Consider the following 144,179-nt stretch of genomic DNA (forward strand, 5'->3'; position numbering starts at 1 on the left):
GAGAGTAAAAGGTCAAATACTCCAGGTTCTTCAATAGATAAACTGTGAGAAAAGAAAGTGTTGGAGGGAGAGCATTTAGGTCAAAACAAACTTAACAGATATATCAAAAACTTTTAAAGGAAAAGACTAAAGGACAATATCTAGTAGATACACGTGTGAGTGATAAACTATAAAGTAATGCAAAAAAAGGATTACTATACAAGTCAAATTTGTATTTACTTTGTTGTGGGGAGAAGAGAAGAATTTCACATTGGGATACAACCAAGAAAGACTTCTGAAGTGGCTGGTAAAGTTCTACTTCTTGACCTGGATGTTGGAAAATCTTAAGTTACACACAACGAATGTTTGTTGAATGAGTTAATGAATGCATTAACCAAGTATAAAACAGAGATTTTCATCTTCATTATTTTTCCTGACAGCCTATAATGTTGCTCGAACATTTAAACAACACACTGCTCTTCACTGAGATAAGTTATGATTGTGATATTTTATCAGGTGACTCCCAAAGTCACCAGAACCTAGAAGAGAAAGACCACCTACCTATTCCCTTAGGAAGGTCTTTTCAGCCCTATTCCCTACAAAGAAGGTCAGAAGGTATAGTTCTGTTCAAGAAACTCAAGTGTTTACAGGGCTGATGTATGGAACTTAAATGAGTGAAACTGGTATATAAAATGCTATCTGGGAACAGGTGGTAAGACATCAGTTTGGGGAAAAATAGGGAGTATAAGGGATTATGGAAAACTGGGAGTCACTGGGCTGGGCTTTTCTGAAAGAGTGTGAAGACCTTTTTTTTTTTTTTTGCGGTATGCGGGCCTCTCACTGTCGTGGCCTCTCCCGTTGCGTAGCACAGGCTCTGGACACGCAGGCTCAGCGGCCATGGCTCACGGGCCCAGCCGCTCCACGGCATGTGGGATCTTCCCAGATCAGGGCACGAACCTGTGTCTCCTGCATCGGCAGGCGGACTCTCAACCACTGCACCACCAGGGAAGCCCAAGACCACTTTTTTATAGCCTTTTTGCAGATATGGGGGATCGGGGCCAAGTGTTGCCCAAGTGTTTTTCAAGGGAGTTTGGATATTTAGAGATTTATGTGAAATTCCTCCCCCTTTTTTATTAAATAATTCAAATATAAAACACTGTGTGGGCCAATGTTATGAGTGCCAAACTAAACACTCTGAGGCCAGGTCCAGCCAAGAGGCTTCCAGTCGGCTACCTCTGGATAAGGATCCAGGATGGGGACTTGCGTATTTCTGCTATATCATCCCCTTGCTGCCACCTCGGCTGTTTCTAATACGCAGGTGTGTGCCAACAGCTTGTGTGTTGATTCCTAAGCTGCAGACGTTGTCTCAGTAGGGCCATTTTCCTGAAAAGGCCTTGGCAACAACTTATCTGAAAGCCCTTCAACTAGAGCAGCTCTTCTCCTCAAATCAAATCCTTATTATTCTTCTCTGAAGGGGGCAGGAAAGGATCAACTGGGTGAGGATGGATAAGAGTCTCCATGCAGAAACAGTCAGGTCAATCTCTGTCCACAGTAGTGGAAGACTGGGGAGTTCCTCAAACTGCCTGAAACTCCCAGCCTAGATCTTTGAGTCACACAGGAGCGGGACCTTCCCACGTTCTGTCTTGAAATAGAGAGTCTGCATGCAGCTCAGGGCTGCTGCAATATTGTGATGAACAAAAGCACATGCAGGAGCTGAACGTTGCCAAGGCTTCTTGACCACCATTAGCACTGAGGCTTCACATTATTACATTGCCGTCTACTGAGGAACTCGAAAACTACAATTACACAGCTGGTACCGTTCATCACTGTACCCTTGAGTGTGAAAAGAGAATTGGAAATTATAGTCTGAAATGGGCACAAAACTCCTACTGTAAAATAATATTATTTCCAGAAACCCCAAATTGTTATAATTTGGCTTTCACCCCAAAAGAAAAAAATAAGATCCTAGGGGGTCCAAAATTTCCAGCTAGATTCCAGATGTCTCACAAGAAAAAACAAGAAAAGCTTGCTATATTTTGGACAATCTTTCCAAAGATATTGGCTTTCCTGGAGGCCCACTAGAATAAACAAACAAACAAATCCATATTAATATGCTAAATAAAACTTTGTTAGAAAATTCCACAAGCCCTCCTGGTCCCAGAAGTAGAGGTCAGTGTGATTAAATTTCCCCAACACACATTATGGGCTCATTAAAAGAGTACCAGCCAGAGGGGCTGAGCATTTCTGGGCATTTGTAACCCAACTGGAATGCTAGGTTCCTTTTGTAGGATTCCATAGGTGAACAAGACTTGCTAGAGGATTGTAGTTTCTTCCTGTGACTATATTTTGTGTGGGGCTTTTGAGTATATATTCATCTCATCACTTTCCTTAAATAATAGACACGTATCACATGTACGTGTACATGTGGGCAGGTACCTAAGCATATACTTCATGTCAGGCACTATGTACCTATTAGGCCTGTAAAGAAGACTAAAAGCTCACAATCTAGTTATAGCTCCTGTCTAAGTCTCAGTTTCCTCTTCAGTAAATGAGGGGGCTGGTTTAATAATTTCTTAACTTCCTTTTAGTAATTCTATAATGTTGTTTCGAGGATCCGATAGATTCACAACTGCATCTACCTTCTTTTGTTTCGAAATATGGAACATGGAACACATGCAGGACACTCAGAAGAGGATGGTATAATTGTTAGGTCAGGTCTCGTGTTGGTGTATAAGACACTCCATCAAGCAACAAGGATGTTACTTTCATCTTTGAACTCATTACCCAACTTCTGTGCCTAGAATAGCAATTTGCAGATAGAATTGTAGGTTTGTGATTATTTAACAAAGGTTGTAACATATATCCATAGTATTTTGTTTTGTTTTGTTTTGTTTGTTTGTTTGTTTGCAGTAGGCGGGCCTCTCACTGTTGTGGCCTCTCCCGTTGCGGAGCACAGGCTCCGGACGCGCAGGCTCAGCGGCCACGGCTCACGGGCCTAGCCGCTCCACAGCATGTGAGATCTTCCCGGACCGGGGCACGAACCCATGTCCCCTGCATCGGCAGGCGGACTCTCAACCACTGCGCCACCAGGGAAGCCCCCTATCCATAGTATTTTGAAACTGGGGAGTAATGTTGTTTGTTTTAACATCAAGTTTAGTTGGCATTGCATGCTCCATGACACCCATGGCATGATGAAAGAGAGTGTGGAACAAGGAATAGAAAGAATAGAACACTCTGCAGCTAAAGAAACAATCAAAAACTTGAAAGACAACCTATGGATTGGGAAAAATATTTGCAAGCCATATATATGATAAGGAGTTAATACCCAAATATATAAGGAACTCACACAACTAAATAGCAACAAAACAACCCAATTAAAAATAGACAATGGACTTATTCCAAAGAAGACATACAAATGGCTAACAGGTATATGAAAAGGTGCTCAATATCTTTAGTCATCCAGGAAATAGAAAGCAAAACCAGTGAGATGTTGTCTCACAGTTGTTGGATGGCTATTATCAAAAAAATAAAAGATAAGTGTTGATGAGGATATGGAAAAAAGGAAACCTTGTACACTGTTAGTGGGAATATAAATTGGTACAGCTATAACGGAAAACAGTATGGAGGTTCCTAAAAAAACTGAAAATAGAACTACCATATGATCCAGCAATCCCTTTTCTGGGTATACAATCAAAGGAAATTAAATCAATACCTTGAAGAGATGCTCCTATGTTCACTGCAGCATTACTCACAATAGCCAAGATATAAAAACAGCCTAAGTGTCCATCAAAGGATAATTAGATAAAGAAATTGTAGTATGTACCTCAAATATGTTTCAACTATAAACAAATAAATAAATAAGCTGTGAAAAAAGAAACTTTAAGATATATATATGTATATGTATAATACATAATAAGAATATTATTCAGCCTTAAAAAAGGAGATCCTTTCATACACAACAACATGAATGAACTTGAAGGACAGTATGCAATATGAAATAAGCCAGACACAGAAAGAGAAGAAAACACAAAAACTGCCTGATTGCACTTATTTTGGGAATCTAAAAAAGTCAAATACATAGAAGCAGTGAGTAGAACAATGGTTACCAGGAGCAGGAAAGGGAAACAGAGAGATGTTGGTCAAAGGGTACAAAGTTGTAGTTATGTAGAAAGATAAGTCCAGAGATCTAATGTACAGCATGATGACTATAGGTAATGATACCTCACTGAATACTGAAAGTTAGCTAAGAGAGTGGATTTCAGGTGGTCTGATCACACACACACAAAACATGGTAACTATGAAAGGAGAAGGTGTGTTAAATGGCTGTGCTAAATGAAACGGTAGTAATCATTTCACCATGTATATGTATATCAAACCATCATGTTGTACACCATATACATATGCATACCTTGGAGATATTTCCAGTTCAGTTCCAGACCACCATGATAAACCAAATATCACAATAAAGCAAGTGACACAAGTTTTTTGTTTCCCGGTACATATAAAAGTTATGTTTATACTGTACTGTAGTCTATTAAATGTGCAATAGCATTATGTCTAAAAAATGTACATACATTAACTTAAAAATACTTAATTGCTAAAAATGCTACCTATCATCTGAGCCCTCAGTTAGCTATAATCTTTTTGCTGACAGAAGATCTTGCCTTGATGTTGATGGCTGCTGACGAATCAGAGCAGTGGTTGCTGAAAGGTGGGGTGGCAATATCTTAAAGCAAGGCAACAATGAAGTTTGCCACATCAATTGACTCTTCCTTTCACAAATGATTTCTCTGTAGCACGCAATGCTGTTTGATATCATTTTACCCACAGTAGAACTTCTTTCAAAATTGGAGTCCATTCTCTCAAACCCTACCACTGCTTTATCAACTAAGTTTATGTCATGTTCTAAATCCTTTGATGTCATTTCAACAATTGTCACAGCACCTTCACCAGGAGTAGATTCCAACTTAAGAAACCACTTTTCTGCACATCCATAAGAAGCAAATCTCATCTCTTAAAGTTTTATCATAAGATTGCAGCAATGCAGTCACATCTTTAGGCTCCACTTCTAATTATAGTTCTTTTGGCATTTCCACCACAACTGCAGTTATTTCCTCCCCTGAAGTCTTAAACCCCTCAAAGTCATCCATGAGGATTGGAATCAACTTTTTCCAAACTTCTGTTTATCTTGCTATTTTGATCTCTTCCCATAAATCATGGATATTCTTAAGGACATCTAGACTAGTGAATCCTTTCTAGAAGGTTTTCGATTGACTTTGCCCAGATCCATCAGAGGAATCACTCTCTATGGCAGCTATAGTGTTACAAAATGTATTTCTTAAATATTAAGTCTTGAAAGTCAAAATGACTCCTTGATCCATGGGGTGAAGAATGAATGCTGTGTTAGCTTAGCAGGCACGAAAACAACATTAATCTCATTGCACATCTCCATCAGAGCTCTTGGGTTACCAGGTGCATTGTCAATGAGCAGGAATATTTTGAAAGGAACCTTTTGTCCTGAGCAGTACGTCTCAACAGCAGACTTAAAATATTTAGTAAACCATGCTGTAGAGATGTGCTGTCATCCGGGCTTTGTTGTTCCATTTACAGAACACAGGCAGAGTAGATTTAGCATAATTCTTAAAGACCCTAGGATTTTCAGAATGGTAAATGAGCACTGGCTTCAATTCAATGCCACCAGCTGCATGAACCCCTAAGAAGATAGCCTGTCCTTTAAAGCTTTGAAATCAGGCACTGACTTCCCCTCTCAATCTATGAAAGTCTTAGACGGCATCTTTTTCCAATAGAAGGCTGTTTCGTCTACATTGAAAGTCTGTTATTTAGGGTAGCCACCTTCATTAATGATCTCAGCTAGATGTTTTGGATAACTTGCTGCAGCTTCTACATCAGCACTTGCTTCTTTACCTTGCACTTTTATATTATGGAGATGGCTTCTTTCCTTAATCCTCATGAACCAACCTTCTCTAGTTTCAAACTTTTATTCTGCAGCTTCCTCACCTCTCTCAGGCTTCATAGAATTGAAGAGTTAGAGCCTTGCTCTGGATTAGGTTTTGGCTTAAGGGAATGTTTTGATTGGTTTGATCTTCTATCCAGAGCATTAAAATGTTCTCCCTATCAGCAATAAGGCTGTTTCACTTTCTTATCATTTGTGTGTTCACTTTAGTAGCACTTTTAATTTCCTTCAAGAACTTTTCCTTTTCATTCACAACTTGGCTAACTGTTTGGTGCAAGAGGTCTTGACCTATCTGGGCTTTTGACATGTCTTCCACACCAATCTTAGTCATTTCTAGCTTTCGATTTAAAGTGAGAGATGTGTGACTCTTCCTGTCACTTGAACACTTAGAGGCCATTGTAGGGTTATTAACTGCCGTAGTTTCAATATTGTAGTGTCTCAGGAAAGAGGGAGGCCTGAGGACAGGAAGAGAGATGGGAAAACACCCAGTCCCTGAAGCAGTCAGAACACACACAACATTTATTGATTAAGTTCACTGTCTTACATCGGCACAGTTTATGGCACTCCAAAACAATTACAATAGTAACATCAAAGATCACTGATCACAGATCACCATTACAAATATAACAAAAATTTAAAAAAGTTTGAAATGTTGAGAGAATTACCAAAATGTGACACAGAGACACAAGAACAAATGCTACTTAAAAAATGTCATTGATACACTTGCTCAATGCAGGGGTGGTCGCCACAAATCTCCAATTTGTAAAAAATGCAATATCTGTGAAGCACAATAAAGTGAAGCACAATCAAACAAGTTATGCCTGTGGTTTTTATTTAAAAAAGAAAGAACAGAACAAACTTGGGCTTTAGAATCATCTGTAAAATGGGAAGAATACCTCGGAAAATTATTGCAAATGGAATAAAGCATGCAAGTATTCAGCACATGTTATTTATTACTGTGACTACAACTACCATGAAAATGCAATATCTAGATAAATGTTTATCTCCCTTTCTATACTTTCCTAGTAACTAACTACAGCTCCCTCCTCACAGACGGGGATATCTTGATACTTCCTTATCTCCTTTGTATCTTTACTATAAATAGTTCCACCCTCCTACAAACCCTAGAATGTTTCTCAATATGTCCATAGAAAGCACACTAAACCCAAGTAACCACTTAGCAAGTTAATGGAACTGCTTTCCAGCAGAGAAGACCTCCCTACCAGCACTGCCTAGGACCCTAGCCCTTCCTTGCCACCATTTGTTTCAAAGCCTTTAGTTGATTCACAGGGAACATTAATGAATGAAATCGATCCCTTGGGTACAAAGACAGTCATTGTCCCTGGCATGCTTCTCCCTGAATCCAGCTGTTCTTTAGGCTCCACAAGCTACAGAATGCCAAAACACTGCTTCTGATACATCACACCTGCTTCCCAGGGCACATCTCACGCAACACCAGCCAGACTACGACCATGGGCCATGTTTAATGAATCTACAGTGCTCAGATTAATACTTTTGCTTGACTGGCTTTTATGGATGTAGCAAAGTCCATTTGGTCTTGTTTTAATAACATCCCAATAAAAGAGCCGGGAAATTAGATGCTAGGAATGACATTTAAATCCTCCATTTCCCTTTGCTGCAATAACAGCCTTTTTGATAATAAAGTAGATAAATTTTATTAAATTATATGAAGTTTTTCCGTTTGAAAGCAATTAAAAATGCTTTCAGTTCAGAATTACAAAACTATTCACTTCAGATTTGAGGCTGACATTTTTATTGGTAATCTGAGTTATAACATGTTCAGCTCTATGCCCATTCATTGGCCCCTGATACTTCTGCCAACTTTTTATGGTTTTATGTGAAAGTACAGTATTTAAGCCTCCTCTAAATTCATGAGCTTCCCCTGCTTCTGAAAAAGGCTCCTCGGTGTCATAACAATGCACAACCAGGGCTGATGTTTATTTAAAAACATCTGCTCCATCCTTTGTGGTGTAACGTACTGAAGTAGCCTGACATTTTAAATACTTTTTCTTTATACTTTGTGTCAAACAATGAGAGAACGTAACTACCTTCCTGATGAAAAACTGTTCAGGGCAATTACAAGATGATACAGTAAGTGGGCTAAATGGTACCCAAAGTAATCAAAGGCAAACACAGGGATTAGCCTGAATGCTACAAAGGCCCACTTTTATGGAGATTTCTAGTTCCCTAAATAACTCTATGATTATGCCTTACATCTTAGTGCTTCCTACTTGATAATGAAAATAGTCTCTTGTTATTTTATTTTTTAAGATAAGAATGTGAATGATTATTTTTAAAGTTTTGACAAATCAGGACAGGCAAAACGAACACTATCTCTGTATCCCTGATGCTATGTCCACCTGGCAGCCTAGAGTGGCCGGAAATTCTTTTAGTGCTACTGAACACTGATTCACTTGAAACCATTTTTCATAGTCACACTTACTTATGTCCAGTGCAGAAGTGAATTAAGGATGTAAGGAAATGCAGTTTATTTTTTATTTACTTATGTGCATATGAATCACTTAACTACCAGAATATTGCCCAGCAGTGACCCCGTTCAACCTACTTTAATGATAAATGGTTGTTTCCAAATAAACAGGTGCTTCTAATATTTTCAAAGACAATTTTTATCAATCCAAACACAACTTCAACATCTCCCCCAAAATACACACACACACACACACACACACACACACACACACATTAAAAAGCCTGTTTCTTCTATAGACTGGGCAAAAGTAAACTTTGGTTTAGCCTCTATTGAAAACAACAGATTACAAATGCGTTTAATCAGTAGAAAACCATATGACTGAAGGCACTTGAACATTCTCTTGGGCATGATATCTGAAGCAAAGGTGACGTTGAAAGAAGATAAAAGTCAAACGTGGCTAAATCTCCTGAGGAGCAATTTGACAGCCACAACACACCCAAAGTAGAAGAAAGCACAGCTCTGATTATTAGCAGGGGAAAGAGTGATTTCTCACTGCTGTTGAAAATCTATTCTGCAGTCACAGAAACAGAGGTTGCCAGTGCTAGAAGGAAGTCATAGAATATTCCAGCAGAAAGGGGCACTGTCCTGTCCTGACCAGTCTGGCAGGGATTCCTGTTCTGCCTTAACTCAGGAGCGTTCAATGCTAGCTCTCAGTACAAACTTCCAACCGTCCTACTTCATTCCACATACCTGGGAGTCTGCTACCACATGGGTTAGCAATCACGGGTTAACACAACTGTGCCCAAATGAATTCCTGAAAAGAAGCCAGAAATAGAAGGCCACAGGATCTATGAGAGCAGACACAACAGGGAAATGTTATTTGTGACCTTTTAATATCTCACTTTGGTCCATAAATCTCCTCTTCTGATCATACCAACCTACCCTGTGAACACACAGGCCTTTGATTGCCTCTTTATTAGCTTAGCAAATGGAGTGATGGGTGAGCTTCTGTCACGGTGCTGACTCTGTTACAAAGTGTAAAGGGAATTCCCATCCACCCATGGACCAGGAGTTGCCCAAATGTCAAAATGCATCTGTTTTATGGACATTCAACAGGAATGTTTTATCAAAGAGCACAATTATAAATCTCTACCTGCTGCCACTCTCTACTGGACCTTTCCAATCACCATATAACATGTCAAAGCACCTCCCATATTAAAATTAAAAAAAAAGAATCAAAACACCTCCTTTGACCCACATCCACCTCTAGCTACCTACCATCATATTTCTGTCCTTCTCATAGTAAATGACAATTCCATTCTTCAAAATGTGCTGGTTCACTGCATTCCCCCCACTTAAACTTCTCCTTGGCTCCTCCCTTTTTTTAATGCCTCATGTCCAATCTGTCAGCAAATTATTTTATTTCTAGAATCTAACTACTTTGCACCGCCTAGTTCAAGGTACTATAATCATGCACCCAGTTTTTGCCAAAGCCACCCATCAGAACTCCTTGCTTCCACCCTTGAGCCCTAATGTATATTCTACAAAAAGTGGCCAAAGAGATCTTTTAAAATATACATTTAAATACTATCTTTTAAGTTATCATACAATAAAATAGATTATTTGGTGTACAGTACCGTGACCCTGATAATCCTGGGATCAAATCCTCCAATGGCTTCCTGAAGTCATCATTGAGCCCTCAAAACCATATGAAGTCCAGGGGCTTCCCTAGTGGCTCAGTGGTTAAGAGTTCACTTGCGAATGCAGGGGACACGGGTTCGAGCCCTGGTCTGGGAAGATACCACATGCCACGAAGCATCGAAGCCCATGCGCCACAACTACTGAGCCTGTGCTCTAGAGCCCGCGAGCCACAACTACTGAAGCCCACGTGCCTAGAGCCCGTGCTCCACAACAAGAGAAGCCACCACAATGAGAAGCCCGCACACTGCAACAAAGAGTAGCCCCCGATCACCACAACCAGAGAAAGCCTGCGTGCAACAAAGACCCAATGCAGCCAAAAATAGATATATAAAAAAAATTTATAAAATTAAAAAAAAAACCATATGCAGTCTGACCACCAACCACCTCTCTCCACTCCATGCTCCGCTCCAACACACTGCACGCCTTGATGTTTCTTCAACCTCATCTTTGCCTCTCCTCTTCTGTAACGCTTCTCTTTTGAATATATGCATAACTTAATACCTCACGTTCTCCAGACTATCCACTCAAATGTCATCTTATAAGGAAAGGTTTCTGTGACTATCCTATCTAAAAAAGAACCCCCAACTCTCTATGCTTCATACTGTATTTCTTTTTCCTTCACAGTGCTTGTCACACTCTTTCTGGTCTACTATTTCTATTACCTGTTTATTTGTTTGAATGTTTATTATCCATCTCCCGTTACTAGTATGCAAGCTTAATGAGAGAGAACATTTGTTGTTCACTGCTATACCCCACTGTCTAAAACAGTATGATTCATGCAGTGGTACTGACATATATGTGAAATCATTAAATCAACACATCAATGAATATTAGATCTATAAAGGACCAAAGAAAATATGAAATTAAATTGAGTTTATTACACATTCCTCACCCAGTAGGAAAAAACATTCTACCAGTAACTAGAGAAGCAATAACTTACAGATCATTTATACTATTCTTTACTTTGCAAAGTAAAAAATAAGGTTGATTTTTCAACATCTAAACTTTGGAAGACATTTCAGTAGGGATGATAGGAGAGGAGAAAATTCTACAAACTAAGGGAAACCTTAACTAATTACAATTTTCTTTGTTTACACATGCATATACATACACACATGTACGACTGTCTCAGAGAAGAAATAAAAAAGGTAAAGGAAGGAGGGTGAAGGGAATGGTGGTCTGTTGGTATATGCTTAGTTGATTAACCCACTGGATGAGAAAGCAGATTTGTAGTAAAGTAAGTAAGTGTTACCACGTATGTGGACAATCATCTTCCTGTGTAGGGAATCTGTGATAAGAATTTATTTTAGAGAAATCAATTTTCTTTGAGCAAGGTGTGTGGTCAAGATTCTCCTCTTAGTGGCACTAGATACTGCTCCAATCACAAGCCTATGAAAGACTCCATCCATGCCAGAGTAAGCTTTAGAAAAACAGGACCAAATGGGACAATGTGCATTTGGTGACAGCATTAGATCTTATATATACACATGCATGCACATATAAACACAACTAATTTCCAACTCTTCTCTCATTTCCATAAGAATTATCTTCTAGATTAATATTCTACTCCTAGTACTGACGTTGCAAAATGAGACAATACACTTAATACCTTTTAAAGTGGTACTATTGAAACCCCCATATAAAGGGAGGTGAAATGTGACCATGCCAAGAGCAGATTTTAGAAACAAGGGCAGCAGTTTTGAGGCTTCTTAGAAGCACTGAAGTGCTTTTTCAAATATACACCCACTTTTTTAGTACCCCGAGCTCTGGATTCAAACAGTCTTGGATTCAAATCGTGGATCTGAGAAACACCAGCAGTATGACCCTGAACAACGTTCTTAACTGTTAGAACCTCATACCCTTTCTTCACAAAATTGAGCACCCCCTGCTGCCCGCATAAACCGCAAGGCCACTGTGAGGATGGAATAAGATGACATTGGTAAAGTGGCTAGCACAGTGCTTAGTATACAGCATATATGCCCTCCCTTATACGTACTGCAGTTCAGTATCAATCTTGTCAAGTGAATCCCACTAAAACTGGAAAGTGTAATGTGGTACTTGCTCTCCAGTGAAGAAACGAAAAGTTTTATTGTGCATTTGTTAAGTACTCAATTCTTTAAACTTGATTACACTTCTACAGAACCTCCAATGGATTTTAATCTTGTTCTAAAATGTTATGAATTTGTTCCCTCTCACCTGATCTTCTTTCATACTGACTGGTAACTTCAGCTAGTCCCTTGCAAATAGAATAGCTGACCAATTTCACAATCTAAAGAATTTCTATCATGATCTGTGGGAAAGATAGAAAAAAGAATTAACTCTTCAGCCAAGGCCACCTATAAACCTACCAGTATATCTCACCAACCTCATCCCATACCACACACTCCTCCTATAAACCCTCACTCTCAGCAACCAGCTTCAGTCCCATCAGGTATCCCCCGCTTCTCCATCTCTCCCCTCATTATACCAACAGGGATCTCCACCCAACTCACCTCATCTGTCATAGGGAAATAGAGAATGGTCCATGTATTTTTTCCAATTATTCACTTCTCACAATGTCCCACAGAGAAGACTCCAAAAAGGGGAAATTGATTGCTTTGGGATAGAACTTCTAGATCCAAGAACTATACATTTAAATAAATGCACATTTCCATTGCCACCTATCTGTCTCATCAAAGAGTGGTTAAGATATCAGATATCCAATTCTTCTAAGAAAATAAAATAAGCACTTGATAATGTGCTTTGTAACCATAATAGTGTCCTAGTGTTAAGAACTGTATATAATTCAAATTGTTTTCAAGCTAATTTTATATAAAAAGCCAAACTGGAAAGAATGGAAAAGACAAGTCTCTTTTTTACTTGGTTGGGTTTTCATTCCCCTTTATATAGATACTAAATTAGGATAAAAATACGCAGTCTCCAAGACACATTTTGGTTTTTAAATAAATGGCAGTCAAATTAACTGTGCAAATCTTTGCACTCAAGAATAAATCAGAACTTTCCTATAGATACTTTAGCCTTGAGGTTGGAACACAGCTGCAGATTTCAGACAAATCCAGATTCTTTTATCGCATTTCTGTCTAACAGAAAGTAAGAACATCAAATTTTAACTTTTGCACAAACTGGAAGCATTTGTTACAGGGGTTTTGCTGATATGAACAAAACAACAAAGAGTTGTCTGTTAAAAAAAAAAAGAAATACATAAGCACCTACTATGTGCTATGTGCTGTGCTGAACAACATAATGTCAGCCATCCTATTAATTATTTCAGTAATGGGAAAGCACAAAGGAATACTATCATTTGTTATCTATTCACAACCTACTAGTTCATTTATTTTATTTTTTTTCCTACTAGTTCATTTAAAGTCTCTATAGCAAGTGTTATGTAATGATTGATTTGGTGGATCCAAAAGACAAAAAAGATGAAGGATTCTGCTTTGTTCCCAGGCCTACACAGAGCTTTTCCATGATCATTTTAAAGCTCTGAAATGTCAAGCACAGGGAACTCTTCTCAATACTCTTCAGTGAGCTATATGGGAAAAGAATCTTAAAAAGAGTGTATATATGTATATGCATAACTGATTTGCTTTGCTGTACAGCAGAAAACTGTAAATCAACTATACTCCAATAAAAATTTTTTTTAAAAAAGGAAAACAGCATAATGTATGTAAAAATGTGGTCAGAACAAAACAGTCATTCTTTATAAGAGCTGTATCTGAAAATGACAAGAAAGAGTTAAGTAAAAACCAGTAAAACTAAATTACTGATCCAGATAGAAGCACTTGAACCAAACTTTTAAATTATGTTAAAATTTATTTTTTATCCCAAGCTTAAATCAGCAGGTATATAGATAGCACATTTGGTTTCGGGCTTCAAACAGGCATGTGCTGCACTCAATGGGAACTGCGTGGGTGTCAGTGAGGGGGGGAATTGGCCTGGAATAATTAGAGAGACTTTTACGAACTTGAGTAAAATATATCATTAAATGTTTAGTTTCTACCAACAACGACAGCTGCCCAGAAAAATCTTCATTTCATGTTATTTTGATTTTGCTGAATGGATAGGTATCAAATCTTTCATGGTCTACTGAAAGAGTTCTTATTTTTTTCTGGTAGGTTGGTTCAACCAGCAGTAAATATTATAAAAAAGCAATAAGCAGTGAGTAAATAAGATATTGATTATTTACAAGAAAAATTACTTCTTCTATTTTTTTTAATGTTTGCACATAAAGATTTAACTATTAACTAGACACTTAAGTGATTTATTTACTTTGGTAACAGGCCAGGCAAAAATATTTAAATTCTACTCTTGGAAGTAAGAATTATCTAATCATTCACAAGCTCTTATAATAAAACATTTATCATGAGACATTAATCCATTAGGACTTATTTTCCATCCCATCTCTTCACTAGCACCTTGCTTTGAACACAGTCAAGTTTGGCTGCAATTTTTCCTTTTATCATATATCATAGTTACAGAATGGGATGCACCAAAGCTGGATTCCAAAAACTCTGCACTCTGCTTGAACTTGGCATACAGAAACTCAACCACTGACTCTAGGGCTGAGACTCATCCAGCCTCAAGGCCTGAGATCATGCTTGAATCATGGGGTACCAGAAGTTTAGGGTTAGGAGACAGCATGGAAAAAAATGTCTAGGTGCAACATCATCTCACAGAGATTTAATTTTTTTTTAATTCACAGGGTACCATTCTGGTGGTCTTAAGTGTAGGGCTAAGAAAGCTCTCTCTGCACAAGCTCTTCTCACCTACAACCCCATCCTCAATCCTTCCACCTTCTACCTTCTACCTTGCACTGTTCTGGTCTGGTAGCCTTCCCCTAATATACTTAGTCACTACAAAAGAGGCTCCTTGAATGTTTCTTGGGCCTAAATAACACCAACATATACCTTCAACCTCCTGTTTAATAGCAAGCTATGTTTCCTCAGAAATTACTAATAGTGAAAGAATAAAACATAAATAGATATCTGTATTAAGTCTGATTTTTGATGACCCAAAAAGGTAGACGATTTTGCACTAAGAGACACAGAGGAGGATGTAAAAGATGACTGCACTAAAAGTAAAAAGATTTGCTCTAGTCCCTTTTCTCTCTCGTTTCTGAAAGCTGTTACTGCTCTGCCCTCTCATCATACAGTTACAAAACTGAAGCTGGTGTTCAAGAAGATATTTTGTAAACTACAAAGCAGCAAGCATATATGCCATCATTGTAATAATCTATAGTAATAATCTTAAATCGCAATTTATTGGATTTGGATACTTGGATGTAATAGTGGAGCATGTAGGCCTAATATAAACCAAAAAGTGCTTAGTATAGTTATTTTACAGATGAGGAAACTGAGGATCATGGAGATCAAGTGGCTTGCCCAAAGTCACACAGCTTCCAAGTGGCAAGAGCTGAAACATCAGCTGCAATCAGCTTGCACAAGAGTCACTCTGTCTTGACTCTATACCAATGAGATACACGGTTTCTAAAGCTCAAATTCTCAGAGGTTACTGGATCTGTCTCCAGGGCACATAAAGCGTGCTCACAGAGAAGAAACCAAGCAGAGTGAGCCACTGCAGAGACGTGGTGGAAAAAGAAACAACAACGGCGACAACAACAAACAAGAAAAAAATATCCAAGTGCCTTTTTCTTATGGAGATGAGCATTCGAGAAAACATCATACATAATAATTAGAACAAGCTAGGACATGCCATAGATAACCATATTTCCTTGATTCTTTTCAATTTAGAAGATGCACTTTAAATTGTTTGTTTGTTGTTTTCCAAAACTGGGACACAGCTTGTAACAGTTTGTCCAAAGCAACTTCTCAGCAGCCAGGCAGAGAGGTAATAGTGAGGTCCTTGTCATGGATCACTCACCTCTGACCACAGCTCATACACAAGGCACCTGCTCATCAAACATCACTTTGTTTAGTAATTCTCACTGGTAACATCACACCCAGGTAGTTTCAAACTCAGATTTGAAATTATAACACCAATAATTGCTTAAAATGTCTCAAGAAGATTGTACTATGAAGCAATATTGAAAATAAAGGTTTTTCATATAAGCAGATTGCTTGCCACATACCAGGCAATTCAATTAATGTCAATAACAGTTGAGAATTTCTCAAAATTAATGGATTTTTTCAAGCTAGAAAGGCAGCAGTGACATAGCAGCAATTAGGGTCCAAGCCATGATAATGGAGAGATAAACAAACCAAATACCAATATCTTCTCTATCCTCCCAAACACAACATACTATCTTTCAGATATCAAAAATATTGTCAGAAAGATCCTGGCTTCCCTCAAAAGAAGTTACTGAACCTCCAGTGAGAAGTAATTCAATTAAGGGAGCAAAAAAAGGAAACTCTGGTCTTCTCTGACAAAACTCTGACAAACTTCAAATTATACCATCAGTCTTAAAGGTGCTACGTCAAGATAACAAACATGGGGCTTCCCTGGTGGGGCAGTGGTTGAGAGTCTGCCTGCCGATGCAGGGTACACGGGTTCGTGCCCCGGTCCGGGAAGATCCCACGTGCCGCGGAGCGGCTGGGCCCGTGAGCCATGGCCGCTGAGCCTGCGCGTCCAGAGCCTGTGCTCCGCAACGGGAGAGGCCACAACAGTGAGAGGCCCGCGTACCGCAAAAAAAAAAAAAAACAACAAACATGAGCTGAAGAAAGGTAGACTGTCACCATGATGTTCTCTGTAATCCCTAATGCCAAATTGATTCAGAAACAAAACAAAACAAAACAAAAAACACTATTTAGATTCTATATTTTCAGGATTAGTCTCAAATATTGATGTTGAACCTAAGAGAAAAGTAGTATGTACTATACGGATTAATGTATGCTAATGCTGATTAGTTAAAAAATAATTAAAATAGCACACTGAAGCCATTTTCCCCCCTCCAAAATGTCATCCTTAAATCTGGTGATCAATTTATTATTGTTAGTATCATAGATTTGATGATATATGATTAAAACTATAAAAGTGAATAATTATTGGGTACGAACCAGGCATTGTATTGCTTCTTGCTTTTATTATCTCCTTTAAACTTCACAATGACCCTATATGAGGGTATGTTATTTCTATTTTATGGGTAAGAAAAGTGCGATTCAGACAGAGATGAAATCCATTTTCACCACCCACCTGTAAAAGGATTAAGCCAGAATGTTAACCCAGGCATCTCTCCTGACTGGGTCCATCCCTCATGACCGTACTGCATGGATGAATCGGTCACTGGAAGAGTACATTTGTCATCTATCTAAAGTTCCAGAGCTAAGACAACATGGGTCCCCCTAGTGGCTGGGAATGGTCCAAAGGACACTGAAAAGACTGGGCTTTGGTGATCTTCTTCATTTCTAAATATTTCTGTTTGCTATAACACTGACAAAGCTACTCTCTATGGGTCTCGTGTTAAGAGTACAGGGCCTTGCTGCATCTTTTTCCAGACACTCTAGGAGATATTCTTGCCAAATGAAATGTGATATACCCAGAGAAGCATCTCATGCCTTTTGACAGGGGCTTCTTAGGCACATGGGTTATGTCACTTTTGTTATCTATAACCCTTCTCTCCCACAAGCCCTGATAATATAAAGTAGACAATAAAACAATTAAAGTGGAACTATTTTTCAACTACCTCTCATCAGCAGCAGATCATTCACTCCTAACCTGGCTAGACTGTTGCATCTCACACTCCAATCTCAGCTTATCTGTAAAGCAGAGAGAGCCACGCTCTGATCCCTTCCCTTACTTTAATTCATTGGTCATTTAATGATATCAAAACCAGACACATCCAAATGTCTCCACTCCCTGACACACTGCAGATGTCCATGCTTCTGGTTTTTGAGGGAAAGGGGCAATACAAAGAAGTGCTGGATGCTCAAGTCTTTTCTACCCACAGTAAGCTGTCTGCATGTTACACGTGTGTGTGCATTTAATCACCCACATCACACATACACTCAAACATATGAACCACATGCTGTGTGTGTGATCTTATTACACCCTTCCCATGACTGTGGAGTGATTAAGTTGGTTGTAGACACAGGCCTCTACCTTTACAAGGGTAGGCCTGATTCTTCACCAGGGAGCTAAGTTTTTAAATCATGCGTGGTACGAATCAAGCCGACAGTGTCTAATTTCCCCGTAACCTAGCCAAATACCCCACATATCAGCAGACGATGTAGACATTCCATCCATTCAGCAAATATTTTTTGAAGCACTCCAGGCTTCAAGGCCCAGCCTAATTATCACTGCATCCCCAGTGAAAAGGGGATGCACCCCCACAAACAAAACCAACACACTCTTTCCATTCTGCACAATAGGAGTCAGCTTACTACTAGCAGCTTCAGTTTTTCTGACCCAAAGACAGAAGAGAAAGCCTGATGGCTGGGGGCAGTGATTTTATTTTTTTTTAACCCTTATAATTCCCTCTATTTACTTTTACAAACATTATTTTTTTCTATGAACATGAAAATCATAGCTGTTAAGTGGCAGTTCCTCGTCAACACTCTAAATGCCAATGCAAATAACTGACTCTGTGGGCTCCTTATCTTTGTGAAATCATATATTCAGAAGGGTCCAAAACATATCCTATGGATCAAAGTTTTTCAAGCCAAGTATTTGTATTACATGTATCAGGTATGCATGTGCAGGGATACATTCATATGTTTTTCACTAATTTTCTTCATCCTCATTGAAAAAATAACTCAAGTATTTTTTTTAAAATAAATTTACTTATTTATTTATTTATTGGCTGCGTTGGGTCTTCGCTGCTGCGCAAGGGTTTTCTCTAGTTGCAGCGAGCGAGCGGGAGCTACTCTTTGTTGCGGTGCGCGGGATTCTCATTGCGGTGGCCTCTCTTGCTGAGGAGCACGGGCTCTAAGCGCGCGGGCTTCAGTAGTTGCAGCTCGCGGGCTCTAGAACGCAGGCTCAGTAATTGTGGCGCGCGGCCTTAGCCGCTCCGCGGCATGTGGGATCTTCCCGGATCAGGGCTCGAATCCGCGTCCCCTGCACTGGCAGGCGGATTCAAAACCACTGCACCACCGGGAAGTCCCATAACTCAAGTATTGTTATGTGTGCTGACAAAGTCAATTCACTCAATACTTTAAATCCCATGTGGCTTCAGATCATCGGGAGCAACAATTAATGAGGAAATACTTCCTGCAACTTGATTTTAGTAAATTAAATTCTATTCAGAGGAAACAGGGGTTTGGTTTCTTTGTTTCAATGCTGAGGTGAGCCCAGGCTTAATGGAGAGTCCACATCTGCATGTGAATTGGCAGCACATGAGGGGACAACAGTGTGCCATGGGGCCCTGTCTCGTGATCTCCCACAGTGACAGTCTGGGAGCTGGCAGCATGTACTGTTCTCCTCTTCAGGGAGACTTGTAAGGTCGCTGCAGGACCACACCAAGTAGCCTCAGAAATTTCCCTCTAAATCTACAAGTCCAAGTTTCTTAGTGCCTGTGGAGAGAGCCCACCTTCCTCCCACCCTCTCAGAGTCCACAGACAAGAGAATGACATGTTTCAGTCTATGGTCCACGGAGGATAGCGCAGTATTTTCCAAAAAAAAAAAAAGAAAGAAAGAAAAACAGAAAAGAAAAGAAATCTGTGACTCTAAGTCGTAAGTCAAGCAAAACCTGGTGCATTGGAAACAGGTACCCATATGCCTAAGCTCCAAAAGTCACAGGGAAAAAAAGGAGGGGAAAGTGCAAAAAAGAAATTTAAAATACATTCACTTTTCCTTTCTTCCCACTTGTTACACTGTTACACCTGGCTTTTCTGTCTGTCACTCACTCCCACTCCCACTCTCATTCCCCACCCATCAAGAGCCTAAAAGTTCCCTGAAGTGAAAGACTGATTTCCATTCCACTTTGTATCCCTGTGAAATGACTAAGACCGGATGCTCAACACATATGTGTTCAAATAACGTATTCTGCAGAAGCGAAACCTTGTTTAAAGTGCTGGGGGCTGAAGCACCACCAGCACCTTGGGATACATGAAACTTGATTCCTCTGCTCTTGGTCTTGTTTGGGAACAGGTGACCTGGAGTTTAGCCTGTCTTGATCATTGAGTGGCCAGGAGATTTTGGAGAAGTCATTTTACCATGCTGAATTTGTAGACATTAATGATGTTTCTAATCTCTCAGCCCAGAAGTGGCAGACCCATAAAAGGGTCTCAGGTCACAATAATCAGGTGAATTTCAAAATCTTGTGGCCAGAATTCAGATTAAAAGTTAAATCAATGGGATACTGCATATTCGTAACAAGAATATACACACCATGCTGAAGTATATTTGGGGGAATTGTTATAAATAAGAATAATCATTTATTGGCACCTCCTATGTGCCAGATGCTGCTTTAAGCACCTTACATACCACAACCTATTTGTTGCCCATTACACCCATGGAATGAATGCTTTGCTCTGGCAGCTTTGTTCGTATTGCTATACCTGCTTTGCCTACCTGAAGAATATCAACCCAGTTTTCAAGACTTAGCACAGACATTACCTCTAAACTTCCCCTCCCTTCCTCTGTAGCCTCATTCTTTCAAATATGGACTTCTAAGAAAACAATGACAAAAATGGTATTTTACTTATCTGTGTATATATTTGCCTCTCGTGAGACTATGAGCACCTTGAGGGCAAGATATATAACCAGTTTACTTCTATATACTCAGAGCTAAGCATAATAAATTTTGCTTGCTCATAATAAATAAATGCTGCTAGATAAACAAATGATTGACCTAGTGCGTTCTGTTTTTACAGCAGATTTACTGTATCTGTACAGTCAAGCCAAACATAGAAATCTCTTATTGGCTGCAAAAAAAACAAAAAAGTTTAAACAAAATTTCAGCCTGTGGAAACCCAAAGACATCCAGCCAACAGTATTAGATCTCTGCAAGATACCCGGGAAAGCAAATAAAGTGGCAACCTACAAGGAAACTTTAAAAGATTAAGGACAATCTCCTCTGAGTTAGGGAGAAGAGATTATCTAAGCCTATCATCTTCCCTGGGTGACAACAATTTTTCAACTGACAAGTTTAGAAAGCAGAGGAAGAGGGAAAGAGTGACAGATGGCAGTATGGCATCGATAGATGCCTCAGCTGGTGGGCCTGTGCCCAGCTCTCTTAAGATGACACACTCATTGGAAGATTTGGGGTGTTTCATGTGTTGTTTACCATTTCTCTCATTTTCATTTAAGTAGAAGGCTGATGTGGAAATGTTTGTGTCATTCTCATTCTTTTTCTCTCTTCCTAAAAATTAAAAATCTGCATATATTTGAATCTCTAAAAATAGAGAAAATATAAGCTCTTTCTTGGGCTTCGGTTAATCTTGCCTCTGGATAAGATGGTAAAAGAAAGGCAGTAATAGCCTCAGCTGATGACTTTGTTTATAACTCTTCTGTCCCTAGAAAAAGACCACCTGCATTTCTCTTGTATCAACACACAGACTGAGCCTAGTGTGGGGAGGCCCATGACCCAGAGCTGCAAATCTTTATCCTGTTACCAGCATTTTTTTCAGGCTAGGCAGTGTGCTGAGCCTTTATTTGACTTGTTCAAAAATCCCAAAATAAAAGTTATGATGACATCCTTCAAAAAACACATTTTTGAATAGCATATAAAGCCTTTAATAATCCTTTCTTCCCTCTAAAATTAAAAGTATGTAAATCCCTTAGCATGGCGGTGGACCTGTCCAGGAAGTGGAAGGCATCCTCCGCCCAGCTACACAGGTCCTCGGCGGAGAGGCTGGCCACATTGTTTGACACAAGGGTTAGTTTTCAGATAGTGAAATTTCAGTTGCCAGGTGCCAGAGGCAATTTATCAGACGCTCATAAAATAAAGATCAAAAAGCCCATCCGTCTCCCAGTGCATCTGGGATCTAGGAAGGAACACTCACAGCCCTCGATCCTTTAAACAGCTCTCACTTAAAGAGCTTGATGTTTATAATAACAAGAAAAGGAGAAAGGGGTCAGGTCAAATTCTGCTGAATAGCAGGTGTTGTTATAAGTTTTTTGTTCTTTTTCTTTTTTTTCTTAAAAAGTAATCTGAAAGAATATTGAGCTTTTCCAGTGGATGCCCTCCATATGCATTTATTTTTTTTAAATGTTTCAACAGCAAATGTGACCTGAAAACCAGAAAATAAAAGCCTTTGATTATTAAAAAAAAAAAAAAAGTTTTGAAAGTTTTTTGAAAGCCTAAATATACTAAATTAACTCAATAGAGGGAATCACATATTGTAACAATGTTGCATGGACTGCACAATGGTGTTATCTGGGACTTATGATACACTTGTAACACAATAATTGTGAGTGACAATAATTAATAACTAATAACACTTGCATGTATATAAGGACTTTATTCTTCATTATCCTCTTGAGGAGCCAAGAGATGAGACTTGCCTGAAGTCACACAACATGTAAGTGACAGAAACACTTGGACCCTGGTCTTGGGGCTCTGGACCCTCTGCTCTCACATCTGGCCCTCCCTGCTTGGCACTGAGTGGTCAACGCTGGGAGCATACTCTGCCTCAATATTTTCCAATGAATTGAAATTAATACATTTAAATTTTTGGTTAGTTGAAAGCCAATTTAGAGGCAGTTATTTAATTAAGAAATCCTTACTTTACATTAATTCCAAACTTCATTTTATTCCCATTTTGTTAAGCAAATGGTGACTTTATGTCAGGTACGATGTACATTTTGCAAATAGTTATAGTTCCCTTTTAGTGTTCACTGGACCAAAATTCAAAGCTAAATATATCGCCCACTAATCTTAGGGCTTGGATTTCTGGTACTGTACTCTTCCCTGTTTCCTTCTTCCCAGCTTCTCACCTAATGCTCCTTTTTCCTTCCCCTTATGTCTGTTTTTCTCATTCTCTCTATCTCTCCCTCTTCTTCTTCCTCCTCTGCATCTTCCTTTTTCTTCTTCCTTTTCTTTCCTCTTGCTCTTCCTCTTCTCCCTCTCCCTCCACTACCTCCTCTTCTCCACCTCCTTCTTCACTTTTCCTTCTTTTTAATCTTGAGATGCACCTTTTTGTGTGTGCATTTGTGAAAGAGGTGGAAAAGGAAGAAAGGAAGAGAAGTAGGAGGAACAGGAGGGAAGGAGGGAGAAAAGAAAAGAGGGAGGTAAAAAGAGATGGAAACTAAAAAACACCATGATGGAAAAAATAAATTAAAAAATCAAAACTATTAAAATCTAGCAGAGTATACAAGTGCTAATCAAATGCAAAAGTTCAAGAATAATGAGGTCTTAGAGGAAAAAAATGGAGAAATTGAAGCTCTTGAAAAAAAAAACATGGCTTATTATTTCTGGAAAAGAATCTATCATTATTCTTATTTCTAGTCTTTCTAATGTGTTCATTAAATATTTTAGCTCATTAAGATACTTGTATATATTCAAAGAAATAACGTACTATTACAGTTAGATATAAATATAGATTTTAGAGTCTAGAAAGGGCTTTATTATAGTCACAAGATTTCAGAAGTGAATAGAGGAAAACAGCCAAAGTTACATGAATCCTCAACGGTAATAAGGCAGCTTCAGTGTCATACTTTGACCTTGGAAGAGTGGTGACCCTGGAAGTCAGATCCACAGACAACATTTCAGATATGTTTATGAAGGAAGAAAACAGTAGGTATTTGGCAACCTTAGACATACATCAGTAGGGCTGAAATTACAAATTAGCCAACAACAAAATATTATTTTCCAAGAATACTGGACACAAGAGAAAATAAATTGAAGATAGCTTGTCAGACATCATCTTAGACTGGCTCTGAAACTCACACATGGGATCATTAATTCATGTGTTTGTGGAGAGAGAAAACTTAGAGATTCTTAGGAAAGATGTTTTTCTTAGCCCAGAGCCCTTTCTAAATGTCACAGTTCTTTGGCATCCTTGTGGATATTATATATCTTGGGGACTTTGAGAACTACTCCCCCAAAATTCACACTTGCTGAGGAAATGGCAATTTAAGGCTTGATGCTGATGGGTTTTAAATCAAAGGATTTCTGCTCAGTAGTTCAGAAAGAACTGGTGTTGGTGCTGGGATTTGTCATGCAGCCTTAAGACTGCCAGTGGGGCTAGACTACAGGTGAAACAGTTCTGAGCTGTCTGGAGGGCCCACAACAAAGCCAGATCACTAGAATAATAACAAATCACTCTTATCTGATTACCTGCTCCACAACCTGATGCACATATGATTAGCAGCCGTTCAGAAAATGGATCATTTTCAAGTTCCCTGGAATTCTAGGGTAGTTTAATTACCCTTAGCACTCACCATCCCCAAAGACAGACAAAATCAAAATTTCTATGGAAATCAACACTCATTTAGGAACACAGACGATGCTCCCAAATAGGGAAAGTCAGATGACTTTGGTAATCTAGGACTTTGAGAGTATCCTCTCTGACTGTTAATTTCTAGAAGCAACTGACATATATAGAAATCAGGGTGAACCTGATTAAATCACTCATTTATATTCTGACTTTGCATAATCCCTGATCATCACTGTCAGAAATAATAACTTCACTACTTTACATTTATATATGTAGACTAATGTGAGTAGAATTGTGTTTCCAAAAAAAATACACTAAAATCCTAACCCTCAGTACCTCAGAATGTGAATTTATTTGGAAATAGGGTCTCTAAAAAGGTAATCAAGTTAAAATAGGGTCATACTTTATTAGGGTAGCTCCTGAATCTAATGACCACTGTCCTATAAACTCATCTGAAGATACAAGAATTCATCAGAGGGAAGATTCAAAGACAAGCATAATTTGAATGATGCCACTAAAAACCAAGAAATGCCACGGTTTGCCAGCAACTGTCAGAAGCTAGGAGATACCTCAGAATCTTCAAAAGAAACCAGCCCTAGCAACACCTGGATTTAAGGCTTTTAGCATTTAGTACTATGAGAATAAATTTCTGTTGTCGTAAACCATCCAATTTGTGGTACTTTAGTACAGCATCTCTAGGGAACTAACACATAGACAGGAAGCATCCTGACAATGGACATATGACATGACTTATTACGGCAAACGTGTGGGGTAAAGAGAATCACCGATTTCATCATCATTACCATGCCTTCATTTCTGTAGAATGTGTGCTAGGCATTCAGCTCTGCATATTTCCAAACGAATCCTTACCACAACCAAATAAGAAAGGTATTATCAGCTCCATTTTATAGAAATTGAAACTGAGACCTAGAAAAGTTCAGTAATGTGGCCAAGTTCATAACCGTAGTAAATTGTAGAGCCAGAATTTGAACATACTTTTTGTCTAAGTCAGAACCATCAGTTCTTAAACATTATTTTAGAACACTCCGTTACACCAACTCAAAAGTGAAAAGAAAATTTAGCACATTATTTTATCCCAGCCTCCTCATTTTATAGATGAAAAAAACAAAACCTTTGTACAGTAGGTGAATTTTACTTAGGAACGCACAAGCTACTCCATGATGCTAACACAGGTCTTTGGTGCCTCTCTTGTTCCACTGTATCATGCCAAGGACACTCTCTTCCTACACCATTGACACTCTTCAGTGCATCTCTATTCTATTTTATGCATGCTACATTTATTGGAAAACTAGGGCAAATGTAAAGAGACACCAGTATAGAAATCTGGGGCCCATGCTTCTCAGACAGAGCCAGACATAGGGTATTTAATGATCATTTCTGGAAAGTCTCCACTGGTCAACTAGTTTCCCTGGGCCGGTAGTTCTTCCCCTGCTTTCTGTTGCTCTCTGTGCTTCAAAGTTGTATCCATGGCTGGCATGAAACAACAGTCTCCCGTGCTTATCAGAGGAGTCACAAACAAACCAGGGAGAGTCAATGCATGGAGCAAACCTAGCTTTAATGACACAAGAGTGTGGTGTTCTTGGCCCATCAAGTGTTATTAGTGTGACGTACTCAGACTGGCCACATTCTTCTGTGACATACTTCCTATCAAGGAGATGTGTTAAAACAACTTGGAGACCAGGATGATCTACACTGCTGAGCTGCTGTGGTGTTCCTGCTCAGCACATGTCCAGAACTCTCCTTGGGAGAAATAGTAACGCACATATGCCAAGTGCTAAGGAAACTAGTGAGGCAAAACTTTGACAAAATAACTTGTTTTCTTTCCTATAGCACATTCAGTATTTCAAGAATTTTAAAAACGTTGTTAATTCTGACTTATTAATTTATCTTCTAGGAAATAAGTAAAAATAGAGCTGCTAATCTCTCTAAACATGTTTGCTCATTTGTAAAATGGGGATAGTAATCAGTTCAGAGGGTTACTATGAAGATTAATTAAGATAACCCATGTAAAGTGCTTAGCAATATACCCAAAATACAATTATATTTTATGTTTTAATTTATATAAATATAAATATGATGATGATAATAATACTACGAGAATTTGATAAAGCAAATAAAGCTTTATATGAAAAAATATTCATTGCAGTGTTATATATGGCAAAATGGGAGAAACAGGAAGCAATCTAATGGCCCAAAGTAGGGAATTAGTTGATAATATTTTCTACCAGAACCTATGTATTTTCGCTTGAGACATAAAAGATTTTAAAAAGCATTACTCTTGCACTTGAAAATCTCAGAATTTGGTTGAGAGGATGTATATATAAATAAATTCAAAATAGTAGAATCAACCCAGGACTGGAAGTATAAACAGGACGCTATGGGAGCCCATAAGAATGACATCCAAAGACCTTAGCCTGAAGATGGAGGGATGGTTTAAAAAGGGAACAGATTATGCCTTAGTTGAAGGCAGAGTCAGTACCCCAGAGTCCAGTCCATTCCTTGTAAGACTCAATCCATAACTCTTGTTGAATGAAATTTTAAAAGTATATTGGGTAACCCAGAATTACTTTATTATTATTTTTTGTTCTGAATCAGGGTCACACCCAGTTTTAAAATCTGGACAGTAACTTCCTCCATATTTAGGTAATAATTTCAAAACTTCCTGACTAATCTCACAACTAAATATTTAGTATGATGTGTTTCCATATAATCTCCACTAAAAAGAAACACATTTACATCATGCCTAGAGAATATAAAAATTAGAGAAATTTCATTAACTATAATCTCTAGCATAGCTAGGACAAATGAAAACAAAAACAAAAAACAACCAAATACATTCAAATGAATGAATCCCATTTTTCACTGAAGTTTGTGTCACATTCTACATTTGTGGTATCAAACTATAAAAAGGATACTACATTGACAGAAATTTGTAGGAGTAAGAGCATTTACATAATGCAATAATCAAGCAGATGTCTTATAAATTTTACTAAGATTCTGTTTGGGTTTGATGCCAAGAAAGTTCCCTTCATTTTCTCAATATAGATAGTTTAACTTCAGTGAATGTACTAAAACTGATAGCAGCCACTCTTAAGATATAAGCTAGCACTATGTCTGCAGAATTGATAAGGAAATTATTTTTTCTAAAGCAAAGCCAAAGGGAGAAGATAAAAAGGAAATGGCACACTTTATTCTTTATGTTTTTAGATGACAATTAAAGCATTTGGATTAATTGTCTACCATTTGAGCAACCTCATTTTTTACAAAACAAAGTTATCTTAGGAATTCCCCACTCCACTGAGATTATGGTCTCAATTTAAAGTGTAAAAATCTGTGTTTAAACCACAGAATCTTTTTCAAGGCACTACTATAAACCAGCAGCATACTTAAAAGCAGAGACAGAAAACTGATCGCTAAATATTTCATCAGTATCTGTGTCTTTGCTTTGATGTTACAAACCGCTTTCAGGAAGAGGCGAATACAACACCTTTTCCTTAATTCTCTTTCCCTTTGGGTAGTTATGGACTTGGTCAAAGAGGCAAAGACACATGCATAAACACACAAACACACACACACATACACACACAAGAAAATATACTCTGATATATGAAACCGCCCACCACTCCAAAATGCCAAACGTAATAGTTTCTAGGACTCTAAACCATTCTCTCCCTACACTACATCATGCTGTTTGTCCCCAGGATGGATGACCAGGAAGCTAGGATGAAAATGTCAACTTAATAGCAGTTGGTAAAAGGGTAGTAAAAAGTTGTATTTGTGTAGTGGGCCAAATGCCAGCATCTAAAGGTCCCAGGAGACAACGTCATCTGGCACACGGCTCCCCAAAGAACAAACTTTGTGATAATCTGTATTTTATTTCCAAGATCTATTTCTTTGTTCACTGAAATTTAAAAACTGCTATTTCACAAAACTTCACCCCAGTACAAAGACAGGAGCTTACTAATTTGAATGCATTTTAAACAGAATATTATGAAAGCTAACAGAATATCATGAAAGCTAACAAACACTGAAGAATGCTTCATTTCACAAGGCTAAGATTTCCTTTCACTTCATCTTGAACATTTTGGTTTATTCTTCTCACTTATTTATCGCTATCGTTATTTTCTTTTGCTCCAAAGAGGTGTTTTTTTTCTTCTATTCAATCCTATAATTATTAGTGGCCCAATACACCCCATCCCATGCATATATTGGTCACCACAGATGGCAATATATATAAGCCAAAGTCCCCTTCTTCAAGGAACTCAGTTTAGTCAAGAAGACAGACAAGCAGACAGGCATTTATAATTCATGCTTTATGTATTGGTCTCTAATATCACTGCCCAAAGCAAAGGCCTAGAATTAGAATTTCTCCCTTCCTCGCTTCTGCCTTATTGATTCAATTAGCTTAAAATTTTGCTGAAACACTTAGCTCCTTCTCCATATTTTCATAAGCATAATGGCATAATCTAGGCCTCCCTCTATAAAAGACTGTAAAAGATCTGGTTTAGTCCTGAGAAAAGTAAGGCCTAGCCACCCAGCAGGAATGCTTTCAGGATTGGATCATGTTTTTATTCTTGCAATGCACCATTTAAGAGCTACTGTGGTTTCCTGAAGTTCCATTTGTGAGGCATTAAACAGGTGGGCATTCCTTTTTACACTGCATTATGCTATGTTATTCTACTGGATTCCAAAGTTTTTACCTTTTCTTCCCTAAAATAAAAGGCATGTAGGATTTAGGGTAAAATATTCATGGTCCTCTCTGTTTTAATGCTCTAGTCTTTTCAAGATGAAGCAAAATTACCTCACAACTGTATAGAAAACAAACAACATTCCACAGAAAAACTTACTGTAAATATCTGATTTGGGTAAGGAATTCTTAATGTAGCTGTTTGATTTAATAACTATAGGATACTACTTCCTCTACACAGATTTTCAAAACTTAAATAAACCCAGCATTTCTATCAGCTGTTTACTGTCTAAAATATTTGACTTTTTTTTCTCCTTGGAAGGATTGAAGACATACATTAAAATTATACATGCAAGAAAGAAATGGCTTGATATGTCTGCCATTTCATATCAAATTTGAATAAGATTCACATTTTAATCCAAAAATCAAGATGAAATGTGAAACTTCACCCACTCATTCTTCGTGTTTTTAAAAACTACAACTAAAAAGTCTTTGTAGAACAACAATGAGAAAAATTAGAGATAGAAGAAAACTTAGAGATCAAATAGAACTATATCATTTCATAAATGATAAAACTGGAGTTCAAATAGGTTAAGTAACTGTCCCAAGGTCATACGGCTAGCTCTGAGTTGAGCCAGGACAAAAAACCAGGTTAATGACTCTCAGTCCGATTATGTTAATGGGCACCAGAGCACAATGACTTATTTACAATTCTAACACAGTGTCCTTCCAGGGTTCCTCTGCAGCCAGTCAGGAGAACACAGAGTCAGGGTCTCCATCTACAACTTCTTTCCCCAGCACCTCTCAGGACCATGTACAATCTCTAATGTCCATGATTTCACTCTCCTTGGTACAAAGGAGTCGTTTTGTCTAGACATTAAATGAAAAGTCTCCGGAGGATGTAGGTAGGGAGAGGACAAATGTATCCCAAGGATGGCCCTTCTGGAACAGAACTTAAGAAAAGCCAGGCACCCTCTCCAGCCTTGCAGATGGTCTGATTTTTTTTACTGGTAGAGAATCCTTCTTTTTCACTAGTGGTCTTAGTAGTTTCCATAGAATCTAAGTTCATAGCAAAATGGATCATGGAATGGCAGCTTGGAGAGATGGCACAGAATAGGAGGTAGGGACCAAACCAGTGTTTACCCACATCAGCCTTTAGAGTATGGTATGTTCTAAGTTGGCATTAGAGCAAACCTAGCTCTCTGAGAGCAGACATTCTATTAATGATGATCCAGTCTTCCCTTGCCACACTCCACCCAAAGCGGCCTTCATTCCAGCTACTCAGACTGCTCTTCATTCTACAGACAGTCTATATATACTCCCTTCTCCACACCTTTGTTCCTGGCATATTTTGCTAGAATGACTTTTCCCTTTTCCATATCCATTTATCAAAATCCACACTTCCTGTAAAGTCTTCTTCCATGTGGCTTTCCCAGTCTCTAAATCTAATATAATATCTATGTTTTGTTCCTACAGGATTTTTCTTTGTGCTCCTATGACACATTTGATACTGCTTTGTTTCATTTTTGGTAGAAATAATTTCCACAGGAGCATTTCCCAACTAGACCATGCAGGGCTGAATCTCATTCACCTTTCTAACCTTTCAGTGTACAGCACAGTGGTTGGCACATGGTACACTCTCAAAAAGCATTTACTGAGTTCAATCTAGTTAATGTACACACTAGAATTATAGAAGTCTTAGTATTATTAACTGCTGATGCTAATCTTAGCATTTCTGGTACAGTAGCAATTCTACTTCCTCCTCCTCCTCTTCTTCTCCTTCTATCCTTACTGTTATTTTTGTAGTAATAATCATAATAATAACTACAGTTATTATTATTATTATTCGTTATTATTATTATTATCTTGATCAAGAGCTCAGAAATATATTGCCCGTAAAACCTGTCAACACATACGGACAGACTTGGCTGCTGTATAATGTCTATAGGTCTTGGCTCCATTTGGTACAGCATGAGATAGCATCTCCTCTCTTAAATCAACCAAGACTCTCAGCTGCAGAGAAAACCTCTGGCCATGCTTCTTTCTGCCATGGCATATATAAATTATCCCTGACCATTAGGCATAAAATAAAGTAACCTTAAAAAATGCAGGAAGCTGTAAATTACCCTGGAAATGTTTTAATCTCTCACTATCAGTTCTTCCTTGGATCGCAATCAAAGTGTATCCTATTTAAAGAAGCCCTTATGGGTTTCTTCTCCAGCAGAATGCCTTGCTTCAAATGAATGTCTGGGATGAAGCAAAAGCCATTTATGTTTTACCATAACATTTCAAGAGGATATATTTCATTTTCTCAATAAAATTGTGAGCCCCCTTGAATTCATGTTCTGTCTCTGAGTAAAAATAACTTTGAGAAACAATGGTCATTTCACATACCAAGGTTTTATCACAAAATATTATTGTGTAAAACTGTCCAAACAACTCTGCTAATACAGCTGTTCAAACATCTGGGTGACTCCATTACAAAAAACTTCTCTCCCTGTGAGCCTACCCCAAGGGGCACATTCTACACCAAAGTCCTTGTGACAAGTGATGACAGTAGACACCACTTCTCCAAGTCAAAATCACTAGGCTCCCCATCACTACAATAAACCAAGAGTTTCTTGAATAGAAGCCTGTTTGGGAAGTACCATTTATAAGAATAAACAAAATTTATTTATTTATCCACAAAGAAAGCAAAATATTCAGACAAAATTGATTACTAAACCATGTGAGCTTTGAAATATATCTACATATACATGTATATTTATATACATCTATACATATATATGTATTTGGCTATATATTTTGCATATATCCACTTCCCAACATTCAGTCAGCAGTTTCTTAATTCCTCACAACCTACATGTGAACTCTATTGTAAAGTGAATGATCACATTTATGTTTGGTTTCATAAACGGTTCATAAAATATTTTAGTGCCTTATAAAGTACTTGGCTTATGTTATTATAAAAGGAAGAAACATCAGCTACACATCTTGCAAAAATACAGGTTTCAAAGTATTGCAAACACACATATTTCCACAAACTCATCAGAAGTGGGCCTGAAGCATTCTGAGGAAAGCAGAAAGGGAAGGTTCTAGGACTATGTAGGTCTGTATCTCTAATACTTAGTCTAGTACTTGGCACACAGTTGGTGCTCAATAAATATCTGTAAGCTTAATAAAGAAAGCAAAAATAAACTCTATACGAGTCAATGTGGTATGATGGGAAGAGTGAAGTTAGGTGTCCTAGACGTGAGTCCCAACTTCAATACCTCCTGGATACATAAATTGGGCAGGCCACAACCTAGGACTCTCTGAACCTGACCTTCTGTCGTAACACAACAGTGATCCTCAATGTGTGGCTGTGAGAACCAAATGAGGAAACATGTGAAAGTCTTCTGCCATTTACTGAGTGCCAAGTATATGCAGAGCAATCTCTATCATTTAACCTCTAACTCCTCTAGCATTTTTTCCTGCAGGCACTAGCACCTCTGTATTCCAGAAAGAATTATATCCCCAAGTCTTCCAGGTCTGTTGGTTTCAAATTTTTACTTTAATAGGTGGAGGTGGATCTTCCCTTAACCACATTGTAGCCACACAGTCAGAGGCTAGCACCTGGATAGAAAGTGAGTAAACCAGTTTTTAAATTCAAATCAAAGTATGTGTGAAAGTGCTCTGGAAATATATAAAAGCACATCCAGTGGAAGATACTATCATTAACATGATTTCACACCTGGTTCAGAGGAATTAGAATAATCACTGAACACACTTCCCTGATTCTCAAGTCTTGGGTGATGTTCAGGTTTCACTTACAGCATGTTACAAAGCATGGCAGGACAATAAAGCAGCGGTAAGAAGCCCAAATAATTTGAAATCACTCTTTCCTACAGTCCTGGGAATAAAAGAGAAGAGGGAACTCAAGAACTTGAATATCATGCCAGAAATTCCATTTTGGAAGGAGGATACTGTCTTCAAAGGAGCCATGCCTCCCACTCCTCTCTGTTTTGATATACAGCCCATCACCAACTTTGTTTAAACTATTTCTCATCATATACAACAACCTAAGGATCAGATCCCAACTCTTTCTGGGGAAATGCCACATCTCCTAGGGCAAGTGAGAAAAGGACATTTCAAGTTTATGGCAGGCTGAGCAAAACTGTCATCTAAAGGAGGCTGGAGGAAAAAGATAGAGAAGTAAAACATTATAAATGAACATTCCTTCTTCCTCAGTGTCTTACAGGGAGAAGAAAAGAATTTTGGGCCAGATAAGGAACCCAAGCCAGAGATACTGTAGCATTTTACAGCCTGAGGTCACCAGGAGGGGGACAAGGGGAGGCCAGGATGGAGGAGTAGTGCAAGTGATAGGCCAAGAAGTGTAGGGGAAATGTGTGGAGTTAGTCCTCGGAGGCTGTGGAGTGAGAACAGGGAAAGAGAAATGGGGAGGCAGCCAGTGAAGGTGTTTGGGGCTGCTTGAGAATATCACATTTCTTTCTGAGGACAATGGGTCCACATGCACAGTGTCAGACTCTAAATCAAGAAGACACTAGAAATAGTAGGACAGCCCAGAGGGAGATTGCTATCAAGAGTCCTCTCCCCAGGCAAGATAGGTTAGTTATGTCAGATTGTTCCATCGCTGGAATGAAATACATTTGCAAACGTGGGAGATATAAAGCAAATATATATATATATATATATATATATATAAATTCTAAATTTGGGAATTGATTGAAGAGTAGAAAATGCAACTTTCAAGACTTGAGAATGGTTGGGTTAGGGGGGATGACATGAGTGGTTGTGGAATTACAGCTGAAGAGTTGTACCATTTATTCAGGAGTTGGTGAAAATTCCCAGAAGGGAACATATGGCGGAGTTGGCTGTGATGAGCCAGGACTGTATTCACCAGTCTCTGTGAGTACAAGAGGAATTCGGAAAATTCCAGGAGAAAGCATAATGAGGCTACAAACTGGGACCAGGGGACTCCATCAGATTCACATCTTTCACTAAACATTCAAGGCACTGGAAGGTTTTGATTCTGTTTTTCTCATCTAGTTGAAAAAGGTGACTTGTAGCATGACAGTTCTCCTGCTATTATGTTGAGGAGAATAAATATTTCTTTCCTCTCTCCAGCTCCTAGGAATCAGGAAGTCTCTCCAATACTCTCAGCAACAAATTCTAGGATACCTTTGTCGTTTACTTTCTCACTTTTCAGATCCTTAAAATGGATGTTCTCCCAGGCAACCCAAAGAGAGAGGTCCCTATCTCTTTTGCACATCGTGTGCCCTGATCACAAACCTTTAAGCCACAAGCATAGACAGGGAGGAAGAACTGCAGCAGCAAGTTTGAATTCTAGTATCTTCGAAAAGGTCCATCCTCGGGTTATAGAGATAACTGGTTTCCTGAGGACCACAATAATAACTGTAATAAAAATAACTAGCATTTATTGACTGCAAGACATTGTTCTAACACATTGCCACATTTCATCTTCACAAAATCCTATGAGGTAGGTAGGTGCATTTATTACTCACATTTTGCACATGAAAAAATTGAAGCACAGAGAGAGTAAATAATTTGCCCAAGTGCACATACCAAGATTTGTACTCGAGCAGATTGGCGCAAGAACCAACGGTATCAACCGCTATGGAATCACGTGCTGATCTCCAGGTGCAAAAGAATGTCTTCGGTATTACACAGGGAAAAACTTTCCCTGATCCCACAGGTATTTTCCTCTGCACTCCCACAGTACTACACATTGACCCACATTAATCAATAGCATATGACTATAATTATTTGCTTAAATATTGGTTTCTCCGCCTAGTCTATGAGCTACTTAAGAATAATGACAATATTTTATCATATTTTTTATCTTGCCATTCTCAAAGTCTAGCATTGGGCTGGAAACATCATAAGTACCCTACGAATTTTGTTAAAGGAAAGAATAAAGTCAAGTTATTTTTTCATGAGCATTTACTGTATACCTATTATGAGCCAGGTCCTATGCAAAGCACTGAGAACAACAAATTTAATGGTCATAGTTCCTGCCTTCAAGATGCTCTCAATTAAATTGGAAAATCAGATGAATAAACAGAAATTTTCAAAAGAGAATAAAAACTATTCTGACAGAGTAAAGTATGTAATATTACAGGAATGTAAAGAAATCGCACAAGCCTAGCCTTGGGCTGCCAATGAAGGCTTCCCATCAGAGGTCCTATAAGAGGTCCTATAAAGGACCATCTGGGAATTCGCCAGGCAGCAGGGACAGCATGGGTGTAGGCCAGAGGAAGCATGGGGCATCTGGGTACTTTCAAGTGACTGGATGTTGATGTAGCATCAATTATGAGGAGAAGTCCATTGGAAAAGAATACTGAAAATGCAATCCAAGGTCAGATTTAAAGAGCAATTAACGTTAAAAATCGAAATTCATCCCTGAAGATAATGGGGAGTCATTAGTGGTTGGCAAGCAAGCAATAGAGTGGTGCTAAAAGAGATCAGCTCCACTTCAGAGGAATCAGCAACAAGAGAGCTGGCACTTAAATGCTGAGAGAAGACGAAGGCAAAGGGGCTGTCAGGAACAGAGAGCAGGTTACAGAACCAGCAAACAAGCCAAGAGTTCATCTGGAGGACGTGAAGGGGCATAAGAGCAGTATTGGAGTCAGACAAGGCGGCATTCAAACCTCAGCTCTCTCAGGGAGCTCTTGTGTGACCTTGGGCAACTTACTTAAATGCCATGTGACTTAGTTCCTTTTTCTATACCCTGTGACTAAAATCACTAACCATGTAAGATTGATGTGTGTGTTAAATGAGATAACATGTAAAATGCTCAACTAGAAAGGAAGGTAAGGGTTTCCCTGTAGTATGTTGACCAGACTTTGCCGAAGAGCAGATACAAAATAGAGGGAAACTCTATCCTTCCTTCCCAGCTGAACATTTTATATGTTATCGAATCATCACAGAAGTCTTATGTGTTCAGTGATATTTTTGTCAGAGAACTCAGGATACAGTGAAGAGAGGCACTCTCTTTCTCCAGTAGTCCTTCAGAAGGCATCCTTCTCTGTACTTATGCGCAAAACTCTGTGCCTTTACTCATCTCACATTCACCATCTTCACTGCCCACCCCACCATTTCCTAAGTGCTGTGCTACTAGGGTTTCATCCAGGTGTCACCAACACCTGCTGCCCCATTCAAATTACTCTTTTCTTGGTATGGAACCCCTTCCTGGAACCCACCACCCAATATGTTTTAGGGCCTCGGCTGCTTAGGAAACCCAGACCTCATCTGCATGCACTCCAAGATACCCATCATCACCCCACACAAGTCCGCTCACTGCTTGTATCAAACTTGGGATTTTTGCTTCAAGCAGCCTATTGCCAATCATCTGGATGAACTGAAAAGTCATCAATCATACCAGCAAGACATTTTTAGAAGTTTCAGTTCTATTAAACTGCTGTTTTTTAGAAGAAACACTTGCATTCAACCTGCACACTCTTGTTACTTCCCCCCAGCCCATTATCATCTTTCTTTTTTTTAATTTTTCAAGGCTTTTGGTTCAATCTGTCCAAAGGTGACAAGCGAATAAAGTAGCCCTCTTCTCTCCTCATCTTGAGTGACCAGTTAAACTGCCTCATGTCACACAGTCACCTGTATTTACCCCTGGGCACATGGTATCCTGATGGGGAGGGCTGATGCTTGGTGGCTTCCCTGGTTTAGTGATTTGCAAGGAAAGACTAGTATAGGTTGTTGAATCTGTGCAAACCATAGTAGGACCTTGGAAAATATTCAGCAATACCTCACTATACACAATCATCTAAATCTCCAAAAAGGAGCCAGAATATACTTAGCAGATTCAAAGATTAGGTTTTAACTTTTGCTCTTCCATCAGTGGTCCCCAAATGATCTAGACTGACTGTGGTCTGAGAAGTTCCAGACTCCAGGGAGAGCCTTCAGAATGAATTCCTGCTTCCATCTTCTCTCTCTTAGCATCCACTGCCTGAGTCCAGGAACTCATTAGCTTTGGTTCAATCACTGCAACAGCTTCCTCAGAAGCCTGATTGGCTCCATTCAATTGTTCTACATTGTTTTATTGAGATATTATATATATATATATATATATATATATATATACATATATATATAAAGTATAGGAAAACATACAGAAATTAAGTATTCAGTTCAATGAATTTTGATAACTGCTTATATCCCTATTAATACAATCCAAAGCAAGATATAAAATATTTCCATCACCCCAGAAAGCTTCCTTATTCCCTTTCCAATAAACTCCCTCTATTTCCCAAAGGCAACAACTTAAGATTTGTATCACCATAGATTTGTTATGCTAGTTTGAGAGCTTCACATAAATGAATCACACAGTTACGTATCCTTTTGTGTCGAATTTGCTTCACACAACATAACGTTTTTGAGATTCCTATGTGGCTATTGTGTATAACAGCACTGCTCCTTTTTATGGGCTGAGTAGTATTCCAGTGTATGAAGGGACCACATTTGTTTATGTATTTCACCTGTTGATGGGCATTTAGGTTGCTTCCAGTTTGGGGCCCCATGATAGGATTGCTATAAAGATTTCAGTACAGGTCTCGTGTGAAGATATATTTTCAGTTCTTTTGATTAAATGCCAAAAAAATGGAATGTTGATTCATAGGATAAATATGTGTTTAGGTTTACAAGAAATTGTCTGTTTAACTAACTGATAGAGTCAATTTATAATCCCATCAAAAATGTGTGAGAGTTCTGAGTACTCCACATTCATATCAATGCTTGATATTTTAAGGCTTTTGAGTGGATCTTCTTTTTTAAGAATACCTGTTCCTGGGACTTCCCTGGTGGTCCAGTGGCTAAGACTCTGCGATCCCAATGCAGGGGGACCGGGTTCGATCCCTGGTCAGGAAACTAGATCCCATGTGCCACAACTAAGAGGTCACATGCCTCAACTAAAGATCCTACGTGCCACAACTAAAAAGACCCCGCATGCCACAAAGAAGATCCCGCACACAGCAACAATGCTCCCATGTGCCACAACTAAGACCTGGTACAGCCAAATACATACATAAATATTAAAAAAATACCTGTTCCACTTTTTTATTGGGTTGTTTGTCTTAATTATAGATATTTGTAAGAATTCTTTATATATTTTGGATACAAGTTCTGTGTCAAATATATGTAATACAAATATGTTCTTCCAGTTTGTTCTTGCCAGGAAAATTTCATTTTGATGAAATGCAATTTATTATCATTTTCTTTCTTTTATGTTTAAGATTTTTGTGTCCTAAAAATTGTTGGTTACCCTAAGTTTGCATAGATATCCTCTTATGCTTTAATTAGGAAGCTATACATCTTTAAATTTTCCTGTAGAATTATGATTCACCTCAAATTTTTGTTACATTATGGTGTGAGGAAAGGGTTGAGCCTCATTTTTTCCATATGGATATTCAGTTTTTCCAGAACCACTTGTTGAAATACTTTACTCTCTCCCCTTGGATTAACTTGTCAAAATCAATTGATTATATATGTATGTGTGTATTTCTGTTTTGTTTACTCTGTTTCATTGATATATTTATTGTACTTATGCTGATACCACACATTCTCTTGATTACTATAGCTTCATAGTGCAGTCAGTTAAGGTAAGCCCTTCAATTTTCCATTCTCTTTCTTCTTTCTTCCTTCCTTCCCTCTCTTTCTCCCTCCTTTCCCTCCTCCCTCCCTTCTCTTCTCTTTCTCTCTCTTTCCCTTTTGGTTGTTTTGGGGCTTTTCTAGACATCTGATGTTATTGACTTTCATTTATTACTTTTGTTCCTAGAAACATATTCTGTATGATTTCAATTCCTTAAAATTTATTGGAATTTGTTCTGTGACCCTGCAGATGGTGAATGTTCCATGTGAACTTTAGAATAATATGTATTCTTTAGAAGTTGGATGTAGAATTCTATAAATGTCAACTATGGTCAAACTGGTAACTAATATTGCTCAAATCCTCTACATTCTTACTGATTTTTATTTAAATTCGTACTGTCAGTATCTTCAAAATCTCCAACTCTAATAAGTTAGGTCAACTGTGACTAACCAAAGCTCTATTATTAAGTCATACTCATTCAGAACTGTATAACCTTCCTGATGCACTATCTCTTTATCTGTAACACTCCACTCTTGGGACCCATTTTCTTATGATTAGTACAGTTTCAGCAGCTACCTTATGTTTATTGTTTGCATGTTGTTTTTTCTACCCTATTTCTTTCAACCTGTCTGCTCTAGATTTAATATTTGTGTCTCCCCAAAATTCATATGTTAAATTCTAACATCCAATGTGATGATATTTGGAGGTGGGGCCTTGGGAGGTTATTAGGTCATGAGGGTGGAGCCCTCCTGAATAGGATTAGCACCCTTATAAAAGAGGTCCCAGAGCAATCCCTCGATCCTTTTGCTATGTGAGGACGCAGTGAAAAGAAGGTCATCTATGAACAAGAAAGTGGGCTCTCACCAGACAGTGAATCCATCAGTGCCTTGATCTTGTACTTTTCAGACTCCAGAACTGTGAGAAATAAATTTCTGTTGTTAATTAGCCTGGTCTGTGGTATTTTGTTACAGCAGCCCAAACAGACTAAGAAACTGTCTTTATATGTCTTTATATTTAAAGTGAAGACAGTTGGGTGAAAGACGATTTTTAAAAAGTCTTTTTCTATTTACATCTATATTCCCTCCTGTAGACCCAGGTGATCTTCAACTATCATTTTGTTTCAGTCTGAAGAATTTCCTTTAGTATTTTTTACACAGGTCTGCAGGAAAACAGCATTTGCCTACCTGAAAATGTCCTTAAGTTTCTCTGGAGGACACTTTAAGCTTTATAGCTCAGCCTACAGATTTCTAAACCAGGGAGGTCTCTCCCTATTTTATAGCCTAGCCTCCAGCCCTCTAAATCACTGAGGATCTCTATGTGCTGGGCTCCTGCTCTGGGTTTCACTGCCTCAGTATCCCCTTCTCCTCTGATTCCCTTCCCCCAGCCTTCAGTGGGCAGACTTCTGTGGTGCCTTCTATGAAGGCATGATGCACAACAGAAGGAGTTCTCTCAGCTCTCCTTTTCCACCCAGTTTTCAGTGGGTTATAAAAAAATATAACTAAACCTTTGCTTTGTACTCATTTAAAGCTCTGTGTGCTCTGGATGAACCTCACAGTTCATCTACTCTACCTATTATCTTCCATAAACTGGGTCCTAACTATTCCAAATTTCAGGTTGTTTCTCTTACACCTATGTATGATGTCTTCAGAGTTCCTTGTATCATTCCCTCAGGGTTGAAAACATTCATGAATCTCTTCTCTCCTAGGAAAGGCTTACCTCTTTCTGGAATTTAGCTCATTTAAGTTTCTTTGCACACTTAGCTCTTTTTTGGCCTTTAAAATAGCGATTATTTTTGTGGCTTCTTTGGCTTTTTCTTGCTGTTGGGGTAAATGTGGTTGTCTCTTGAAAATTTCTGCATCCTAACCATAATTGAATGTCTCCGCCATTAATATTTGACTCCTAAAACTCAACATCCATACACCCCCAGAAGTGATCTTTTAAAATGCATTTGATCACGTTATGCCCTTATTAAACCTTTCAATAGCTCCTTACTGTTCGCAAGCTCTCTTAGCATGGTCGTCAAGACCTTCCATAAATAAAATTTTGCTCTTCTCTTATATTTACTTACTTACATTTTATATTCTAATAATACTGAACTATTTCTAGAATCCATTTAATCACCATATTCTTTCTATGCTTGGAATATCCTTTCCCATATTCTTCGCTGGGTTAATTATATTTTTTACTGAGGTGTAGTTGATTTATAGTATTATATAAGTTTCAGGTGTGCAACATAGAGATTCACAATTTTAAAGGTTATATTTCATTTATAGTTATTATAAAATATTGGCTACATTCCTTGTGCTGTACAATATATCCCTGTAGCCTATTTTTTTTTTAATACATAGTGGTTTGTACCTCTTAATCCCCTACCCCTACTTGCCCCTCCCCTTTTCCCTCTCCCTACTGGTAACCACTAGTTTGTCCTCTATATCTGTGTTTCTTTTTCTATTAGATTCACTTGTTTGTTTTATTTTTTAGATTCCACATACAAGTGCTATTATACAGTATTTGTCTTTCTCTGTCTGACATTTCACTAAGCATAATCTCTAGGTCCACCCATGTTGCTGTAAATGGCAGAATTTCATTCTTTTTTATCACTGGGTAATATTCCAGTGTGTGTGTGTGTGTATGTGTGTGTGTGTGTGTGTGTGTATACATCTTCTTTATCCACTCATCTGCTGATGGACACAGGTTGCTTCCATATTTTGGCTATCGTAAATAATGCTGCTATGAATATTGGGGTGAATGTATCTTTTTGAATTACTATTTTCATTTTCTTAGGATATATACCCAGGAGTGGAATCGCTGAATCACGTGGTAGTTCTATTTTTAGTTTTTTGAGGAACCTCCATACTGTTTTCTGCAGTGGCTACACCAATTTACATTCCCACCAAGAGTGTTCCCTTTTCTCCGTATCCTCTCCAACATTTGTTACTTGTGATCTTTTTGATGATAGCCATCCTGACAGGTGTGAGGTGGTATCTCATTGTGGTTGTGATTTGCATTTATTTGATGATTAACAATGTTGCACATATTTTCATCTGCCAATTGGCCATCTGTATGTCTTCTTTGGGAAAATGTCTATTCGAGTATTATGGTCATTTTCAGTTTGTTTGTTTTTTTATGTTGAGTTGTATGAGCTTTTTATATATTTTGTCTATTAACCCCTTATTGGTCATATCATTTGCAAATGTTTTCTCCTATTCAGTATTGCCTTTTTATTTTGCCAATGGTGCCCTTTGTTATGCAAAAGCTCTTAAGTTTAATTACGTCCCATTTGTTCATTTTTGCTTTTGTTTCCTTTGTCTTAGGAGACAGATCCAAAAAAACCTTGCTACAGTTTATATCAAAGAGTATTCTGCCTATGTTTTCTTCTACGAGTTTTATGGTTTCTGGTCTTACATTTAGGTCTTTAATCCATTCTGAGTCTATTTCTGCACATAGTGTCAGAAAATGTTCTAATTTCATTCTTTTACATGTAGCTGTCCAGTTTTCCAAGCACCACTTATTGAAGAGACTGTTTTTTCCTTTATTGTATATTCTTGCCTCCTTTGTCATAGATTACTTGACCATTAGTGCATAGGTTTATTTCTGGGCTCTCTATTCTGTTCCACTGATTTGTGTCTGTTTTTGTGCGAGTCTCATACTGTTTTGATGACTGTAGCTTTGTAATCCCTGAAGTCAGAGAGCATGGCACCTCCAGCTCTGTTCTTCTTTCTCAAGATTGTTTTGTCTATTTTGGGCCCTGTGTGTTTCCATACAAATTTTAAAATAATTTGTTCTAGTTCTGTGAAAAATGTCACAGGTATTTTGATACGGATTGCACTGAATCTGTAGATTGTCTTGGATAGTATAGTCATTTCAACAATATTAATTCTTCCAATCTACGAACATGGTATATCTTTCCATTTGTTTGTGTTGTCTTCAATTTCCTTAACTTTTAATCATTGCTTAATACTTGGATCAGGCACAACCTTTACCAGGAAAAATTCCTGACAAACCACCCCCTGTCCCATCCATTGAGGAAGTTTAGGTGCTCCTTTTCTGTGCTTTCACACCCATAGCACTATGTTTATATTTTAGCCATACTAACTACAATGGACTCATCTAATTATGTTCCTCGATTTTATTCAAAGAGACTTCCATCTAGACTAGTGACTGACTCCTATTACATGCAGGTTCATTGTGTATTTATTACTAAAATAATGAATCAAAAGAGGAAAAACATCATATTTTCATCCCCAAAATATTTTAATGCCTGCCAGGAGGCACTGTCCTAGGCACTGGGTATACAAAGGCGAACACAGCAGACAAAATCCCTACTCTCATAGTCTTTTAATGTAACCCCTACTTATAATACAGAATAGAATTAAGAATATTGAACATTAGGTGTTCTAAGTTAGGTCACTGATTTGACAGAATGCATTAAAAATAACTGGACAATTTTAGGGGGTCAAAAATAAACTAATCAGGGCTTCCCTGGTGGCACAGTGGTTGAGAGTCCGCCTGCCAATGCAGGGGACACGGGTTTGTGTCCCAGTCCGGGAAGATCCCACATGCCGCGGAGTGGCTGGGCCCGTGAGCCATGGCTGCTCGGCCTGCACGTCCGGACCCTGTGCTCCGCAACGGGAGAGGCCACAACAGTGAGAGGCCCGCGTACCGCAAAAAACAGAAAAAAAAAAACAACAAAAAAAAACTAATCAATGACATTCTTCCCTACTGGATAAAATCCATGGCTTGGTCTCAGCTTTAACTTTCCTCAGAAACCTATCCTCCCAGAACACCATGGGCCTCATTCATCAGCCATATTAAGTCACAGTCTACTCTTTTCATGTTTGCCTGCATTGACCACACATTATATGCTTTCATTTTTCAGGCCTTTTTTATACCTACTGAACCTACTAACCATGTTTTAAGATAGTCTCCCCTCAAGTATCACTTGCTTTGACTGGCATATTCCAAGTACAGGTAATCCTTTGACCATTCAACATGAATTATGTTATTGTAGAACTGCTAAAATGGAAATTTCATCTCAGATCATAATGCAATAGATATCAGAAATCTGTTAAAAGAGTATAAATATAACTATGAGTAGAGAGAGTGGGCGGGAAAGGCTTTTCTTCTTGAAGGTGAGGAAAGTCTTTCTGTAGGGGTCACATTTAACCTTAAACCAGATGCAAAAATATGGAAGGCATCATTTTAGGCAACACAAAAAGTGAAACAGAAATGAGCTTGGTAAAGGTGAGGAGTAGAAAGAGAAAAATGGTTCAAGATGAGAGCAAAGGAGAGGGAGTTAGATCATAAAGAACCTATCAGAGGTTGATACTGAGCTGTAAGAAAAAGAAAAAAAAAGAGAACCTATCAGACATAGCATGGAAGCAGAATTATATTCAAATGTTCTTGGATGCCATAGAAGCGTTTTAAATAGGACATATAAAATATGCTCAAACTCACTATTAATCAGGTAAATGTGTGTTAAAACAAGATACCATTTTATAACCATCATATTGACACATATTTAAAAGTTGGACAATACCAAGTATGTGTGAGTAGGTAGAAGTGAAAGTGATTACAATCATTTTGGGGAGTAATTTTGCAATAATTAATGAAGTTAAAGACATGTATACCCAGCAACTCTGCTCTTAGTGTATGAAAAAGAGCAATGCTTCTCAGATAGGGGGTGTTGACCCACTAATGGAACATGAAAGCAGTGTTGTAGATCTGGAATAACACTTACTCTGGTTACATTAAAAAATATGTGAAAATCACTGCCCTAGAGAAATTCTTATATATGTGCACAGGGAGATGTCCAAAAAGGTTAATTACATTTTTTTTGTATACAGTAAAAATTTGAAAACCATCTCAATGTCCATCAATGAAAGGAATGAATAAAATTATAATATAACCATATAGTGGCAATGAAACTTAAAAACCACAGCCAAATAGATGAATCTCAAAAACAAGTCTGCAAGATTGCCAAAGCAATTCTGAAGAAAAAGAACAAAGCTGAAGAAAGAACCCTCCCAGACTTCAGATAATACTACAAAGCTACAGTAATCAAAACAGCATGGTATTAGCACAAAAACAGACATATGGATCAATGGAACAGAATAAAGAGCCCAGAAATAAACCCACACACCTATGGTCAATTAATTTTTGACAAAAGAGGCAAGAATATACACTGGAGAAAAGACAGTCTCTTCATCAAGTGGTGCTGGGAAAGCTGGACAGCTGCACATAAATCAATGAAGTTAGAACACTCCCTCACACCACATACAAAAATAAACCCAAAATGGCTTAAAGACTTAAATATAAGACATGACACCGTAAAACTCCTAGAAGAGAACATAAGCAAAACCTTTCCTAACATAAATCACTGCAATGTTTTCTTAGGCCAGTCTTCTAAGGCAAAAGAAATTAAAGCTAAAGTAAACAAACATGACCGAATCAAACTTACAAGCTTTTGAAGCAAAGGAAACAAAATAAAAATACAACCTACAGAATGGGAGAAATTATTTGCAAATGATGCAACTGACAAGGGTTTAATTTCCAAAATATACAAACAGCTCTTACAGCTCAATATCAAAAAAACAAACAACCCAATCAAAAAACAGGCAGAATACCTAAATAGACATTTCTTCCAAAGAAGACATACAGATGGCCAACAGTCACATGAAAAGATGCTTAACATCACTAATTATTAGAGAAATGCAAATCAAAACTGCAATGAGCTATCACCTTTCACTGGTCAGAATGGCCATCATCAAAAAGTCTACAAATAATAAATGCTGGAGAGAGTGTGGAGAAAAGGGAACCCTCCTACACTGTTGGTGGGAATGCAAATTGGTGTAGCCACTATGGAGAACAGTATGGAGGTTCCTTAAAAAACTAAAAATAGTTACCATATGATCCAGCAATCCCACTCTTGGGCACATATCTGGAGAAAACTATAATTTGAAAAGATGCGTGACTCCCAGTGTTCACAGCAGTACTGTTATAATAGCCAAGACATGGAAGCAACTTAAGTGTCCATCAAGAGATGAATGCTTAAAAAAAATTGTGGTATATATATACAATGGAATACTACTCAGCCATAAAAAAGTATGAAATAATACCTTCTGCAGCAACATGGACAGACCTTGAGAAGATCATACTAAGTGAATTAAGTCAGAGAAAGACAAATATCATATAATATCACTTACATGTGGAATCTAAAAAAAATGATACAAATGAACTTATTTACAATACAGAAACAGACTCATGGACAAAGAAAATACACTTCTGGTTACCAAAGGGGAAAGCAGGTGGTGGGAGGACAGGGCAGGGAATAAATTAAAAGTTTGGGATTAGCAGATACACACTACTATATATAAAACAGATAAACAACAAGGTCCTACTGCATAGAACAGGGAGCTATATTCAATATCTTGTAATAAACTATAATGGAAAAGAATCTGAAAAAGAATATATATACGTACAGATAGATAGATAACTGAATCACTTTGTTGTACACCAGAAACTAACACAACATTGTAAATCAACTGTTTTGAAAAAAACAACAAAACCCAAAAACAGGAAATGTCTGTGAGAAAAAAGCTGCTTGATTCAAACAGTGTAATACTTGGTTGGCCAAAAAGTTCATTTGGGTTTTTCCATAACATCTTATGGAAAAACTCAAACAAAGTTTTTGGACAACCCAATACAATTTATATAATTAACAACATGCAAGAAAAATTCTACATCTTGTTTAGCAATACATATATTGCAAAAATATAAACACATTCATGGAAATGACATTCCTTAAATTGAAAATAGTGGTTATCTGTGAGGACAGAGGAGAAAGAAATAATAGCCAAGGGATTCAGAAGATTTCATTGTTCTTCGTTGTTTATTCCTAAAACTGTGTGACAGATACATATATCTTCATTATATTATTCTCCATAACTTTTGTATGTTCAAAGTATTTCCTAATACTCTTCTTGCCATGTGGAGAATATGTGCAGATATAGGTGAGAGCAGGGAGCCCATAAGAGGCCTTAGCAGTGGTTCAGAAGAGATGCAATGGAGGTCCAGGATCCAGGAAGCAGTATGCAAGATGGAGAGAAAAGGAGATACTGGATACAATTCGGAGGTAGAGTGAAAGGACTTGGTCATGAACTATATGGGGAAAGAGAATGGTGAGAAAAAAGATAAAAGTCAAGAATGCCTCCTGGTTTTCACCTTGAGTAGCTGTTGGGATAGTATTATTGACACAGGAAATATGGGGGGAGAAGTATATTTGGAGGGAAAAATCAAAGGCTTCAGTTTTGGATTTATTCAGTTTGAATTGTCTAGTCAGCACCAAGTGGACATATATAAGTTTGGAAGTCAGGACTGAAAAACGTAGATTTGGAAGTTACAGGTGTGTAAACAAGACACTGCTCCTTACCATGCATCAGCACCCTTGATGTACCAGGTTCTTCTAGTCATCACAAAAAGGCATTTCATGTGCTTTGCATATTTGTTTTTGCCTTGAGCCTTAAGATTAAGTATTGCTTTTTATCTTCAGTCTTTGATCTTGAAGCTTCCAAACATATTTTACGAATTCATCTGCTCATAAACTTTCTCCTTCTCAAGGAGTTCAGCAGCCAGCAGCAACACTACACTAACACTACTGGGCCCCTATTGATTGCTGTAAACCCTTGCGGAGCATGAGCTCATTCTAAGTGAAAAGCGCTCTACAAGATGTCTTTGGGAATGGAGCGCTCTCCCATACTATCACCGCCTTCAGGGCGTGACATATAATGGGAAAGAGAAGATACACCTAACAAGAATCCTACAACATTGGACTTTTGTTAAGTATTTTGGAGTGCCTAGTGTATATCAGGTACCCTCTTAGATCGGAGGATACAACAGTGAGCTCAAAGCTTATTCTGGTTAGAGCCAGAAAGCAACTGAAAATAAAGTTACAACTCTGACAGCAAATAGAAAATGACTGAAAATAAGGAGTCTAATAAGTAAAATAGTAGAATATCCTCTAGATCAAGGTTAGCACACGTTTTCTAGAAGTGTTCAGGTAGTAAATATTTCAGGCTTTATAGGCCATAAGATTTCTACTGCAATTACTCAATTATGGCATAGTACCACAAAAGCAGCCACAGACAACACAAAAACAAAAAGCACCGCTCTACAGAAATAAAATATTTTTACAGAGACTGAAATTTGTATTTCATGTAATTTTCATATTATGAAATATTGTTCTTCTTTTGATTTTTTTAACCATTTAAAATGTAAACAATATTCATAGCTCAAAGACCATACAAAAAATAGAATGTCAGCTGGATTGGGTCCATGGGATGTTGTTTGCGTACCCCTGCTCTAGATCAACTTCACAATTCCATCTCACTATAAGGATAAGTTACATAATTTGCAGGACCTATTGCAAAACGAAAATGTGGGATGTTCAAAAATTAAGAATTTCAAGACAGCTACAGCTGGGCATTAAATTAAGTGTAGGGTCCTCCTGGGCACAAGATCCTGTGGGACTGCACAGCTCACATGACCATGAAGCCAGCCAGTTGTGTATTTCTATCTTAATTGCATTTCTAGCTTCCTGGATCTAAATTGACAGACGTGGATAATATTTAATTATGTGCTTCTAACACCAAGGATTTATTTTAATTCTCCTCTACTAGAACCTAACATAGTACCTGGCACATAGCAGGTGTTCAAACCAAAATTAGTAGGATGAACATAAAATGAATAAATGACTGCATCTGAAAGTTTTGTATATTTTGTTTCCTGAATCACACAGAGAAAATGATAGGCTCCTGTCACCTAGTTATAGTTCCCTTGAAAACCCACCCAGAGGTATAGAGATATGTATTTCTGGAATTTTCTTTTTAAAATAAGCTTAACTTTTTTATGCATCATTAAGCGCTCTTTCTCCAGCCTCACCTCTTTCTTCTCCCACCTGGTAGCTCACTCTCCAGGCAAAATAATCTGCTTAAGTTTCAGCTGTGCAAGTGCTCTCAGCTCCTGACCTTTTTGCATCCCGTCTCCCTTTTCCTGGAAAGACTTCCACCACCTCCAACTGGAAAAGCCTTAGTTTTCTTCAAAGCTCTGTTTATGTGCCATCCTGTCTGAGAAGCCTGTTCTCTAAATCTGCTCCCTACATGCTGCATGTTTTGGACGCCCCTACTGCATCTCCACGACCTCTTGTCCCTGTGACAGAGCTCTTACGAGGAAGGACTGTGACCTCTTCTTCCCTTGCCTCCTCCAATACAGCTGGGCCAGCTCCTTGGAAGCAGTGACCCTAGCACATTCATCTCTATCTCTTAAGCACTTGGCATACAATAAGTGCCCAGCGGATAAATCAACAAGTGAATGAGTGGGGACTGCAAAGCAGCGTGGTAAAAATTTTCTGACGAGGTCTTTTAAAGGCTCATTTCCCTTAGGCAATTAGAACCAAGACAAACAGCCTGCAGCCCTCCCCTCGGAAGAAGAACAGCATACAAAGCTCTCTGGCATGGTATGCTCAGCAAGGAGTGTGGCCCATGTGGATGGTGAAGGTAGCTGTGGCCACCCAGTGGTCACTGTTACCATTCTCAGTAAAGCCTCAGCAAGTACAGTGGAAATGTTCTGCGTTTGTGTTCCTCTCCTTTCATCACTTATTCATTCATTCAACAAATATTGATTAAATCCCAGGCACTAGCCTAGCATGGGAATATGTCAGTGAGTCAAAAATGTCCCCTTTTTCATTAAGCCACTCTCTAGTGATGGAAATAGACAATAAGCGAGTAAGCACACAATATATGTCAGATGAAAATAAGGACTATGAAGCACAAAAAAGCACAGTGAGGGTGAGTGGGGACAGTCCAAATGTGGGTGGTCAGAGAAGGCTGCTCTGATTGGTGACAACTGAGCAGAGACCTGAAGTAAGTGTGAGAATGAGTCGGCAGCACTATCCCTGGGCAAAGGGAAAGACACCAGAGCCCCGGGGTATCTGGTAGATACAAGTGATCTGTGTGGCTGGAGAGCTGGAGGAAGGAGACTAGGGAGAGTGACAGAAAAGAGGTCAAAATCTAGTCAAGACAGATCAGACCTAGGTGGTATTACGCTAAATGAAGTAAGTCAGAGAATGACAAAAAACGTGTGATTTTACTTATATGTGAAATCCATAAAACAAAACAAATGAACAGACGTAACAAAACAGAAACAAACTCATTGATACAGAAAAGAATATGGTGGTCGCCAGAAGGGATAAGTGTGGTGAAATGAGTGAAATAGTTGAGGGGAATTAAGAGGCACAAACCTCCAGTTACAAAATAACTGAGTCACAGGGATGAAGTGTACAGCATGGGGAATATAGTCAATAATACCGTAATAACTTTGCATGGTGACAGATGGTAACTAGTCTTACCATGGTAATCACTGTGTAATGTATAGAAATATCCAATCAGTATTTTGTGCGGCAGGAATTAATATAGTGTTGAGGGTCAATTATATTTCAATAAAAACAAATAGGGGGCTTCCCTGGTGGCGCAGTGGTTGAGAGTCCGCCTGCTGATGCAGGGGACGCGGGTTCGTGCCCCGGTCCGGGAAGATCCCACGTGCCGCGGAGCGGCTGGGCCCGTGAGCCATGGCCGCTGAGCCTGCGCGTCCAGAGCCTGTGCTCCGCAACGGGAGAGGCCACAACAGAGAGAGGCCCGTGTACAGCAAAAAAAAATAATTAATAAATAAATAAATAAATAAAACTTATTTCCATGAAGTATAATTCAGGTATCAATGAAGCTATTCTGTGACTGGCATTAAGGAAATCTCCTAGAAAAATCCTAGTATATACATTGATTGTTATTGCCTAAAATAGATTATCATTAATATTGATAGTCTATTTATATTTAAGCAATTCTGCATTCAAATGTTAATCCTGCTGAGGGTCTGATCGCTGTCTCATTGTGTAGTCGTAAGAACTGAAAGAGATAATAATTTTGTACATCATAGAGGAAATCTCACTCTGCAAGCAGAACACCTGAATTCAAATCCCACCTCTGTGACCTCCTTGCTTCATATTCTTAGGTAAGCTTCACATTCTTTCTCCTTTAGTTGTGTCATCTGTAGAAAGGGAATACTAATAATAGCACTGGGTGACTTGGAAGGTTTAATAAGCCTGGATCATAGTAGGCATTACATACATGTCTGGTATCATTAATTTTTATAATAATATATGATTGTATATTGAATTCTAAAAGTAGTATTTTATAAAAATTAAAAATAATGTAGTCATTTATTTTCAAATTGAAACTAATTCCATTTTACCTACTTCTAAATTTCCTAACCCCAAAACTAAATACAATCATCATCTTCTGTAGGAGACTGTTTCTCTACCCATAAATGAATAGTTTGAATGAATGAAATCTAAGTACTCTTAAGTCAACAATTTTATAATTTCAGTGACCAATCAAGATATCCCTATCCCCTTTATTCATATGATTTGGGGGATTGAGGGAGTCTGTGGAGAGTTTAGGTTATTCCTGTATGTCCACGTGCCCCATGTATCTTTGAGGAGGAGAATAAGGGAAGGGCTGAGTTTTGTGGTCTTAAAAGATCCAGCACAGTTTGAAAATGAGACAGTTTACAAAATTTGAGATCCCATGGTTACCCTTGTTCCTATAGATTTTCAAACTCATAGAAAGCTCAATAGCAGATTATGTTATAAAAATACAGTTTGAAAGTTAATTTTAATCCATTTTCTATTTCTTCCTTACATAGTGACCCCAGTAGATGTTGGATCAAGGGCACAGACAATCCCTTCTGCTAAGACTTTTTGAACCTGTGCAGGAGACATTGAGGGCACCTCTCAAAAGTCTAGCACTGACAACCTTACTCTGTTCCCAGAGTCCCAGAACTGAGGCAGAGTCAGAATTCACCTTAAAGCTAATGAATACCACTGCCTACTTGAAATTTTGTAAAATAATAATATAAATGACCCTCAACAGATGAGCATTTAGTAGTATGTTTGGCCTCAGAATCTTGTTGAGACACACAATTTATAAGTGAGAATTTATAAATTCATTGTCTTTTGTTGATTACCAACTGTGTTTTCAACACTGAAGAAAACATAGTTACAGAAAACAGAGAACAAGTAGACAATATTTCTGCATATGTAACTCAACAAGCAGTCATCAAGCTCCTACTTATTATCATGCACTGAAAGACACAGCACTCATTTCCACAGGTGATTAGAGAAAGGTTATCTGCATTATCTTGCTTTTTTTGTTTTCTTTTGATTTGCCTATATTGCCCACTAGAATAAAACCACCACAAGATCAGAGGCCATGCTTAATCCATAACAGGCAGGAGTAGGAGTAATAAAGTTATGAAGTAATAAATTTGTATCAGAACACAAGAAAACCTATTTGTTTATGAATTCTTTTTGGCTGTTTTCACTCCGCAACAACTGAGTTTAGTAGTTGCAATGAACACCGTATAGCCCACAGATAGCAAGTAAAATACTTACTGTCTGGCCCTTTGCAAACAGTTTTTCAATCTTATGCCTAGCAAGAGATAGGTGCTTAAGAACTTTGTTGGATGGATGAATGAATGACTTTATTTAATCTTCATGACATCTCAATTCCATATAATTTTTAAGTTGTAGAGCTGAGATCTGAACTGAGTTTAACAACTCCAAATCCATGCCCATTCCACTCTACCATATTTCTTTTCTAAAATAACTCCCATAAGTTTAACACTTTACCATTTATAAGATGTTGTTATTCTATTCTTACTTGGACTTACTGACAACTTTCTGAGAGGTTTTGTTTGTTTGTTTATTTATTTGGATGAGAGGAGTTTTTAAGTTTTGCCATTGTCATCCCCAATTTTTAGCTGAGGAAAAAAGGCTCTGAAAGGCATAGTACTTTTTGTCCAGCATCACTCAGCTGGAGTCTGGACAGAGAAGTAGTCTGGACTGGCCCCCCAGGGCTGCCCTTTGCCTTTACCATGTTTAGAACCCTGTTTATCTTCATTTATCATCTGTGCTCCTGAAGGGTGTGAATTTTTATCTTATTTATATTTATATCCTCAATGCCTAACATAGTTTGTGACTCATGGTAGACATCCCATAAATGGTTGGTGAATGAATGTAATTCATCTTCCTCCTTCACAGAAGATATCTGAATCATGCAACATTAACTTGTGCAAGATTGATGTAAGGGCAATCAGTATAAGGCTCAAAACCTGGCTGTATTCTAGTTCAGATTCCAACCTACACAGACTCTTATCCTTAATTCCACGCTTATTATTTATGTAAGACAAGGCACATATCTAAGTAGATTATTTTCTGGTCCCAAAATACTCAAATCTTATATAGATCTCCCTAGTAATGTCAAATGATTTCCCTTTGAGTTTCACATGCAACTTCTACTTCCTTTCTAAAAACTACCCAGTAATAGATCTACATTGCTCTTAAATTATGTCACACCTTCCCTGAAGAAGCATGAGACATTCTTTAAAAATTAAGATGATATTAATGGATAAAATGTTTGTTTAATTTTCCTTTTTTGACACCTACCATAGAGCTTGCAGGAAACATATGATTAATAGCATAAAAATTACTTCTATCTTTGGCTAACTAGTATCCAGTAATGAATCAACTCATCACAACTAAAGATAATGTGTACTCTTAGCATGTTCAAATTTCTTAAAGATGACATGATTGCAAGTGGCAATATTCCAAATCATGCAATATTTACACAGCAATGAAAACAGTTAAGACACAACAGGCAAGTAGGGACAGCACTGCTCTGGACAGAAAAACAGACATGAGAAATGTGTGCTCAAAGATGAACAGATATATGGGTCCTTCAAAAGAGCCTGAGACATCAAGTCTTCTATAGGAGTGACTGATTTAGAGCCCTTTCCTATTTCTGCGATGCAGCTGTCAAATGATATTTCCTCTCAGTTTTGGATTATAGGATAAAAGCTAAAGTGAGAAATAGCTGCTCTGGACATTGGCCAAGTTTCACTGAATGCATTTCTCTTTCTCTCTCCCTCCCTCCTTTCCTGCATCCTCCTCTTCCCCCCTCCTCCTCTTCTCCTCTACCTTCTTCTTCCTCTCTCTCTCTTTCATTATCTCTGCCTCTATGTCTCTTCTACTTTCTGTCCCTCTGTCTGCCTCTTTAGATTTTTCCTGAACTTGTAGCTTTCATGATTCAAGGATGAAAAATTATATTATTAGTATATATTCAGGGATTTCTTTAAAATACTGTCAAGCATAGCAGTAATAAATAGTCAAATCCATGCCAATGTCTACATAACCATTATTATATTTGAACAATGCATTGTTGCAGTGTCTAATCAATCTAGACTCTAGGAACTGGTTCCAAGGTTCCACATCGAATTAATTTAAAAAATTTGCACTGACTCAACTTCCTCTTCCTGCTAGATTCCATTATCACTGGACTAAAGTAATCAAACTACTATTTTGTAATAATAATCCTAATTAGGATTATTTGTAATAATAATCCTAACAACACAGTTAATATAAGTAAACAGAAAGGGAACATTTGCAAACAGATGTCAGGAGGCTGTTATTTGTATAAAATCTAGCCCAGAAGATACTGGATTTTCTTTGGTATAAGATGAACTGTGGAATTTATTATTTTAAAAACGCTTCCAACTTGAAATAGCATAGCCTACACTTCTAGGATGCCAGGTATCAATTGCCTTGAATTCAATAAAAATGGATTATTTAATATTTCTCCCACAGTTTTATGATTTAAGAAATAATTAATAAGAGAAAAAATGTACTACTGCATTTTATTATTCAAGCAAAAGATAGAAAAATAAGAGAGCATTTCTCTTAATGGTGTTTATCATTCCACAAAACCAGCTCATTCAGCCATACTCTTTCTTAAAAACAATGGACACTCTTGCATATATATTCTCCTATCTCCATTAGTCAGTTTCACAGTTGACCCCTTTCAAACAGGAATTGTATCTAGTTTTATGTTTATTTAAACATTTAGAGTATTGCTATTACTGACATCTGTCTCTTCCTAGAAGTCTCCAGTGTCCATAACTAACTGTATAATGTATTTACTCATATTTACTTACCCAAAGGCAAGGGAAATATAAATGGCTTTTTCGTGACAGTAAGCAGCTCTTCTCAGTAAAAGCTCATGCACTACAACTTTATGGACTGGTTCACTACTAAGCACCATGTCGGCGCTTCAGGAGAATTCCCTAAATCAGTCAGTGGTGTGAGCAGCCTGTGGTCAAGGGACATCTTGGCTAACTATTTGGTCCTGACATTTATTGATTTTCACTAGAAATCAGGCATATTTGGTTCCACTGGCAATTCACCCATGGATGGTGCAGTTGTAGTGGTAACTGAAGTTGTGCCCGTTTACTTTGTGGGCATATTGTTATCATTAAGTGTTACCATTTATGAAATGATGACTCCACTAAGCACCTCACATGTACTGTCTCACTTAATCCTTCCAACCACTAGAAAATTATAATCATTATCCCCATTCTACTGATAAGGAAACAGAGTTTTAAGCTTCAAGGTCAAATACCTAATAAGTAACAGAGCTGCATCTTAAATCCATGTCTATTGAATTCTACTGTCTAATTTTCCCCCTAGTTCTTTACTGTAAATAAGATTTACTACATAAACAATTATTAACATAGAAATAGAAATAAATTGGATATAACAGTTTCTTTTTATAATGTAATTAAAATAGTTTTCCCTCTAACCCCATCCTTCATCTTGAGTTTATTAGAATTCTGCAGCAAAAACACTGCACCTGGAATCAGATGAAATAAGTTCTGGCTTTGAAATTACCACCAACTTAGTGTGTGATTTGGGGAAACCCATTTAACCTCTTTGGGTTTCAGTGTTGAGATCTACAAAATAACGGAATTGGATTATATCATCTTTAGGGTCACTTACTATTTTGAGTTTCTATAGCTGTCCATTGGTTGTTAAAGCCTTGTCTTTGTGAAAAGATACACTTTATCTCAACTGCAATGACCATGCTTTTTCTAATTAATGGGATCTTAAGAAGTGAGCTTCATCCTAAAAAATTGTTACTGCTGAGAAAATTAACCATCTGAACAGTCTAGCTATAAAGATGTGAAAATCTATGCTCAATGCTTTCACAAATGCCATACCAATTCTGAGATATGTCACTTTATTCTTATTTTACAGAAAAAGAAAACTGAGGCCCTGAGAGGTAATGTTTCTTGTCTCAGGTTATGTAGTTAGTAAGGGTTACAAGCAGCAACTCAGACCCAGATCCCTCTCTGGAATCACAGACTGACAGGAGTTAAAGGGGTTCTGGAGGTCACACAGCCTAATGTTCTGTCTAAAATTAAGTTAACGTTGGGCTGCTGATTCCTGTGAAGTAATTTAGGATCTTTTTTACTCGACACAGGTTTGAAAGGTACACTAAGTCTCCCATGGTTTGTATGAAAAGAGAGAAGGGCATAAAACACACTAGAAGATAAAAAAAAGAAAGAAAAGAAAAGAAAACAGGTAAGATCCACCACAGTGAAGGAAAACCCAAGTTTAACAGTTTAACACAGTGATTAGGAGCTCAAGCCTTGAAAACTGACTGGCCTGGGTTCAATCTTGACGCTGACACTTAATGGATATATGACAAGGCAAGGTACTTGAAACTCAATAAGCCTCAGTCTCCACATCCATGAATTAGGAATACAGTATCTACCTCATCATGGTGCTATAAAGATGAAATGGGATAATCCATGTTAAACTGCTTAGCACAGTACCAGACACATATATTAAAGTGGACTATTATTCTTATTTCTCAATGAACTATAGGGAAGAACATAAAACTACAGCCATTACGTAACTCTGATCTTCAAAGCTCCCAGCCTTTCTTCCCCACCCCCACTGCCATTGTAAAGAACTTGCATTTCACTAAAGACAAATTGTGTGCCTGGTTCAAAACCAGCCATTCTTGGTCTGAGTATCATTTGCCTTAACAGCAAAATCTTTAAGAAAAGACCAGCAAATATACTAGTACCAAGCCCCTATTGTAGAGCTTCAGTATTCAATATAAATCTCGGCCTGACTAACAACACCATCACAGACCAGGTAGTAACCTATGCAACCTCCAATCAAAAATAAATATTTGGCAAGAACTGGAAATGTCAGAAAACCAGGAGGGAAGGAAGAGCATGAGGTAAGAAAAGTGCTTCAGCCTCAAATATGATCAAGATGGATGGTTAGCGATAGGGTTGTGCCAGAAACTAGTAGCATGGATGATTTGTCTTGGAAGAGCTTGTCTAAAACAATAATTCTTGTTTATGTGCAATTTTTACAGTACTCTCCTTGGAAAACAGGAAGGTTCTCAGCACAGTATCTCAAGTTCTTCCAAGGAACAATTATAATAAATATTTGTAAGGCTCCCACAAGTTTGGTGAGAAGGGGAACAATCAGAGAACAAGGACAAAGTGCGGCAAAGGGAGAATCACACGGGAACAACGAACGCAGAGGTGTGGAGGCAGAACCAGGAAGAGAAACCAGTCCGGGGGTACTGACGTTTCCTCTCATTCCAGAAAGGGCCTGGTTATTTCCACATTCTCCCTTCCAACCTTCTTCCTGTCACCTTTCCTTTTATACCTCGAATTATAAGTGTCCGGAGGGTGGGGAACACCTGTCTAACCACAGAAACTCAGTAAACTCTTGTTCCATGAATGATTGAAATCTGAGTAATCTCTGAAGTGTAGAAGCACCTGTATCTACAACTCTATAGTTTCTTCCTCCTTAAACTTCATAATTATCATCTTCTACACGTTAACATGGCTACGCCTTATTGTCTTTTTTTTTTTTTCTAGGAGTGTAAACAACTAAACAATGTGGTCATGAATCTTCTCCACTTGTGCAGGATGGGAGGCTGTAGAACCAAGTTCTGTGCTGCTAATGGTCTCAGTGCCGTTGGGCTCAATATTTAATCCTTCTTATCATCACTACAAAGCAACCTGATTAAAGTTTGACAGGGAATAGATGATCTTATGCCCCTTTCAGTCTAAAGATTCTGCTAAGCCCTTTGCATTATTTGGTTAACTATTTTTTACCTGTGAAATTTGCATAAAACTATACCTAAGACACTTTTTTAGAAAGTAATCCAGCCCAGAGTCTAAAATGAAAACAAATACTACAGGCAAGATGTTGCAAAAGAGTCACTAAACAAGGAGTTAAGACATCAGAGGTCTGGTTATGTCTCACCTTTAACTTGTCATGTGATGTTGGACACTCTATTCACCTTTTCTGGGCCTCTTTTTCCCCATTGGTAGGTTGAAAGGGTTAGTATAGGATAACTTCAAAAAGTTATTCACAGCCCTAGCAGTGAAAAAAGTCTGGTAATAATTTAATATGAGACCAAATTTATACAATGAACAAATACTATGTTCCTGAATATAAAAGCACAGAATGTGTGCTATTTAAAATGAACCACTACAAAAAAGATTTAATTTTTATAAGCTAGGCAAAGAGATGCCTAATGAAGTAACTTTACCAGGGAAGAAAATGAAAATGAATTTGGAGCTGAAGAAATAAATTAGGAAGGAAAAGATTTTGGTGACTTTCCAAAACTAAACCTAAGCCAAGTTGTTCAATGAAAATTTAGCAATATTTATTCAAGAAAAAACTACAGGATTTGAACAAGTTGTTCTAATTTTAATATCAAATGGAGGCTTAAAATGGAAATTAATGTACTTACTCCCACAAGATGAAGAAATTTAAAAAATTATAATTTCAAGCAAAACAGTAGTAAGTAAATTACAGAAGTATTTTTGTTATTTATGACTAAGAAACTGGTAAGCATAATACATATATTAGAATTTCATATTACATACATGAGAATTAGAATTTTATATTTTCTTATAAAGCAATCTGAAAATATATATTTGATTTCCCAAAAAATGAACCATTTAAGCATTTCTATAACGTTCTTAGTAAAATGCACATTAAATAGTGTTCTTGAACTGTCTTGAAAATCTAATCAACCTTCACGTAACACTGAATTCATGGGAAAACATTTTAGTTTCTAAATAAAACAGAACTTAAAGCAAATTATCTGCTTATGGCCCATTTTTAAGTTGAACGCTCTAAATATCAGAGGATAGTGGTATCCTATAAATCCACAGAAAGGATTCACCTAGGGCATAAAAAACTCCCTTATCCTGTGTAATTCCTTAGATTACCAGTCTCACACTTCCCCCTTCACCTACCGGCACACCAGGTACAACATAAAACAGGAAAGCCTGCACTTCCGTTTTGTTCACTGTTTTAGTTCTAAATCACTCTCTCAGTCCCTTTCTTGCAGCTGATTGCATACTGCCTTCCAACATCTGTCTACTAAACTTGCTGCCCATTTTCATCATCCTTACCTTACCTGCTGAATCTGTCACTTACCACCACTGTCCTAGCTTCAGCCTTGGTTTCTTTCAACAACACTGCTCTCTTTATATGATTCCTCTGGCCACCTTGAACAAGCATCCATAAGAAGTCCACTTGGCCCCAAGACCTCCTGCTCCAGTGTACTCTACAGACAGGGCCACCATTAACTCTGCCCAGCCCATCAGAGGAAAACAAGACCAACATTTCTATAATATTCTAATAGGTGACTGAGCATATAGAAATAAGAGCTTATTCATTTGGAAGAATCAGAAATGATCATTCACTTGATCAATAAATAATTATTAAGCACCTGTTATATATCAAGCACTGTGCCAGGCACTGGAATCCAATGGTAAACGAGATATATTCCATGACCATGGATACTTTAAAATCTAGTGGGGATAAACTTTTGACAAGTAATTTTAAGGGAGATGAAAGTAATAAAGTAGAGGTGCTACTTTATTTTATTTTATAAAATATATTTTTATACATTTTAAATGTATAAAAATAAGGTGGCCTAGCTTATTCTGAGATGTCAAAGAAATCTGGGAGGAAGTCAGGAAAAGGTCCTTATAAATTATTCCATCTAAACCCTCAACTTACAAATAAAAGCATTTTGAGCTGGAAAGCGGAAAGGACCTGTTTGCCCCATGAATGAAAGACTAAAAGCATAGTGGCTAACTATATACACTTATCTCTCTATCTTCCCACCTACTCTCCAAATGGAACTTTCCAAAACAAGTAACAGGTTAAAAAGACTGCATTACACAGACAGGTGCCCAGTAGGTAAGCAATTAAAATTGTTATGGTAAACAAATCTTTAGCAACATTTAATTCAACTCATTGAAAATATTATAAGTAAAAATAGACAGTATGAGGTTAAACAATGTTATTATACACTGACAACACAAGTATTCCTTTTGGCAATTTCAATTCAGCTCATCTTTAAGGCTCAACTGATATTTTATGTTCTCTAAGAAGCCTTTGTCAGGCCACAGGGAGCTCCTCAGAACTCCTGGCACATTGGACTATCTGCTCCACTCCTACTGCACTCATGCTTATTATGTGCATTTCCATCTTTTCATTTGTACATTCTTTCAAGCTTAAGTACAACAGAAACTACAAATCAAAGCATCGTGCATAACCTTTAGTACTAAACAGGAATCTAGGAATCATATGTTTGGTAGGCAGAAATCTAAAATAGCCCTCTAAGATTCTCACCCTTTCGTATACACACCACGTTGGACAGAACCTTTGCATGTGATGGGAGAAGAGAATTTTTACAGATAATTAAGAACCTTAATCAGTTGACTTTGAATCAATCAAAAGGAAGATTGTACTGGATAGCCCTGACCTAACCAGATTAGCTCTTTAAAAAAGACTAGAAATTTCAGAGATTCTCATGCTGAGTTTGAAGGGGTCACCACGAATTCTACACCTGCAAGGAAATGAATTCTGCCAAAAATCATGAGCTTGGAAGAGATCTCTTAACCTCAGATGAGACTGCTGTCTCAAACAGGACCCTAACTGCAGCTTGTGAGGCTCTGAGCAGGGGACCCAGCTAAACTATGCCCACACTATTGAGTTATAAAAACCAAGATAATAAATGGGTGTTGTTTTAAGCCACTAAGTTCGTGGTACTTTGGTATGCAGCAATAGAAAACTAATGTAATTATCTGTGCTGACTGTGCTACTTGTCCAAGAGGGTCTGGAAAGAGGGAAGCTGGTTCCTCCAAGCACAAAGTGACAAATAGTGAGTGTATCAGTCAGCCTGGGCTGCCGTAACAAAATACCACAAGCTGGGTGACTTAAACAATAGAAGTATATTTTCTCACTTTTCTGGAGGCTGGAAGTCCAAGATCAAGGTTCCAGCAGGGATGGTTTCTGGTGAGGCCTCGCTCAGCTTGCAAACTGTTACCTACTCTCTTATGTCCTCGCATGGTCTTTCCTCCACACACATGAGGGGAGAGAGAGAAATAGAGATCGCATGTGCTCCGGTGTTTCTTCCTCTTCTTAGAAGGAAACCAGTCCTATCAGATTAGGGTCCCATCTTTATGACTTCATCTAATCTTAATTGCCCTTTTAAAGGCTCCTTTTCCAAATTCAGTAATGGGGGAGGGAGTTAGGGCTTCAACAGATGAATTTTGGGGGAACATAGTTCAATCCATAACAAATAGGTAAAGCAGATGGCAGAGGCATAAATGGGTGACAGTGGAAAAAGAGGAAAAAGGATGCAGCCTGGAAAATCTATGAAGGAATAATTGCAAGGGCCTGATGCTTACTTGGATATTGAAGATGACAGAGCAATAGAAACTGAAGCAAAGTTTTCAGTTTTGGGGAGATCCACCAAAAGGGATGCAACCACAAAAAAGAAACTGTCATTCCTTAGCGGACCATTGTCCTTCTGTTTTGGAGGGAAGTATCAGGAAAAAAGGGATGGAAATAAGGCAAGGAATTTTGTTGAAATTAAGGAATCAGCAAGTCATATAAACAGTTGTATCTACTAGAAAACAAGAAATACAGGCTAAAAAAGTAAATAATAGGTTCACATTTTAGCAAAAAGAATTATTGAAATGTAAATGGTTATAGAATTGTTACAATTGAGGTTGAAATTAGTGAAAAACTTATGGATTTTTTTCTATTTTTTAAAATATAACTATATTTTTGTCTCCTAATAATCAACCCATTTTATTTTGTTTGATACAGTTGAATGTGGAAAAGTGATCAACTATAATTTTATTGAAACTTGAAGTATTTCATATAGCAGTTCTAAAGCATGTTTATAAGACATAAACCTCGTGAGGCAATCTGTGATTACAGAGTTCCGTGGTAATCAAAAAGGGTATAAACTCTAAGTCTCTACCAGAGATCTGTAATGCCCACTACTTATGAATGATTCTGAAATCAATAAGGATAGTCTAGAGCAGTGGCTCCCAAATTTGTTTGCACAACAGCGTCACTGAGGGGTATTTATAAAAATGCAGATTATCAGGGCTCACCCTAGGCTTACTGAGTTAGATCTTGGAGCAGAGCCTGGATCCTTCTAAATGTAAATCCTCCTCAGACAAATCTGATGCATGACTAGAGTACTGGTCTAGAACAGCCTGGCAAGATACTTCGTGGTAACCTTGTGCTTTATTCTTCTGTCATCATGATCGATTAAGTAATTTCTACCAGAGGCTGCTACTAGCCTCATTCAACAAAGGAGGACACTAAAGTTTAAAAGAAGTGGCCCTGGGCTTCCCTGGTGGCGCAGTGGTTGAGAGTCTGCCTGCCAATGCAGGGGACGCGGGTTCGTGCCCCGGTCTGGGAAGATCCCACATGCCGTGGAGCAGCTGGGCCCGTGAGCCATGGCCGCTGAGCCTGCGCGTCCGGAGCCTGTGTTCTGCAACGGGAGAGGCCACAACAGTGAGAGGCCCGCGTACCACAAAAAAAAAAAAAAAAAAAAAAGAAGTGGCCCTTCCCATTTACTGGTATAAATGGTGGAGCATAATCCAAGACTGTCCAACTACAGTATGTCCAATGTGCCCTTTCCACTAGACTAAGCTTCCTTCCAGTGTCTAAGAAACCTCACATTTCATTCAGAAATGTCTGAATGCATTCAGTGAATATTTTCTTAGTATTTACATATTCAGTTGCACTACGTAAAAAGATGAGAAAGCACAGCAGCCCTGGCAAACTAATACAGTGGGATAGAGGCAGAAGGAGGGGCCCCTGTTTTCCAGTTGGATGGCACGCTCCACCGGACAGCGTTCAGGACCACAAGCATGAGGGAAGAATGGGTTATCCTGAGTGTCAGGAGCCTGCAGAGTGCTGTGTCCTGAGGAGTCCTCTCTGAAGAAGTGGGTCGGTGCCCTGTGAGCAGCTCCCAGTGACACCTCCTGGTCCTCTGTCTTGCACTTTTTTGACTTGCATTCCAATCTGTTGCAAATGCATTGTAACCATCCCTCCTGCTGCCTTTTCAGATCTCATTCCTAGTAGGGGTAACCACTGACTACAGGAGGTGCCTGTTTTCTAACTATGTCACCTACTGATCTCTTCTCTGTAAATTCATGCTTAATCACCTGCTACTCAGTGAAATGTTGAATTGTTCAAATAAACATTGCTGGGAGAACTAAGATCAACAGTTTGGGCCTGTGTGTTAGCAGTCACCTCTAAAAGGGAGTGGGGAGGCCCAGGCTCTGGCCCAAGATCTATGATTACTATACCTGAAAATCCACTGCTTTCCCACATCTGATACCCGGATGGGTTAGGTACTTCCTCTTTGGAAATTCATTTTCTCACAGTTCTGGAAGCTGATTGCCCAAGATCAAGGTGTTGGCAGTGTTGGTTCCTTCTGAGGCCTCTCTCCTTGGCTTTTGGATGGTCATCTTCTCCCTGTGTCTTCACATCGTCTTCCCTCTGTGTCTATGTTCCAATCTCTGCTTCTTATAAGGACACCAGTCATACTCAGTTAGGGCCCACCAATATGACCTCATTTTACATTAATTACCTCTTTAAAGGCCCTAACTCCAAATACAGGCCCTATTTCACATGCTGAGGTACTGGAGGTTAGGAATTTAACATATGAATGGAGCACAGGACACAATTCAGCCTAGCACCCGGTAAAATGAGCACTTTTGTCCTGTTACACCACATTTTTCTGTTCATGAGGAATCTCAGAATTCTAAGTGGGGAGAATCATCTCCCTGAAGTTTATGTTATCATCCCTTCGTAAGAGGTGAATGTTCTCTCAGATAACTAATGGGGCCTGGAAGGACAAGCTCCGAAGGAGGCAGAGACAGACTGATGAAGTTTAATAAAGCTCACACATCAGGGCCTGCTCTTGTAAGTTCTGGGAGCCACAGTGTTCTGGCAGGAAAGGAAAAGCAAGGCCACGACCAGGAAGGATTTCTAGATAAGCATTCCAGATAAATAGGCAAAGAGATTTCAAAAAAAGACATCTGGATCTCCAAGCCACCAGTAATTTGTTGTGATTTTGTTTCATGTTCTTAATAAATGTTTACTTTCACACCTAATTTTATATTACAATTTTTGTGTTTTTTTCTCTTAAGCTTCAGACTCCCCCAAAAACTGCCCCGTGGAAGATTTGAAACATGAAATTCTTTCACACAGCTCAGACATTGAAATTGTCTCTGGAATTCCACAAGATTGACACAGAGCTGACAGAACCCACACGCTGCTACTGTCTACTCTTCATGAAACCTAGCTATCTTTGAAGGATTCAGTCGTGGACTGCTACCCATGCTAAAAAATTCCACAGTATAGAGAGAGAGAAAAACGCTTTCATTGGCAAATAGTTAGAAAGTCTATATACTAATTCTAAAATCATCTTTAACAGAACTAAGAGGTTCCTTTTCCCAGCAACCTAATTCCCATCTCACCCAAAACCATGTCCCTGTAATCAGATCAAGGTGACACACTGAGGACCACACAATTCATGTTTACCAGAGTTTCTATGTCCCATACCAACTAATAATCCCAGCCACACAGCTACAACATGTCCCATGCCAGCTGCCAAGCTTAAAGGCCCAAAACTGCAAGACCTATGCAAAGAAAGTTGTAACACCTTACGCCAGTGCTAGTGGTACTCAAAACCTCATTCTCCTCGTGTTATTTCCAGCTCTAAATTCCAGTCCCTCTAACTATGGCTCAGTTGTTTCTGGCCAATGAGCTTATATTTGGAGTTTTAATTTGTGATAGTAATATTTTTGTCCCCAGTTTGAGTTTGGGACTAGTTGAGAATTAGACATGGCTATCAGAGAAACCAAACATCAGATGTATTACTTAAAATAACTAGATAAGGGGATATGAATTAAATGAAAACTCACAGGGAACTTTCTAATATTTCCTCCAAACTTCAGTTTACCCAAAAGCAGAGTGGACCACTGGAGACATGCCCAGCTGGCCAGAGTTCCCTGGTAATCTGACCTCATGGTGAAGAGAAGACCCAGAGGTGCCCTCTATGCAGCAGCCAATCTGAAAGAAAGTGAATCTAGGAGAAGCTGAACCAAACTGGTCACTTCGAAACTCACCCATTAGATAAGTCATGCCTATCCCTGTGGAAAGGAATACATAGAGGTAGGAGGGCAAAAAACTCCAGGAGATACCCCTCTGGCCCGAACACTGAAACATACGGCTCAGGGAGTGTGGGTTTCCATCTAACAGCACTGGCCACAAATAGCTCAAGTCTTTAAAATGTTTTGATCTAAAGATCCAGTAAAGGCATTTCTAGAAATATGTCCAAAGAAAATACTCAGTGATACAAATAAGCAGTTATGTATCAATATCCTCATTTTAACAGTAGAGCAGGAAAAGAAATCAAGGCAATAAGGAAAAAGAATAGTATGTCTCTACTAAATGTTTGCTAAATGCTTTTAATGAAATCAAAAGGTATTCGTGTTATAACTGGGAATTTTAAAAAGGCAGCAAAATTTTATTACAACAAAATCCCAAAATGTTTTTTCTAAGTATTTCCACAAAAATCTAAAATAGATAAGAAACATTGCAGGTATATATTTTTTTCTTATTATGTATTTTCTAAATGTTCTACAAGGAGCATATATTATTAATAAAATCAGGATAAGATTATTTGTTTCAATCTTCCCAGCATATCCAATCCATGATTTACTATGTATACTAATTTCATAAAAAAAGAATTTTATATTTAGGTATCACTCTTCTCCTGAGTTAAACAAAAACAAACTTAAACCTGCACAGCGTATTACCATATAGGGAACAAATGAAAATTCCTATCTGTGTGGATATCCCCATTATTTCCACAATATAAAACAGAAAATACATATTTTATCCTATTGCTGTAATTTACCTAAAATATGGGGACAAATATCTAATATACCTATTGATTTTAGTGAAACTAACCCATGATCAAATAAATTAGTTACTGTGAATAACAGCAATATCATCTTTTAATTATTCATGACTAGGGTTGCCAGATAAAATATAGTATGTTCAAGAAAATTTGAATTTTATGATAACAATTTTTTATTCTAAGTATGTCCTTTGCAATATTTGAGAGGGTCCATGCAATATTTGGAACATACTTATACTAAGAAGTCATTAACTGTTTATCTGAAATACCAATTTAATTGGCCACCTTGAATTTTTATTTGCTCAATCTGGCAACTCTATTTATGATATCATTTCAGAAAGCCACATTCTCTGCTCTGAATATTCATTACTCTAGCTCCAGCAGGGGCTAAACAATTGAATTAACTGGAAAACAATTCATCAAGCTAAAACTAGAGCTTTCTAATTCAGAGGGAAACACTCCCAAGGAGGACACTTGAAGAGACTCCAAGCTTGTGAATCTTGCTGTGTATGCCACTCGATAATTGCCTTTGCACACCTCTCTCTCTCCCCATCCCTGCTGAATGGTCCCAGAAAAAACAAGAGCAGCAGGGAATCCAAGTGCCCTCGTTTCCAAATGAATTCTAAGTGAAATATGTGGGAGCCCAGCAATCCTTCCCTGACTCTCAGAGCCACCCAGCCACACGGCTGAAGGGCACGACAGCTGCGGGAGGGACGGTGGGGCTGCACCAGCAGTGGGTCCTCTCTGACGCCCCAAAAGCAGGAAGCCAGGGTTCGCCACTGGAATACCTGTTACCACGGGAAGAAACAAGGAAGAAGTTGTCTGGCTTCTTTCTTCTTATCCCAAAGATGCTTATCTCACATTGTGATCACAGAAAGATGAAGGCTGGGCAAGGACAAGAAGGACACTTGGACAACTGGTGTCGTCTTATCCTGCAGCTATTATCCAATGGCTATTATTCCATTGTTGTATGAACAATAAAGATACAGACCAAAAGACGCAGGATTCAAACCCCCTGGTTTGGGGTTTCCCTAGTGGTGCAGTGGTTAAGAATCCGCCTGCCAATGCAGGGGACTCTGGCTCGAGCCCTGGGCCAGGAAGATCCCACATGCTGCGGAGCAACTAAGCCCGTGCGCCACAACTACTGAGCCTGCACTGTAGAGCCCACGAGCCACAACTACGGAGCCTGCGTGCCACAACTACTGAAGCCCATGAGCCTAGAGCCCGTGCTCTGCAACAAGAGAAGCCACTGCAATGAGAAGCCCACGCATCGCAACGAAGAGTAGCCCCCGCTCGCCGCAACTAGAGAAAGCCGGCGCAGCAATGAAGACCCAACGCAGCCAAAAATAAATAAATAAAATAAATAAATTTTTTGAAAAAAAAACCCCGGCTCACATTTAGGTGAGACCTCATCCTTCAGAAGATTTTGGTAGCCAGATGGCTCTCTGGATCCTTCATTAAGTACTGAGCTCAAGCCTCAAAAGATACCTACTCACTGTTTGGTGCAGTTGTTTAAAAGGAAGATCAGCAACAATACTGAAGTCTGAAAACCAGATCAGTGGGAATAAGAAGGAATGCAGCAGAGGGCCTCAAGAGAGGACATGTTCACTGTCTGACCTTTTAACCAGATGCCCCACCATGCCAAAAGGGACTCACAAGGGCAGGTCCAGCTTCCTCCCTGAATAACCTCCCCTCCCCCAGCAATTCATCAAGACACGCCCATCCCAGCAAAGAGGTTTTATAACCTAGTAGAGAAAGTGACAAGTAGATAGCATCAGGGTTAACGCCTGTTGTTCAATCACAAAAATGGCCCTAAGACTCAAGCTGATGAATTATACATTTATCACCCTGCAATCATACATTTACTCACCCTGCAACTGTCCTATTCACCTGCCATGGTCCTACACACACAAAGTGACGATAAGCATCATTGTCCAACAGTTTGAAATCTATACTATTAGCCCAATGCTGACTGGATACAAACCGAGAAACAGAAATGATGCCTTTTGTATTCTAATTTTTGCAACTTAAATATCATTTGCTTTCAAAACTATTCCAGTATTTATTTTTTGTTTGCATTTTGCTGAAAAGCCAATGCTTTCCTGGTGTGCGGTTAGCATATTTTCTTTTAGCCCCACCCTTTGCAACACTAAATACTTTAGTTCTATATCACTTGCCTTAAGAGCCTGTGGAACCCTGCTTCTAGTCCTCTCCATCCAGTATAGCTTCTCAACTGAATTTTTCTTACCTGTCTAGGCTGATTGTCTCCACATGTCCTGTGGCTGGAAGTTTCCATTCAGCCAGTCCTGTAGTATACACAAAGCAGCAGAGACCTGAAAGAAATGACTCCTAGTCATTAGGAATAAGTTCTATTCCCATTTTTCCAATTTTTTTTTAACTGATACTGGTAATGAAAGGCATCTGAAAATATTCCCAAAATTGAAATGCACTGTCTTCATCAACAAAATATTTCTGATAACTGTTTGCAAAGCAAGTCTGCTGTTAGAGAACCTAAAAGTCTGGGCCCTCCATTGACACAGGCATCCAACAGTGTGCTCCTTCCTCGCTGAATCCATGGGAGTGCGAAGTGGGAAAGGATTTTTAATTCATCTTGGCTACCACTCTGTCTTATGAGAGGACAGCAGCTAAACTAAGATGACTCTGTCAGGCTACTTTCCCCTCACAGAAATAAAAACTGGGTTTATCTCCTGGGTATCTTCATCAGGAGAGTAAAACTCAATTGTTGTGCATCAAAAAGGACCACCCCCCCACTTTGATACAATGTTGGGATGGGGAGTTGTCAAGAGGCAGAAAGTCTGGTTGAGTGCCAAGGCTTCTGTTTGCTAGAAGTACTGTTAAGGAACAGTGCCTACGGCCTGGTGTCAGTGCCAGCTTCCTCATCTATAACATAGGAATGAAACCCTGCCTCCTAGGCCTATTGTAGGAAATGAATGAGATAATTTGAGCAAAAATATTCTACAACATGGATGGACCTAGAGACTGTCACAGTGAGTGAAGTAAGTCAGACAGAGAAAGACAAATATCATTTGATATCGCTTACACGTGGAATCTAAAAAACGGTACAAATGAACTTACCTACAAAACAGAAATAGAGTTACAGATGTAGAAAATAAACTTCTGGTTACCGGGGGTAAGTGGGGGGAGGGATAAATTGGAAGATTGGGATTGACATATACACACGACTATATATAAAACAGATAACTAATAAGGACCTACCATATAGCACAGGGAACTCTATTCAATACTCTGTAATGGCCTGTATGGGAAAAGAATCTTAAAAAGAGTGGATATATGTATACGTATAACTGATTCATTTTGTTGTACACCTGAAACTAACACAACATGGTAAACCAACTATACTCCAATAAAAATTTTTAAAAATTCTACAAATTGTAGCGACCCTGACAAAAGCAAGTTCATAGCATGTGAGTTGTAGCTACAGAGGAGAATGTCTCTAGGGGATTCCTCTCAAAGCACAGCAGAAATCATGATTTGAAAATAATGCTTTTATTTTAATATATGTGGTGTTTTTGTTTTGTTTTTTTTGCAGTTCTCACTGCTGCCCGCACCCCTGCCCCTTCGCGGAGCACAGGCTCCGGACGCGCAGGCCCAGTGGCCACGGCTCACGGGCCCAGCCGCTCCGCGGCACGCGGGATCCTCCCGGACCGGGGCACGAACCCGTATCCCCTGCATCGGCAGGTGGACTCTCAACCACTGCGCCACCAGGGAAGCCCCAATATATGTGTTTTAAACAATGTATATCTGCACCAAACAGATATGTAACCCTGGGGAAAAAAAATAGCATGCTGGTATTTTCAGTTTGTTTACTTTAGACCACTTACAGAAGAGCACAGTTTTTCTCTCTCTCTAAAAGCCTTTCCTAATCAATAATGTGTTTAACCTCAACTTTAAGGAGGTATTTAAATTAGCACATGATTCTCAAGTTCTTTCTTCCCAGAGCAGTCCCACAGAGTAACTTTCTAAATATTGCTTTTGTCTGGGCCAAATCATCTTGCAATGCCAGAAATACATTACTGCAAAGTTTCATTATAAGACAGTGCCATCATAACAAAATGGTGAAAACCAGAGCAGTTTTTATTAATAACAGCAGAACCTAATTTCATGGGTTTTAATTTACCATTTTTATATTTTACGATGACATTATCCAGATATAAATTGTTATGATGAGAAGCTATTCACTAGGGACAGAAAAAAAAGTTAGAACTCTGCTTTTAAAATAAGACTTTGCATATATCAGTGAAGGACACACTAATAAAGATTGGTCTGGAACATTTCTCTTTATGACGATTGACTTATCAGCAATAGTTACTGCAGCAGAATTGGAAATTACATAATTGCCAGAAACTGTAGATATTTGACTTGGCAAGAACCCTAGGTTTATCTGATTTATTTTTGTAAGAATTGGGCCCCGTGGATATTTAGAAATGTTTAATGAAAGAACAGTAGAATATAAATGAAACAAGCAAAAATCCTCTTTTCAAAGGCTGAATTTAACTCCATCATCACTGTTGTGATAACACAAATAAACCAAAGACAAACCTTTGGTGATGGCGTTGGGGAAAATTAAAACATTATGAGCTACTAACATCTGGACATTTTCTCCCTCTTCAAAATCATTCTCGTCCATTCTCTGCCTACTATTTATCAGTGGGCACTGCATAATGTGACACCGAGCCTCAGAACATATGCACAGTAAAGAGAGAACAAAACCCGAAGGGCCATATTCATGTACGTTTTGACCTCTGTCTGCGCTCAAGGAGGAGGCCATCCATTGTTGAGAAAAACAGAGAGACAGAGAGAGAGAAAGAGACAAGAGTTTTACTAACCCCAGATTCTGTTCTCCTGCCTTTGGACCTCCAATGCCTGGTATAATGCTTGTTACAAAGCTGATTCTCAATAAGTGTTTTGTTGTTGAACTGAAGCAAATGAGAAAGATAGACTAAGAGAAAATAAAATAAAAGAAAGCAGCTAGATATGGTAAGAAGAGACAGCCTGCAAAGACCTGGTTTCTATTCTTGGTTGCATCATCAACTGGCTTTATGATCTTAGGTTAAGTCCTTTCTTCTTTCTAGACCTTGGTTTCCTCATCTGTAAAATGAGTCCATTTTTCTTGATGGTATCTGAAATATCATCCACTCCATTAGCCCCTAGTTTAGAAGGTTCCTATCGGAAGTGATGAGGGTGGGAACTAGACAATGATGGTGAGGATGGTACAGATTCAAGAGATGTTATGATGTTGACGCTGAAGAACTCAGTGCCCAGATGAATGGCAGGATGGCAGAGCTAGGAGAGGCTTTGCATAACTCTCGTGTTCCTGCGTAGGTAACAAGGCTCACAGGGGGTAAGAAACATAGGACAGGGAAAAGATTTTGGATGGAGTGGATAAGTCCAATTTTGGGCATGTCAAGTTTTAGATGTCTGTGGGTCATCAGGCAACACCGATACCTATGTTTTCTTAGAATAGTCTCTGTTGAGCTATTGAGTAGACTAATTAATTACTGAGAACATTTTGGCTGAAAGTTGGAAAAACGCAAATGGGTACAATCTCATTCAAGGCCAGGATTAATGGAGATAGGATTGGGAGTCATTTTCAGGTCACAGAAATCACCTCTTCAAGCCCTAGTCTGTCCTCTGATATAGAAAGTCTTTCCAATTGGGGACACAGTGTCTTATATTCTTTTTTAATTAATCCAGGAAACATTTATTTCAACTACTGTATGAGGCACTGGAGATGCAGAGATGATTAATTCATAGGCCCTGTCCCCCAAGGTTTCCACAGACTAAGGGAAAGGAAAAATACGAGAACAAGAAAGTGTACATCAGTGTGTTTAGTGCTTAGGATAGAGGCTGCAGAGGGTGCTGTGGAAGGGACCACCGTACAACAATGGACATGTGACGGGAGCACATGGCTGGTTTTGAAGGATACTAAGGAGGTCAAGCCACAAGATGCTAATGAGTAACAGGATGTGACAAGGAGGAAGATGCAGGGTCTAGGATAAATCCAGGATTTTACCTGAGCTACAGGGAGGATAGTAGTGCCATCCACAGAAATGGGAACATAGGAGTGGAAGCAAGCTTTGTTATTTTCCTGGGGAGCAGAAAGTGGGCTGCCGAGGAGTCTAACCAGAAAAGGCTATCAATCTTGAAGTCAAACTTCAAAAGACTGAAAAATGCCATGAAAGCCAATCTGGCCCATATGCATCCCCAGAAATACAGAATCCAAGCTGGACTAGACTTGGAGTCTGAGTTGTGCCGCACTGAGGGACATTCATTGCTGAACCACATTTTACAACAATACTGGGGGGGGAGGAACCTCTAGAAACAAGCTGCTTGTTCCTCAAATAGCAAACACACATATTTTCTCACCACCAACGGGGCTGTTGCCAGGAAATCACACAGACCCCAAATAAAAAACAGGCCAAAGGAAAACAAAGAGAAAAGACTCCTAGTCTCCTGTTCATGGGGCACTGAAGTTCAGGGCAAGGCCCTCCTTAGGTGGTCACAGGGTCCAGATAAAATCCTCCCCAGAGTCCCTGAAATTTGTTTTTGCAGGTGAATCGGGAGGCAGGGGACCTGGGATAAGGATGGTTACTGAGTGCCTGTTCTGTGCCAGGCATTGTGCTTCATCCTTCACATTTCTTGTTTCCTTTCTCTCTATGAGGTCAGTATTATTATCATTCCTATCTTACAAATGAGGAAAACAGGCTGTGAGGTTAAGCAACTTGCAGAGACCCATAGGAAGTGGCAGCACTGATGCTCAAAGCCAAGCCTGCAGACCACGTTGCTTTTCTCCACAATATACTGTCTGTCCAAAGACAGCTGCCTGAGAGCTCCTGATGCATGGAAGTGAAGCTCCTACCACCGCCACCTCCACACAGGAAACAACTTAGTGACAATGCAAGGGCAGCATAATGAGCATGAATATAGGTAGACGCCTCAACCCTCTCTCTTTTTTTTTTTTTCTTTTTTTAAAACAACCTAATAGAGAAAGACCCCGAGTCCTCCCAGCCCCTCTCAGATCACGGGTCCTCCGAGCAAGCTGATAACTGCCACCAGGTCCCAGGCTAGGAGGTATTTCCCTGCTTTGTTCTATTCAGGCTTGGCTCTGGAAAGCGGAAGCATCACAGCATCATACAGAACTAGACAGCTTAAAGGCAGCCTCTGTGAAATCCAGGACATGTCCTCCTTAACACACCGTAGCTCCAGGTGCAGCCACTTATATGCCATGAACATGAGGGTACATACTGAAGCCCTACTTAGCACTTGCTCATCTGGCCGGCCTGCAACAGGAAACTGAATAATTTCTTTTCCTTTGGATGAGGCATAGCAAGCTGATTAACGATGTGAGGGAGAGTGGGCTAAGGAGGGGAGTTCTACAAATGTTTCTTTTAGGTGAGCCCTAGCAGGCGTGGGGAAAGAAAGGTGCGCATTGTAAGGGGTGGCAGGCCGAGTTTGGCTAATTAGGGTTTGGTTAATGCCGGTGAGTGTCGAACATTCCTGCTAATGGCTGTTACTAATGGGAGAAACGGGATCATTTGTTAACTTTACTTACGAAAGTAAGTGTTGAAGGCAGGATGGAGAAAAAAAGGTGAACATGGACCATTTTGGCTAAGCCAAATGAGAAGTGGAAAAAACTCCTCATGATTTTCTTAAAAAGATCAAGACTCCGATTTCACACTGGCACCAAGTTCCCTTGCCTTTATGAGAAAATGGTCACCAATTTCTACTTGGCCTGCCTGATTTTTAAGCCCTTTGGCCATCTTCCAATTGACTTTTTCTCCCTGTTCAAACATGCAGACTTTTTTTTAAACGGAAGTTGTCTTGGAGGCATGTGTTATTAAGAACTTACTGTGAAGTGTGCTACGTGCTTTTACTTGCATGATTTCATTCAAGTTTTACAACAAAATTGTGAGACGTATATAAACATTTAATTCCTATTTTACAGATGAGAAGATTGAAGCTTAGGATGCTAACCTACACAGCAATTAAGTAACACTTTTATTTTTGAAGGACTTATAGTTTAAAGAGCAACTTTAACTTTATGACTCCCCTCAGGATAACTTTTTAAGAATATTTTCTAAAGTACAAGCGTTTCACATTTTTTTACTCTTTCCCAATCCTTCAATCACATCCCATCACATTGGGCCACAGACAGGGTTCTCTGGCTCCCTAAATCCCTGGTATCTCCTGAGTCATGTGGATAATCGAGATGGACAGACTCCAGAAACGTGACCTTCAAAAACAACTTATTCTTCACTGGTGAATTCTGAATGGCATACTCTCCTCTCTGGAAAACCTTCCCAGAACTTGTACTTTGCAGCCTTGACCTATGTAAGCAGAACGCTGACATAACTGCCATCTGGGCAGGGCCTGGTATATGCACATTGGCCTCCAGTCAATATTTTGGACAAGGAATTTCCACTTACCCGCTTTTGGCAAGAGAACTGTGCATACACACCATAAACAGGATTGATATGAGAAGCTACTCCTTAATCAGGCTCTGAGACTTATAGAGACACAGTCTCGTTGGATAGGGCTCATATTTAGAAACTATGAAGACTTGTCTGATATCCAATTAACTGCATAGGGTTTCAGACTGACCTACTGTTAAGCTGGGGATAGAAGAATGGGCCACTGGAGAAGCTCCCTGAAGCGGAAGTGTGATTAAACAAACAAAGAATCGTTGTAAGCTTTAGAGGCAGGTAGGACTGAGTTAGAAACTTGATTCTATCAACTGCCAATTTTGTGACTTTGGACAAGCTGCCTCACTCAGTTTGGTAGTTAAAAAGTAGTAAATAGTCTGAAATATGAAAAGTGTCCTATGATTAAAATCATGAGCTCTCATTGTCCATATTTTTTCATTCATAAAGATTTCAAACCATCCCTATGCATTTCAAAAGGGAAAAAGCAGTCACTGCAAGCCTTTGAGGGCCTAGGCTCTAGAACTCACACAATGTTACTTCCCAGCACCACAATAAATAAAGCAAGTCACAGGCAGGCCTGGATTCAAGGGGTGGGAAATCTCTACTTCCTGATGAGAGTGGCTACAAAATACTGTGTATGACCCCGTCAGCCACAGAACCAGGAACTCTGGGCCAAGCACATTACAAGCATTACATATATATTCCTCCCTAAAAGACTCAAACTAGGTATCATAACACCCACCTTATAGAGATGAAAAACAAGGTGCAGAGATGTTAAGGGACTTACCGAGATTAACTACGTGTTAGTAGCAGGGCTGGCTTTTAAATGCAGGTTTATTTGACTCAAAAGCCAACACTGATACCTGATATATTTTCAAGGCCAATCATGAGAGATGCCATTTCTACAGAAAGGAGCTAAGAAGGATAAATCACTTTATCCCCACATTTATTTTCAGTACTATTCCAGAAGAAACACTGCGGGTACATAAACACTCTATGCAGGGGTCAAGGTGCTCCCAGGTCTGTTCCACACCTGCCCCAACAGTCACAGACTCTCAGAGGGCTACAGGCATATGTCCACCACTCCTCCAAAAATATCCAAACACATGAATCTAAGAGACTTAAGAATAAGCTCAGACACCTCTCCATCTATTAACTTTCCCAGCCGATGCGCTCAAAAAATAGGAAATGTATTTAAATCAAGTGTCCAGAGAAACCCCAGTTAGCCAGTATTCCTTGAGGTACATGGTGGTGGTCAACAAATTCCAAGCCTGGGTTTTACTCATTTAGCTCTGTGTTTTGAAAGCTCACTAAGGTAAAGTCAGTTAAATGAGTGTGGTAGGCAAAATTCTAAGATCATGTCCCCACAAAAGACTCTTACCCTTAAATGATTCCCTCCCTTGTGAATATAGCGGGATATCACCCCCATGAGTAGGTTTTGTACACGGCAAAAGGGATTCTGTAGCTATAATTTAGCTTACTCATCAGCTGACTCCAGGTTAATTTAAAAGATTTTTCCAAGTGGACATAACCTAATCATGTGATTTCTTCCAGAACAAAGCATTGCCTCTGTCTGTTAACAAAAGAGAATGGCAGAGATTCAAAGCAGGAGAGGAATTCAACACAAGGGAGGTTCTCCGTTAATGAGAGGGAGGTCCTGGGGCAAGAATGGCCTCTAGGAGCTGAGAGTAAACCTTGGCCAACATCCAGCAACTTGGACCTCAGTCCTACAGTCACAAGAAACTGGATTGCGCCAACAGCACGAATGGACTTGGAAGCAGATTCCTCCCCAGAGCTTCCAAGTAAGAGCCCATCCTGATTTACACCTGGGTTTCAGCCTTAGGAGCTCGTGAGCAGAGAACTCAGTTAAGCCCACCTAGACTTCTAGCCTGAGGAACTATGATATAATAAATACACTTGTTTTAAACTGCTAAATGAATGGTGACCTGTTACAAAGAGGTAGAAAACGAACACAGCAAGCCAACTCAAGTGACAGATGGGGACAAAAGGAAATCCTGACTCTTTCTCCTTTTCCATAACCCATTCTGTTGTCTCAGGAAAGCTGAAGCTGTGTTGACTAATATGAGGCCCAACATGCCCCAAACTATCCATTCTATGACATGGACGGTGTCCACTGCTAACAGTATTAAATTTTCCAAAATAGTCTTGATTGGAAATATCATTAGACCACATATTCTCATTTCAGTCTGACAGTCTAGTTATGCCATAATAGCAGGTCTACTTGGTAAGGCATCGATGATAACATCAAAGCAATGCTTTTTGCAAAATTCTTTGTTCATAATTCACTAAAACAAAATGATAATGAACATATCTATTATTGCTATGCACATTATTATACTACCTATAATCCTTACAGCCTTCCTGACAGATAGATGTTACTATTCCAATTTTGAGGGCAACAAAACTGAAATTTGAATGGAGTAAGCGGTCCAAATACATTGATTAGCAGAGGTAGAATTTGAGTGAATGAGGTATCATTTATTGAGGCGACAAACACTGAGCAGAAAGCAGGTTTTAGGATTGAAATCAAGAGTTCTGATTTGGGTATGCCAATTTGGAGATGCTACTGATCACCCAACTATATTTTTTAATGTACTAATCATTATGGACAGAAAAATTTTGTACTAAGGAACTTGTACTTTAGCTAATGAAAGGAGATACTCGAGAAAATATTATTTATAATAGCAAAAACTTGGAGATCCCCCAAGCATTTAATAGTAGGGAAATACACAAATTGTACTGTACACACTCTAGAACATTCTGGAGTCATTAAATTTACAATTACTCAAACCAAGTGGACTGGGAGTTACACCATCAGCTCCCCTAGTTTTCAGGCCTTCAGACTCAGAGTAAATTACACCATTGGCTTTCCTGGTTCTCCAGCTTGCAGACAGTATACTGTGGGACTTCTCAGCCTCCACGATCACATAAGCCAGTTCCCATAATAAATTTCCTCGTATATATCTCTATATATATCCTATTGGTTCTATTTCTCTGGAGCATGCTAACTAATACAGCTGACTACATATATGTGTAGTTTTCCATGCTCAATAACAGAGCTAAGAATCAGAATATAATAAAGGAAAGCAAATTAGAAAATCTGAAAGAAAAACAAATAATTTTTTATATCACCCTTAGCACTCAGAACAAAACAATATATTTACATATTGATACATAAAATAATTTAAAACACTCATTAGGCTCATATTCTATTCTGGGTGGTATGCTATGGGAAAAGAACAATAATCAAGGAACTTATTGAATATATGGATGCAGAGTTACATAGAAGAGACATGGAAGGGACCAGAAGCAAAAGCAGATCTTAGGTATAGGCTAGAGGACTGGTGGAAAACCAAAGACTTTTCCAATCCCTCCTCTCTGCAAAATCCTCCTCCTGTGTTTTGCAGAACACAAGCTGAGACTCACAGCTTTTGTTCCTGACTGCTGTTCTAATGCCTGCGCCTTCTCCGCCTGCCCTCCCTGTTCTCTGTCTGTCCCACTAAGACTACAGAGTTTAGGAAATGGGAAGAATGACCACACTGACATTTGATTGGTTCCACATGGACATGAAGAAGAAATACTTCTAAACTTCTGTTCCGACAACTAGATTGCAGTGTCGATTAAATCAGTTAAAGATTTTTTTCAATTTTAACTTTGTAGTATAGCTGTAGCACAATTATCAGTAAAAGTAATAACTAATATTCGTTAATCACTTATGAATGCCAATCACTGTCTTAAATACTTTTATTTCAACCATCACAACTACCATCTGATGTTGATACCATCGTTATTTCCATCTTCTAAATGAGGAAATTGAGATTTAGGACAATTAAACAACTTGTCTGGGATCACAGTGAGACACGGGGCGGGGGTGAAGGATTCAAACCCAAGCAGTCTAACCTGGAGCATACGTATTTAAATATCTAGAAGATCCTTTGGAGATCTTTGATTAAAGCTGTCAAAACCTTCTGATATTCAAACTAAGTCGTCAACTCCCATGAAGAGAGGCCAGAAATCTGTCCCAGTCCATGATGGTTTGACAAAATTAGGCTGGCATGGCACATGTCTCTTACCTAAAATCAGAACCATAAGTGAAGAACATTACTGGACGTTATAAACCAGAGTCAGGGACTGGATTTTACATATTCTTCTCTGTGTGTATACAAGAGGGACAGATTGTGTTTAAGAACGTTTAAAGATGGGGCAAACACCAGGAAAAACAGTGCAAGTATCATTCTGCCACACTATGTTTAGCCACATTAAGTGCTTTGACTTAATAAATGGAAATGGCCTTTCCATCGTGAAAGAAACACCAAACACTAAAGCTAAACTCAAGTCTAAACTCTGTGTCTAGAACAAGATCTCAGCTGTTAAAAAGTCTCCAGATTTTCAGAAAGTTCTCCAAAATCTCTCAGGATAAACAATAATAAATGCTCGGGTCCACAAATGAGTTTGCCATTCATTTTGGCAGTACCAGAAAATGTACAGCCACAAATGGAATTGTTACAATGAGTAACTTACTAATGTTAAAGAGATTTAGAGACTTCCGGGTAAGATGGCGGAAGAGTAAGACGCGGAGATTACCTTCCTCCCCACGGATACACCAGAAATACAGCTACACGTGGAACAACTCCTACAGAACACCTACTGAACGCTGGCAGAAGACCCCAGACCTCCCAAAAGGCAAGAAACTCCCCACATACCTGGGTAGGGCAAAGCGGAGAGATTTCCGCACAGAGGATCGGTGCCGAGCGGCACTCACCAGCCCGAGAGGCTTGTCTGCTCGCCCGCCGGGGCGGGCGGCGCTGGAAGCTGAGGCTCGGGCTTCGGTCGGAGCGCAGGGAGAGGACTGGGGCTGGCGGCGAGAACTCAGCCTGAGGGGGGCTGGTGTGCCGCGGCTAGCCGGAAGGGAGTCCGGGAGAACTCTGGAGCTGCCGAAGAGGCAAGAGACTTTTTCTTCCCTCTTGGTTTCCTGGTGCGCGAGGAGAGGGGATTAAGAGCGCTGCTTGGAGGGGCTCCAGACGGGCGCGAGTCACGACTGAAGGCGCGGAGCCCAGTGACGGGCGTGGGACGCTGGGGCTGCTGCTGCCGCCGCCAAGAAGCCTGTGTGAGAGCGCAGGTCACTGTCCACACCGCCCTTCCGGGAGCCTGTGCAGCCCGCCACTGCCGGGGTGCACGGCGCGCCTCGGGCTGGTGCAACGTCACGCCGACCTCTGCCGCTGCAGGCTCGCCCCGCACTCCGTGCCCCTCCCTCCCGCCCGGCCTGAGTGAGCCAGAGTCCCCGAAGAGGCTGCTCCTTTAACCCTGTCCTGTCTGAGCGAAGAACAGATGCCCTCCGGCGACCTACACGCAGAGGCGGGGCCAAATCCAAAGCTGAGACCCAGGAGCTGTGAGAACAAAGAAGAGAAAGGGAAACCTCTCCCAGCAGCCTCAGAAGCAGCGGATTAAAGCTCCATAATCAACTTGATGTACCCTGCATCTGTGGAATACATGAATAGACAACAAATCATCCCAAATTGAGGAGCCAGGAGTCAGTGCTGTGCCTCTGAGGTGGGAGAGCCAACCTTAAGACACTGGTCCACAAGAGACCTCCCAGCTCCACATAATATCAAACGGCGAAAATCTTCCAGAGATCTCCATCTCAACACCAGCACCCAGCTTCACTCAACGACCAGCAAGCTACAGTGCTGGACACCCTATGCCAAACAACTAGCAAGACAGGAACACAACGCCACCCATTAGCAGAGAGGTGGCCTAAAATCATAAAAAGTCCGCAGACACCCCAAAACACACCACCAGACGTGGACCTGCCCACCAGAAAGACAAGATCCAGCCTCATCCACCAGAACACAGGCACTAGTCCCCTCCACCAGGAAGCCTACACAACCCACTAAACCAACCTTAGCCACTGGGGACAGACACCAAAAACAACGGGAACTACGAACCTGCAGCCTGCAAAAAGGAGACCCCAAACACAGTAACATAAGCAAAATGAGAAGACAGAAAAACACACAGCAGGAGAAGGAGCAAGATAAAAACCCACCAGACCTAACAAATGAAGAGGTAATAGGCAGTCTACCTGAAAAAGAATTCAGAATAATGATGGTAAAGATGATCCAAGATTCTATTTCCCAGATCCAAAATCTTGGAAATAGAATAGACAAAATGCAAGAAACAGTTAACAAGGACCTAGAAGAACTAAAGATGAATCAAGCATCGATTAAAAACACAATAAATGAAATAAAAAATACTCTAGATGGGATCAATAGCAGAATAACTGAGGCAGAAGAACGGATAAGTGAGGTGGAAGATAAAATAGTGGAAATAACTGCTGCAGAGCAAAATAAAGAAAAAAGAATGAAAAGAACAGAGGACAGTCTCAGAGACCTCTGGGACAACATTAAACGCACCAACATTCGAATTATAGGGGTTCCAGAAGAAGAAGAGAAAAAGAAAGGGACTGAGAAAATATTTGAAGAGATTATAGTTGAAAACGTCCCTAATATGGGAAAGGAAATAGTGAATCAAGTCCAGGAGGCACAGAGAGTCCCATACAGAATAAATCCAAGGAGAAATACGCCAAGACACATATTAATCAAACTGTCAAAAATTAAACACAAAGAAATCATATTAAAAGCAGCAAGGCAAAAACAAGTAACACACAAGGGAATCCCCATCAGGATAACAGGTGATCTCTCAGCAGAAACTCTACAAGCCAGGAGGGAGTGGCAGGACATAATTAAAGTGATGAAGGAGAAAAACCTGCAACCAAGACTACTTTACCCAGCAAGGATCTCATTCAGATTTGATGGAGAAATTAAAACGTTTACAGACAAGCAAAAGCTGAGAGAGTTCAGCACCACCAAACCAGCTTTACAACAAATGCTAAAGGAACTTCTCTAGGCAAGAAACACAACAGAAGGAAAAGACCTACAATAACGAACCCAAAACAATTAAGAAAATGGGAATAGGAACATACATATCGATAATTACCTTAAATGTAAATGGACTAAATGCTCCCACCAAAAAACACAGAGTGGCTGAATGGATACAAAAACAAGACCCATATATGCTGTCTACAAGAGACCGACTTCAGACCTAGAGACACATACAGATTGAAAGTAAGGGGATGGAAAAAGATATTCCATGCAAATGGAAATCAAAAGAAAGCTGGAGTAGCAATTCTCATATCAGACAAAATAGACTTTAAAATAAAGACTACTAGAAGAGACAAAGAAGGACACTACATAATGATCAAGGGGTCGATCCAAGAAGAAGATATAACAATTGTAAATATTTATGCACCCAACATAGGAGCACCTCAATACATAAGGCAAATACTAACAGCCATAAAAGGAGAAATCGACAGTAACACAATCATAGTAGGGGATTTTAACACCCCACTTTCACCAATGGACAGATCATCCAAAATGAAAATAAATAAGGAAACACAAGCTTTAAATGATACATTAAACAAGATGGACTTAATTGATATTTATAGGACATTCCATCCAAAAACAACAGAATACACATTTTTCTCAAGTGCTCATGGAACATTCTCCAGGATAGATCATATCTTGGGTCACAAATCAAGCCTTAGTAAATTTAAGAAAATTGAAATTGTATCAAGTATCTTTTCCGACCACAATGCTATGAGGCTAGATATCAATTACAGGAAAAGAGCTGTAAAAAATACAAACACATGGAGGCTAAACAATACATTACTTAATAACGAAGTGATCACTGAAGAAATCAAAGAGGAAATTAAAAAATACCTAGAAACAAATGACAATGGAGACACGACGACCCAAAACCTATGGGATGCAGCAAAAGCAGTTCTAAGAGGGAAGTTTATAGCAATACAATCCCACCTTAAGAAACAGGAAACATCTCGAATAAACAACCTAACCTTGCACCTAAAGCAATTAGAGAAAGAAGAACAAAAACATCCCAAAGTTAGCAGAAGGAAAGAAATCATAAAAATCAGATCAGAAATAAATGAAACAGAAATGAAGGAAACGATAGCAAAGATCAATAAAACTAAAAGCTGGTTCTTTGAGAAGATAAACAAAATTGATAAACCATTAGCCAGACTCATCAAGAAAAAAAGGGAGAAGACTCAAATCAATAGAGTCAGAAATGAAAAAGGAGAAGTAATAACTGACACTGCAGAAATACAAAAGATCATGAGAGATTACTATAAGCAACTCTATGCCAATAAAATGGACAACCTGGAAGAAATGGACAAATTCTTAGAAATGCACAACCTGCCAAGACTGAATCAGGAAGAAATAGAAAATATGAACAAACCAATCACAAGCACTGAAATTGAAACTGTGATAAAAAATCTTCCTACAAACAAAAGCCCAGGACCAGATGGCTTCACAGGCGAGTTCTATCAAGCATTTAGAGAAGAGCTAACACCTATCCTTCTCAAACTCTTCCAAAATATAGCAGAGGGAGGAACACTCCCAAACTCATTCTACGAGGCCACCAACACCTTGATACCAAAACCAGACAAGGATGTCACAAAGAAAGAAAACTACAGGCCAATATCACTGATGAACATAGATGCAAAAATCCTCAACAAAATACTAGCAAACAGAATCCAACAGCACATTAAAAGGATCATACACCATGATCAAGTGGGGTTTATTCCAGGAATGCAAGGATTCTTCAATATACGCAAATCAATCAACGTGATACACCATATTAACAAATTGAAGGAGAAAAACCATATGATCATCTCAATAGATGCAGAGAAAGCTTTCGACAAAATTCAACACCCATTTATGATAAAAACCCTGCAGAAAGTAGGCATAGAGGGAACTTTCCTCAACATAATAAAGGCCATATATGACAAACCCACAGCCAGCATCGTCCTCAATGGTGAAAAACTGAAACCATTTCCACTAAGATCAGGAACAAGACAAGGTTGCCCACTCTCACCACTCTTATTCAACATAGTTTTGGAAGTTTTAGCCACAGCAATCAGAGAAGAAAAGGAAATAAAAGGAATCCAAATCGGAAAAGAAGAAGTAAAGCTGTCACTGTTTGCAGATGACATGATACTATACATAGAGAATCCTAAAGATGCTACCAGAAAACTACTAGAGCTAATCAATGAATTTGGTACAGTGGCAGGATACAAAATTAATGCACAGAAATCTCTGGCATTCCTATATACTAATGATGAAAAATCTGAAAGTGAAATCAAGGAAACACTCCCATTTACCATTGCAACAAAAAGAATAAAATATCTAGGAATAAACCTACCTAAGGAGACAAAAGACCTGGATGCAGAAAATTATAAGACACTGATGAAAGAAATTAAAGATGATACAAATAGATGGAGAGATGTACCATGTTCTTGGATTGGAAGAATCAACATTGTGAAAATGACTCTACTACCCAAAGCAATCTACAGATTCAATGCAATCCCTATCAAACTACCACTGGCATTTTTCACAGAACTAGAGCAAAAAATTTCACAATTCGTATGGAAACACAAAAGACCCCGAATAGCCAAAGCAATCTTGAGAACGAAAAATGGAGCTGGAGGAATCAGGCTCCCTGACTTCAGACTATACTACAAAGCTACAGTAATCAAGACAGTATGGTACTGGCACAAAAACAGAAAGATAGATCAATGGAACAGGATAGAAAGCCCAGAGATAAACCCATGCACATATGGTCACCTTATCTTTGATAAAGCAGGCAGGAATGTACAGTGGAGAAAGGACAGTCTCTTCAATAAGTGATGCTGGGCAAACTGGATAGGGACATGTAAAAGTATGAGATTAGATCACTCCCTAACACCATACACAAAAATAAGCTCAAAATGGATTAAAGACCTAAATGTAAGGCCAGACACTATCAAACTCTTAGAGGAAAACATAGGCAGAACACTCTATGACATAAATCACAGCAAGATCCTTTTTGACCCACCTCCTAGAGAAATGGAAATAAAGAGAAAAATAAACACATGGGACCTAATGAAACTTAAAAGCTTTTGCACAGCAAAGGAAACCATAAACAAGACCAAAAGACAACCCTCAGAATGGGAGAAAATATTTGCAAATGAAGCAACTGACAAAGGATTAATCTCCAAAATTTATAAGCAGCTCATGCAGCTCAATAACAAAAAAACAAACAGCCCAATCCAAAAATGGGCAGAAGACCTAAACAGACATTTCTCCACAGAAGATATACAGACTGCCAACAAACACATGAAAGGATGCTCAACATCTTTACTCATTAGAGAAATGCAAATCAAAACTACAATGAGATATCATCTCACACCAGTCAGAATGGCCATCATCAAAAAATCTAGAAACAATAAATGCTGGAGAGGGTGTGGAAAAAAGGGAACACTCTTGCACTGCTGGTGGGAATGTGAATTGGTACAGCCACTATGGAGAACAGTATGGAGGTTCCTTAAGAAACTACAAATAGAACTACCATATGACCCAGCAATCCCACTACTGGGCATATACCCTGAGAAAACCATAATTCAAAAAGAGACATGTACCAAAATGTTCATAGCAGCCCTATTTACAATAGCCCAGAGATGGAAACAACCTAAGTGTCCATCATCGGATGAATGGGTAAAGAAGATGTGGCACATATATACAATGGAATATTACTCAGCCATAAAAAGAAATAAAATTGAGCTATTTGTAATGAGGTGGATGGACCTAGAGTCTGTCATACAGAGTGAAGTAAGTCAGAAAGAGAAAGACAAATACTGTATGCTGACACATATATATGGAATTTAAGAAAAAAAAAATGTCATGAAGAACATAGGGGTAAGACAGGAATAAAGACACAGACCTACTTGAGAATGGACTTGAGGGTATGGGGAGGGGGAAGGGTAAGCTGTGACAAAGGGAAAGAGAGGCATGGACATATATACACTACCAAACGTAAGGTAGGTAGATAGTGGGAAGCAGCCGCAGAGCACGGGGAGATCAGCTCGGTGCTTTGTGACCGCCTGGAGGGGTGGGATAGGGAGGGTGGGAGGGAGACGCAAAAGGGAGGGGATATGGGAACATATGTATATGTATAACTGATTAAATTTGTTATAAAGCAAAAAAAATTAAAAATTAAGAAAGAAAAAAAAAGAGATTTAAAAAGAAGGAAGCAGTAATACTGATATTGCTACATATTAAACATTTGAACATTGTTTAGACATTGATTCCTAAAAACCCAGACAATGGTTATGAGTGGATGCACTCAAATAATACTATTTCTTTTTATTTTTTAAGTCACATATTCAGAAAGTCAGTTAGTTACTACGGAATCACATGTGATGTCATAAATTTGACATTCTAAATGCAGACCTAGACTGAGCAACAGAAACAACAGGAAATGGAGCTGGGGAGAGGAAAACCTGCATAACAACAAAAGAATCTCAATAGTTAAAGAAATGAGTCAAACATCTCTGAAACAGAAAAAGGTCAGTGAATTGAATGTCCTAGAATCTTGCCAAAGAACTGAGGAAATGTAGATATCAGTCCATCATTTGCCTCTGGAAATGCTCTGCAGCAATCAAATTTCAGATGATGAGCACACATAGAGGCAAAAGGAGAAGTAAAGGACATGAAGAGTGGAGAAAAAGGAGATTAAATCATGTGGTATAAGTCCATCCAATAAGTCAGCACTTACTGAGCAAATGCTCATATGTTAGTGGTAAGAGGCGAAAACACAGTTGCTATCTTTGAAGAATGCACAACCTAGTAGGAGAGATAATACATAAACAAAGTACAATTCAGTACTCAGTAAAAGTATGTACAAAAGACACAGGCAACACAGAGGAATGTTTAATACTGGGAACTTCTCCCACGTCGTGCTGAGCTTGGTTCTGAAGAACACTGAAGGGAAAAGGAGGTTGTAAGATATAAGGGTGGTCTATAGACAAATACAAGTCATTTGGCAAAAACAGAACATAGAGAGTAGAGTGCAGGGCGCACAAGTTGGAGGTAGACAGGATACATCATGAGACTCCGGGTCTCTCTAACCAAGTGAATGAAGAGTGTATCCAGAAATGAAGCATAAGCAGATTTACATTTTAGAAATATCACCCTAAATAAATGGGGTAGATGGATCTAGAAGTTGAGAGGATTTAAGGCCATGAAATCTGGTCAAAAGCTACATTCTAAGAATGCAGACCCATAACGATCTGAGGCCTGGAACAGGAATGGAGAAGAGGGACTAGATTTAAAATAGCTTTTGGAGTAAGTGACAGGACTTCATGGCGATAGTGTTGAGGGGATTGATGGAAACATTTTAGGATTAGTTCGAGGATTATACAGCTATGCCATTCTCTTCAGACACAGACTCAGTCATTCAGCTAGCATCAACTAGATTTTTCCTGGGTGCAAGGCACAGAGCATGAAGAGATTAACAGACTGCCCCTGAGCACTTTGGTCTATGCTAGAAGTTGAGCTCCTTAAACAGATAAATAACACTAATCTTGATTGCCTTACAGCTACTGAATTGGCAGGAAACAATAGAAACACTGCTCCAGTACAACAGTATTTCCTGCAGTTGAAAATGAAAACAAATATTTGAATAGATGTCCATGAAATAAGCCATTTTCTTCTGCTCCCCTACATGGTCTTCCCTATTAGTTTGTTCATAAGAGACCTCTTTTCACTCTTGATGCTATGAATAGTTAGAGAATATGAATAGAAGACATGCCTGTTGACTGATCTGTACAGGATTAAAGTCCTTGATTTAAAAAATCTATTATTGATGAGGCTCAGATCCACAGGAAATTGGTTTATGAATAAAACAAACAAGAGAAGTTTCAGTTCTACACGGCAAATGAAAAAGTTCCATAAGTAGCAATCTTCAGAGTAACAGAGAAAACAAGTTGTTCCGTGTGAGCAGCTTCACATTTAAACCCAAGTCCTGCTGACCCCTGGGAAATTCTCCCACAGCATTTCCCATGTTACCATTTTGTAAATGATAAATGCTTCATGTCTCAAATCTATAAACCAACAAATTTCTATATTAAAAATCTGTTTGTATAGTTGTCTGATATGTGTTCTTTTTACTCATGCTTATTAGAACAGAGGAAAAATAATATCTATAATTTATATTTTTGATAGTGGCAAAGAGACAAATTCTAGCTTTCATTTATCCTTTGATTCCCCAAACCCAAGGTTTCTAATGTCCTGAGATGAAAAATTAATAAACATTCTTTGTTTCCATATTAAGAATGAGACTGGGGCTTCCCTGGTGGCGCAGTGGTTGAGAGTCCGCCTGCCGATGCAGGGGACATGGGTTCGTGCCCCGGTCCGGGAAGATCCCACATGCCGTGGAGCGGCTGGGCCCGTGAGCCACGGCCGCTGAGCCCGCATGTCCAGAGCCTGTGCTCCGCAACGGGAGAGGCCACAACAGTGAAGAGGCCCGCGTACAGCAAAAAAAAAAAAAAAAAAAAAGAATGAGACTGGACGGAGGTACTCAAAAGACAGCCTAGAAGCAGACAAATCTAGAAAGGATTCTGAGAAATCAGGAGTTCGTCTGAGTACTCAGGTGAGCTGACCTCTCCAGAGTTGGTGAGAGAATTAAAGAGCAGACAGCATAATAAAAAAAGATTAGCGGGCAGGGGAGTTTGGGGAGAAAAGACTGAGCTATCAAGATTTGTATTAAGGGATACCTAACGTCCTCGTGGCGAGGTTAAGAAAATACTAGCAGAAGCTGGTCCCTGCCTACCCATCCAGCACACATCCCAATGTTCATGCAGAATAAATGGCATAGAAACCTGTGCTCAGCCTGTGGGAGGAGACTGGCCTTTGCTCAAATCAGGGAGGGAAGGGGAGTCTGGCCATCGCACTGACCATCTTCTGCACCATCTTTCAGATGATCATACCGCGTCACTCGCTGAGATGCTGCCCCATGCGGGGTCACTCGTCGTGTAGACGCTGCCTTTGTGCAGCTGAGGGAAAAGTGCTTCTTGGCCCCTGCCGCACGATACGTATTTATATTCACATGTGCCTGTTGTGGGGGCAGGGCTGGCAGATCACCGTGATCAGGGTGAGCAGAGACCAAACCACTGACTTTGGAGGGGAGCCACAGGCAATCTGGTGAGGGGAAGGATACGGGGATGGAAGCTTCCACTTGCCTCTCCATGGTCTCCTCCATCCTGTTCCTCCCAAAGGCAGTGCTAGAGGGCGCTATTCCCTCTTCTGCAGCTGCCTGGGAGCCCCGCTACAGCCTTGTTGAGGTACCAGCAGCCTTCATCTTTGTAATCTGGTCAAAAATGTTGGGTATGTCTTTTCAGCATCTGCTAACAAGCTTATCCTTAAGGACAGAAGTGGGGAAAAGGGAGGAAAAGTGCTCAACTCTACTAAGTTCCGCATAAGAGGAGTCACAGGTGAAAAACTATGAGATATCAGACTTGTTTCTTGGTTTTGGATGCTCTTCCAGGTAGATTCCCACTTGACTGCTCCTCACAGAAGTTAGGATTGGGCCAGAGCTAGAATAATACACAAGGGCCAAGACTGAATTACTCGTCATAGAGGGCAGGGGCCTTCTCATTGATCACTGCTACATTTGGCTTGCCATGGCTGTTTCGTAAACATATGTGTGGGAGGACTCGGTGGTGGGGTATTACACTCCTGGGTCTCTTCTCTCCTTGAAAGGGATCACAAGAATTAACCTTGCTGAAGACAGACTCTCGAGGATACCTAGTGAGAAATCAGTGGTCTCGAACTTCACGGAGCCCATCCACCAGAGCTCCATCAGTAGATGAGTCCAGAAGCAAGAACACAAGTCTTAAGGTAGAGATGGGAATGAAAAGGAAGAGTACATGCCATAATAATAATAACAATAATAACACAGATTGATGCTTTCCATGAGCCAGGCCCTGTTCCGTGTACTTTATACCTTTTAGCTAACTTAGCCCTCACAGACCCCCACCCCCATCAACCCCCAGAGTAAGAAAACCGAAACACAGAGTAACTTGCCTAAGATTTCACACTAGTAATGCTCATAGAGCTAGATTAAAACCTAGGATCTCGGGCTTCCCTGGTGGCGCAGTGGTTGGGAGTCCGCCTGCAGATGCAGGGGACACGGGTTCGTGCCCCGGTCCGGGAGGATCCCACATGCCACGGAGCGGCTGGGCCCGTGAGCCATGGCCGCTGAGCCTGTGCGTCCGGAGCCTGCTTTCCGCAAGGGGAGAGGCCACAACAGTGAGAGGCCCGCGTAACGCAAAAAAAAAAAAAAAAAACCTAGGATCTCTAGGTCTATAAACTGCACATTGAGTGATTAAACTCCATGGTTTCTCCTTCCTTCCTTCACACATTCAAAAGCTATTCATTGAGTACCCAAAACTCAGAAGAGGGGGTGAAAATGTCAACAAAGGAAATAAATGGTTGAAGAGTATTAGGTTGTGTGACGCTTTGAGCCCTTAACTAGGCCTAGTCACATAAGAAGAAAAAGTTTGTTGTGAGAATTAGTTTTTGGATGCAGAGTGCGACACAGGCCCAGACACTGGGAGAACCAATCCATCTGTCTCTGTGAGGACTGGCTCAATAACCTAACCAAGAACATGTCCTTTGAAACGTGTGAAATAATCACAAAAACTGGAATAATATATGGATGCTTAATAATCTATCTCATACCTTAGTGAAGGAGTCCTTTCTCTAGGATGACTAGAACCAGTTCCTAATTAAGAAGATGATTCTCTCCAATTGAGCTTCACTGGCACAAGAAGTTCTGAAGGTGATGGGGAGACACTTGATTCTCCAGCCTACTGACCTTCCCAGCACTCACTGCATTAATCACAGAGCAAATGTGCAGACGGATGCCCCTGAGGTGCTTTGCAGAGCCTTCTGGTGGGAACTTCTGGTCTAGCTGCTCATCAAGTGAACTGGAGGTCACAGATGGTGGCAGTGGCAAGCAAGGTCCCTTCCTCAAGCCTTCTGTCCTACCTGAAGGTCTCTGACTGAGCAGGTATATGTGAAGAAAGTGACAGAACTTTGCAAACTATGTGCCAGCTACCTAGGGGCAAGGGAAAGGACCTCTACCCTATCTACTCCAAAAGAAAAAAAAAAGTGTGAGGTGCTGGTGGAACAACTGGGGGGAAATGAAAGCAGTCTGTCTCTGTGTCCATGTAACAGAAATGTCTTATATATGGAGCCTTGAAACGTCTGAGCCCCTTTAAGCCCTACTTAAAGGAGCTGAGATGAACCAGGATCCACCTAAGAGCTAGGAATGGAACACAGAGAAGGGGACAGCTCCTTGACTCCAGCTGGGCAGAGATGAGGATGGGGACCCTAGGCGGGCATCTAACTCAGAAGCCCACTTTCTTGCTCCAGCCCCCCAGTAGCTCCACGACCTCCCGGACTTCATCCACCTCCCCTAGCCGTCAAGAGCCGCCAAAGCCGCTGTCAGCGCAGCCCTCGCCACCCACACCAACCACGCCGCTCGACTCACGTTCTTCCACGACCCCGGAGGTCCAGCTCCAGACCGGGTCCCGGAGCAGCACCAAGAAGGCTGAGAATTCCGACGCCTGGTCTCCTGGCCTGGGGCGGGAAACCCGAGAGTCTCCGTACAAACGAGAGTTGCGGGACTCGCGAGATTCCAGGGAAACGCACCAGCGGGAATATCCGCGCACGCCCCCTACTGAATGGAAATCCTATGCCGAGCGCAGGGCTCTCTACCCGTCACAGCTGGATCAAGACTGTATGCCTGACCTGGTCAGGCAGCGAGAGGAAGAGGAGGACGAGGACGATGCCTACTGGGCATCCGTGAGAACACTGTAAGAGAAGACACCGAGCTGCTCGCGCCCCAGGCCGGTGAGCAGGGCCCGCCTCCCCTGGTACCCGGGTTGCCGCTCCTCGCAGCCCCGCGGCTGGACCTCTCTCAGCCTCCCTCCTGTCCATGGTATAGGGAAGTTCACCCAGCCCCCTGCTTCTCCTCCCTAAACCTACCCCTCTGCACAGTAGCCTCCAGGACCCAGCTCTCGGCTGTCTCCAGCATCCCAGTCCTCCAAGCCGGGACCCAACTGTTTCCTTCCCACCCTGCCCTGGGATGAGGCCCATTCCTGATCCCTCAGGTCTGTGTGACTCGCCCTCCTGTCGGTGCCCCTCTCTGCAGCCCAAACCCAAGCATGCCATCACCATCGCTGTGTCATCCCGTGCACTCTTCAACATGGTGGACGGCAGGAAAATCTACAAGGAAGAGGGTCTGGAAAAGTACATGGAGTACCAGCTTTCCAATGAGAATGTCGTGCTGGCCCCAGGGCCGGCCTTCCGCTTTGTCAAGGTACTCTGCAAAGCTGTCTTTGGCCCTCCAGGACTCTGGATGGCAGGGAAGGACTCATGCTAATCCCTGGGATCTCATCCAGGTTTCCTTATAATTCCTAGTCCACCCTTGTCATTCTTGCCTTTTTTAAGTCTCCCCAGGTCAGTTTATATTTTCACAGAAGCTTCCACACTGTTGAGGGAGGGACTGCAGCCCTAGATTTGGAATGTTGAGCTTCCCTAAGTGGAGTCCAAATTCTGAGACCTGTAACAGAAACTTTTGTTCTCTCCATAGAAGGAGCAGTCACCAGAAGCAATAATGTGCTTACGATTCCAAGCAGTAGAAATAAAACACCCCATTCAAATGAGATTAAATTCACTTTAGCTGCTCTTGCCCCAAACACAGCATATTAAGAAAGTCAAGATGCTCTTGGCACTTAGGGGCATGACTTTAATAGAGAAAGTAAGGTTCTTGGAACTTACACTGAAATGTATAGCACTTATAGCTCTGATCCCCTATATAACTTATACAAATATTACACAATAACATCATAACCAGGCAGAAACAAATGACACCTCCACATGTTGTAAGTAGAAAGTAGTTATGAGGCATAGTGGAAGCATGAGAGGAAACCACAAACCTATTCTAAAGACTCATGTTTTAAAAAATATACAAAATGCTCACTTTGGCAGCACATGTGCTAAAATTGGAACAACACAGAGACCATTAGCATGGCCTCCGCACAAGGATAACATGAAAATTCTTGAAGCAGCCTATACTTTTCACAATCAAAAATAATCATCAGACGATCAAGAAAGGCAGGTTTTATGAATCAAAAACAAAAATAGACAAACCATGAAAGGGTTAGCCTGATCCTATCTATGTACCTCACAGAAATAATTCTAGTAAACCAAATGTTGTAACAATTTTCAACAAACATTACCCATCTTTCAGTAAACATTAATGCGAGGCTGAAAATACTGAAATGAATGGCATAACCCTGACTTAAAGGAGCCACAGTCTCTCAGTGAAGAGTCTTCAGGGCTTGGATTGGACACCTATGGGATCCTTTCTCTCCAGACCCCCAGTGCCCACTTTGCCTGGCCCTCTTTACACACATTTGTGTTTGTAACCTTCAGGCACTGCAGCATGTCAATGCTAGGCTCCGTGAGCTGTATCCTGATGAACAGGACTTATTTGATATTGTTCTGATGACTAATAACCATGCCCAAGTGGGAGTGCGGCTTATAAACAGCGTCAATCACTATGGTAAGTAAAATAAATACTGTGTGGAAGAACAGCTCGCTGCTCTGGAAGAGAGAAGCCATGTTATTTTCCTCACTGTGGCCTAACTAATGCAGTGTCTGATAGTGACACCCCCTTCTGCGTGAGGAATGTTTATTTGCCTATGTCAGAACAAGAGAGGCCATGTTCATTTTTAACTTCAGCACAGAGTTGGGCCCAAAGCTCTGGACTTAACTTGTCAAGTGTGAATTTCAAAGTCTTAATCCCAGGTCCTGCAATATATTTCTCTGTTTTATGTTTTTCACTTCTGAACTTGACTTCAAGGAGCCGTCAACCCAGGGCTTTCTCTGTGTGATCAGACTTCTTGCTCACCACAGATGCATGTTAAAGGTTTAAAGGTTTTTACCTTTCCTTTCCACTCTTAACATCTGACTCTCCCCGGCTGCTCTCCCCACACATCAAATTCATACTCATGCCAGCAAAACTGTCTTTATTCCTTTACAGGGAAAATTGGTTTGACACTAGTCTCTTCATAGCATTTCCATTAGTGTGTTGGTGACTTTAAGGGGAGGTCCTCATTTTTCCTCTTATGAATTTACCTGACTTCTTATGTGGGGACGTTTAGCCCATTTTCTAAGTGACATATCCAGTCTTAAGCATATGTCAAGTCAAAATAAGGTTTAAATTTGGCATATTTAACTTCTAGGCTCAAATAAGGCATATTTACAAATAATCACTATCTATTACAAGTTGTAAGTTTTATATTATATTATCCTAATTATAAGGCCAACATCTTACTGATACACAGTTGAAAATATGTTTACCTTTCAAAAACGCAGTCTTCATAGTATTATGCTATGAAAAGAGAGAATGTATATTAAAGCTTTAGCAAAGATGAGTGGTGTAATCACTCAATAAAGGACAGCTATTATTTTTACAAAACAGCCTTATTTGATTTAGTAGGTGATTTAAGTCCATCTATCCCTCACCACACTAAGCCCATTGAGCTTAGTAGCATGAGAAATTCTGCTTATTTACATACTAATTCTGTTAATGAACAGATAAAGCCCAATCTTGCGCAGCCTTGCTCATGGAATAACAACTTTTCACCTGAAGAGTTAGTTACCTTCTCTCGGTGCTGAAGGCAGTTTGTATCTCCCTTTGCTATGGTCTTTTCTATATTATAATTATCTGTTTACATGCCTGGCTCCTTAGTGAATTGTGATCTCCTGGAGAAGAGGGCCGATGTTTTCATCATTTCTGAAGTCCCCAGTACCACCAAATAATTTCTGATCATTAAATTAATATTATTTAAGGATTTATAGAGTACACTTTTATGCCACTTATGCCCAATGTTGGTTTAAGTGAAAAAGTAAGAGTATTTTGTCCATACCACGGCAAACACTTCCACTTCAACTGTTGATAGATCCTATCCACTCTCTTGGTCCATGCAGATGATAAACAACTGACTAGCTGGCTCAACAACAACTGGCTCAAAATTCTGCTTTATATCATCTGCAGCTGCCCAGTTTTATCATATATCCAAAAACACTTTGAATGGGTACATAGCTTATATGCTTAATGTTATACCTTAATTATTCTCACATCATTGGAACTATGGTTTGCTTTTATAAATAATCCCGTGCTGAGACCTTTCTACATAAATTTTTATCAGAGTTTCAGATTATTCCCTTAGGATAAACTCTTTAAAAAAGGAATCCTAGGTCAAAAGGTATAAGCTGCTAAAAAGCAATCAATACTTTTATCAATAAATATCAAATTACTCTCTAGACAGCTTGTACCAATTTATACTTTCATCCATAGTATATGTAAGTGCTTATTTTACAAACCTCTCACCAACATCTAGTGGGTTTTTTTTAACTGTTGTTGATTTGAAAGGCATTTAATGGTATATTAATGTTAGTCTGCTAATGACCGCATTTAAAATTTCAAGTCAAGAGAGACAATTTCACACCTTTTGTTGTTGTTTTGGGGAAATAGTTTAAATGTTATCACTACTTGCTATTACTATTGTATTGTTACTAAAGAAATACTAAAATGGTACTTAAAAACAGAGCCACATCTTAACTGGCCCCATCAACAAGTGAGGATGCTGTAGCTAAAGGAAAAGTACACTGTTCTAGTCTAGACAAGAGTCAATGTGAAGCACTGGGCTTAGACAGTCTTTATGTCTCAGTTTCCTTTTCTGTAATGAGCATAATAATGCCTGCCATAACAGCTGTGTGAGAGTAAACTGGCATGGCCTATCTGGATATACTTCATAAACTATCATGCACCATTATATAAAATAGCTGAGACATTTTTCAATATTGGTACTACAAAGGCAGTTCTAAAACTTCAGTAGGCACTCATTTATTCCTAGGGTAACTTTCACTTGCATTTCCAGTAAGTATATACTGTCTTTAGTCTCTGACATAACAAAGTCTTTCTTGCCCGATAATAGGATTACTAATTGACTGGTTCTGTCTGATTGGTGGAAATAGCCCCATTGGCTAGTTGAAGGCATATCTTACCAACTTGGATCTTTCTGACGATTCTGAAAAAGTACAAGAAGCAATACAAGAAGGTATTACTTGGTTTCCTCTCTCTACTTAATAAAGAGGTCTGCACTAGTGTTTCATTCTATTGGCCTTCACATAGGATTATGTGGTTTACGTCGTTGTTGGGTTTTCTGCTAAGGTGTTTCCACAAGTGGCAGCCCTTAAGTTTGTCTTTTAGAGCTTTCACCTTCATGGAGGTGGACATCTTCAGTGATTATCCTACACCCATTGTACACTTTCCCATCCCTTACAGAAACGGAGGCAGTACAAAGATAACTGTTTTGAGATGTGTGGTTGTGAAGAAGAGTTGTGTCGTCAGGTAATAGCGAGAGAGGAAATTCGAGGTCTGGGAAGAATTTTTTTTTTTAATAGACACTAAAACATATGGTCCTAAGAAGAGTATTAATTAATTCCAACGGTCTTCCAGGGATCGCCTCTGCAACAATATTTGATGGAGCCAAAGACATGGCTTACTGTGACACACAGCTCCGTGTGGCCTTTGATGGGGATGCCGTCCTCTTTTCTGACGAGTCTGACCATATTACCAAGCAGCACGGGCTGGACAAATTCTTTCAACATGAAGCACTGTTTGAGAATAAGCCTCTTGCTCAGGTAGGTTCAATGAGCTCTAATTAATTTTGATCTACTTATTTTCCAACATACCAATATAAATATTTCTTCACTGTGATGACTTTTAAATTTTTGTAGGCAGGCCACTCCTCACTTCTTATCCTTTGTAGTTTTCTCCCCTTGTTTCATGAACTCCTCATTTTAAAGCATCTGCTGCCAACTTTTTTTTTAATTTTCGTGTTCTTTTATCTATCCTTTTGGAAATGTTTCTATGATCTTCTCATGAGAAAGAGTTCATCTCCTCCAAATTATGAGTAACAGAGGTAATACGGCTTACCAATTAGCCACTTCTACATAATAGTTCTCAAAATAGTAAGGTTATTTCCAATAGGTCAGTAAACATTTGTTGAACCTCTCTGTCCATACCCTTAAACTCCATAAAGGTAGCACTTATTTGAGAAAAATCTGCAAAACTGAGAGTTTAAATTAAATCAAATAATGAGCTCCAAGCAAGTACAAAGTATGAACAATTAAAATTTTAGGTTTTTTGGAATCAGTCCATGAACCAAAGTGTTAAAGTCATGGTCTAAAATGAACAAAACCTGCAACTTCTGAACCAAAGGAGATTTGAACATCAAAGTATTCTCCAAAATGAATATGAAATGATGGATCATTCAGTTTTAATCTATGAATCTTACCTAGGCCTTTCTTTTAAATTGGGCTTTTTTTTTTCTTAGCTCTTCTTGAACTTAAGATCTTAAATATGGTTAGTTTTATTACATTTATAAAAGTAGGAAGAGACTAATTGAAAGATGAAAGTTTTACTAAGTCACCTCACATTACAGCAAGTGATATTTAAATTCTGAGTGTTTTTGTGTGTGTATGTTTAACTTCACAGTCCCTTCCTAAATAGCTTCTTTAGAAGTCTTGAGCTCATGTCAAAAAGTTGTTCAGTGTTAACAAAGTTTACTATTGAGAGGAAAATCCTTTGTTATATTTTACGTAAGTCTACTTTGCTGAAATTTAGAGCCCATTGTACATTAGCCTTTAAGCATTATTAAAATGTTCAAGATCTCTAAAAAAGAGCACTTAAAAAGAAAAAAAAACTTCGAAACAAGAATTATTTCACGATAATCTTAAAATACCATTTTTTTTCATCTCAGGGAAAGAATCCAAATTTCTTTTAGATTCTGTACTTATCAGTTCTTTTCTCCATATTTTAAATCATTTTTCCCATTAAACAACTGAAATTGTGAAGTTCAACACTAGTTATTGCAGGAATACCCAATGAATTTTTACTAAGCATACTTGTTTTCATAATGTGGTCCTTCTGACAGTGGAAAAATATGCTATTTTTCACATAGAAAGGGTAGCTTTCCTATAAAGACCAGGCTTTGCCAGATGTTTCCACTGATGAGAAGGAAGTTATGAGATATGATTCCTAACCAAGGCTTTCAACAATGTTGGTCATGGGGCTTATGGTTTCGTCATGACAATATCCCAATTGTCTCCAATGGAGGAGATCTGAGAGTCACCAGCAAATGGGACAGCTGGACAGGATTAATTTAGCCACTCTCATTGTAGCTTATAAAGCCTCCAATGTGGTACCATGACAAGTAATGGATGTCTCCTGATTTGATCTCTATCTCATTTCACCATTCTGGGATAGTGATCTCCGTGTGTGTGTGTGTGTGTGTGTGTGTGTGTGTGTGTGTGTGTGTGTGTGTGTGTTTTAATCAGAATTGTTGAGGTATACTTTATATGTAGTATAATTCATCTTTTTTAGTGCATGGTTCTGAGAGTTTTGACAAACATATGTGTATAGTCGTGAAACCAAAATCAAACTCAAAATACTCACAAAATTCCCTGTGCTTCTTTGTAGTCATCCTAGCCCCTATCCTCAGGATCTGTCAAACACATTGACAGCCCCATAGGATGCAATCTTTTGAATCTGACTTATTTTACTTAGAATGATGTATTTGAGATTCATCTCTGTCATTCCCTGTATCAGTAGTGCATTCCTTTTTACTGCTGAGTAGTAGTCTGTTCTATGGATGTACCACATTTTTTCATACATTTACCTATTGGAGGATATTTAGGTCATTTCCAGTTTTGGGCATTTATAAATAAAACGACTTTAAGCATTTGCATACAGGGTTCTGTGTAAACACAAAAATCTCATTTCTCATGGGTAAATACCTCGGAGTAGGATTGCTAGGTCACAGGATAAATATACGTTTAACTTTATAGATAGCGCCAAACTATTTCCCAAAGTGGTCACACCACTTTGCATTTCCAATGAAAGATTTTTTGCTCTGCATCCTTGCCAGTATTTGGTAATGTCAGTTGTTTTTCATTTGTTTGTTTGTTTTGAGCTGTTCTGGTGGTTACATAATTGTATCTCATTGTGGCTTTAATTTGCATTACCCTAACGCCAGATAATACTGAACATTTTACGAAGTGCTTATTTGCCATCATATGTATTCTTTGGCAAAAATATCTGTTCAAATCTCTTGCTCATGTGAATTGGGTTGTTTTTTTTTTTTTTTTTTTTTTTTTTTTTTGCGGTACGCAGGCCTCTCACTGCTGTGGCCGCTCCCGCTGCGGAGCACAGGCTCCAGACGCGCAGGCCCAGCGGCCACGGCCCACGGGCCCAGACGCTCCGCGGCACGCGGGATCTTCCCTGACAGAGGCACGAACCCACGTCCCCTGCATCGGCAGGCGGACCCTCAACCACTGCGCCACCAGGGAATCCCTGGGTTGTTTTTTATTTCATTATTGAGATTTGAAAGTTCTTTGTATTACAGTTCTGGATACAAGTCCTTTATCATATATTTGTTAATTCTATAATACAGAAATTAATTCCTTTCAATTATATAATTTTTGCTTCATGTATTTCTAATTTCTGTTGTTTGGTGCCCAAATATTTAAGATTATTATATCTTCTTGGCAAATTAATCACTTTTCATTATGCAATGCCCTCTCTCTGATATTCATACAGACATTCTAGCTTTTTTTTCTTTTTTGGACTGATGTTTGTATGGTACAACTTTTCTATGTTTTTACTTTTAACCATTTATGTTTTTTTGTTTTTTGTTTTTTGTTTTGCGGTACACGGGCCTCTCACTGTTGTGGCCTCTCCCATTGCGGAGCACAGGCTCCGGACGTGCAGGCTCAGCGGCCATGGCTCACGGGCCCAGCCGCTCCACTGCATGTGGGATCCTCCCTAGAAACAGTTGCCAAAGTATAGGTAAAAACTGTGACTAAACATTTACTTAAAAGAAAGTTGGGTCATAAAGTGGAAATCCCCAAAATCAGGGAAGAGATGATAAAATGTTAAATGGTAGAACTCTGGAAATGAGCAAATAGAAAAATAATATTTTAGAGAGAAAAATGACAGAAATAGGTCCTAGGTAAAGAAAATCCAACATATGCAAAATTAGAATACCTGAAGAAAACACTGAAATTATGTTATGGGGGGAGGAGGATAGGGTTGTGTGTGATAAATATAAAGATGCAAACATATCAAAATATAAGGCAAGAAGACATCCTGAATTATCAGAATATTTTAATGGATACATTAAACTACTAAAGGTTAAAAACTAAAGGCCACATTATACTATAGGGAAATAGAAGAGAATAATCATTACTGAGACATGCCCTAGTAATATTATTTGACTTCAAAAATAAAGAAATAATTCTTTGGGCACCCTGCACTGCACACACAAGTGGGGAAAAGAAAATCAGGCTGTCCTGAGTCTTCTCCACAGCAGCACTCAGTAGCAAAACACAGTGGAGCCCTACTTATAAGATCATGTTGAGAGGAAATATAAACCACAGATTCTATATCCAGTCAAAAGCTCATTCAAGTAAAAAGGAAACAGATCAACAGTTAAGAACATAGTATATTCTCAGGGATTATTATTTCCATAAGATATTCTTGAGAAAACTAATACAAGAGGACACATTTTGGCCAATATTAGGTGACTACAAACACACAAAGGCACAAATGTGCATAGAATATATTTAACCATAGATCTAAAACTAAAACAACTGCAGGGATTAGAGTGACAGAAAAGAAAGCCCACATTATATGCCCTAACAATGTAGAAATTATTTAACTATTAAAAACTGGAAAAATATGGAGGAAAAAGTTATAAGGAAGAGTAGGTGTACTGATATCTTCAGTTACAATAGCTGATCAAAGGCTAAAATGTAAAGCTGAGAGACAGAAATATAAGAATATTTAATAATTCAAATGCAAACACTGAGAAAGATGAAACAGTTAAAATCAAATGATTGAAGAAAAAATAGAGGATAAGAGAAAGATGAAGAAGTACCCTAATTTCATTATTTTTCATTATAAAAAATAATAGATCCTGGATTTAAAAAAATAGAGGATTGAGGATACTATAAAAAGTTATAAAGGTAACCAACAGAAGGAAACAATACAAACCTTCCTAAATGTTAGAAGAAACACACATACACACATGTTCAAATAAAAAAGACACTCAGTGAACAATCTTTTGAAACCTTTAAATGTGAAAAATGAAATACAAATTGTAATACAGAACCATTATCACATACATTTGTGATATCGATAAATAGAAATGGCCTCAAACTCAGCTTTTGTTTTAAAAATTAAGACTTTCAGATTGTATCACTTAGCAAAATCCAATTCTATGTTCTATACTAGAGGTACAGTTAAAAGTAAGTGTTCAGAAAGGTTGAAGATAAAAGTGTGAAGATATATAAAGTAATTGTAAATATAGAGAAGACTGGATTCAAGCCAAGAAGGAACTGAACAAGATAAAAAAGTACACTTTATAATGTTAAAATGTGCAATTCACAAAAAGTAAATCAAAAGAGTAGTGCTTTTGCTGATTAACTGAGCTTTCAGAGTATCCCATTTTGCCATGGATAGTTTACGTCTGTTGCCCTGGTTCAACTTTTTATGGAAGCTTCTTTCACTCTTAAAATATCTGTGTTTAGATGATAAATTATATGGCCATCCTATGTTTTACTCTAGGAATGCAAGGATGGTTCCATACAAGGAAATATAATCACATAAATGCAAGGAGTTTCAGCATTGTATCACTGGTCTATACTGCATGTTTCATGCAGTATTATAAGTTCTTATAAACATCTGCCTTTTTAGCGTTCACTTCCTTTGGCTCACTGGATGACAGCTGTGACATATGTTCCTTTTACAGGGTCCCTTGAAAGGCTTTCTGGAAGATTTAGGCAGACTGCAAAAGAAGTTTTATGCCAAAGATGAACGGTTATGTTGCCCTATCAGGACCTACCTGGTTACAGCTAGGAGTGCAGCCAGTTCAGGCGCCCGCGTGCTGAAAACCCTTCGCCGCTGGGGTCTAGAGATAGACGAAGCTCTTTTCCTTGCTGGAGCCCCCAAAGGTCCCATCTTGGTGAAGATAAGGCCCCACATCTTCTTTGATGACCACATGTTCCACATTGAAGGGGCACAGAAATTTGGCACCACCACAGCTCATGTACCTTATGGAATTAATCAAAAAGAGAACAATTAGGGATGGGAAGGGGAAATAAAGCAGTGAGTCTGGTATTATGGAAGCCACATCTTGTGGATCTCTAGGGCAATGAGGTATTTCAGTAGATTAGACCTCAGAACTTTGTTCATTTGGAAAGGTTTTCTCTTGAGTTTTTTAAAACATTTTGAACTCTCAAGTTACCTACAAGCTACTTCTCTTGGAGCTGTCAATGCGGTTGATGACATTGCAACTACCTCTCTGTGTAAGTCATAATGATGACTCTTTAGAATGTTTAGAACTTGAATCCTTGAATGCTTAAAGGACTATGTCAGAAGCCTACTTAGTTTTACAAAGCATTGCTCATTTATGGATGTTGGTAGCTAGAATGAATCATTACCCATCATCATTATAGAATAGTGGGTCTTCACAAGTGGAAAGAGAAGGGTTAAGTACACTCTTGAAAACTGGAGCTTTTTAGTCTGTTGCCTCTGTGAACAGTCTTTTAATCAATGCAAAAATGAAAATACCACTCTACCTGCATGAGTATACCAATTTTGACATTGCTTATTCAGAAATAAAGCAGTTATTCATACAGGTTACTTTCATCTAAGATGAGCTCCAGACAGAACCTCCTGGAAGGGTTCTTTGAAGCTTATTTCCTGGGTTCATTGCCTCTGGACTACAAGGCTTCATATTTGAAGTCTCTGGCTTTGGGCCCAGCAGGTAGGTCCAATGTTTATATGGGGAAACAAAGCCTTGGCTACCGCTTCAAAATGTGACATTGCTGTCATTCTGTTGTGATTTTTGTTTTGTTTTCAAAAAAGACATTGATTGGTTATTAACCATAATCTACTACATTAGGAACAACAAAGCTGGTTATTTTCGGATGTTACCTCATTTTCTCATCAAACCAAACTCTCGTGACATAATATCAATATTATTACTTTCCTTTTTGTTAATCAATGAAGAACCTAAAATTCAAAAAGATTAAGTAGCTTGTCCAAGGATGTGAAGGTAATAAATGGTAAGACTAAGATTCAAATTTAGATCTCACTTCAAAAGCTATATGTTGTCTATCTTCCCTTCCTCACACCCTGTCTTGCTCCTTCTCGTCCCATCTCCATCTCTACCCCACCCACATATACATATTCCACCTCGGTTCTAGTTAAAGCATGCCACTGCTGACACACATCTTTTGATCTGCTTCCTAATTTGATGTAAGGCAGTCCAAAATATACCAGTCATGACACTTAGTGAGTACCTACTGTTTTCTATGCATTCCCTAAGATAAAGGCCACAAGAGAGACTCAGACATAATCCCATCCTTTAACAATCCCTTAGAAGAAGTCAAATGTGCAAGCTCAAACAGCCAACACGAGAGGGCTGTTTGTCCACAGTGCCAAGTGAGGGTCACACACAAGGCTGAGGCAGAAATCTGTATGGGCTGGAAGTGGTCAGGAAATGTAGAGAACGGAGGTGGGCTTTGCAGGACAGGAAAGATGTGGACGGAGAGAAAGGAAGAGAGGAAACGTGCTCCCGGCTCCGTGAGTGTGAGAGGCAGCTTCAAGTTACAGATAGGATGGAATAAAGGCCCCCCCTTCATGATTTCTCTTCCTGGTGCCTTGTCTAATCCTCAGTGACAGCGCTCGTCCCACCTCTGAGCTCCATTCTCAGCACTCACAAGAAACCTTCTTCTGTTATTCGACCCCTTGGCTATTTGTACTATGCCTTTTTGTTGCATGTTACATCCTTCCCACATACAAGGGAGTGGAGGAGAGTTTATCAAAATCATCTAGGGAGTTGATTTCAAACTACAGAAGTTGTGTGTCTCTTCTCCTGTCCTGAAGATTCTAGAATGGGGGCTGGGGCAGGAGAGGTCTCTGGACCAGACAGTAAGCACCCTGAGGGCAGAAATGGTGCCGTATTTCTTCGTGACTCTCACAGGGCACAGGGCCTGGCATATGTTGGATGGGTGAGTAGATGAACGTATGACGACTTAAGAGTAGCGTGGTCTAAAGTCTGAAGTTTGCAGCTTGAAGATGGATCCCTGTGGCAGTAACCCCTGACATTTCTGAAGCATTTTACAGTGTAAAAAGCACTTTCCCTTCCTTGTTACATTTAATATTCTCCGGGAGGGAATGGGGGAGACACCTGTGAATGAGCCTGCTCAGAAGTCTATGTATACAGTAAGTCCACGCGTTTCCCAGTGTATCTCTACCACCGTCAAATAAGACCATTTGAGAATGCCTTTTTATATATGGATCAAGGCCACAAGGGTCTAACATTCTCAAACCGTGGTCCCCAGATCACCTGCATCAGAATCACCTGGGAACTTGTTAGAAATGTACATCTCAGGTTCCACTTTGGACTCTAATGAATTTGAAACTGGGCCCTGAAATTTCTTTTTTTACAGGTCCTGCAGTTGATTCCAACGCAACGCTAAAGTCTGAGAACCACTGGTCCATTCTATTTCTAACTGATTCATGTTGCTAAGTTCTTAGCGTCAGCTGTGGGAAAAAAGAGCCTCTCCTCAGACTTCCGTTCGGCAGGGACCATTCTCCAGAGGATGAAGGTAAACTGAACTGAGGGTTAACAAGTCCCAGGCGCCCTTAACGGAAAACACACTAAGCCAGCCCCGAAGTGTGGGATATGTAAAGCAGCCTATAAAGAGACTTGTAAATTCAAAGCACTCATTAGGCATTTCCACGGGGAAGGCCACCACCACTCTGGGATTTCCATGGATAGGGACCTCAGGAACCTGAAAACCCGGGGCCGTGCTCACCCTTCTCTCAGGCTTGGAGCCGGCTCCACCGAGGAGCCACACAGAGCGCTCTCCTCTACTAGCCAATCAGGTGCCCTCGGAAGGGGGACTACAAGTCCCAGCATGCCCCCACGCCGCCGTCAGGGGACGACAGGCCGCGCCCCAGCGTTCTTTGCGTACAGGTGGCGAGCTCAGACCCGGGCGCGCGGCGACCCCGGAAGTCTCGCGCAGGGGCATGTGGGCCCTGGGCCCGGGCGGCCATGGCAGTGGCTACCGTGGCGGCGTTACTGGCCGCATTAGGTGGGGCCCTGTGGCTGGCGGCCCGGCGGTTCGTGGGGCCCAGCGTCCAGCGGCTGCACCGAGGCGGGGACTCCGGCCTCATGCACGGGAAGACAGTGCTGATCACGGGTGCGAACAGCGGCCTGGGGCGCGCCACAGCCGCCGAGCTGCTGCGCTTGGGGGCGCGAGTGATAATGGGCTGCCGGGACCGCACACGCGCCGAGGAGGCGGCGGGTCAGCTCCGCCGCGAGATCTGCCAGGCTGGGGGCCCCGAATTGGAGCCTGACTCCGGCGGGGCCGGCGAGCTTGTCGTGAAGGAGTTGGACCTCGCCTCGCTGCGCTCCGTGCGGTCCTTCTGTCAGGAGGTGCTCCAGGTATGGGGCTCTGGGAACCTGCCGCGGATCGGGGACTGGCTAGGGGCTTCGGCGGGCGAGGCGGGGCCTGGAGGGCCGGGGGCTGAGCCGGGGAGGGGACCGCCCACAGTCGAGGGGGTGTGACCTTGGGAATGATTCGGGCGGCTTGGGAATTGAAGGCTGGAAAAATTGGTAAGACAGTCTTCTGTCTTCCAAGAATGTTGAGAAAGAAAATGGGCCCAAGAGGAAAATAAGCGAGTTTCTGAACATTTCCTCTTGCCGTGTGAGGACAGCTCAGGAGGAGATCCGCCAGGTCCCTGGATTGTTTTTCCTGTGTCCAAAGTGAATGTGCACCAAGCCATCTCTCAAAGAGCCTGAGAGCACATAGGGGACGTTGCTAGACAAGGACCTTGGAGCAATTTATCCCCCCGCTAGGGTAGGAAGTTTAGCTTTCTGCCACCAGTGAACTCATGAGCAGTATTCTTAACCATACTCTGGCCTAACTTCCAAATAGACTGGAGCTTGGAATGCCAGTGGTCATGTGCTCTAAATGGGGACAGAAATAAAAATAATATAATACCTAGCACTTATTGAAAGTTTCCTGTGTGCCAGGAGCTGTTCCAAGCATTTCAGATATTTTTTTTAACTTTTAATGAAATTAAAGTGACTTTGACTGCTCTTGTCATCCAGTCTTCACAGTAACCCTGTGAGGTAGGCATTGTTATCCCCATTTTACAACGTAAGGCCACTAAGGCATAGGTAGGCTAGGTAATTTGCCCACGATCTGTCTCTAGAGTCCTTGCTTTTAACCCCTATACAGTACTTCTGCTGCCTGCCAGTGAGGTAGAAGATTTCTTTGTTTAGATAGTAGATATTACACTGAAATGGATGTCCTCTGCTGAAATTGAGGTAGAAGCGTTCCCTGCAAAGGTGACTTGCAAGAGGGCATTCAGAAGAGTGATGTTTAAAATTAGCTGGCATAGAAAAGGAGTCTCCTGAGTCTAGAGCAGAAGTTCCCAAACTTTCTAATTTTTTCATGATACCCTTAGGCCAAACAAATATCTAACAGCTTATTCATTAAGTAAGTAGATCCAAACAACTTAATAAGTATTTATGTAATAACTTAGTAGCTGTTTGAAAAAAAAATACACATAGCATAGATGAAAAAAAAAGATTTTTATTTCATTTTTCAATAACCATAATTATTATAACCATAAGTATACTAACGGGAAATGTTCATCTCTTGTTCACTGTACCAGCTTGTCAAACATTGGAATCAGACTGAACATCGCCACCCTCGTTTCTGTTCTATGTTGATTTTTAACATTGTACTTGCATTGTATTGCAGCAACTACTAAACACTCAGCTTTGCAAAGGTAGGACATCATGAAAAGGAATACAGCACAATAAAATGTTGAAGGTGTGAACCACTTGGAGCTTGGTAGTTTTTGAGATGTTAAGCAGAGTATCATCTTGCTTCCCTTGAAAATTTAAAATACTCCAAATCACCCTGAGAGTTTCCTTGTGACTCTCTAGGGCAACTCGATGCTCAGTTGGGGAGCTGTAGCAGATCCAGAGAGTTTTGGTTTGTTTTGCCATTATGACCAGTATTTCATTATCAGGTTTAGAAATAAGAGGTAATAGTGTACAAGAGATGTTGGGAGGATCAAAAGTGGATCTTCCTATTCATTAAACGTGTAGATGGGACTGGGTATACTTATTCCTTGATACCTATGGTTTCTCACTACTTTGGCCACTTGACACAACCAATTAAAAGTTAAGGAGATAAAGAGATAACTAAGTTGTCCCTGCTTCTAAGTATGTGTTAAGTTCCTTCCTGGCTCTGAAGTTCAGTAGTTCAGTGACTATAACCAGAATTTTTTTTAAAAAAAGGAAGTGTAAATTTCCCACAGGTTGGTATTCTTGGTATTTATGTCATTTATCTTCTAGAATTTAAAAAACAGTAAATGATACAGTCTTAAAATAACACAAGCCCAGCAAAGAATCATGGCTCAGAAATGATTAATACAGGAAACTCTTCCAAAGGATTACTGAAAAGAACACTCCTTTCTTTCCCCCACGGGTGAACTTTTGCCTTCTTTTTGAAGTTGACTATTGGAAAAGCAAAAGGTGCTGAGACAGACAGAATGAGAAATAGTTAATCCACTGACAGGGAGGCTTTGATAACAGTTGTGAAATTTAACACATTTATCTTTTCACTTACATTTGGCAAAAGGGCCAGTGATACTTGAAATTTGACCTCAAATTTATTTAATTGTGGGTCATCACTGTGTCTTTACACCTGGAACACGTTGTACATTTCTTTTTCTCTGCCCATCAAAAGAGACAGAGCCAGGAAGGGACAAGGGAAAACCAACTTACATGAAGTCAAGAATGAAAAGACTTCCCCTTGAGGACAGTCTACATTTTAGGACTTTAATCTGGGAAGATGCAGGAGGATATGGTCAAAGTGCGAAATTCTGACTATAGATCTCTAAGCTGGGGGCTCCTCGAAGCTTGAAAGAGGTAGATTTCATATGGGGAAAAAAGAACTGTGAATTCTAGAGTCGTAATAGAGGTTAAAGGTGTTTGTTGGGCAGACCTCCTCTGTTAAGTCTCCTTTGCTGTTATTGTGAGACTTAGTATGTATGATTCATGGCTTTGTTTCTGATATGTTTATATTACCTGTTTAATATTTTTCTTAATGTTTCGTTGATTTATTCATGATGTTCTCTCCAGTCTTAATTTGCATCCCTCACCCTCTCTATTGCTTGTCCCATTTTTAAGGAAACAACCTGGAGTTGCTCCATTCCCATGGTGGCATTTATTATTAGAAAACTACAGAATAAAACAATCCTAACTTGCCCCTGGTGTTGATACTAGTAGCTCTGGGAATAAACAATGCTGACCTGTCTTCTGCTGTAGTTCCACTCTCTAGCTCACATTGACTGTCTTAGCTATGGTTTGAAAATCCCAATTAGAAAAGCAGTCTAGCTTACTAATTAAGAATAGGGCCATTGGTGTCAGATTTCAACTTCAGGTTTTTGTTTGCCACTTAGGAGCCCTGTGATTCTGGACAAATCACCTAACTCTGGCGCTTCGGTTTGCTTATAGAGTTGTTGAGAGTAGCTGAGACAGCATGAAAAGCACCAGGTCAGGCACACAAGTCATTGTTGTCGTCGTCTTCTTTTCTCTCAATTGTTGAAAACTCATAGAGGTGTTTTTTAGAATTCTAGTAGTTTGCAGGAATTGTTTAAAATTTTATTTTAGGCACATTTAAGGCCTGTGTTCACAACTCTGCCATTCTCTTTTTGCCATTTGAAGGAAGAGCCTAGACTGGATGTTTTGATCAACAATGCAGGCGTCTTCCAGTGCCCGTATATGAAGACTGAAGATGGGTTTGAGATGCAGTTTGGAGTGAACCATCTGGGGCACTTCCTACTCACCAATCTTCTCCTTGGACTCCTTAAAAGTTCCGCTCCCAGCAGGATTGTGGTAGTTACCTCCAAACTTTATAAATACGGAGACATCAACTTTGACGACTTGAACAGTGAACAAAACTATAATAAAAGCTTCTGTTATAGTCGGAGCAAACTGGCTAACATCCTTTTTACCAGAGAACTAGCCCGCCGCTTAGAAGGCACAAACGTCACCGTCAATGTGTTACACCCTGGCATGGTGCGGACCAACCTTGGGAGGCACATACACATCCCACTGTTAGTCAAACCACTTTTCAACTTGGTGTCATGGGCTTTTTTCAAAACTCCACTAGAAGGTGCCCAGACTTCGATTTATTTAGCCTCTTCCCCTGAGGTAGAAGGTGTGTCAGGAAAGTACTTTGGGGACTGTAAAGAGGAAGAACTATTGCCCAAAGCTATGGATGAATCTGTTGCAGGAAAACTCTGGGATGTCAGTGAAGTAATGGTTGGCATATTAAAATAGGAACAAGGAGTGGAAGAGAGCTGTTTGTAAGACTGGATGTCAGCTCTATCGTTTTGTGGTTTTTTGGGCTACTCCACGTGGCTTCCGGGATCTTAGGTCCCCAACCAGGGATCTAACCCGGGCTCCCAGCAGTGGAAGCATGGAGTCCTAACCACTGGACCGCTAGGGAATTCCCTGGATGTCAGCTCTTATCTTTGATCAGGAATGGTGTGGCTTGGGCACTTGCTACTTGAAAACGCAATTTTGGTTTTACCATAGTACTGCTAAGAGGTACATAGAGATTTTTTTTTTTTTTTTTTTTTTTTTTTGCGGTACACAGGCCTCTCATTGTTGTGGCCTTTCCCGCCGCGGAGCACAGGCTCCGGATGTGCAGGCCCAGAGGCCACGGCTCACGGGCCCAGCCGCTCCGCAGCATGTAGGATCCTCCCAGACCGAGGCACGAACCCGTGTCCCCTGCATTGGCAGGCGGACTCTCAACCACTGTGCCACCAGGGAAGCCCTAGAGATATTTTGAAGTTACTAAATTTCAGAAAAGATGTTTTAAATATATATAATAAGCATATCAATGATTATAATGAGTGATATGGTTATAATATATTTTAAAATTATAATTGAACAAGCATGGATTACAAATATTAAAGAATTCAGGGACTTTGAAATAGATACTTAGAGGAGTTTTTCAAATATCTTTGAGTTTTATGGTATGTTTAAAGTGTTAAATGTTTTAATGACAATACTGGCTTTTGTGGGGAAATAATATGCATGGTGTGAATGCACAATTCTTACTTGGAATAAATTTACTGATGCAAATTCTTATTTGTGTATTCCTTTAGAAGTTTCTCTGAAATTAGTCCTTTATCATCTCATCAGCCTGTACTGATCTTGGTATGCCCAGTGCCTTTTCTTCCCACATACCTTGCACACTGCTTTAAGAAGTATTATTTCTAAAACCCAAATCTGTGTCACAGTGTCATGTCCCTGCTTAAAAACTTGTGGTAGTTTGCAGTTGCCCATAACTGGGTTTCCAGCCTTTTTTCTTTCTTCTTTAAGCTGCAGAATGTTTTTCTTCAAGAGAAGTCTTATTCAAACGTAGAAGCTGGATGGGTATAATAGATCATAGCAATGCTGTGAGGATGGAGTCTTCCAAGGCTATTTCTGAAGGGACTTTGTGCAACTCAGTAGTTTATAAACCATTTCCATTTAAACATTTTAGTATACTTTTGAGACTCCCGATGAACTGGCCACATGCTTACCTTGTACTCTTAAACTCAGTGCTGTCCAGTAGAACTTTCTGCAATGATGGAAATAATTCTGTCTGCACTGTTCAATATGGTAGACTCTAGACACGTGTCTTTGAGTACTTGAAATGTGACTGAGAACTGATTTTCTAATATTACTTAAGGTCAATTTAAATTTAAATAGGCCTAGTTACTAACGTCTTAGACAGTATATCTCTATTCCTTTCATTGTATAACCCAGTCCTCAATATGGACCAATCACCCACTTGCCTCTGGGCCTTTCCTTATATTGTTCTTTCAATCTGTAATATCCTTCTCTTTTTTACTGGGAATACTACTTAGCCTTTAACATTCCCTTCAAGTGTGTTCCTTTCCTTAATATCTGTAGGAGGATCCAATTCTCACTCTACTTTTTTTTCATTGATCTTAGCAGATTTACTAGGAATTTAGTGCACTAATTATTTGTTCGCAACTCTACCTAGACAGATGCAATAGGAATTATCCAAGGAAAGATTATATTCTTACTAGTTTTCCTTCCTCAAGAGTCAGGTATAGTACCTGACACAGTAAATACTAATGTGTGAGTAAATAATAAGTCAATGGTGGTATACATAAAAATAATTGAGTAAGTAGGAATATTGTAGGCATCAATAGTAATTTTAACTATTTGTTTTAACCATCTCATAATATTGACAGAAGGAATTATGACTGTAAAGGATAGACAACTACACAGAATTTAATGGCCATTTTGGTCAGGATTAGTCCTTGATTAGGCATTATTTTTAAGACTGTAGTATCTGGTTACCAGTATCAGTTCTTTCTACGAATGGCAGGATCTTGGCAAATGGTATAGAAGGTCTGTTTTCTGTTAGAGCATTGGGTTGTGAATATGAGAAACACTTACTGTTTGTATCATCACAGGTGTGTCTTTGCAGGTGTAGTCATTATAGCTGTATCATATTCTTTGAAACTTATTTTTAAAAAATAATCCTACAAAGAGACCTGCTGAATTTAGAAATATGGGCAGGAAATACATCAGAATGCAACCTGGAAAAATGGAAGCTAATAAATCTGTCCTACACCTCGACTTCATTAAAAAGGAGCCTTTTTTTTTTTTTTTCATTTAATACCATCTTTTCTGGCTGCATTTTGATACCTGATGCTTTTCAGGGGATTTGGGCCTTTTGTGAGAGTTAAGCCTTTCAGAGTTCTTGTTTGTGGCACCATAATAAAATAGGATATATTAATTTATCATGATGGAAAACTAGAAACTAGAAAACTAGAAACTCATCTGGAAACACTACCTATTAAGGTAAAACGAGCTGCCATTTGGAAGATGTCCTTCCCACTCGGTGTTTGGTGGAATCAAGGGCTAATCGCTATAGTATAACTAGTTAGATTTTGAAGATTATTTAAACCCTTTGCTTCTCTCTCCTTTCCCCTTTCTGCTGACTTCTATTTCACTGGGCAAGGAAATAAGAAAAAGGCAATTCTGTTACTTTGATACTCTAGCCTTTAGCAAAATATTGTTAAGAAAGAAGCATGTAATGTGCCAGATAATGGAACAATTGAGTTGGAAACCCATTTTCATGTTGGCTACTGACTTAATCTTTTGAAATACTGACTTCTATTTCAAGCAGGTTTTTCTGAAAATGAGTGAGATTTCTGGGTCCTCTGCCTCAACTTCACTCAGAGTAACTATTTTATATAGTGGGGTTCTAAGTAGCATTTAATTGGGAAAGGGATCTCACTGCTTAAATATACCACCACATTGGGTTTGATGAACAACTCTACTGCTTAATTCTCTCTGTGACCTTGGCAAGTTACTTTAACCTCTCTGAGCTTTTGTTTTCTTGGCTCTATCATTGAGACATGAATGCTAACTTTAATGGATCGTTCAGTGAAGAGGCGACAGAGTAGAGTTTAACAAAATACCCGCCACATGTTCATTTCCTCTTCCCTATGTACCTTATCATTATACTATTATTAGTAATAGTAATTAGGTGAGTACACATAATGGGGAAAAAAACCTCTAAACCAAGGGCCAGCAACCTTTTTTTAAAAAGGCTACATTGTAAATACTTAAGGTTATTAAGCCATATGCACATATTCTTTTCCTGTTACATATTCTTTTTTAACAATCTGTTAAAAATATGAAAAATTCTTGGATCACAAAGGCCATACTATTTACTTATGCAACACCCCAATGTATTCACTAATTTGTCTTTTTTTTTTAGATTCTTTTTGTTATGGACCATTTTTAAAGTCTTTATTGAATTTGTTACAATATTGCTTGTTTTATGTTTTGGGTTTTTGGTCACGAGGCATGTGGGATCTTAGTTCCCCAACCAGGGATCGAACCCACACCCCCTGCATTGGAAGGTAGAGTCTTAACCACTGGACAACCAGGGAAGTCTCCACTCATTTGTCTTTAAGACACCATGTATGTCACAGTTCTCATGTACACTGTTACTCCTATTAATAAGTCTCTTATTGTTTCTCCTAATCATTTCTAATCTCCTGTGACTATTTGCTGTGGACCCAGGAAGTGTAAAGAGTGTGTTCTTCAAATCTCTCTCCAGCTATAGATTCTGGTGTGAGGAATAGCAGTTATCTGCCTTCAGCTTCCTCTCTCACAAACCTGCTGCGCCTGGCCAGAGATCTAAGGGAACCTATATTTGAATATTTAATTGATTCCAAATGTGCTAAGGAACACTGCACAGAAGACATGTTACTAATCACTCTTCAGGAGCTTGGCCCCTACAGAAACAGTTTCAGATGTTTCCCAAACCTTCTCTGGACACTAGGGAGTTAAATTAGTTACGGGTTACCATGGAGGAAGGGAATCTGCTCCTAGAGGAAAGTTAAATGGAGCCCTCAGTTTTGCACAGACATGAGGAAGAGTTTTTGCTACACTAGATGTTTAATCAAAGTACAGTAGAAGCCCTCTTACTAGCCATCATCTAACAGACTGGCTGCAATAACTGATTCTCCATTCTGTTTGTAAAACATGGTGACTGATGCCCACAGCATGCGAATGCACTAGGCTGCCAGGCTCCCCACTAGCGTACCTCTGGCACTTCTGCCCCCACCTATTCTGTTATATACTTAGGAAGAGTGAGTTTCGTACCATTCATTTACTCATTTAATAAATATTTATTGAATGCCCAGTATGTGCCAGGCATTATTCCAGGCTCGCAGGACTTAGGCAACAAAGGAAACCAAACCAAACCTGCATGTGTATGTTAGCTGTGCTTGTTATTAATCATACTAGAAGTTACTAATCATAATGCAAACCAATGAAATGAATACAAAGAGAAAATGGATTTCTATGAAAAGTAAGCTGAGTGCTTTGTAAAAGCTAAACGAAGGTGAATCACTAGAAACTTACTGTTGAATAATGTTTCAAAACAACTGTCAAATACTAAAAATAAATATTATAAAAATCTAAAAGTTGTCTGTATTAAGTGCTTTGCAAGTGGCTTTAAATTTTGACCCCATTTTAAAGAAAGACTCAGAAAAACAAAAGGACAAGTCCTTAGCTTTATATCAGAAGTTGGGAAATGAATGGACATGTTATATGTTTTAAGTTCAAATAATAATGTTGTGGTGCATATGATTCATCTTTACAATTTCTTTCTTTAATCAACTTTTCATGTGACCCACCAATTTCAAATAAGGGCTTCTATTGTATAAAGTAGAGCTATCACTGACATATCAGAAAAGTTTCAGTTTGGAGGAACTGGCAATAAATGTATCTGTGTAGTGAATCACATTCACCCAAAGGCTTCTAATCTAAATTTGGGGATATGTTCTATTTTTTTAATGTCCCAATATATTTATTATTTGATGTATATTGTCCTGAATGTCTTTTGCAGCCTAAGACTTATTTTCACCAACTCTGTTTGCTTCAGTGTCTCATTTAAAGCTCCTACTCATTGTGTTAAACAGATAAATTCTTGAACACTTAGCAGTTATTTTTCAGTATGTCATTTTATCATTAGAAGTTGCCATGTTACATATGATGTATTACAGCTTGATCTGTCCTAAGTTGCAGGTCTTAAAGTCTATTTTCACACTTCCTTTATAAATTCTAACTTAAAATACTTGTACCTTTATTTATTTATTTATTTATTTGGTATACTCCATAGATCTGGATAGTTATCCAGTTATTAGCAGAATGGCTCTAAATCCTAATGGCATCTTTTTTGCTACTATGTGAGCTGTAAGTTGAGCTAGTAAATAGAAGTTTCAGTTGTAAATATACTCAACAGATTTTTATCTGTGCAGACCTACACACAGTGTTGGCATTTTCGGTATATCTGGAAGTTATACACATGGTTTGAGGAAACGCTGAGCAGGAAGAAATGTATAATCATTATTAGTTTGTGAAAAAAGCAAAGCGAGTTTCTGCCACCAACCCATGAAAGCACAGGAAATGGCTTCGTGTAGTAGGTGTTCGAGACTAAGCATTCTGTTGACAGAAGTGGGTTCTACCCAGGGATTTTGTGTTAATGTAATCAAACACTTCAGAGCTGCAGCCTAGCAAGCTCAAGTCCACCCACCTCAGAGTTTATCTTTAGCTCATCTGGAAGAGTTTATTTTAAACATTGAACATTGTTTGCTGCTGTTGAAATGAAAGTGAGAGAGTTACAAGCTTTCTTCCACTGCCATCTGGCAGATTTACTGATGGATCAGGTTCTTTAATCCGTGCAGCCCCGTGTGTGGGAGCTATTGTCTCTGTGCTGATCATGCAGCTGGCTTGGCTGAACTTTCAAAAACTCACACAAAGCTATCAAGAGCCATCCTATAGATAAATGAAGCTGGGGGAGTTACAAAAGTCACTGTATACTTTTCATTTTTCTCTGAGCCCACATTTTTTACTCTATAGTTCCCTGTGAACTGGAAAAGAGGATAACAATATTTGAATATTTTGAAAAAATAATTGAAGTTGCAAAAAAGTGACTATACTTAAATTAGAAAATTATGGCAAAGTGGAAAGGAAAGGAACAGCAGATTTGGGGGAGAGGTCTGTATCTCATTAAAGTAAATGTGGGATGCAAGAAGTCAAATGAGAGTGTTCTTTTCAATGGGGATTTACCTTTCTAGTTTTCCACACTATGTGTGACACGGGGACATTCAATGATACACACACATTACATAGTTAACCATTAGTTGTAGCCTCCATGGGTACGAAACTATACAGGATCTCACACAGGACATCACGCCAAGTATAGCTTACAGCTAACTCCAGGGCACAATTTTGATCATACCCACAAGTGCATACACAAGCATCAAGAGATTAAATACAAGTAGTGGGCTGTGTGCAAGATAAGATACCTTCAAATATAACGCATTAAGTTTGTAGGAACATAAGACAAATAGAACCAATAATATTTTGGATGTGGTCAATTGCCATTCAGTTTTCTTTGCTACCTACATCTGGAGCACCCTTTTTATCTTGCATAGGCTGGAGAGTTTTAAAACAATAAACAAAAATCTACATTGCCTATGTTCTGGATGAAAACCAGTTTCCAACATGTAGATGCCCCTACAGTGAGATTTTGAAGAGGGAATTGAAAAGGAAGACTTCTTCCTAGTGTTTCTGACTATTTTCTGCTGGCAAGAAAGGTTGTGGGTACAGAGTGGTTTCTTTTTGTTTAGTTTGGTGGATTTTGTTTTGTTTTGTTTTGTTTTTTGATAACGAGGCAATTAGGGTAGACCTGACAATTCTGTGTCCATCCACTTCTTAATGGGTGTTGAGAGGAGGTTACAATGGTGGTGGCCTCCTAATCCCAGTTTCCTGATCCCTGGCTCATAGCTGTGGTGCTGTGTGTTGTAACTCAGTATTTCCATCGCACCCTCCAGATTCCCACCTTCCTGATCGTGGCAAAGGCAGTCACTTCCCCTTGCAGGTCAGTTCTGTTGTATTTCTGGAGTCATTCCTGTGAATATAACCTATCCCACTTTTCCAGCCCTTCCCATTATTTTGTAGACACCTAGTTTACTATAATCTATCTCGTTCTCCTTAAAATACTGTATCTGGGATGGATTTTGTTTCCTATAAAGAAAACAGACCACCAGAATTACTGACCAGAGAGAAGAAACATAAATTTGTAAATAAAAATCACCTTGCAAGTGAGCAAGTGAAGGCATATATAGAAGACATGAAGAAATTGAATATGCTTGAAAGGGACGGGGCTGATGAAAGAGAGGCAGCCAACATGGCATGCCTTTGGTGAAATCAATAGTACGATGTTTGGGCCTTAGCTTAGCAGCCTCAGATATTTGAATTTGTCAAAATGTCAGATGATAATGAAAAACCACCAAAGGAACTGGAAATCTCTTTCCTTTGGGTAGCATTTTGTACCCAAGTGAGGAAATCTATTTGGGGAGCCAAATTATAATCAGAATCTTGATTTGTTTTTATAGAATCAGAGGAGAGGAAGTTAATTCTGAGGCTGAATATTTGGTGACATTCGCGGTGGTACCTGCATAAGCAGGAGATTTATGCTCTGGATGGACGTGGATCTTAATGTGGGCCTTGTAAGCATGTGTTCTGTTGTTGCTGACCATGCTGCCTTCCAAGTGACAGTTTTTTTTTTTCCTTTTTTAAAATATCTGTTCAGGGCTTCCCTGGTGGCGCAGTGGTTGAGAGTCCGCCTGCCGATGCAGGGGACACAGGTTCGTGCCCCGGTCCGGGAAGATCCCACATGCAGCGGAGCGGCTGGGCCCGTGAGCCATGGCCACTAAGCCTGTGCGTCCGGAGCCTGTGCTCCACAACGGGAGAGGCCACAACAGTGAGAGGCCCACGTACCGCAAAATAAATAAATAAATAAAATAAAATAAAATAAAATAAAATAAAATATCTGTTCATCATCTAAATATTGCTAGTCAGGCTCAGGAGACATTTTTGCCTCTAGTGTACCTCACAGAGAGGTAGAAAAGGGACCAAGTGAATTAGCCACATTCAAAGACACAGATAGGGGTAGAGGACTATATTATTCATAGTTGGAAAGATGGTCAGTTCAAAGAATAGCTGAGAATCATTCCTAATATGAGATATCAGGTGAACGGATTACTTTATCACAGCTGTTTTCCATTTAAGAAAAAAGTAATAAATACTGGGCTTCCTTTAGCAGGCAATTTGATTAAGATTGTAGAATGACTTGTAATGGATAATCCTGCATAAGTGTTTGGGATCGTGTGAACTGATTAAAAACACATTCATAACTGAAACCCTGGCTATCCTAGGAATATTTATTTCTATTTATCTGCTGCAAATCAAATCAGAGAAGTAAAGGTGAGAGGGGATTCAAAGGCTAGATGTGAGTTTTTAAGAACCAGACTATACTGCATTGAAGGCAGGGACATGTTTGAACATTCCCACTTCCTGCTAACATCTGGCACAGGGCTGTATTTTATCCATTATTCACAAGCTATTAGGTTGATTATTTAATTAGTTAATTAATGACCTAAAAACTAAGCAGTCTACCACACTATTGATAGCCAGGGTAGATGGAGCTGACTTAACCGGCCTGGAGGATGCTCTCTTCCTACACCTTAGAGAATGACTTCAACCTTGACAGGGAAAAGAAGGCCCTTCTGGCTTGTGAAAGTAATGCTGGATTTTCCTACATACTCTTATGCAAAACACGGAATGATCAGCATGAAAGCCCTGAGTAAGTGTGTCATCATTTTTGACAACTGTAGTCAGTGGTAATTTGGAATTAATAGGAGAGAAGCTAGAATATCAACAGAGAAGGCTTACAGATGAAAAAGAATTAATCTTGCCACAACTTCCCCTGGAAGCTTCTATAGAGCTTAAATTATTGACTACTGCCTTCCAGTTTTTTTCTGCAGTCCTGTGTATTCTAGTAAACAATCTGCCTTCAGTTGATTAGATATGATCTTCCAGAGGCAACACAATTAATTCTGCCATAACCAGTATGTATTTACTCTGCCCCATAATCAATTTTCAAATAAGTATATATGTATAAAAAATTAAAGGGCTTATTTTTTTTAAAGAATGCCACATTTTTGCAAATTCCAAGACCATGGGTCATAAATAATAGCTACTATTTATGTGAGATATTTTACGTGTATTATCTTTGATCCTTGTAACAACACTGCAGGGTATTTCTATTCCTAAGCCTAGTGACTTGCCTGAAGCCTGATGAGCTCATCATTTGAACCAAAATTTTTCAGATTTTAGAGCCTCTGACTCCTTCCATTGTACCAGTGTACACTTCTTTTAGTGAACTAAAATAATGTACACAGAAAAAGTTAAAATCTTCTCTAAAATAAAAAAAAGTAGATATTTAATTCTCATATTTATAATTATTATTATTCACAATTTTCCCTTTACCATACTCATTTTCTAGAGGAGATAATATTTGAAATAAGATTTTTTTCTGCCTCTTAGGTCAAGAATGTGTTGAAAAAATTTTTTCATTGACTACTATATTTAGTTTCTCTGTCAACACCAGTTAATTGAAAAGGTTTCTGCATAATATCTCCAAGTGTAAATTATTTATCAGGGTGGTTAAATAACCCAGTGCCCAGTCCAGAGTGTTGGTTTTCTGCCAGAGGGAAATATATCATCTTTCATGGGTTTTGAGAAATTGCACAAACAATGAAGATGTCTGACTTAAATCATAGTACAATGATCAAAAGAACCATATTACTGTACTTTATAGTAAATGCATCCATTTCTTTTGAAATACAACAGTTTTAACTCTCCAACATCTGTTGAGAATTCAGAGAGATTACACATATCCTATTAGTGAAAACCCACTAATTAAAGATTCCTAATACTTAAGATAGTTTTCCCACTATGTAACTGATAACACACATGATACATCAATATTATTTCATGTAAAATGTTCTAAATAAAATGGGAGGTGACAGAGAAAAGATTTTTAGTGTGTTTCTTTTTCAAAATAATTATTTCAGGGAACATTGATTTCTGGAATTGGCAGGCTAGGTTATTTGGACCAATTTTTATTTAAGGACATCTAACAATTCTGATGAAAATAGAAAAAACTAAATTTTCTTAAAAACACCAAAATGCTGACAAGATGGGGAGAAATTCTTGATCAAGATCATGCAAACACGAAGGTAAGAATCCTAAAAGTTAAGCAAGAAGGCAAAATTACTTAGTCACAGAGAATATTTGTCTCCCTACAAGAAACAGCGAATATAAATTTTTTTGGACTACTTAGAAACCTAGAAACTGAAGGAGGCTAGAAATGAAAGCCTGAACAAAATCTGGGATTGATAGGCACCCACACAAACTCACATTAAGCTGGGATTCTGAACGACTACACACTCAAGGTAAGGGTGAGCAAGAATTAATGTTATATTATATTCCCAACTATCCCATGTAACAGGGGAGTTGTCTTAAGGTTGAGAAGAAGAAGGAACATATAAAAGAAGAGGAAACCTATCCCTGGAAGGCTATAAACTAACCCCTGGCCCCCATGCATAAGTGAAAATTGATTTCACCACGACAATACAAGAAAACTCAAACCATCAATTTGGTCTAAAATTGTTAGGGACTGGTAATACCCTAGATGACCAGCAGGGAAAGAAAAAAAAAATTCAAACCCTTTTTAGAGGAAGGTACCTACATAAAAGGGCTTGGACAACCTCCATAAATAATTTTTTCAAGGGAAATGATTAGCACTGAAGTTACAAGTGCAGGTACCATGAGTGAGAGTCATCAACACTGACGCCAAAATATCAGATATGGAAATTATCAGACTTGGATTATAGACCCACTATACTTACTGTGTATAAAGAAATAAAAATGAGTTTGAAAATTTCAGCAGGGAGCAAAAAAATATAAAAGCAACAAATTTTAGAACGATATGGGACTTGGACTTCCAGAGATGGAAATTACTATAACTGAAATTAAAAGTTCAGAGGGTGCATTTGGCTGCAGATTGAACATAACAGAAGAGGGAAGTAATGAGCCAAAGGGACAATAAGAAGAAACCATCCAGAATGCTGTGAAGAGAGATGCAAAAATGGAAATTTTAGGTGAGAAATTAATAAATGTGGTAGATAGAATAAAATATATAATATATATTTTTGGAGTTATAGAAAGAAAACAAAGAGAGGATAGGGACAGAGGCAATATTTCAAGGGAAAATGAGAGGGAATTTTCCAGAACTGATGAAAAACAATAATCCACATCTCCAACAAGCCTAATTTTAAGCAGGAATATTAAAAAGGTAAACATTGAAAACATACATCCATGCAAAAAACTGCACAGATATTTATAGCAGCTTTATTCATAAGTGCAAAACTTGGAAACAACCAGTATGTACCTCAGTTAGGTAAACAAAAATAATTGTCTGTGGTGTATCCAGACAATGGAATATTATTCATCAATTAAAAGAAATGAGCTATCAAGCCATGAGAACACATGGAAGAATCTTAAATGCATATTGCTAAGTTAAATAAGGCAGTCTTAAAAGGCTACATGTTGTATGATTCCAACTATATGACATTCTGGAAAAGGCAAAACTATGAAGACAGTAGAGATTAGTGGTTAACAGGGTTAAGACAGAAGGGAGGGATGAATAAGGAGAGCACAGAGGATTTTTAGGGCAGTGAAACTATTCCGTATGATACTATAATGGTGGATATATGTCATTGTACATTTGTCAATATCCATAGAATGTACAATACTGAGTGAACCCTATATTTTAATAAAAAAAGCATTTGTAACTAGATACATCATAAAGAAACTGCAGAAAACAGAAGTCAAACAGAAGATATTAAAAGCTACAGTGAAATTGCCTGTAAAAGCAAGATTGATGGACAGCTGACTTACCACCAGAAGTAGTGTATGTAAGCCAGAAGACAGTAATACACTAAATGAAAATAACTACCAACCCAGAATTCTATACCCAATCAAAATATATATCCAGGATGGATGTAAAATAAAAATCTTAACAAACATACCAATACGGAGAGAACTGGCCACTATTGAACCACATCAAAGGGCGTCTTATTTTTTTTCCTATGTATTGCTTCACTTTATTTTTGCAATTGATTTTAATACCATAATTAGAGTTAATACCTAACACTAAGTTAAAATATAGCTATATAAATGGTGGCTGCTCATATATATTTTTTAGAATATTTCATATTATATATATATATATACACACATATATTTCATTGAAGAATAGTTGATTTACAATGTGTTAGTTTCTGGTGTACAGCAAAGTGATTCAGTTATATATATATATATTCTTTTTCCTATTCTTTTCCATTATGGTTTATTGCAGGATATTGAACATCGTTCCCTGTGCTATACAATAGGACCTTGTTGTTTATCCATGTTACATGTAATAGTTTGCATCTGTTAATCCCAAACTCCCAATCCAACCCTCCCCAAAGGGCATTTTAAATGATTCACTTCAGACGCATGGAAAGTAATTCCAAACAGAAGTTCTGAGATATAGGAAAGAAGCAAGAACAAAGAAAAGACTGTGTAAGTATAAAGCTGATAATCATGTTAGAAAATAATAATTGTATAAACATTTATTATTTATGAATAATAAAGTATATAAAATAACAATGTAAGATAATAGACTTATACCTGATAATATTTAGATAGAAATCAGGAAGGGGTGAATTGAGTTAAACTGTTCTGAAGATTTTCTATTGGGCAGGGGTGAGATAAAGGTAAAGTTTGGTATTCAAACTTATTGTTAAGGATGAATGATGTAATATAGAGTAACCATTGAAATAATTTTTAAAAGGAGTAATCTCTAAACTAGTATAGCAGAAAAAACAGAATGATAAAAATAATGTTTCTAAAAGAAAATAAGGAAAAATGTAGAAAATGTGGAACAAATATAGGATATAAAATAACATGGTAGATGTAAAACAAAATGTGTAGTTATAATAAATAAAAGTGAATAAATACTTCTGTAAAAATGATGGAGATTCTTATACTATTTTAAAAACCCAGGGTTATAGAAATATATCTTGAAAGTAAGTATGAAGATATTAAAAACAAAAGAAAGGAAAAATATGCATCAGGAAAGGTCACCAAGTTAAAACTGGCATAACTCTGTTAAAACAAACTAACACGTAAGCTGAAAAGCACTATGTAGATAAAGAAGGTCACTTCATGATGATAAATGTAAATTTTTAATTCACCAGGAAGATACAACAGTTTCTTTTTTAAATTTCATAAACCTAACTATGAAATTTAAAGTTATGGAGCCTCAAAACATACAAAGCCAAAAGCAAAAAAGCATGTCTACAAGGGGAATGGGCATATCCACTGTCATAGTGGGATTTTTTTTTTAACACATCTATCTCAGTAATTGATTGACAAAGCTGGCCAGATGTCAGTGAGCCTGTCAAAGATTTGAACAGCAATTTGGTTAAGTGAGTTGATTTAATGGACAGATATGCAGCACTGTACCCAACAAAAGAAGAATATATCAACTCTCAAGGACAGGCAGAAGAATGTCAAAAAGTGATTTTATAGTGGGGTATGAAGCAAGTTTCAACATATCTCATGAATTTGAGAGTACATAGTGTTCCCTAATCACAACAGAGTTAAGATAAACGTCAGTAACTAAACATAGTTGGGAAACTCTTGTACGTTTGAGAATCAAGAAATACACTTCTAGATTAGTGATGGATCAAATAAGAAATCAAAATAGGAATTTTAAAATATTTTTAGACAATGATAGTGGAATAATAGCCTTGAATGAACACATTAGAAATAGAGAATAATTGGAAATCAATCAGCTATGCATTCATTTTCAGAAGTTAAAAGAAGTACAGAAAAAATTAACTCGAGTAAATAAAAAAAATAAACAAGTAAGGAATTTAAAATATAAGAGCAGATGCTAATGAAATAGAAAGCAAACATATAATAGAGAGGATCAGCAATATTCATTCTTTGAAAAGGTTTATAAAACTGGCCTACGCTTGTAAAGAAGGCACAAATAAACAAACAATATCATTCACTTGGCTTAAGCTCACTATCTCTGTGTTCAGTTGTAAAATAAAAAGAATAAAATAAAATAAAATAAGAAGAAAAAGAAAGGAACTAGTAAAAAAAAAAAGACATACTAAAAATATTATTTCTAAGATTGCACCAAACCAATAATGTCCAGTTAGGGATTATGTAGTTTATAATTAGCTGGGACCAATCTTTTCTTATAATACGTCTATAAATTTATAATGTTTGTTCAAGTTAAATATATTTGACTTTCACACACATCTAAGAAGCATATCGTGTATGGACACATGCGTCTAACTTTGCCTTTTGATCTTCTCCACAATTTGTGAGGTGGGTATCCTTAGTCTCCTAGAGATGAGGAAGTTGAGGCTCAGAGACATGAGGCAGCAGGTAATTAACAGAACGGCAGGTGGGCAGGCAGGTAGGCAGTCTCAGGCTTCTGTAACTTGTCATCCTTCAACGCCCCACAAGCATTTAGGCCCTTCTCTCAGCAGATTGCCACGAATCTCTGTGAACACGACCCACTAAATCCTGAAATGAGATCCACCTCCTTCCCAGTTATTTTTATTTTTTTAAAGGCTCTCAAAGATCCAGTTGAATGATTATCTACTGGTAGAACTTCAAAAACTATAAATTAAACTAGAAAGGTGGGTGGCTTCTCCTCAGTCCCAGCTTTCTATCCATGAACCCCAATTACCAGGGGGGAAAAAAATCTTCCTTGAAAGCACAAGTTTCCAGCCTCTTCTGAATAGTGGGAAACCTTTTTCAACTGATCATCATCTTAAAGGGCTCCCGGAACTGCATGATACCCCCAGGATTAAATAAATTACACATGCAGTTATGAGAAAGTTAAGTACTTCTGTATCCACATCATTAGTCATCGAAATTCTTGTCGGGAGTAAGAGCCCAGCCCCACAGGTCAGCCACTTCATGTTTCCTTAGCACTTCCACTGTTTTTTAAACCCCCGCTTCTTGATTTATGACTGTACCGTGGCCTCAGCCTGGGCCTAATAATGCAGCATGTACCACCCCCGATCAGAGTGACACACATATTACCTTGCACCAATTTAAGTCATCCCATATGTGGGCTCTTGCCCTTTCTTTTGCTATCTGGAAGTTCATGAAAGCAGGAGGTGACCAGTGCTGCAAGCCAAGGACCATCACTTCAACGTGAAGACTTTCAGCAAATGATTCTTACTTCTCCAGTAATTTCAGCCACTCAATATTCTTGAAGTTCTTTTGGCTGCTTCTAATTTTCCTTGAATTGGGCAACTTACTTCTACTGGGAATGCTTCCCCTTGTTTTTACCCTGCATGGGCAAGCGACTGTTTTTCACTTTCTTCATAACGTCACTACCCATGTGACCAGCCCAAGATCAAGTGCTGCTTCTACAGGAAGCCTTTCCCACCCTCACCTCCATTCAAGCCTTTAACATATTACTGCATATTATTATAAGTAGTGTCTGTGTCTACGTCAGATCCATGCATGTCTCTATGCCTGGGACATATTAGGCATCCAGAGAAATTCTACTAACTGTTTTTGAGTATCTGTTATATTCCAATTACTGTGCTGGGAGCTGGGGATACACTGATTAATAAGACCATCAGGCTACTCCCAGTCTAGCAGGTATAGTTAAATATATGCATACAAATAGCTATAACACAAAAGGGTTGCGTCTATGATGAAGAGCTCAAAGGAAAACTAATGGTAGAGGGTGGGAAGGCTTTGGGAGAGCATGTGGTTTGGGAAGCGTGGCCTGGGAAGGGTGGGTTCCCGAGGAAAGAAGACAGAGAAGAGTGCTACAGGCACTGCAGTGGGAGAAGCACAGGCTGAGGCTCGGGGACGTGGTCCTGGTGGGGCAGGAGAGTGGAGAATAAAGAATACACTGGATGGATGGATGAGACAACAGCCAGGAAAGGTATGAAGGGCACGTTAATGTGACCTAGTCTTTTAGACAGTGGGATGTCCTTGGAGTTTTCTTAGCAGATGAATGGCAAGATTAGCCCTGTATTCCAGATAGATTGCAATCACAAGGACGAGGGTAATGTTAAAGTGGGGACAGTGGTGGGAAACAAGCCAGTTGGGAAGCTGGTTTTCTAGTCCAGTCAAGAGCTCATCAAGTGATAGCTACTTTGGAAAAATTGACAGCTCTGGGAGATTTATTGGATGTGGGAAGAGAGCAAGAGAGTAGAGGCAAGGAAGACCTTGAGTAGGATTAAAATAATTAATCTGATTCTTTGCCATTTGAATGTAGGCATCCCCTTGGCACACTCTCTCACCCAAAACAGGGCCAAAGGAACTCCAATAACCCCTGGTAGACTTAAGCAGCTCACGAGGGTCTTCTATACCCATCAGAGCAGGCCAAATAGGGACGTGGCCATTGTGGACAAACGAAAGCTCTGTCTTGCCCTGGTGCAGGACAATGCTTTCCTTTCACTTACTCATTCTTTCTTTCTTTCATTCATCAAACTTTTTCAAAGCAGCTTCATGTGACCTCAAGAAATTTGGGGGAGGAAATAGGCAGGTAGACAGGTGTTTGTGCTGAATTTTGCCCCCCTAAATTCATATGTTGAAGCCCTAGCCCCATTCAATACTGTGGAATGTAACTGTATTTGGAGATAGGGCCTTTAAGGAGGTGATTTAAGTGAGATAAGGCTATATGGGTGTTCCCTAATCCAATATGATTGGAGTCCTTATAAAAAGAGGAGGTCAGAACACAGATAACATCCACAGAGGAAAAACCTTGTGGACACACAGTAAGAAGGCAGCTGTCTACAAGCAAAGGAGAGAGGCCTCAGCAGAAACCAAGCCTGCTGACACCTTGATCTTTGACTTCTAGCCTGCAGAACCATGAGAAGGTAAATTCCTATTGTGTGAGCCACACCATCTGTGATATTTTCTGATGGCAGCCCTGGATGACTAACACAGCAGATAACTGCAATTTGTAGTGGTAAGAGTGTGATCAAGTCTAAACCTGGTACCATGGGGCACGAGGGGATGATCAATTCAGCCTGGGAGGATTAGAAGAGGAAAAACCTCCTCAAATGAGGTTTTGAAGGATGAGCAGGAGTTTTACAAACAAACGTGGAAGGATGGCATTTCAGACAGAGAATTCCTTCTTTCTGTCACCTCAATCCTTCTCTCCATATTAGTCCTCTGATCCATTCCTGAAATCTTGTTTGCCTCAGCTGACTCTCAGCCAGTCCTTATGAACAGAAAGAGCACAAGGCCCACTCTTTCTTGAGGCTGCTGGCTCTGCTCTGCCTACCCCTGCCCGACTTCGTCCTCAGGCAAACCGCCTTCACATTTTGCAAGATGGCTCCTGGCAACCTCCAGCACACATGGCCCAGCCAACCTGGGGCCCCCCAAGCCACCCCTCACTCACAGCACACTGATCGAATCTTATGGATTGGGCCTACTTGGAGCATATACCCATCTGGGCACCCCCATAGCCAGAGAAGTGGTATTTCTCAACTGACCAGGCCAGCTTGGGTGACAGTACCACCCCTCCGGTCAGTGCCACCTGAATCTCATGGAATGTCTTTCACACAGGAAGGAGGAGCTGTGTTGTTAGATGTAGAAGAAACATCTGGGAGGCAAAAGCAGCAGCTGCTCCTTGCAGTAGTGGTGTTATTCCTCTTTAGAGAAGGCAGACTCGGAGAGGCTAAGTGGCTTTTGAGCCTCATTATCATTCATTCAGTCAGTCAGTCATAATATCCTGAACACTTACTGTATGTTAAGCACTGTGCTAGGTCCTTGGAATCAATTCATGAATAATACAAGCAAAGACCCCCCACTAACGAAACTTGAATTCCACTGAGAGAGGACATGAGTAAAAAGTAACATTAAGAAATCAAGTATATACTAAGAAGGTGATAAGGAAAAAAAACTGTAGCATATGTAGAATCCCTTTCAGGTACCTAGTGTTGCACAGGGGTGGAGGGAAATACAAAGTCATGATAATAATGGAAATGGCTAAGATTTGTTCAGTGAATATTAGGTCAGGCATTCTGCTAAAGGTGTGAAGGTATTAATCTCTGAGGTTGGTATTGCTGTCTTCACTTTACAAATGAGGAAATGGGCACAGAGAGGAGAGGTTGTGTGGCTTGTCCAAGATCACACACACCTGATCGGTCTACTTCAAGCTCTGTAACATTCCACTGCTGGGCTTCAGTGGGCTTCAAGTTGATCTGGGGGTGGGGAAGGGGACATGAAAACACAGAATACAGTTCTAGACCATACCATATGCATCAGACACTGAAAATAGTGGGGGAAGTTTCTCAGAGTAAAGGAGAGTGCTTTGTGGATGGGGTCTGTGTGTAAAGCCTTCCTGGAGAAAGTCAGAACTGAGCTTGGCTGGAGTGTTCACCTGTTTGAAGAAGTCACCCCTGAGATTTGTAACTGCAAGACTGCTCCCTGGGTCGGATCTGTGGTCCAAAGGGCTTGAGGGAGATTTGTGGGAGACAAGACTCATTGTCAGCCTCAATATAGGATAATGCACAAGTTGCCTAACCTTGGCAATAAGTAGGATAACGCCCGCAACATTTAAGGAGTCCTTATCAAGTGTTACACAGCGTTCACAGCACTTTACTTGTATTATATAATGTCATCCTCACAGGCACCACCTGATAAGGTCATTTATTATATTTGTTATCTGTCGCTGTATAACAAATTACCCCAAATCTTCATGTCTTAAAATAACATGCGTTTATTTATTCTGTGGATTAAGAATCAAGGCCCAGCTTAGCTGGGTCCTCCAGCTCAGGGTCTCTCACAAGGCTGCCATCCATTCTCAGCCAGGGTCACATTATCTCATTCGGTTGAGCAGGGTCCACGTCAGGCTCGCTCAGTGGGTATTAGTAGGAGTCAGTTCCTCGGTGGACATTGGCCAGAAGGCATCCTAAGTTCCTCGTCCTTTAGGCCCCTTGATATGTATCTGGCTCCTAAAGAGAGCGAGCAAGAAAGAGTGAGAGAGAGTCAGCAAAATGGAAGTCACAGACCTTTAAAACCTAATCTCACATGCAGAAGGCCAACAGTCACATGAAAAAATGCTCAACATCGCTAGTTAGTAGAGAAATACACATCAAAACTACAATGAGGTATCACCTCATACCGGTCAGAAAGGCCATCATCAAAAAGTCTATAAATAACAAATGCTGGAGAGGCTGTGGAGAAAAGGGAACCCTCCTACACTTTTGGCGGGAATGTAAATTGGTGCAGCCGCAATGGAGAACAGTATGATGTTTCCTTAAAAAACTAAAAATAGAGCTCCATATGATTCCAGAAATCCCACTCCTGGTCATATGTCTGGAGAAAACCATAATTCAAAAAGACACATGCACCCCAATGCTCACTGCAGTGCTATTTACAATAGCCAAGACATGGAAGCAACCTAAATGTCCATCGACAGACAAATGGATAAAGAAGATGTGGTACATATATATAGTGGAATATTACTCAGCCATAAGAAAGAATGAAATTATGCCCTTTGCAGCAAAATTGATGGACCTAGAGATTATCATACTAAGAGAAGTAAACCAGAGGAATACAAATATCGCATGATATAGCTTATATGTGGAATCTACAAAAAAAAAAAAAAAAAAGATTATATAAGCTGTTTGTTTCTGCAGTGATGGCTTAAATTCTATTGGATATTGGGAACAATTGTTATACTATGCTATTTATTTCTCAGCTCTGGATAATGCAAATTGTTTGATTTATGTTACATTTCAGTGTTTCCTTTGTTATCAATCCTCCTAATGCAACCTAGCCTTCCTTATTTTTCAATATGTGAATCAGTCATGAATTTACATCTCAGTTTAATTCAGTAAAAGTCTAATCTTTAAAACAAAACAAAACAAAACCCTAATCTCAGAAGTGGCATCCTATCAGTTTTACCGTATTCTAGTTATTAGAAGTGAGTCACTTGGTCCAGCCTACGTTATTCAGAGAGAATTACACAAGGACATGGAACCCAAGAGACAAAGATCACTGGGGGACATCTGAGAGGCCTGCCTACAACAAATATGACCCTCATTCCACACAAGGTGAGACTGAAGCACAGAGTGTTTAGAGAACTCCCTCTAGGGTCTCAGCTAAGATGACGGAATGAGGATGTGAACCTGGGTTATCTGAATCCAGGATGCTCATTGTGTTAGTCAGGATGCTGTCCAGGTGGCATGAGCTGTGCTCTGTGAAAGACAGACTTCCCTCATCTTCACTTATCATCATTGGCAGCGGAGGGGGGTGAGCTAAACGCATCTTATTGTTACAGAGAATAATCTGTACGTCTTGTCTGCTGCAACCCAGACTCGGATCAGCAATACTCGTGGCCCTGCTGGAGCAGAGGACGGTGGCCTTTGGAGGATGGGTGCATAGAAAGAAAACACTAAAGGCCCGGTTGATGCTGTCTCAGGACCTGGGACTACTTCTTACCCCTATGGGAGAACACTCTCCCTTTAGCTTCACAGAGTGCTTTCGTCTCATCCAGCCTTAGCTTGAGGCTTTCTGTGACCTCTCCATCTTGCAGTAGCACTTTCCACACCCATCACTCTTCATCTCATTTTCCTGTTTTATTTTTATAGTATTTCTTCTGATCTAAAATTATTTTAATAGTTCAATAAATAAATAAATATTGATTAATTTTGTTGATAATCTGTTCCCCCTTCCAGAACATATGATCCATGAAAATGGAGACCCAGTCTGTCTTATTCACCCCCATGTCCCTAGCACTACATGTAGAAGGCACTCAATAAATACTTTCAGATAGATTTGCCACATATACAACAAACCAAGGATTAATTGGTATCCAGGTTGTATAAATAGATTCATGCTACACAACATAGTGATTTGATATTTCTATACATTTCAAAATGATCACCATAATAGGTCTAGTTATGATCTGTCACCATACAAAGATATTACATAATTATTGGCTATATTCCCACACTGTACATTTCATACCCATGACTCATTTATTTTGCAACTGTAAGTTTACACCTCTTTCTCTCTCACATATTTCTCTTCTCCACCCACAGCCCTCCCCTCCGGCAACACCTGTTTGTTCTTTGTATCTACGATTCTGCTTCTGTTTCGTTATATTTGTTCACTTGTTTTGTTTTTTAGATTGCATGTAGTAAAATCATATGGTGTTTGTCTTTCTCTGTTTGACTTATTTCACTTAGCGTAATACCCTCTAGGTCCTTTCATGATGTTGCAAATGATGAGATTTCATTATTTTTATGGCTGAGCAATATTCCATTGTGTGTGTACTTCTTCTTTATCCATTCATCATTTGATGGACACTTAGATTACTTCCCTATCTTGGCTATTGTAAATAATGCTGCAATGAACGTAAGAGTGTCCATCTTTTCTAATTAGTGTTTTAATTTTCTTTGGATAAATACCCAGGAGTGGGACTGTTAGATTGTACGGTAGTTTTGTTTTTAATTTTTTGAGGAACTCCTATACTGTTTTACATAGAGGCTGCACCAATTTACATTCACACAAACAGTGCATGAGGGTTGTCTTTTCTCCATGTCCTTGTCAAATTTTGTTATTTGTTATCCCTTTGAAAACAGCCATTATGACAGGTGTGAGTCGATATCTCTAACATAGTGTTGTAGGTCAATTGTACTTCAAAGACAAATGAACAGACAAAAAAACTCAAAGAAAAAGAGATCAGATTTGTGGTTACCAGAGGCAGAGGGTGGGGGGAAGGGCAACTGGATGAAGGCAGTCAAAAGGTACAAAGTTCCAGTCAAAAGATAAATAAGTACTAGGGGCGTCATGTACAGCATGACAAATATAATGAGCACTGCTGGATGTTATATATGAAAGTTGATAAGAGAGTAAATAAGAGTTGTCATCGCAAGGAGAAAACATTTTTATATTTCTTTAATTGAATATCTATATGAGTTGATGGACGTTTACTAAAGTTATAATGGCAGTCCTTTCATGATGTATGTAAGTCAAATCATTATGCTGTACACCTTAAATGTTACAGTGCTATATGTCAATTATATGTCAATAAAACCAGAAGAAAATAATAGATTCATAAGGAAGAGACAAAAACTCATTCAAAAAATTGACCAGGGATGTGAACAGGCGTTTCCAGAAGTAGAACCCTGAAATGAAATGAACTTGAGAACCCCACTAATAAAATAAGAAGATATAAACCCATTTCCATGTGATGAGCAGAAATTAAATGGCTTCACAATTATCAAAGATACTGGCAAACAGAAATACTCATACACTGCTGGGGGAAACGTAAAGGTGGATCATTTACTGTGGAAAGAAAATTGGCAATAAGTAATGAAATTACAAATGAGCATCCTCTCTGGCTCTGCAATTCCATGTCCAGATGTATATTCTAGAGGAATTCTGAAAGATGTGCACAAGAAAACACATCCAAGAATATTCATTCCAGCATTATTTTTAACAGTGAAAATTGGAAAACACCCAAATATCCATCTATAAATAAATACAATGTACTGTGTATGTAAATTCTATTCATCTGCTAAAAGGCAGGGCCCAGATCTATATATACAAATCTCAAAAACATATGTTATATTCCACTTCTGGTTATGCACAGTAGCTCTAGCAAACCATTGTTCTAGCTGAGTACAATAAGACAAGCAGATAAAATAAAAGTCAGTAGAAAGCTACTGTAACAGCCAAGATTTATGGGGCTAGGTTGTGTGCACAGTTTTTGACACTGCTTTGATCTGGTGTATTTGCCAACTGAGAGAGTCTGCAAAGCCTGGCAAAAAATAGTTGCTAAGAGGCTGGCGAGATAAACACTGGAGTTCAGAACTGCCAAAGCAGCCAGGACCCAAGGGCCCACAATTCTGGAGAGACTAGAGACACAGGGAAATGACACAATATTCAATAGGAACTTGACCATAAAGAAACTGACATTATAGTATTGTCATGGGAACATAATAAAATAAATGTACCTAACATGATGACTTCTTGGCAATGATCTTCCCTGAAAGAGGCAATGAGGTGTGTCAAACGTGCTAAGAATATAAGCCTGGTGGATCTTTAGACGATATGTTGTTGAGTAAATCATATATAAAATTGTCCAGAAGTGAGAGTTGTGAGTTTTAATCCTGATTCTAGTATGTTTCCTCCACTCCCTTCTCTGAACTTCCACAGTGTTTTGTATATTTAATAGTACAGTAGAAAGGTAGATGAATTCAAACACAGTACACAAAATGACAAAAATTCAAAATTACTCAAATCTCCAAAATTTATAAAAATTGAGAATTGCCTAATGATCAATAGTGCTAAATTTTCACTATTGTTCCATGGCAATGCTCTATTCGTCAGCACACACAAATCCTTAACCTGTCCATTCTCTTGTTCACCCAAGCAAGTAGGGTGGAACACTCTTCCTGCTATTTCTTTCATTACTCAGTGCTCTTATAATATAAGCATTTTTTCTATATCTTATGTCAATGCTATCCAAGGGTACATTAAGTGGCAAGGATAGTGCTTTTGCTGAGAAACATTCCTGAGAATAAAAACATAACAAAATTGATTTAGATGTGATAAAATACTATGAAACTTGTCAAATATCTGCCAGGATAACTCAAGCAGTTGATTTAGAGTTGATTTAGGAAAACATTAGAGATAACCTCAAGGAAAAAAAAATTAACAAACTTCTCTTAGTTTTCTGAAAATCTTTATTTATATATTATGCATTTATTGTTTTAAAAGTAAATTTAAAAGCAAAAACAAATTAGTTATTTTACGGTATGGATAAATTTGTAAGTCTCAAAAACGTATCCTTTCTTCTTTTTGCCTATAAGAAAATTAGTTTGGACTACTCACGTCTGTAATTGTGGGAAGACTCCAGTAAGAGATCACGTGTATAAAAAGAGGTTGCCCTGTACTGACCGCCATGTTGGTTCTTGTATCTCAGACCTACGGCTCTATGTTGATGGCCTACCTTCCACCTGGGAAGGCACCCAGACAGCAGCCACCCAAGCTGCCCCATCTGTGCCCCTCCTTGTACCAGGCCCAGCGCCCAAGCTGCTCTCAGGCTGGGGAGGTTTCCCAGAACTCCTATCCCTGGTCAGTCGCTGGAGGACTGTGGAGCCAGCATGTCTCCCATACCTCCCTGAATCCTCAACCCAGGCCTGGGGGACCAGCCTAAGATTGCAGGGCTCCTGATGAGGTAAATAAAACTGACTGGCTAAACCTTGAGAAGTTCAAGCCTAGGATCTCTTCGATAAGGCAGTGAAACCTCAGTGCAAACGACGGCCGTGTTCCAAGTCTTGATAATTTCAGTATGTTTCTCAAACTTTGCAGATAAGTCCAGCCTCTAGCCAGGCTCTCACGATGACCTTGAGGAAAGGCAGAATTACCCTTGGATGTGCCTTTACTTGGAGAGTCAGCCCACAGAGCATGTGAAACGGTTTAGGCCGGCGGGGGGCTGTGCAGCAGGACATAAATGCAACTAGGAGTTGGGAGTTCAGTTTTTCCCCTCAGAGCCTGTTTAACAGTTTCCCTCTTTTGGCCTTGATTTCCTCATATGCAAAATACAGGATCCACAAGATTATTTCAGAACCCCCATCTTTCTTTATGGGCATATGAAAATAAAAAGGAGCTATCCACCGTCCCCCAAAAATTGAACATAAATTTTGCAGCACACAAAACCCACAATAAACATTCCTTCTCCTAACGCTGTGCCCTGCCACATCAGGCTTGGAAATACTCAGAGATCTTCCCTGTGCTTTCTGTTTTATGATTTGAACTTGACGGAGTCCAGAGAAAAGGAAGAAATTGTCCCCCTCTTTTGAGGACCATCTCTCTGTCTCCATGTGCTCAGCTGTAAAATGAGAATAACAATCATTACCATAAGGAAATACTTATTTCCAAGGGATATGGGGAAAGTTCATGAGATAATGGGTCCTGCAGCTTCCAGGAGGGGAGGAAGGGGGGCAGGCAGCCCCACCCCACCTTGAGGTGTAGTAACTCTTTCAGGATCAGAGGGAATGGCTCCAGAGATCGAGTTGGGAGCATCGGGAGTATGGAGTGGCAGCTCAGCTTTTGTTAAACCTCCAGGGTTTTGGTCCCCCGTCCTTCCCCCGCATCTGATGGAAGATGCCAGAATCAGAGCCCCCCAGGGCCTCCTGCCTGGACGGTCCTCTCATTAGCAATATTCTGGAAGACACGCTACATGGGCATTTTCCCCCAGTAAAGCTGCTTGTGAATTTGTATTAAAAGAGCCAACTTTCTTAAACTAGGATTGCATCTCATTGCCCTCCAGTCATTTCAAGGCACCCAGGCCAGTGTTGCGAGAAGCTTGTTTTATTTTTAGATGTGGATACTGCCTTCCTTTTCACCACAGAGAACTGGAATCCTTTTGGCCTGTGGCCACACAGATGTCCTCAGGGCCTCACCATCTCTGTACTTTATCAGCTCACACCTGAATCATTGCATTAGCCCTTCTCCAGGACTCTCTGATCCTCAGCGCTCATTCCTCCCTGTGTGTCCTACCAGCCCCAAACACCAGCACCCTGCAACGTCTCCCAATTCAGAGAATCAGCTCACCTTTACTTCTGTTTTCCTCTGGGCTTGTGCTGCACTAGGGCTTTCAAATACAACATTTTGCTTTCTCACCATAATGAACTTTTGAGGGAGGTAGACACTCCTATGTTTGCTCCTATCTTAAAAATTAGAAAACTGAGGTGGTTTGCCCCAACTCAGAGCACAATAGATGCCAAGACAAGAACTGAAATGAATCTAAAACCAGCGCTCTGTGTCTGCTTTATGGCTTTCCTTCTCAGTGTTTTTCAGCCTCTACTCAGCATCAGAATTATCTGTGGAAGATTAAAAAGATGATAATAATTGCCCCAACCCATTCCTTGAGATTCTGATTCAATAGGTCTAGGGACTGGGGATATATATTTTCAAAACAGTGATACCATGGCTCATCCCAAGTTGAAAAACCAATTAGGTGAAGACCTAACTGTCCTTTCTAGCTCCACCTCGCATCTTGGCCCAACATCAACCTTGGGTCAGGCTAGGCTGGTCAGTTCACTGTGTTCTGGATTTCCCTCAATCTATCTGGCCTCTGCTCCTTGGTTACTGTGGGACCCTCTGCCTAGAATGCCCCTCCTAGTCCTCTCTGCATACTTAAGAATTCTCCTTCCAGGGCTCCAATCAATCCTGCTGCTTCCGTTAAACCTACCATGAATATACAAGGCCACGGGGATCAGCCTTGCGTGGAGTCTTTAGCACACTTGCACCCTGAATGGCCTTGTGTTGCTACAGATATGTTTTATAGGTTACTCTGTGGCTGCAGAGGGACTGCAAGAGGCACAGAGAGAATGTGTGTGATGAGACACAGGATCAGAGCATTCAAGGTCAAGAGTTTTGGGTCTCAGCTCTGGGTCTACCAACCATAGGCTACGTGAGCAGCGCACCGCTTCCTTATTGTTTGTTTTGTCTTTGAGCTTCAGCTACCATAGTCATAAAAAGATCAGTTACTCAACCGTCTCAAGATTATGCCTCAAAAAGCACCTAGCACCATCGCTGGCTCCTAAAAGGCTCTCAATATTTTATAGGCCTCAATCTGAGAAGGCCACTGAAATTGGCCTTCTGTCCAATTTCATTCTCATTATACCACACGAATGCCAAGAACTGGATTTTCAGAGGAAATCGCAACTTGAAATGTGACTTATCACATCAAAAGTCAGGAGAATCCCAGCTCTCCAACACCTGTAAATACGTGTTGAACAACAGGATGAGCAAGTGAAGTACAATTCTGAATTTCTGTGGGAGTTACCCAGAGAGGAAGAAGAGAGGGCCTGAGGGCATCAGGTGAGGGGAGACAGAGGAGACTTCTGTGAAGATGTGACATTTGGATTTGGAGATTGGAGGATATACCTAATAACTTGTTCCCCACCCACCGCACCCCATCCCCACCAGTATTCAGAGCCAATTAAAGCAAGAGAGGTAGAACCAGAATGAAGGAGAATACACCTTTCGGCCTAAAGCTTGGGAGAGCCTGGTGAGGGCAGGCCCGGGTCTGCAGAGCGATGTGCTCACCCTCCTACTGCAGGGGGCATTGCTGCTTCAGGCCTGTCCTGCCTCGATGGAGGAACACACACTGAGAGCAGGGCCTCCTGATGGCCTCTGAGCCCTGGCCCAAGGGAGCAAGTAGAATCCTACAAAGGGGGGAGGGGTGGGACGGAGCCCAGTGTGCTGAGGTCCTGGTCCCAGTCACTCCTCTTCTCTAAGAAGAATGGATGAAAGTTGGAGAGAAGAGCTGGAAGTGCTCTCTATCCTTTCTTTTCCCAGAGAGGATGATGAAACCCTCCACCTTGCCTCTCCCTCTTTATGGAAATACAGGGGTGTATAAACATTTCTCTCTGAAAATGCTCATGATTATAGCAGGCAGACATTGTAGAAAAAAAATTTCAGGCAGAAGAAATTGTGTGGATAAAGGCTTGACATGAGAAAATGTGGGATGTGTATGTGGAAGGGGGGTGCTCTGAGGTGCCTGAAGCTGGGGGTGCTTATAAGGAAGTGGGGGAGGATAAGAAAGATATTGCCAGATTTGGAGAGCCTCAAATTCCAGGCTTAGGAGGTTGACTTTGATCATTAGGCAGTGCAAATCCATGCGTCTTATTAGAAACATAACTCCAAGCATCTGCCTTCACCAGACTAGGAAGCAGGGCTGGGTTCTGGCAGTAAGAGCTGGCCTCGGCCACCCTGTCCACCTTACCTGCTTATGAGCAATGCTAGGTGCATCCCCCTCAGCTCCAGGATGAAATCATATTGCACGTTTACCTAAAATATAATGTAGGAAATAGGCAACGAAGTATTGTTGAGGTAGACGTAGAAAGTAAAGAAGTGCAAACAATGAATGATTGAGAGTGGGGCCCACTGCTGGGGTTTGGAGGCAGGGCACGGAGAGCAGGCTGTGGAGTGTCCGGCCCCAAGGCTCATCCCCTCACATCCACTCTAAGGGTGGGGCGGAGCTGCAGGTGAGCCCTGACTGAGGGTCAGAGGTGACAGGCCAACATGAGCTATGGGCCCCTTAACTGAAGTCGGAGATAGCTTCAGGGGAGAAACAAAGGCTGACCCCATAAATAGAGGCATGTCACTCAGGCGTAGAGAGCCATGCCAATAATCTAACGTAACAAACCCACTTGAGAACCATTCCTCCAGTTTCTCCCCCAAATTGATAGTGTGAATCCTTTATACTCACTCAGCACATTGCAAGTTATAAAGCCTTTTCTCGTGATATTAACTCATGGGTCCTCACAAAGAGCCCTGTGAATTAAGGAGATCCCAGTTCCATGACCGGGTCTAAAATCAGGCCAGGTTTCTCTCTGGCTCTATCATAACCTTGCGATTTTGTTGATGGGGACTTTTCTTGAGGGATTGATCATTAGCTTATCGGCCTGCCCTCCATATAGAGATCTGCAGTAGAGAATGTTGCTATGATCCTTCATTCAGTATAGTACCATCTATACATAATATTTCCAAAGTGACTGAGTTTACCTAATCTAAAGTGGGTAAGTAGAAGGGAAAATAGGACTGTATTTATGAACAAAGATAAGGTATTAAAGTCAAGCTCAACGGGGAAGATTTGGGACTTCCCATATTACCAAATTTATTTTCCTTCTTTTGTAGTCTTTTAAATAGACCTAAATATATATACAAGTGAATGTAGAGTTACAAATCAGTAGCCCTTGGGTCAGAAGGTATTTAAAGTCATGTTTTAAAAAACTATAAGTTTTAAACACCAAAAACAGGGCATGTGCTTTCCAGTTTAACATGGAAGACACATGCCCTTCCACGTGCCCACCATTCCCTAATGCCTCCTACCATACCCACTTTTTTTTTTTTTTTTTTTGCGGTACGCGGGCCTCTCACACTTGTGGCCTCTCCCATTGCGGAGCACAGGCTCCGGACGCACAGGCACAGCAGCCATGGCTCACGGGCCCAGCCGCTCCGCGGCATGTGGGATCTTCCCGGACCGGGGCACGAACCCGTGTCCCCTGCATCAGCAGGCAGACTCTCAACCACTGCGCCACCAGGGAAGCCCACCATACCCACTTTTATTCACTCATTCAGTCAATAAATATTTATTGTGCACTTGCTCTGTGGTGGGAATGCTTTCATAATTACATTTGCATTACCTGCCTGGACCCTGCAGACATTTGAACACGTGACCACCACCCTACAGCAAGGCCAAGGGGGACTAATGTTTGACAAATGTTCCTTGGTTCATCTCAGTGTAACCACTGCAACCTGAAGTTTGAGTCATTTTGAGGTTAGGACATTATAACTAATGTTCACCACAGTCTCCAGAGAGTGGCTTTTCTGAAGACTTGTTAATTTTCTCTCCATATCCCCACAGCCAGTGGCAAATGGTAAGCGTTCCTCTCCCCAGAGTCCAACCAGGTGACCGAAGCCAGGAAACTTTCAAGGACTTGCCCCAGCAGGGAGGCCAGCCTGGACAACTGGTCCTCTTGATCCCAAGCTCAGCGCTAGATCTCCTGTCCTTGAGGGAGTTTGGTTTCAGAGCCTGCCTGGGAGAACAAAGGAGATTTCAGTTGTCACATCTACACAGCCCTGAGCCGCTCTCTTTTCTTACTTGGCTGGCTTTCCCTGTGTGCTGTTTCACATCAAGTTCCTCCTCCTCCCTCCCCTCAGATGATTGGTTGAAATTAAATATCCTGGAATTACATTGAAAGGGGGGGGAGAAGTTAATACAAAATTTTAATCAAAATATGAGCCTAACAGTCCCCAGCCTTTGAAATGCAAAGCAGACACTGGGCCCATAGGGACGGACGTCCCAACCTGTTCTCAGGTGTGAATTTCACCCAGGAAGGAGCCGTCTGTCCCCTGACTAAGAGAATTCCAAGTAAACTAGTGCGGTGCAAACTGGAGATTTCCAAAGGCAGATGGACCTACTGTCCCTTTCCACCCCAGAACAAAACTCTCACTGTGGACACTGGAGGAGGAGCCTCTTCAGTGAAGCCCGGGTTTTCTTCAGCATCCCCACCCTGCGCGCATCTAGGGCCTAAAGGTGACATGAGAGAAAGGACTGGACAAAGGGCTTCCAGGGGAGCTGACAATCCCGGTAAAACAAGAGCAGCCTAGAATGAATGAGGTGGGCATTGGCGCCCTCTAGTGGAAGAGGCCCCACCAGACAGCCTGAAGAATTTCTCCGTGGAATTAACTCTATAAATAGACAGATGATTTATTAAACAGATTTGAGGCTCATTTGAGGCGCTGGGCCATGATTGCTTCAGGGCTCAAAGAAGGGAGTGCTTAGGATTCTGCCTCTTATGCAAGCACCTGGACTTACTTAGCGAGTCACTAGCATGATCTACATTACAAGTGCATCGGACTGTTGGCTCAGCCGCTCCCAGCCAGGAGATGCCAAATTCCTCATATATAAAAGGAGCTTTAGTAACTCAAGCAAAATAAGCACACTTTTCCCCCCACCGTCTTCCCAGAGACTGAGGCGGCAGGGTTTCTGAGAGGATACACAATACCTTGTTACAAACCATGTAATGTTTTAAAAAGTATCTATCTGACAGCCTTGGCTAAAGCCAGATCTTCTATCTCGATTACTTCAATATGTCACATCCCTATCGCACCACGGCGTCCAGGCTTTCAGAGCCAAGGCCTCTCTGTCTTGTCCAACCTTCCCATCTGGAAGCAATGAGCTTAATATTCTGGCTCTCCCCCCGTAAAAGCTATGTCACAAAAAAGTAGCAGCCTGTGAACTGCTTTATCCCCCCAAGACACAGTGGAGCTCACTCTATTCAGTTACATTTAAAGACCGTCCTCAGCTCTTCCCCTCCCCTGCCGCCCTACGTCCCCAAAAGGCCTATAATGCTCAGCACAGGACCAGGAGGACAGGAGTGAATTGACAATCATTTATACTTTAATCCCACTTTTGACATTTTGAGGGATGCAGCTTAAAATATAGTGGGGGTTTAGGGACTCCCTCTGGACCAACGTGTTTGCTTGTTAGAAGAAGCATCCCTTTGCCAGCAGCCTACTGTTTCTGGTGGCCCGATGGGGACCCACCTTGGGAGTCTGCCTTGTACCCCTTTTCCCGCTCACCCTAGCTTCTCAAGCATTGCCTGAAGAGTTCTGCATGGCTTTGTTTGGTAGTTCATGGAGATAATGACTTTCCCTATTATGTGCGCTTGACTCATTCATTGATTCACTTCCTCCTTGAATTTTGATTGAACACCTGGCAAGTCCCGTTCACTGTGCTCTCTGTTACGTTGCAGTGTCAGATGGGGCCCTGGCCCCTGGAGACTAAGGATTTGGAGGAGATGAACCCCAAACTCAGAACAGTTAGAACAATGTTCCTCAAATCCTGGTCCATGGGAATACTTGGGGTGCTTGTTAAGCACGCCATTTCCCAGTCCCAGCCCAGACCTGCCGAATGAGAATTGTTGGAAGCAAGGAAGGCTCAGGAATCTGCATGTTTCACAACATCCCCAGGTAACTTCTACACACATGAAAATCAGGAGACTCACTGAGTTAGGTCAGATGGGGCAGCCAATAATGAAGTGTAAAATTTGAGGAAAAATCATGTGACCTGAAAAGAGAACTTAGGTCTCTGCCTGAAAATGATATCACGCTTTCCTCATCCTCCCATCCCAGGGCTCTGAAAGATGAGCATGAATGGAAATCACCCTGCAGCTGAACTCCCAGGACTTTGGCTACTTGACTGCTCTCCTTCAGTTGGAAGCTTCTGGGGGCAGAGGCCAGCCTTCCTGTGTTGAGTCCTTTGGGAAGGGAGGGATTTGAAAGGGCAACTCATCCAAACTCCTTGTTTCATAAGAAGGACACCTAGCCTAGGAGGAATGGAAGTAGCCTGCCCAAGGTCACACAGTCTCTCAAAACAAATGTATTTAGGTGAAGGAGACATCAACATTTGGGTATAAGCCAAGGCCGTGTTTGCAAATGCCCGTATTCTCCAACGTCTGAATGTATTGCCCATTCACTAACCTACACTACAGGGTTTTTTTTTTTTTTTTTTTTTTTTGCATTACGTGGGCTTCTCACTGCTGTGGCCTCTCCCGTTGCGGAGCACAGGCTCTGGACGCGCAGGCCCAGCAGCCATGGCTCACGGGCCTAGCCGCTCCGCAGCATGTGGGATCTTCCCAGACCGGGGCACGAACCCGTGTCCCCTGCATCGGCAGGCGGACTCTCAACCACTGCGCCACCAGGGAAGCCCTACAGGGTTTTTTGAAGTGCCCTTCCGAGAGCCATTCTACCAGCGGGGCCTTGAGGGACCAGCCTCCACAGGCCACATGCACAAAACCTGTTTCCTGAAATGCTGCCTTGCTGCACTGGAATTAACCTCTCTTTTGGCAAATTAGTTCATGACCTGGGAACAGTTAGACAAAACTGTAGGCACATCAAGAGGAGGTTATTTGTGTTCTGCCTTTTTTTAGACTGAGCCTCTGATGTGTTTATTTGGAAGCTTGGATCACACCCACTAACCCACTACTTACAGTTAATCCTATGTTTTCTTTGAGCTACCTTTAAATCTGTATCGAATGAAAAATACTGCCTGATTTTGAAGTACGTGGTATTATAAAAAGAATCCCAAGGTTTATGATCTCGAATTTATTGTAAAATGTATTTACTTCTCATTTTTCCTTTTTTTTTTTTTTTTTTCCTCAAGCTCACTCCAGCCTAGACGTTTTTAGTATGAGTCATGAATGAGCAGGGATGGAAGATGCTGGATAGAGTTTCTTGGGGGACATTTCGTCCTACAAAAGAGATTCCCAGAGACAGTGCTCCTCAGCTACAGCCTCTTGAAGGACAAGGTGGTTTCAAAGGGCAACAGCCATGTCTGAGTCACCTCTGTGTCCTTTGTACTTGACAGGGCACTTGGCACATGGGGCCACTGGATAAATGGCCACAGAAAAGGGTGTGAAACAAGTGCCCCCTTTCTTACTGGCATGGCTTTTACTGGAATGGGTTTTTAAAGGGCTAAAATATTTGTGTCCTTTTTTTTTACGTCCGTGAGACAAAGAAACTTACAGGAAAAAAAAAAAGTGTTCATCCTTTTTAGATCAGTTCTATAGTTAGTTAAATACTCTGGAAATAACTAAAATTGTGTAAATATCCATCTGCCTCCGATGTTGGTTTTCAGCTAATTATTACAAAGTAAGATCCAGGAAAAAATTAAAGTGGCTTTTTATAACAATTGTTTTGACTTTAAATAAAGCTTTTTATTAGAATTGTTCTTTACTACCAGTTTTAGGGCTCTGGATTGGTTGCCTTTTGGACCTGGAGTGTCCTCAGTGAGACAGAGAGCGTTTCCCATGTCCTTACGAAGGCACTAGAAAATGAGGTTTCTCAGTGTGCAAGGGTGACTCAGGTAGCAAAAGTTATGGGGGAATCCCAGGGCAGTTCTTCTTTTCTTAGCTTGTGGCTTCTGTCATCTCTAAAGGGCTGTGGGTAGGATGCGTGGCAAGGATGGAAGGGAAAAGAGGAGACACTTCCTGGAAGGTACAGGGTGGAGAGGGCAAAGGGAATCCACTGTCCCTCACCCTCTCTTTTTCCCATGACTCCTGTCACCACACACACTAACTCAGGGTACCGTGAAGAGACACCAAATGCTTTCACATGCTATAATATGGCTCTTGCTATGTTCTCAATTTGGGTCACCTCTAACTCATATCTTAAAGCTGCCAACACACCCTGTGTTGGAAGAGAAAGTTGGCGCATCTTAGTGGGTGCCTCAGTGTCTGGCTAGATCTTCTACCATACCCCTGGACATTAGGTCTAACTGTTCCATTTGGCTCTGCATTTGTTTCCTGTTGGATTGGATTTGCCTCCCAATCAGACTGTGCACAGCCCCCAGAACCCGAACCCATGTTCACTAAGTGTTCAGTAAACCCAAGCAAGCACCCCTTAGCCTAGCATGCTCCTCACCTTCTGTGAGAGTTCTCTCCAGATTTCTCCAGGCAGGAGATGACCCAGGTACCTCTGGAAGATTTAAACAGGCTTTAGGAACCCACAGAGCCCCATCACTAGTTGAACCCTGAACCAGCTATAAATTTTGAATTAATGGTTAAAACCCACAAAGCTTCCTAAAAATGCTGCCAGACTGCATTAGGCAGATTGCTAATCACAAGGTAAATATTTTGCACATTTTATTCTATTTACCAAGACCCTGCCTTCTGGGGCTGTGGTATTTCAGATGACTCCACTCCTGCAGGGTTAAATCGACTCCATTTGGGTTCACTCTAAACAAAATCACATTCCAGCCTCGCAGCCTCCGACCAGCACACGCAGAGCCCTCAGCACGTCCCGTGCACCTTTCACATCTGAACCGTCCATCAGACATTAATGTGACGGAGCCATCACCAGACAAGTTCATTTGGCCATTAATATCCTGGAATACGAACATCAAATATATACATCCTGAGATTTAATCTGTAAACAGAGCCCCGAGCATCTGGTAGAAGGAGGTGTGTTTATGCTTCACTGGTGCTACTTCCACAAAGCTAGATGGGTCTGTCTTTGGCACTAACCAGAGACATTTTTTCCGTGGTCGGAGGGTGAAGTCTCAGATGATGTTTTGACCTTTGATCTATGCCCTTGCGTGCAGTTGCGTTGGGCTAGTGTTTATCTCTGGCCACCTCTGTAGGGGAGTCACGGGAATGATTCTCTCCCCTTCTTCCAGGAAATGACAAAAGTCCAGCGGTCGAGGCATCCTTTGTGGTCCCCGGTTTCCAAATACTGCTCTCAGCAGCTACCTCTTCAAACTGGAAGGTCCAAAAGCAAATCTGAGAAGCGTTTGGTTATCGTTTCCGAAGTATGTGAGAGACATGGACACTTGGAGTTGCCCAGAGCACATCATTTCCAGCTTCAACTTTCCTTCCTATCCCACCCTCTCCAAGAGTGGCAGCTTCTATGTCCCTCTACCCAGTTCCACTCAGGCTCTCTGGGTCTGTGGCTATGAATTCAGGATTAGGAGAGACATGAGAAAGAAACTAAAACTCTTGT

General features: G+C 39.8%; 2 protein-coding genes across 2 annotated transcripts; both read left to right on the forward strand.

Moving 5' to 3' along the window:
• Positions 1 to 21,783: 21,783 nt before the first annotated feature.
• Positions 21,784 to 101,618, forward strand: LOC307064255 (cytosolic 5'-nucleotidase 1B-like; the record flags this gene model as incomplete). The annotated part of the gene is given in 12 exon segments (XM_079720734.1): positions 21,784 to 21,876; positions 87,887 to 87,982; positions 88,310 to 88,483; positions 89,092 to 89,229; positions 90,769 to 91,212; positions 91,216 to 91,248; positions 91,550 to 91,717; positions 92,836 to 92,965; positions 95,406 to 95,455; positions 95,459 to 95,528; positions 95,930 to 96,114; positions 101,286 to 101,618. Coding segments are annotated over 12 exon segments (1,914 nt in total).
• A 2,967-nt stretch (positions 101,619 to 104,585) lies between these two features.
• On the forward strand, positions 104,586 to 108,914 carry LOC307064443 (retinol dehydrogenase 14; the record flags this gene model as incomplete). The annotated part of the gene is made up of 2 exons (XM_079720981.1): positions 104,586 to 104,993; positions 108,297 to 108,914. The coding sequence occupies exons 1-2, from the start codon at positions 104,601 to 104,603 to the stop codon at positions 108,912 to 108,914; spliced, it is 1,011 nt and encodes a 336-aa protein (XP_079577107.1). The 5' UTR covers positions 104,586 to 104,600.
• Between the last annotated feature and the right edge of the window lie 35,265 nt (positions 108,915 to 144,179).

This window comes from Hyperoodon ampullatus (assembly GCF_949752795.1).
Source record: "Hyperoodon ampullatus genome assembly, chromosome: 15".
Taxonomy (NCBI): Eukaryota; Metazoa; Chordata; class Mammalia; order Artiodactyla; family Ziphiidae; genus Hyperoodon; species Hyperoodon ampullatus.